The 144179-nt window shown below is 43.0% G+C and overlaps 4 protein-coding genes across 15 annotated transcripts in view; 3 read left to right on the top strand and 1 right to left on the bottom strand.

The window, feature by feature from the left end:
• Positions 1–22110, top strand: part of LOC121571277 (trithorax group protein osa) — an 89957-nt gene extending 67847 nt beyond the window's left edge. The window contains exons 3-6 of the mRNA XM_041882652.2: positions 17499–17618; positions 17806–17878; positions 18526–18752; positions 18879–22110. Coding sequence (XP_041738586.1) covers positions 17499–17618; positions 17806–17878; positions 18526–18752; positions 18879–19925 — 1467 coding nt within the window. The 3' untranslated portion in view covers positions 19926–22110. The remainder of the gene's footprint in view (positions 1–17498; positions 17619–17805; positions 17879–18525; positions 18753–18878) is intronic.
• A 12612-nt stretch (positions 22111–34722) lies between these two features.
• LOC121571279 (myotubularin-like) lies at positions 34723–107232 on the top strand. Of its 3 annotated transcripts, none has more exons than XM_041882654.2 (16): positions 34723–34793; positions 43854–43942; positions 65491–65563; positions 68016–68110; positions 90682–90792; positions 91020–91121; positions 91390–91473; positions 93842–93991; positions 94266–94451; positions 95491–95676; positions 96027–96182; positions 96340–96387; positions 96794–96886; positions 97154–97267; positions 98091–98267; positions 104875–107232. In XM_041882654.2, exons 2-16 carry the CDS (start codon positions 43874–43876, stop codon positions 105052–105054), a joined length of 1824 nt encoding a protein of 607 aa, XP_041738588.1. In that variant the 5' UTR covers positions 34723–34793; positions 43854–43873; the 3' UTR covers positions 105055–107232. The 3 variants fall into 3 exon arrangements, with proteins under 3 accessions (XP_041738588.1, XP_041738587.1, XP_041738589.1); XM_041882653.2 differs by having other exon boundaries at positions 104872–107232; XM_041882655.2 differs by lacking the exon at positions 43854–43942 and having other exon boundaries at positions 34730–34793; positions 104872–107232.
• Positions 107233–112029: 4797 nt separating this feature from the next.
• On the top strand, positions 112030–126654 carry LOC121571280 (myotubularin-related protein 1). Of its 6 annotated transcripts, XM_041882657.2 has the most exons (18): positions 112030–112577; positions 113986–114088; positions 114489–114515; positions 114933–114956; positions 117394–117469; positions 117730–117824; positions 117940–118047; positions 118274–118372; positions 118535–118618; positions 119775–119924; positions 120238–120426; positions 121045–121230; positions 121383–121541; positions 121707–121754; positions 121867–121959; positions 122139–122252; positions 123055–123231; positions 125262–126654. In XM_041882657.2, the coding sequence occupies exons 1-18, from the start codon at positions 112453–112455 to the stop codon at positions 125433–125435; spliced, it is 2031 nt and encodes a 676-aa protein (XP_041738591.1). In that variant the 5' UTR covers positions 112030–112452; the 3' UTR covers positions 125436–126654. The 6 variants fall into 6 exon arrangements, with proteins under 6 accessions (XP_041738591.1, XP_041738590.1, XP_041738592.1 ...); XM_041882656.2 differs by lacking the exons at positions 114489–114515; positions 114933–114956 and adding an exon at positions 116994–117059; XM_041882658.2 differs by lacking the exon at positions 114489–114515.
• A 15019-nt stretch (positions 126655–141673) lies between these two features.
• The window catches only part of LOC121571281 (CD99 antigen-like protein 2), a 35665-nt gene continuing 33159 nt past the window's right edge, over positions 141674–144179 (bottom strand). For all 5 annotated transcript variants that reach the window (XM_041882663.2, XM_041882664.2, XM_041882665.2 and 2 more), the window contains one exon: positions 141674–144179. This exon is cut by the window's right edge and continues 50 nt beyond it. The gene's annotated coding sequence lies outside the window, so the exon portion shown is untranslated.

Raw genomic sequence — 144179 nt, 5'->3', positions numbered from 1 at the left:
ACTATGACAGACAAATTGAGGAAAAAAAATCCAGAAAATCACATTGTAGGATTTTTTATGAATTTATTTGCAAATTATGGTGGAAAATAAGTATTTGGTCACCTACAAACAAGCAAGATTTCTGGCTCTCAAAGACCTGTAACTTCTTCTTTAAGAGGCTCCTCTGTCCTCCACTCGTTACCTGTATTAATGGCACCTGTTTGAACTTGTTATCAGTATAAAAGACACCTGTCCACAACCTCAAACAGTCACACTCCAAACTCCACTATGGCCAAGACCAAAGAGCTGTCAAAGGACACCAGAAACAAAATTGTAGACCTGCACCAGGCTGGGAAGACTGAATCTGCAATAGGTAAGCAGCTTGGTTTGAAGAAATCAACTGTGGGAGCAATTATTAGGAAATGGAAGACATACAAGACTACTGATAATCTCCCTCGATCTGGGGCTCCACGCAAGATCTCACCCCGTGCGGTCAAAATGATCACAAGAACGGTGAGCAAAAATCCCAGAACCACACGGGGGACCTAGTGAATGACCTGCAGAGAGCTGGGACCAAAGTAACAAAGCCTACCATCAGTAACACACTACGCCGCCAGGGACTCAAATCCTGCAGTGCCAGACGTGTCCCCCTGCTTAAGCCAGTACATGTCCAGGCCCGTCTGAAGTTTGCTAGAGTGCATTTGGATGATCCAGAAGAGGATTGGGAGAATGTCATATGGTCAGATGAAACCAAAATATAACTTTTTGGTAAAAACTCAAATCGTCGTGTTTGGAGGACAAAGAATGCTGAGTTGCATCCAAAGAACACCATACCTACTGTGAAGCATGGGGGTGGAAACATCATGCTTTGGGGCTGTTTTTCTGCAAAGGGACCAGGACGACTGATCCGTGTAAAGGAAAGAATGAATGGGGCCATGTATCGTGAGATTTTGAGTGAAAACCTCCTTCCATCAGCAAGGGCATTGAAGATGAAACGTGGCTGGGTCTTTCAGCATGACAATGATCCCAAACACCCCCGGGCAACGAAGGAGTGGCTTCGTAAGAAGCATTTCAAGGTCCTGGAGTGGCCTAGCCAGTCTCCAGATCTCAACCCCATAGAAAATCTTTGGAGGGGAGTTGAAAGTCCGTGTTGCCCAGCGACAGCCCCAAAACATCACTGCTCTAGAGGAGATCTGCATGGAGGAATGGGCCAAAATACCAGCAACAGTGTGTGAAAACCTTGTGAAGAATTACAGAAAACATTTGACCTGTGTCATTGCCAACAAAGGGTATATAACAAAGTATTGAGAAACTTTTGTTATTGACCAAATACTTATTTTCCACCATAATTTGCAAATAAATTCATTAAAAATCCTACAATGGAATTTTCTGGAATTCTTTTTCTCATTTTGTCTGTCATAGTTGACATGTTCCTATGATGAAAATTACAGGCCTCTCTCATCTTTTTAAGTGGGAGAACTTGCACAATTGGTGGCTGACTAAATACAATTTTTTCCCCACTGTACACCAGATAAGTGCAGTGAAATGTATTGTTTTACAGGGTCAGCCATAGTAGTATGGCACCCCTGGAGCAAATTAGGGCTAAGTGCCTTGCTCAACAGATTTTCACCTTGTCGGCTCAGGTATTCAAACCAACAACCTTTCGGTTCTCAGCCCAACGCTCTAACCGCTAGGCTACCTTCTGCCCAATGTGACACTAGTTGAACTAACTAGGTGTAGTTGTTAGTCTTTTTCTGGCTCTATTTCTTTCAGTCAGGTAGAAAAGACCAAACAACTCCACATAATGTATCAATGCCTTCCTTTGCAGAAATGGTGTGTGTGTGTGTGTGTGTGTGTGTGTGTGTGTGTGTGTGTGTGTGTGTGCGCACAGTGTACGTATCCCAGTATAGACATGCATGTGTGCGTTAATGTTTGCTTGTTTATGCATGCCTAGCGGTTAAGAGCGTTGGGCAAGTAACCGAAAGGTCGCTGGTTTGAATCCCCGAGCTGACTAGGTGAACAATCTGTCGACGTGGCCTTGAGCAAGGCGTTCCTGTAAGTCACTCTGGATAAGAGCAGCTGCTAGTTGACTAAAGTGTGTGTGTTTGCGTAAGCATGTGTGCGTGCTTGCAGCTTGTGTGTGTGTGTTAGCTCAGGACTTGCTGTCTTTGTCAGAGCAGACCTTGCCCTGAGGAAGGAGAGAGAGGGATGGGGGTGGGGGAATCACAGATGGTAGGAGATGTCTATCTTTCTGGGGGGCTACTTCAAACACATTAACCGTTGCTCCTGTGTGTGATTTGTATCCAGGGAGAAAGAGAAAGGGGCAGAGAGGGAAAGAAGGAGGGAGAGTCATTGGAAAGAGATGAGAGAGAGAGAGAGAGAGAGAGAGAGAGAGAAAGAGAGGTTGAATAGAGTGTCTCTGTGGTTTAAAGAGTATGTCTTGCATATATATTTCTCTGTGAGTGTGTTTATTAGTCTGTATTTGGTAGCAAACATAGAATGAAAAGAAGAAGGGGGAGGAGGAGAGACTGCCAGTAACAGTGGGGGAATTTGTTTGTGTGTGTGTGTGTGTGTGTGTTTGTGTTTGTGTGTGTTAGAGAGAGGCGGTGTTTCAAACAGTCCCAGGATAGTTTACTGCTTCAAAGCACCGCGAACTGGAAGGAGAGAAAAAAGAGAGAGAGGGCAGGGGGAGAGAGAGAGGGCAGGGGGAGAGAGAGGGCAGGGGGAGAGAGAGGTGAAGAAGGAGAGAAGAGAGGGAGACCTATTCCTCTCCCTCCCTCTTTTTATTCTCTCCCTCCTTTTCAAAGAAGAGGAGAGTGAAAGTTACCCAAATCTGTCTAATTTGAAGTTCCCCCATTCCTGTTCTCCAACCAAGCCTGACTGGCTCTCCCCCCCCCCCCTTCTCTCTCTTTCTCCCTTCTCTCTCTCTCTCTCTGCCAGCCCTTATGCCAGTCCAGTGCCAGGGCGTCTGGCCAGCTCATTGGTGTGTGTGTCTGTGTGTGTGAGTGCGTGTGTGGGCATGTCTGTGTTTACCCGTGTTACCTTATGCTAGTCTGTAACTGCTGGTACAGTATGTCACGGTCGCAACGATCCTGCCAGTTCCTCTGTGTCTCCCCGTCACACACACACTGTGCCAGCATATTCACACACACTGTGCCAGTCTACCCAGTAACAGTTAGCCATTCTGCCAATCTACCCAACCTCACACACAAGCAGGAAGACACACACACACACACACACACACACATACAGGCATATACACACAGAGACATATACAGAGAGAAAGAGAGAGGGAGAATAACTGGAAAGAAAAAGAGAGGGGAAGAGAAAGAAGAAAGCAGAGAGAGAAAGAGAGAGAGGGATCGGCGGGTGGTAGTTCCTGTCATGTCTGCTGTGTGGAAGTAGGTCAGGCGTCACATTCATTAACATCCCCCTCACACGTGCACGCAACCACGCGCACACACACACACACAAAGCAGGCAAGTACACACAGACACACACACACACACTCCGCTCAGATACACACAGACTCTGGGACAGACTGCTAATGCAAAACACTACACACACTATATTCCCCAGTCCCGCATGTTGTCTCACACACACAAAGACACACACCATACCCCCACACCCTTCTCACACCACACACCCAGCCATGTTACAGCCCCCTGCCCCACATCAAGCCCCTTTGCTGGGCAGACATCAGGCAGGCAGCTCCCTGTAGCGCTGGAGCTACAGTTAGCATTAGCTACGAGGAACCATTGATTGATTCACTGTAATTTCATTATCTGATTTAAAGATACACACATTTACAGCCATGTTACATCTTCCTCTACTACTGCATTACAAAGTATACACTGCAAATTATACACTTCCTTAGCCTCCAACACAAGATGAAAACACTATATTCCATACACCTCTATTGTGCACACTACTGTACACTTGAACATCTGGTAGGTGTGAACATCTGGTACGTCACGTGTTGAATGCAGAAACAAAGGAGAGCTCGGTTTGTTGTTTTGAAAGTTTTGAAAGTCTCTGAAAAAGTGTTCTATTTAAAAAGTTTGGTTACTAGCTACCTTTTGAATTTGTATCCCACGACACGGTTAGCCTCAGTTGCTGGGACAGCTATATCTGTTCAGGGATTCTGCCTACAAAAAGTTTGAAAAGCTGCTTGGCGTAGCAGCTAGCCTAGCTGCTAACTGGCTATCAAGCTAGCAAGGTTTTCGTGACAGCTTGAACACAGCCCGTGACATGGTTAAATCAAATCAAATCAAATTGTATTTGCCACATGCGCCGAATACAACAGGTGTAGACCTTACAGTGAAATGCTTACTTACAAGCCCTTAACCAACAATGCAGTTTTAAGAAAAAAAGTGTTAACTAAAAAATTGATAAGTAAAAAATAAAAAGAGCAAATAATTAAAGAGCAGCAGTAAAATAAAATAACAGTAGGGAGGCTATATACAGGGGGTACCGGTACAGAGTCAATGTGCGGGGCACCGGTTAGTTGAGGTAATTGAGGTAATATGTACATGTGGGTAGAGTTCAAGTGACTATGCATAGATAATAAACAGAGTAGCAGCAGCGTAAAATAGGGGGTGGGGTGGGGAGGGGTGGGGGGGACAATGCAAATAATCCGGGTAGCCATGATTAGCTGTTCAGGTTAGCCCTTGTGGCTGGGACCGCGGATCTTCCCGGGCTCGTGGCTGTCTAAATCCATGCTGTTTGTTGTTGTTTAAATCTGCCTTGCAACCTGCCCTGTCTGTAACTGCGTGGAGTACCAGTGTTAGCCTACGTTGCTACCATGGCATCCAAAGCTAAAGGTGGGAGTCATGATGAGAACAATGTTTCTCTATCACAGGTGAAGGATCTTTTAAACTAACAAAAAGGGTTCTACAAGCAATTGTTACAACAACAGGAAAAAAGCTTCAAGAGCTTTGTCCAAATACTGATGGACTCAACTAACAAAAGAATGGACGATCTAACAAGAGAGGTCCAAGACCTTAAGAACAGTTTGCAGTTCTTCCAGGGAGAGGTGGATGTCCTGAAAGAGACTTACAGCAAGATGACAATAAACTGTAAGTCCTCTCAAGATGACATCAGCACACTCTGTGAATCATTATTAACAATGACTGGGAAAACAGACTATCTAGAGGGGCAATCCAGGAGGAATAACATGAGAACTGGGCCGAGAAAGTAAGAACAATTATCACTGAAAAGCTGCAGATGGATCATGCGAAGATTGAGGTGGAGCGCGCCCACAGGTTTGGAAAACATGTAACCAGCCTTGGTGACAACCCAGGCCGATAGTGGTCAAGTTCCTGAGGTTTAAGATGGCTGTTCCGGAGAGAGCCAAGAACTTGAGCAGAACTAACATATTCCTCAACGAGGACTTCTCTGAAGCTGTGTGCCCAAGGCGGAAATAATGTATCCCAGCTATGAAAGCTACCAGAGGGCATGGGAACATTGCTTACATCCGCTACGACAGGCTCATTGTCCACCCTCTCTCCCAAAAGTCTGGGAGGAATGAGAGAGCCATGCCTCAGGGTCAGTAGCTTCAGCCCAACATCAGACTTACACACACACATTTATTTTCTCTCCATATTATGTCTGTCTCCGATAAGCTACCAAGGAAAGGGCTAAGAATAGCCCATATTACAGTATAACATTGGATGGTCAGTTATCATGGGCAAGTCATATTGACAAAGTTGTTGTGAAGATGTGGAGGGGTATGTCTGTTATAAAAAAAAGATGTTCTGTATTTTTGACACAAAAATCAACTGTACTAGTTGTTCAGGCTCTGGTCTTGACCCATCTTTGATTACTGTCGGGTAATATGGTCAAGTGCGGCAAAGAAAGACCAAGAAAAGCTGCAGCTAGCTCAAAACCGAGCAGCACGCCTTGCCCTTAACTGCACATACAGAACTAACATCAACAACATGCATGCCAGTCTTTCCTGGTTGAGGGTTGACGAGATACAGTATTAACTGCTTCTCTTCTAGTTTATATGAGAAATAGTACTCCAGATTGTCTGCATAATAAAATGACATTCAGCTCAGACACCCATACATACCCCACAAGACATGCCACCAAGGGTCTCTTCACAGTCCCCAAGTTCAAAACGAATTTTGTACAGGGCCATGATCGCATGGAACTCCCTTCCACCTCCAATTACTCAAGCAAACAGCGAAATTACCTTTAAAAATGTATGCACTCACTAACTGTAAGTCGCTCTGGATAAAAAATAAAATAAATAAAAAACGGATTAAAAAACAACTCATGGAACGGCGGGGACTGTGAGGAGAGGGCTATGATAATATTGGACTGGTTGAGAGAGAGGGGATAAGGAGAGGGCTAGGATAATATTGGACTGGCTGAGAGAGAGGGGGTGAGGAGAGGGCTATGATAATATTGGACTGGTTGAGAGAGAGGGGATAAGGAGAGGGCTAGGATAATATTGGACTGGCTGAGAGAGGGGGGGTGAGGAGAGGGCTATGATAATATTGGACTGGTTGAGAGAGAGGGGATGAGGAGAGGGCTATGATAATATTGGACTGGTTGAGAGAGAGGGGATAAGGAGAGGGCTAGGATAATATTGGACTGGTTGAGAGAGGGGATAAGGAGAGGGCTAGGATAATATTGGACTGGTTGAGAGAGAGGGGGTGAGGAGAGGGCTATGATAATATTGGACTGGTTGAGAGAGGGGATAAGGAGAGGGCTAGGATAATATTGGACTGGTTGAGAGAGAGGGGGTGAGGAGAGGGCTAGGATAATATTGGACTGGTTGAGAGATAGGGGGTGAGGAGAGGGCTATGATAATATTGGACTGGTTGAGAGAGGGGATAAGGAGAGGGCTAGGATAATATTGGACTGGTTGAGAGAGGGGATAAGGAGAGGGCTAGGATAATATTGGACTGGTTGAGAGAGAGGGGGTGAGGAGAGGGCTATGATAATATTGGACTGGTTGAGAGAGGGGATAAGGAGAGGGCTAGGATAATATTGGACTGGTTGAGAGAGAGGGGATAAGGAGAGGGCTAGGATAATATTGGACTGGTTGAGAGAGAGGGGATAAGGAGAGGGCTAGGATAATATTGGACTGGCTGAGAGAGAGGGGGTGAGGAGAGGGCTATGATAATATTGGACTGGCTGAGAGAGAGGGGGTGAGGAGAGGGCTAGGATAATATTGGACTGGTTGAGAGAGAGGGGATAAGGAGAGGGCTATGATAATATTGGACTGGTTGAGAGAGAGGGGGTGAGGAGAGGGCTAGGATAATATTGGACTGGTTGAGAGAGAGGGGGTGAGGAGAGGGCTAGGATAATATTGGACTGGTTGAGAGAGAGGGGGTGAGGAGAGGGCTAGGATAATATTGGACTGGTTGAGAGAGAGGGGATAAGGAGAGGGCTATGATAATATTGGACTGGTTGAGAGAGAGGGGGTGAGGAGAGGGCTAGGATAATATTGGACTGGTTGAGAGAGAGGGGGTGAGGAGAGGGCTAGGATAATATTGGACTGGTTGAGAGAGGTGGGGTGAGGAGAGGGCTAGGATAATATTGGACTGGTTGAGAGAGAGGGGATAAGGAGAGGGCTAGGATAATATTGGACTGGTTGAGAGAGAGGGGATAAGGAGAGGGCTAGGACACACTATCACACACATTATTTTTGTTGTTGTATTGTTTGCATTATATTTTAGTTGCATTGTTTGTATATCGTTGTATTTTACATTTGTGTGACCGTCCTTGTCTATCAGAGTTTCAGTGTTTTGTTACTTGTCATGGTTTGGGTTTTTTGTGGACCCCAGGAAGAGTAGCTGCTGCCTCTGCAAAAGCTAATGGGGATTGGAATAAACAACTAAACAAACACAAACTCTCCCTGGGTTCTTCCTAGTGTAGTAGTGTGTACTTTCTAGTGCAGTGGTATGTATTGTGTACTTGCATTATTATCGTGTACTTGCATACTTTTTCATCCAGGACTAGGCTTAACCTGTGTCTGGGAAACCAGCCCCTAAAATCTAATTATTTCCAACTGCAGTAGTGTTGTGTAGACTTAACTAAAGTGCAGAAGTGTAGTGTAGACTTAACTAAAGGAATTAGTGCAGACTGTAGAGTGTTTCCATGAAGACTGTTACCGTGGAGATAAAAGTCTTAGCAGCGTTAGCAGCCATCAAACTATTCCTGTCTGCTGCGGTTCCCTTCTGACAGCTGGGTCAATTCCAGCTCCCTAAAACACCATGCAGTGTGTGTGTGTGTGTGTGTGTGTGTGTCAGTGTCTCTACCCAGCATGTGTGTGTGTATAGCTCGTTGAGCATTAGCAGTCTACCCCAGTGTGTGTGTGTGTGTGTGTGTGTGTGTGTGTGTGTGTGTGTGTGTGTGTGTGTTTGTGCCGTCTGTGTCCCAGATCTAGTTGTTCTGTGCTCCTAGCAAGGTCAGGCAGAGTTGCATGACAAAGCTAGTTCCCTGATTCACTGTCTGGCTGCGTCCCAAATGGCACCCTGTTCCTGAGTTAGTGCACTACTTTGGCCAGGGCTCAAATGTACCATTTGAGACACACACTCTCGGTCTAAGCCCCACAGTCACAGTGCAGACAAACACACACACGTACACACACACACTCCCTCCCGTCTCTAGTTGTATTTTTCCCATGGTAATTTCACTTCTGGACTGGTTTTCTATAGAAGACCTTCCTGTTTGCGGACTTGCTGCCCAGGGCTAGACACGTGTGTGTGTGTGTGTGTGTGTGTCAGAGGAGGCTGGTGACTTGAACAATTTGGGAGGATTGGAGACCCACGGTATAAGAGCGGACCGCACAGAGACTACAAAGCGTCTTTCAAAAATCGTCAAAAACAAATTATTTTAACCTAAAACATTTAATAAAGACATTTATAGTCAAATATTATGGGGAATGGGAATGAGAGGGCTACTTACACAGTGTTGGGAAGGGATCACAGGTGTTCAGAGGCTTGACTTCAGTGCAGGACAGGGGTTGAGGTGTTCAGAGGCTTCAGTGCATGACAGGCTCATCATGGATGTATGGTGTTGGAGAAGAGCTCAACTCTTCCACTGAGGGCAGGACAGGATCTTCATGGATGGATGGTGTTGGAGAAGAGCTCAACTCTTCCACTGAGGGCAGGACAGGATCTTCATGGATGGATGGTGTTGGAGAAGAGCTCAACTCTTCCACTGAGGACAGGATTGAACTGGGAAGACAAAAAAGAATAACACAACACAGTTAGACAAAAGAGCTAAGAATTAGTTAGTCCACAAGAATTAGTTAAAATCACATTGATGTGTAATAATGTGATTGTGTTTGTGTATGTGATTGACTCTACATACAGTAATGAGAGAAAATTGACAGGGCTACTCACAGTGTTTAGAGAGAAAACATTCAAAGGGCCAGTGGATGAGAGGGCACATGAGACATGGCTTCAGTTCATATCAGGAGAGAGTTGACACTGGTAGTGGAGTGGAGTAGTCATCCTCTCTTAATCAGGGAACATTCTTCTTCTTCTTCTTCTTCTTCTTGTGTTGCACAGTTTGAAAAAGGCAGACCTTCATCCATTACATCTGATGGGGGCAATAAAAGGGGTTCTTCAACAAAAATTCCACTACATAGTCGTTAGCTTTAGCTAGTTATTGTGGTGGAGAAAACTGCACTCTGGTAGCTGGCTAGCTAGCAAGTAGCTACCTGCTACTAACGTTAGCAGGGCAAATTGAAATAAATGGCACTAACTTGACACAAAAATAAAGTTCTAAAACCAAGAAAACATTATATAATCTTTGTTTTATTTTTTTTACCCCTTTTTCTCCCCAACTGGTAGTTACAGTCTTGTCCCATCATTGCAACTCTCGTACGGACTCAGGAGAGGCGAAGGTCGAGAGCCATGCGTCCTCCGAAACACGACCCCGCCAAGCCGCACTGCTTCTTGACACACTGTTCGCTTAACCTGGAAGCCAGCCGCACCAATGTGTCGGAGGAAACACTGTACAGCTGGCGACTAATGTCAGCGTGCATGCACCCGGCCCGCCACAAGGACTCGGTCAAGCGCGATGGGACAAGGATATTCCGGCCGGCCAAACCCTCCCCTAACTCTGACAATTGTGCGTCGCCTCGTGGGTCTCCCGGTTGCGGCCGGCTGCAACACAGCCTGGGATCGAACCCAGGTCTGTAGTGACGCCTCTAGCACTGCAATGCAGTGCCATAGACCGCTCCGCCACTCGGTGGCCCAACATTATATAATCTACCTCCTCTGTCTTCTGTAGTTTAAAGAAACTAATTTGAAGTGAATAATATCCTAAAAATGCTCAACTATCCTTATTCACTATCTCAATCTCAATCTATCCAACAATGTCACCAACTCACCAAGCTTCTAAATCACACATGGTAGTACTAGGTTCATTATCTGAGCCTTTGATTGGATGGAAAAGATGTCAGTTCATACTGCAAAAGCTTTGATTGGTTGGAGGACGTCCTTTGGAAGTTGTCATAATTACCATGTAGGTCTATGGAAGGGGTGAGGAGCACGAGCCTCCTAGGTTTTGTATTGAAGTCAATGTAGCCAGAGGAGGGCGGAAACTAGCTGTCCTCCAGCTACACCATGGTGCTACCCTAGGGGATGCTGTTAAGACTACGGTAGACCTTCATTGCGAAACAGTGTTTTAATCAGGTATTTGGTGACATGAATATATTTAGTATAGTTTTATGTAAAATGTAGAACTTTTTTAATGTTCGATTTAAAAAAAAATTGTGTGTGTGTGTGACAGAGAGTGAAGAATCGCCTCTCTACCTTCTAGCCCCAACGGTATTCAAAAGCTACTGTTTCTCTTTGTTTTGAGTAGACAGACAGTGCCTTTAAAATGTTGGGAGAGTTGACAGTCCTCATTTTGCTCTTGTCCCCATTTTGAGAAAAACACCAAAAGAGAGTTTGAGTTGAGTTGAGGACAGACCATAGAACTACAGTATGTTGGAAGACAGAGAGGGAGAGTTGAGTTCAACTGAATTGCGTAGAGTTGAGATTAAATGAGTTGATTTGAGTTGAAATGAGTTCAACTGAGTTGAATTGAGTTAAGTTGAATTGAGTTGAAGTGATTTGAGTTGAATTGAGTCGAATTGAGTTGAATTGAATTGAGTTAAAGTGATTTGAGTTGAGGTGAGTTGAATTGAATTGAGTCTAATTGAGTTGAGTTGAATTGAATTGAGTTGAGTTTGAGTTGAATTAAGTTGAGTTGAAATGAATTGAGTTGAATTCAGTTGAGTTGAATTCAGTTGAATTGAGTTTGAGTTTAATTGAATTGAATTGAGTTGAGTATGAATTGAGTTGAGTTGAGGACAGAGCATAGAGCAAATGTATGTTGACAGAAAGAGAGGGAGTGCTTCTCTGCGATGGTGTACAACCACATTACACAGATCTCATACACGATAAATTCAGATTTCAAATGCCTCACATAAACACACACACACTCAGCTACACACACATCTTGTCCTCTTCTAGCCTCTGCCTCACTTAGGGGTATGTGTGCATGCTAGTTGGTGTGTATACATTCTGTCCCATACGTAGACTAGGCCTACTGTACTTTGATTTTGAAATTAGAGACATAGGAATGAGAAAGGGGAAAACGCGCAGAAATATTAGTAGTTCGATTATAGAGTTATAGTGAAAAAATGACATGAGTAGTGGGGACAGACAGTATAAGCTGGATGCTGAATAAACAATGAGAACATAAATATTTAACATAATCTCTCTGTGTGCTCCTGTTTAGAACTCACACACACCATGCTCGTACACACACACACACAGCAGCGTCTATACCCAGACACACAACGTGTGTGTGTGTGAGTGTGTGCATGTGCGTGTGTGTGTGTGTGTGATATGCCCCACACTGTAATAATACAGTACATGTTATCCTAATCTGTTCAACACACATTTGAATGCCAAGTGGATTAAAACACTGCTTGTCACGGTATAGAGTTAGACGCTCATCACACACACACACATTCCCTTGCAGACAGCGGAGTGAGAGAGAGAGGGAAGGGGGAGCGAGAGAAAGGGGTGTGTGGGTTATTTGAGAAGGAGGGAGCTTTCCAGTGTTGCTCCTGCCTGTCGTGAGAAGGTAGCAGGGCATAGAGTCTGTGTTCTCTGTAAAACGAGGGAGAGAGCGAGAGAAAGAGAGAGAGACAGAGACACAGAGAGACAGAGAGACAGATAGAAAAAAAAGAGTTTATATTGGCTCAGTGTCACTCAACACACACACAAACATATACACATGCACACACATACACAGTGTCACTCAACACACTGCAATACTAATAGGCTACAGTACAGTAGCCCAGTCAAAAAAAAATCCAATCACCTTGGTCTTATGTAAGTGGTATATTTTCAAAACTCTTTAAGTACAAAACTCTAAACTGATAACACTTCTACAGTGAGGGAAAAAAGTATTTGATCCCCTGCTGATTTTGTACGTTTGCCCACTGACAAAGAAATGATCAGTCTATAATTTGAATGGTAGGTTTATTTCAACAGTGAGAGACAGAATAACAACAAAAAAATCCAGAAAAACGCTGTCACGCCCTGACTCTGGGGACTCTTATTTGTTGAGTCAGGGTGTGATTTTCTATGTGGTGTAGATCTATGTTTATAATCTAGTATGTCTAGATCTATGTTGGCCGGTGTGGTTCCCAATCAGAGGCAGCTGTCGCTCGTTGTCTCTGATTGGGGACCATACTTAGGCAGCCTATTGGCACTAGTGGGTTGTGGGATCTTGTTCCGTGTGAGGTTTGTTGTGTGTACCATAGGACGTCACGTATCGTTGGTTTATTATTTTGTCGTTGTGTTTATTCGTTAAATAAACATGTATGCATATCACGCTGCGCCTTGGTCTGACCCGACTATGAACGAACGTGACAAACGCATTTCAAAAATGTTATAAATTGATTTGCATTTTAATGAGGGAAATAAGTATTTGACCCCCTCTCAATCAGAAAGATTTCTGACTCCCAAGTGTATTTTATACAGGTAATGAGCTGAGATTAGGAGCACACTCTTAAAGGGAGTGCTCCTAATCTCAGTTTGTTACCTGTATAAAAGACACCTGTCCACAGAATGTCACGCCCTGGCTCTGGGGACTCTTTAATGTTGAGCCAGGGTGTTAGTTTCTATGTTTAGTTTTCTAGGTTTCTGTTCTAGATCGTTGTATATCTATGTTGGCCAGGGTGGTTCCCAATCAGAGACAGCTGTAGCTCGTTGTCTCTGATTGGGGACCATACTTAGGCAGCCTGTTGGCACTATAGTTTTGTGGGATCTTGTTCCGGAGAGGTTTGTGTTGTGTTAACCTTAGGACTTCACGTATCGTTTGTTGTTTTGTTATTTGGTGTAAGTACTCATTAAAAGATGTACGCCTATCACGCTGCGCCTTGGTCCGCTTCATCTCATAACGATCGTGACACAGAAGCAATCAATCAATCAGATTCCAAACTCTCCACCATGGCCAAGACCAAAGAGCTCTCCAAAGATGTCAGGGACAAAATTGTAGACCTACACAAGGCTGGAATGGGCTACAAGACCATCGCCAAGCAGCTTGGTGAGAAGGTGACAACAGTTGGTGCGATTATTCGCAAATGGAAGAAACACAAAATAACTGTCAATCTCCCTCGGCCTGGGGCTCCATGCAAGATCTCACCTCGTGGAGTTGCAATGATCATGAGAACGGTGAGGAATCAGCCCAGAACTACACGGGAGGATCTTGTCAATGATCTCAAGGCAGCTGGGACCATAGTCACCAAGAAAACAATTGGTAACACACTACACCGTGAAGGACTGAAATCCTGCAGCGCCCGCAAGGTCCCCCTGCTCAAGAAAGCACATATACATGCCCGTCTGAAGTTTGCCAATGAACATCTGAAGGATTCAGAGCTGGGTGAAAGTGTTGTGGTCAGATGAGACCAAAATGGAGCTCTTTGGCATCAACTCAACTCACCGTGTTTGGAGGAGGAGGAATGCTGCCTATGACCCCAAGAACACCATCCCCACCGTCAAACATGGAGGTAGAAACATTATGCTTTGGGGGTGTTTTTCTGCTAAGGGGACAGGACAACTTCAATGCATCAAAGTGACGATGGACAGGGCCATGTACCGTCAAATCTTGGGTGAGAACCTCCTTCCCTCAGCCAGGGCATTGAAAATGGGTCGTGGATGGGTATTCCAGCATGACAATGACCCAAAACACACGGCCAAGGCAACAAAGGAGTGGCTCAAGAAGAAGCACATTAAGGTCCTGGAGTGGCCTAGCCAGTCTCCAGACCTTAATCCCATAGAAAATCTGTGGAGGGAGCTGAAGGTTTGAGTTGCCAAACGTCAGCCTCGAAACCTTAATGACTTGGAGAAAATCTGCAAAGAGGAGTGGGACAAAATCCCTCCTGAGATGTGTGCAAACCTGGTGGCCAACTACAAGAAACATCTGACCTCTGTGATTGCCAACAAGGGTTTTGCCACCAAGTACTAAGTCATGTTTTGTTGAGGGGTCAAATACTTATTTTCCTCATTAAAATGCAAATCAATTTATAACATTTTTGACATGCGTTTTTCTGGATTTTTTTGTTGTTATTCTGTCTCTCACTGTTCAAATAAACCTACCATTAAAATTATAGACTGATCATTTCTTTGTCACGTACAAAATCAGCAGGGGTTCAAATACTTTTTTCCCTCACTGTAATTCCCCCTATCTTATGTTCAGAACCTTTGATTGTACATTAATTGGGGTTTCACACATTTCACACAAAGTTTTCCGTGAAATACCATGAGAAAATGTTGTTTAGTCACCAATACATCAGATAAAGATTGGCTCACCATTTAGTCATTTGAACTACCATTTAATCCAATAGCAAAAAATACAAGATACACATTTCAAAACTGTTATTTTTCAAGTTCTGAATAGAAAGAATAGTAAATATCATTTTCCCTTCAATATTTGACTATAACTTGACATGCAAAAATGTTTTATAATTTGTATCCAACCAGAAGTAACCAGAATAATTCTATGACACTGTCGAATTTAGGCCCAGGGCGTTGAAATAAAGCTGTAATGATAATATTACAATAGCCCCTACGCCTATCGGTGTTGAACACAAGCTAGATAGGCTTCTGTCAAATGCTAGGGCGTGACCAGCCACGGTTCTGTTGTCCCTTGTGTACCGCCTGTAGAGAAAGTGTTGCACGTACGCGCACACACACAAACACACACACACAATGGGTTTGAATAGGGAGAGGGCAAACCTTTGTTTGGGTTGGCCAAATGTCTGCGGAAAGGGAGGGAAGGTGACAACACTGGCCTGGAGTGATAGCGAGAGAGAGAGAGAATGGGGCAGCGAGGCAGAGCGAGAGAGTGGGAGAGAGAGAGGAGAGAGAGAGGGTGTGTAAGATTAAGAGAAGGAAAGGACAGAGGAGAGAGAGAGAGAGAGAGAGAGAGAGAGAGAGAGAGAGAGAGAGAGAGACTAAAAGCGACATTGTAATTCTCTAATTTGAACCAGCAGCAGCCTAGCTACCCCAGATAACAGATTCTGTTGCCGCCGGCGACCCATGGTGCATTGCACTCCATTCCTGGATGGATCAGAGGGTTACTAGCTGATGAGGAGAGGAGAGAGAGTACTGCTCCGCCATCTACTGGTTGTTGTTGGAAGTGTCCGAGTCTTCCATAGAGGTTGAACTGGCTGGCTAGTTTTAGGGTTGGTTTCAGGTGATATTGAACAAAACATGATTGATTGATTGATTTCTTTCCAGCATTGGCCCGCTTCGGTATGTTGACATTACAGTATTTCATCATTACAAGCAGATATCCTTTCTCTCTCACTCTCTCTCTCTCTCTCTCTCTCTCTCTCTCTCTCTCTCTCTCTCTCCCCCTCCCTCTCTCTCTCTCTCTCTCTCTCTCTCTCTGTCTCGCTCTCTTTCTCTGTACCCCCCTCCCTGTGTCCATCTTTCTCTTATTCTCCACTCCCCCTCCCTCTCTCCGTCTCTGTCTCCAGCTCTCTACGCCCCTATTCACTCTCTACCCCCTTTCTCTTTCTCGCTCCCCTTCAACCCCCCATTCTCTCTCTCTTCTCTCTATCTATCCCTCTCTCTCTCTTTCTCTGAGAGGTAGAGTAGGTTGGATCAATAGCTATTACCAGCACTGCAGCTGACATTTCATTCATTTCCACTGCAAGAGAGGCCTGATACTCCCTCTAGGTGTAGACACACACACACACACACACACACACACATGGGCGTGCACATACACACTACACCATGGTAGACTGGATTACTGCTGATTACTTTTACTTTTACACACACACACACACACACACACACATGGGCGTGCACACACACACTTTACACCATGGTAGATTGGACTGCTGCTGATACACACACACACACACACACACATACACACACACACACACACACACAAAGAGAGAAATTCTAAATGCATGTGTAATCACTCTTGTAAAAGCAGCATGTATCGCATCTCTGTAGGGTCAGACACACACCAACACACACACACACAGCTCTCACACACACACACAGCTCTTACACACACACACAGCTCTCACACACACACACACAGCGCACATCTCTCAGTGTATGTGTCTATGGTTTATATGTATTCATTACACATACTGTTCTGGAGCTGATTCCCATGTTAGTGAGGAGGTGAACCTGTGGCGGTAGTAATTTATTGACTGTCTGTTCGGGCGAGGAGGAGACAATAAAAGAGACATGTAGGTCTGACATGGCCTTTAACACCTTCTAGCTACACACACACATACACACACCTGAAATGCATACTAACACAATCAATGTCTTCAATGTCCTAAGGCCAAAGCTATTATAAGATGGGTCCGATAGCTCAGTTGGTTAAAGCATGGCGCTAGCCTTTATCGCTTGAGGTAAAAGCTGTAAATAATATGTATATACTTTACATAGATGAGGAGCTGAGCAAAGCTGAGAATACACAGAAAGAGGAGGAAAGAGAAGGAACGATTCAGTGAAGAGAGGAGTGGAGGAAAGGAGAAGTGTGGGTATCTCTCCCTCCTTCTCTCATTTTCCATTTACGCCATCTATCAACCCCAAGTGAGATCCATGGTGACAGGAAGAGCTTAGGGGTGGTCTGTGTGTGTGTGTGTTATGGTGGCGGCAGGGAAAGGCTATGCATCTTTGGAATGTGCTGGCTTTGTGATAACCGAAGGAGAAAGGGATGGGGGGTTGGAGGGAGTGAGAGAAGGAGGGATGGAGGGAGGGACGGGGAAAGAGTTGCTCACGTGGGAACGACTGATTGGGGACTGTACACATGGCCAACACAAACAAATAGCTTTGGCAGGGAAAATACTAGTTTGGCTGTGGGGGTTTTGTTCTTAGACATCCCAAAAACATGTGCCTTTATTTAGATAGGCATTTAATTTATCTCATTACCCAGAATCAAATCTTGTGTGCATGCATTTCTGTCCTGATAGTCTAGCAGTTCGATTATGGAACATTTCTCTCCCTCTCCAGGAGCAGACCCCAGGAATGGTCTCTCGTCTCCAGGACCCATCAGTCCCCCGTCCAGCCCAGACCACCACCAACTACAACCTGCTGCTGAAGAGCCAGCTCATTAGGAAACACCTCCAACAGGTACTGACTGAGGGAGGGATGGGGAGAGAGACTTAGACAGAGACAAACAGAAAGAGAGAGAGATTGGATTTTTGAAGTATGTTCAGTTTGTTTTTGCATAAGACGCAGTGATCCATTGAAAGTTGTGGCCAGTGTCTTTGTGTAAGTAGCCTACATAAGTTAAAGACTGTGACGTTGTGTTCTCCAGGAGCAGAAGAGGCAGATGGAACAGATGAACGGACCACAGATGGCGGAGTGTCAGCAGGGGGCACCATTTACAGGTACAGTCAAACAGTGGTAGAAAAAGTACTCAATTGTCATACTTGAGTAAAAGTAAAGATACCTTAATAGAAAATGACTCAAGTAAAAGTGAAAGTCACCCAGTAAAATACTACTTGAGTAAAGTCTAAAAGTATTTGGTTTTAAATATACTTAAGTATCAAAAGTAAATGTAAAAGTATAAATCATTTACAAACGAAGCTTGTGTGTTTAGTGAGTCCGCCAGATCAGAGGCAGTTAGGATGACCAGGGATGTTCTGTTGATAAGTGTGAGAATTTGACAATTTTCCTGTCCTGCTAAGCATTCAAAATGTAACGAGTACTTTTGGGTGTCAGGGAAAATGTATGGAGTACATTAGGAATGTAGTGAAAGCAAAAGTTGTCAAAAATATAAATAGTTAAGTAAAGTACAGATACCTCATAAAACGACTTAAGTAGTACTTTAAAGTATTTTTACTTAAGTACTTTACACCACTGCAGTCAAACACGTCAAATATTTTATTTCCCTATTCATTCCAGTAAGTATTATCTAAACAATCTTGGCTTTCAATACCACCAGCAAACAGGCAGCGTTCCACTCAACATGACAATCAGAAGTATGGATGTTCTCAGTCTTACACTCTTCTCCTTCCCTGTCTCCCCTCTCTAGGTGGTGGCCGGCCTCTCCCCCCAGATTGTGGCAGAGGCTACCCCATGGGCGGTCCCCAGCTATCCCACGGAGGTCCCCTCCCTACTGGGCCCGGCCGCCTCTCCCTTCCCCCTTGCCATCCAGGCCACCCTGGACCCCCAGGATCTCTCACCCAAGTGGGCCGCCCAGTAGGAGGCTTCATGGGTGGGCCTCCAGGTTCCAAGCAGTCCCTCTACCACCCTCCACAGGTAAGCTAGACTTTGCCCGTTGGCCCTGCATAGCAGCAACTTGTCTCTCTCAAACAAGCCAGTCATTGTTGTGTTTTTTGTGTGTTTCCCTTACACTTCCCTGACTTTCCTTGTTGTTGTCTGCAGGTGGGCGAGTTCGTTGGTGCCGGTGGTATGCCAATGAGACAACCGCAGTTACCGCACGGCATAATGGGAATGGGCGGTCTGGCAGGTCCTCCAAGACCTGGGATGCAGCAGCAGGTGTCTAGGACAGGGATGACAATAGGGGGTTCAGGGCCCGCGTCGGGGCCTGGATCGGGGTTACTCCCTGGTCACCCCCAGCACCCACAGCATCTACGCCAGGCTCTGCATCATGGTGGTGGAGGGGCGCCACTCCCACGAATTATGTTCACCGCCCAGCAAGCTCATCAACAACAACAACAGACTGCAATGTGGCCTCCGCAGCAACAGGGGGGGCTAGTGAATGCCATGCAGCAGTGCATGCCTTGCGGTGACTCCCACATGGACCAGTCGGCCAATCACCAGCAGCCGCACGGACATGTTTTTCCTGGAGGGGGCGGGGCTTCAAACGGAAGTTGTGGTCAGAACCCTAACGCCCAGTTTACCCAGCAGGCATTGCGGTCGGGGATACCCGGAGGCGGCAGTGGTAACAATTTTGGCCCCCACCAAGGACCTCCGTCATTACCCTCCAACCAGGGGGTCGAGGTGCCTTCCTTACCTAGCAGACTGATGCAGAAGCTGGCTGTCTCCGTTGCAGGGCAGCCCCTACCCTCCATGGTCCACCAGGGGCTCCAGGCCGGTATGCGACCCAGGGGACCCCTCTCGGCCCTGGCCGGGATGAAGCCCGTTCCTCCTGGTATGATCCACCCAGGCCACGGCATGGCCCCACCAAGCTACCCTGCCTCTGGGGCCTCCATCGCAAAACACCCCCATTCCCATCCACACCAACATCAACACCCCCATGGGCCTGGATATGGACCAGGACAGGGGAACCCCGGACACAAGCTACCCCCGTATGAATACACTCAGCAGGGGCAGAGCAATGGGGGGATGGGGGGTAGGCCTGGAGGAGGAGGAGGGGAGGTAGACTTTATTGACACTCTGGTGGGGTCCAACGAAGACTGGCTGAACAACCTGACTATGATAGACGAGTACCTGGAGCAGAACTCATAGGAGGGGGGTCAAAGGTTAGAGATTATAGTTCAGGGGTTAGGGGTCAGTTTGTTGACCTCTCAGCTGTATAGAAGTGATGTGGTTCTGGGGTGTGACAGGGACAGGGAAATGGGTTATTACAGGCTTATGAAGGTGTGTGTACCTTTCTAGAAGCTTCTACCTGAGTGGACGTTTTTGAGTGAATGTGATTGGTTGTGTCAGAGTGATGTACTACAAAGCCAACCAATTCCCAGCCGCCCAACCCAAACTTCACCCCCCACTATACCCAAAACGGTTCCACTCCCCACAATTGTGCTGTCCGATATTGTCGGATGCCATTTTGGAAAGAGGGAATGGCCCAAACGGAACACACGGAATATATGGAACCTCATAATGCCGTGGTTACCCGGGAAACAGAAGCTGAAGCGTAACTCCGAAGAGCTAGCAGCAGAGTAGTAACCTACTGTAGCAGGAGTGAAAGAGCGGGATGCCTCACATTCTGGTCCTGACAAGAAGAAATGTACTGTCGGGGGAGGTTATCTTCTGCTGTTCAACCTATCCAGTAAATGTGGAGGAGTTAAGATGGAGTGAAGCCTCGTTAACGTCCAAAAGCGTAAGTCGTGTCACAGGCTCTCTTCCATTCATCCGGTTTTAGCCGGCCCGCTGAGGGTGGCAGAGTAGTGGAGTCCAAACATTTTCATTGGCTGTTTCTGTGTCTGTTGCTAGAACAGTGGACTAATAAAGTTATTTAAAATCTTCTCCCCTGTAGGGATAGGTGTATAAAACACACTGTGATTGGATGAAATCAATGTCCTCCAGCATGCAATAGGTCCAATGTTTTTCAGTGCAATGTTGTGATCTGTACTAAATTTAGTTGAATTTGCAACACCAAATCTGAGGTTTACTTTTGTTTCAAAGTATTTTGGTCTGATTTGGAAGCACAGCTAAAAATAAAGATTCCAGATTAACCAATCCGATTAGCTCCTGCTCTCACATAATGCCGTTGAGTCAATAAAATATGAATATACAGTGAAAAACAGCCATTCCCTGATCAGGTTGGGGTAATATCTATCACTGATTGGCCAAAGGAACTACAGAGATGGTCTGCCATTGTTTCCATGGCAAATTGTCATCACTATTTTGATGGTGATCAGGAGTGTGGGGGCTTGTACATAGTAAACTATTTTGTAAAATATGTTTTTGGTAAACTGTATCATACACAAAAGAGAAGTACACATATTTATACTTCTTTTCTGCAGATTAAGTCTTCAGATTCCCTTTGTACATACATTATTTAAAAAATATAAACAAACACACAACAATGCTGCAAAGAACATTGAAATTATAGCTCACGAAATGAAATCTGTTTTACACTAGAATAACCTTATTGTAATTGGTTTGAAATATGCAAGACAATACAATTAGTGTCGGTTTTTTTTCAGTAATACTGTGTATTACAATGTTATTACATATTTGTTATGTTTTTGACATAACTTGAGTCCTGGTACCCCAATGGCCAAGGCTTCTTTTGAAAGGTGATATAGAACATTCACAATACACACACCATGGAAATATACTGTTACACACACACACACACACACATACACACACCCTCTCTCACTCTGGCACTACCCATACCTGTGAGGTCAAAGTTAATCATCTTGGTCCATCTACTGTACTGTAATATCTTTGTTCACAGGCAATATATCCATAGATTTAGACATTGTCAACAATACATAATCCAAACCAACAATATAATCTGTTTGATCTGTATTACCATATCACAAGGTAAAGAACACAGCCTAACTTAAAGTGGAAGGCACTATCATAGAATCACCACACTCTATAAAGATGCATTAGTCTAGAGTCGCCTCTTCTCCTTGTCTCCTTTCCTTCATTCACACAGATTTGAAAGAAACGGACAGGTGGCAAATAGGCTTCCGCAATATTGCTTTCACATATCCGATTCCTATCCTTTCAGATTAGTGCTGATAAAGGGAAGACTAGGAAAGGAAGCTTCTGTAGATTATTAGGATGCACCCCCATTTGGGTTTCCCCTACCTTTGGACCACACAGGCTGGTGGACAATGACTTAAAAGCCATGAAAAGAGGTTAATCGACTATCTGTGATTATATTTTTTGTTTTTTGTCTTGATATTTTTTTTGATTTAAAATAATAAACTGTATAAATGGGAGAGAAAAAATATGTCGTCTGATGTTTTTATTCCACACGGGTCTTGCCAAGTCTCTTTTTTTAAAAATAATTCCCTTATTTTTCCTGCCCGTTGCCTAGTTAAATGACCATGCCTAAACAATAGCCTTCCACTCCCTCTCCTTTCCCCTTTGTCATGCATCACATTGACACACATTCCACATTCCATGATGCTAGTGAGTAGCCACCTCAAGTGGTCATTCTAATAAGAACTACACAAAGAACCTCCAGGGCATTCTGGATTCCATACAGAACACATACAGTGCCTTTAGAAAGTATTCACACCCCTTGAATTTTTCCCCCCCAAAATTGTGTTACAGCCTGAATTTAAAATGTATTAAATTGAGATGTTGTGTCACTGATCTACATACAATACCCCATAATGTCAAAGTGGAATTATGTTTTTTGAAAAGTTTACAAATTAATTACAAATGAAAAGCTGAAATGTCTTGAGTCTATAAATATTCAACCCTTTTGTTATGGCAAGCCTAAATACGTTCAGGAGTAAAGATGTGCTTAACGAATCACATAATAAGTTGCATGGACTCACTCTGTGTACAATAATAGTGTTTAACATGATTTTTAAATGACTACCCATCTTTGTACCCCACACATACAATTATCTGTAAGGTCCCTCAGTCGAGCAGTGAATTTCAAGCACAAATTCAACCATTAAGACCAGGGAGGTTTTCCAATGGTTCGCAAAGAAGGGCACCTATTGGTAGATAGGTTTAAAAAAAATCAGATGTTAAATATACCTTTGAGCATGGTGCAGTTATTAATTACACTTTGGATGGTGTATCAATACACCCAGTCACTACAAAGATACAGGTGCCCTTCCTATCTCAGTCACCGGAGAGGAAGGAAACCGCTCAGGGAATTCAACATGAGGCCAATAGTGATTTTGAAACAGTTACATAGTTTAATGGCTGTGATAGGAGAAAACTGAGGATGGATCAACAACATTGTAGTTACTCCACAATACTAACATAAATGACAGAGTGAAAAGAAGAAAGCCTGTACAGATTAAACATATTCCAAAACATGCATCCTGTTTGCAATAAGGCACTAAAGTAATACTGCATAAAATGTGGCAAAGAAATTAACTTTTTATCCTGAATACAAAGCATTATGTTTGGGACAAATCCAACACAACACATCACAGAGTACCACTCTTCATATTTTCAAGCATGGTGGTGGCTGCATCATGTTATGGGTATGCTTGTCATTGACAAGGACTAGGGAGTTTTTTAGGATAAAAATAAACGGAATAGAGCTAAGCACAGGCAAAATCCTACAGGAGAACTTGGTTCACTGCTTTCCAACAGACACTGAGAGACAAATTCACCTTTCAGCAGGACAATTACCTAAAATACAAGGCCAAATATAACTTGGAGTTGCTTTCCAAGATGACATTGAATGTTCTTGAGGGGCCTAGTTACAGTTTTGACTTACACTGAATATGCAAAACATTAGGCTCACCTGCTCTTTTCAGGTGAAAGCTATGACCCCTTATTGATGTCAGCTGTTAATTCCACTTCAATCAGTGTAGATGAAGGGGAGGAAACAGGTTAAAGAAGGATTTTTAAGCCTTGAGGACATTCTTTAATTTTTTTTATTTTACCTTTATTTAACTAGGCAAGTCAGTTAAGAACAAATTCTTATTTACAATGACGGCCTACACCGGCCAAACCCGGACGACGCTGGGCCAATTGTGCGCTGCCCTACGGGACTCCCAATCACGGCCGGTTGTGATACAGCCTGGAATCGAACTAGGGGGTCTGTAGTGACGCCTCAAGCACTGAAATACAGTGCCTTAGACCGCTGCGCCACTCGGGAGCCCTGGATTGAGACATGGATTGTGTATATGTGCCATTCAGAGGGTGAATGGGCAAGACAAAATATTTAAGTGCCTTTGAACAGGGTATGGTAGTAGGTGCCAGGCACACCGGTTTCAGTGTGTCAAGAACTGCAACGCTGCTGGGTTTATCACGCTCAACAGTTTCCCGTGTGTATCAAGAATGGTCTAACCACCCAAACGACATCCAGCCAACCTGACACAACTGTGGGAAGCATTGGAGTCAACATGAGCCAGCATCCCTGTGGAACACTTTCGACACCTTGTAGAGTCCATGACCCAACGAATTGAGGCTGTTTTGAGGGCAAAAGGGGGTGCAACTCAAATTAGGTTCCTAATGTTTTGTACAGTCTGTGTAAATCAGCTTGAAAATCTATGGCAAGACTTGAAAATGGCTGTCTAGCAATATTGTAGAATCCAGGTTTGCAAAGCTAACCCAGAAAGACTAACAGCTGTAATCACAGCCAAAGGTGATTCTAACATGTATTGATTTGAGTACTTATCTAATCAAGATATATTAGCGTTTTATTTTCCTTAATATATATGTATTATTTTTACAATTAAATCCATTTTAATCCCACTTTGTAAAACAACAAAATGTGGAAAAAGTCAAGGGGTGTGAATACTGTCTGTTGTCACTGTACGTTATTTTATAGAATTACCATAGATGCTGCAGTTAACCTGGTTCATGACATCACACTATGGAACAGTAGGGAAATGGGGAAAAACCCTGTGGAGCGTTTGCGTGCGCGTGCGCACATGTGTGTGGGCGATTGTATGCATCAATGAACTACCATGCATTTAGCTGCAGGGAACACATGACCTCTCATGATGTTTCTCTGTACGGTAGACTATGCATCTCTCCCAACACCGGATGTCTCTATATAGGCTACTCAAATCAAATCAAATCAAACCAAATTGTATTTGTCAAATGCGCCGAATACAACAGGTGTAGAGACCTTACCATGAAATGCTTACTTACAAGCCCTTAACCAACCATGCATTTTTTTTTTAAGTAAGTAAGAAAATATTAGCATGTTTATATTAATTTTGTATATAAAATTAACTAAAGTAAGAAAAAAAGTAACACAATAAAATAACAATAACTAGGCTATATACAGGGGGTACCAGTACCGAGTCAATGTGCAGGGGTACAGGTTAGTCGAGGTAATTTGTACATGTAGGTAGGGGTGACTATGCATAGATAATAAACAGCGAGTTGCAGCAACGTAAAAAAGGGGGTCTATGCAAATAGTCAGGGTAGCCATTTGATTTACTGTTTAGCCGTCTTATTGCTTGGGGGTAGAAGCTGCTAAGGAGCCCTTTGCACCTAGACTTGGCACTCCGGTACCGCTTGCCGTGCGGTAGCAGAGAGAACAGTCTATGACTAGGATGACAATGACAATTTTTAGGGCCTTCCTCTGACACCGCCTGGTATAAAGGTCCTGAATGGCAGGAAACTTGGCCTCAGTGATGTACTGGATCGTACGCACTACCATCTGTAGCGCCTTGCAGTCGGATGCCGAGCAGTTGCCATACCAAGCAGTGATGCAACCAGTCAGGATGCTCTCAATGGTGCAGCTGTACAAATTTTTGAGGATCTGAGTGTTATGTATGGTACGACGTGCTGTACGTCGTACTGTACGTTGTTATGGTTTACGACAGTGTGCAGCTTTACAGATGAATGGGTTGTCAGGATGAGTGGCACGTCATTAAACGACAGAGTGATGTACAATGTGAAACTGTGCAGATGTGCATTCTTCTACAGCTAGGCTAGATATAACATTGGTGACAAAGATGGCTGAATTCAGTTTACCACCGCCAGCACCATTCCTCGCCGTGCCTGGCGAACCTCCAGTCCCGTGGAATAACTGGCTTGACAGTTTTAACACTTATCTCGAAGCTATGGACTTTTCTACAATCTCTGACAAGCGGAGGACAGCACTGCTCCGTCACTGCCTCGGTACAGAGGGACAGAGGATTTTCAGAGCGCTTGGATCGGCTCCTACATTCCCTGCTGCAGTCAGCCTCCTACGGAACCACTTCACCGGGAAAGAGCGAGTGCTCCTCCGACGCTACCGGCTACGGAAAAGACACCAACGGCCGGGTGAGTCCATTCAAAGCTACGTGGCTAATCTGAGGGATTTGGCTAGCTCTTGTAACTACGGGACACTTCAGGACGAGATCATCAGGGATGAGTTGATAGAGGGGACGTTATGTGAAAAGACAAGGGAGAAACTGCTTTTGGAATCTGATAATTTACAACTAGATGGAGCTATTAAAATAGCACTCCAGGTTGAAGCGGCGTCGGAATGCTCTACTATGCTAACAGACAGCTCTGCAGCATACACTCGGCCCCCAGACATTCTCACACAGCAGCTTCAGCCCGAGCAGGCGCACTACAACGATCATGCGCTGCGCACGCCCTCCCACGTCGATAGCTGAATGGACACTGGCATGCCCGTGCAGCAGGCACACAGACAAACAAACAGAAGTAGCTGTGGCAACTGTGGGGCTAGCTCTCACAATTCAAGGGCTTCAAACTGCCCAGCCCGTGGGAAAATATGCAAGAACTGTTCAAAATACAATCACTTTGCGAAAGTGTGTCGTTCTGCCCCAGCTACTAGCTCCACCCAGAACAGGCCCCTAGTTTCATCTCACTCTCAACATGAACACACGGAAATCCGAACCGTCTCCACCAACCATGTGTCATTCAGGACATGCACTGTGCAGCTGGGCGAGGTGGGTTTGCCTTTGCTGCTGGATACTGGCGCTGCGGTGTCGTTGCTCAACCTTGCCACTTACTACAAGTTTTTCAGTCACCTACCACTCCAACAGCCCTCCACTGCCCTGTGTGGGTACGGTAGATCCAAGATAGACATTGTAGGCACCCTCCAGGTCCCAGTACACTACGGCACCAAGCATCTGCCATCATTCACATTTCATGTTGCAAAGCGGGGTGCCAACCTCCTGTGCCTCGACCTCTTCACAGGCTTGGGATTCACACTGAGAGATGACAATGGGTCAGCTATCCACCAGGTTACCTGCACATGGCAACAGAACTGGCCAACTCTGTTTGATGGACTGGGCTGCCTCACAGCCTTTACTCACAGGCCCCTAGTGAATCAGGAAGTGACCCCAGTCATGCAGCCCCTGCGGCGCATTCCCTTTGCACTGCGTGATGACGTCACAAAAGATCTCCAGTCACAGTTGGATGCAGGCATCATTGAGCCGGTCAACGCTGCCCCCTGGATTTCAAACTTGGTCATTGCAACCAAAAAGTCAGGTGGAATCCGGACCTGTGTGGATCTCCGTGCTGTGAACAAGGCCGTTGTCCCGGATAAGGACCCCTTGCCTACAGCTGAGGAGCTGACCGCACAATTTCATGGCGCCACGATTTTCACGAAGCTTGACCTTCATCAGGGTTATCTTCAGGTACCCCTCCATGCAGCTAGCAGAGACCTCACAGCCTTTGTCACACATGCTGGCATGTTCAGATATACACGCATGCCTTTTGGACTTAGCTCCGCCCCCAGCTGCTTCCAGAAGGTGATGAGCACCATCCTCGCTGGAATACCTGGGGTGGCGGTCTATCTGGATGACATCGTGGTCCACGGCCCTGACCTCCACATCCATGATTATCGACTCCACAGAGTATTCAGTGCTCTACTGAGGAACAACCTGACCCTTAACGGTGGAAAGTGCACCTTTGCAGCACCAGCCGTCGAGTTTGTGGGATTCCGCCTGTCGGCCAAAGGCATTGCCCCACTCATGTCGAACATTGAAGCCGTCCACCGGATCCCGGAACCAACCTCAGCCTCTCAGGTGGTCTCATTCTTGGGCATGACAGCTTACTACCTCCGGTTTCTGCCCCACTACTCTCAGACCACAGCGCCCCTTCGCCAGCTCCTCAAGAAGGATGAGCCATGGGTCTGGACGGCAGCCTGCTCAGACGCGGTCCGCTCACTGAAGAGCCAGCTCACCACAGCCCCAGTCTTGGCTCACTTTGACCCCGTCTGCCCCACCATTGTTACATTTGATGCTTCAGCTGGAGCACTAAGAGCTGTCCTCTCACAGCTGCAGGATGGCATTGAGAGGCCCGTCGCCTTCGCCTCAAGGGCCCTGAGCCCCACAGAACAACGGTACTCTGTGGGCGAACGAGAAGCACTGGCCTGTGTCTGGGCGTGCGAAAGGTGGCACCTCTACCTATATGGCCGTCTGTTCACGCTCCGAACCGACCACCAGTCCCTCACAACGCTACTGTCGGCATCAGGAACTGGCCACAAGCCACTTCGGCTGCACAGATGGGCCGACCGCCTCAGACAGTATGACTATCAGCTGAAGTTCACTCCAGGGAGGGATAACGTGGTGGCAGACCTCCTCTCACGCTCCTATGACGCTCCTACTCCGACCGTCTTGCCAGACGACAACGAAACAGAGCTTGTACAAATGCTCTACGCTCCTCTTCAGTCAGTTGTCTCACTGGAGGAGCTGAAGCAAGCATCGGAACAGGATCCCACACTGTCTACCCTGCGCACCTACATACGCACTGGATGGCCAGCACTTTCTTGCTGGGAAGAAGTCTGTGTCTCTCTAGGGTTTTGCACTGTGGTCCCGAGTGGCCTGCGTGCGCGTGTTCTATCCATGGCGCACGAGGGTCACTTGGGCATAGTGAAGGTCAAACAGCGATGTCGAGACCTTGTGTGGTGGCCAGGCATCGACCACGACATTGAAGCCCTGGTCAGGGATTGTGCTGCATGCCTCCTCAGTGGGAAAACAGGACAGTCCGCCCCACCCCCCCTGCAGCCTCTCGCATGGCCGTCCCGCCCCTGGGAGCACATCCAACTGGACATCTGTGGCGAGATCCATGGACACGCAGTCCCTCACCATCAGCGCTTCCTGGTGGTGGTGTATGACCTCCACTCTAAGTGGCCAGAAGTGGTTCCTGTCGGAACTGTCACAGCACAGGCCATCGTGGACATCCTAGACAGCCTGTTCACAAGATGGGGCCTACCCCTCACCCTTACCACGGACAATGGGCCCCAGCTAACCTCTGCCGAGTTCTCCTCATATCTCAGCAACAAGGGAATCAAACACATCCGCACGGCCTACTACAACCCACAAGCTAACGGAGGGGTGGAACACTTCAACCAAACGTTGAAGAACGGCATCAGAGCGCACCTGGTCCAGGGGTGCACGTTCCAAACTGCTTTGAATCAAACGCTAATGCACTACAGCGCTGTCACGATCGTCGTAGTAATGAGTAGACCAAGGCGCAGCGTGAGAAACAAACATGACTTTAATTAGTTAAAGTTTCTAAACAAAACAAAACACGACTCGTGAAGTCCACGGTGACAATGACCGAACACGGAACAAAAACCCACAAACCCAAAGTGAAACACAGACAGTTAAATATGGCTCCCAATCAGAGACAACCAGCAAACAGCTGACACTCGTTGCCTCTGATTGGGAGTCACTCAGACCAACCTAGAAATAAACACAACAGAACTACCAACATAGAAATAAACACATAGAATGAACACACCCTGGCTCAACATAATGAGTCCCAGAGCCAGGGTGTGACAGTACCCCCCCCTAAAGGCGCGGACTGCGACCGCGCCTCAACTAAACAAAACAGGGGAGGGCTGGGCGGGCATACCTCCTCGGCGGCGGTTCTGGCTCCGGCCTTGACCACCACCCTCCAATACACCCCCCATAGTGCCCCTGGTCCAGTCTGTCGACTCGCACCCCTGGCTTGGTGCGTGGAGGAGGAACGGGCCTTACCAGGCTGACTTCTCGCACCCCTGGCTTAGTGCGAGTGGCAGGAACAGGCCGGACCGGGCTGGCGACGCCGCACCGTAGGTTTGGTGCGAGTGGCAGGAACAGGCCGGGTCGGGCTGGCGACGCGCACCGTAGGTTTGGTGCGAGTGGCAGGAACAGGCCGGGTCGGGCTGGCGACGCGCACCGTAGACTTGGTGCGGGTGGCAGGAACAGGCCGGGTCGGGCTGGCGACGCGCACCGTAGACTTGGTGCGGGTGGCAGGAACAGGCCGGACCGGGCTGGCGACGCGCACCGTAGGTTTAGTGCGTGGAACAGGGACAGGCCGGGCTGGGCTGTCGACGCACACCGTAGGCTTGGTGCGTGGAGCAGGGACAGGCCGGGCTGGGCTGTCGACGCACACCGTAGGCTTGGTGCGGGTGGCAGAAACAGGCCGGGCTGGGCTGTCGACGCACACCGTAGGCTTGGTGCGTGGAGCAGGGACAGGCCGGACCGGGCTGGCGACGCACACCGTAGGCTTGGTGCGTGGAGCAGGGACCGGCCGGGCTGGGCTGTCGACGCACACCGTAGGCTTGGTGCGTGGAGCAGGGACAGGCCGGACCGGGCTGGCGACGCACACCGTAGGCTTGGTGCGTGGAGCAGGGACAGGCCGGACTGGGCTGGCGACGCACACCGTAGGCTTGGTGCGTGGAGCAGGGACAGGCCGAACCGGGCTGTGGAGACGGATAGGAGGCCTGGAGTGAATAGCAGTCACCACCCGTCCTGGCTGAATGCCTACCCTCACACACTCTGTGTGAGGCATCCGCACAGGACGTACAGGGCGGTGTACCCCTGGCCTGGTGGCCTTCTGGATCCGCCCCCTTTTCTCCTCCGTCAGCCCGTCGTCCATGCCGTGTGCCCCCCCTAAAAATTTTCTGGGGTTGCCTCACGACCGTCCGACGACGACCCTGATCACGCCGTAGCTCCTCTCTCACGGCGCGCCTCCACCGTCTCACTCCATGGCCGGCGATCCATCCCGGCCAGGATTTCCTCCCAGGTCCAGGACCCTGCCCGTCCAAGATCTGCTCCCACGTCCAGGCTGCCTGCTCCTGGACACGCTGCTTGGTCTTGGTATGGTGGGTTTTTCTGTCACGATCGTCATAGTAATGAGTAGACCAAGGCGCAGCGTGAGAAACAAACATGACTTTAATTAGTTAAAGTTTCTAAACAAAACAAAACACGACTCGTGAAGTCCACGGTGACAATGACCGAACACGGAACAAAAACCCACAAACCCAAAGTGAAACACAGACAGTTAAATATGGCTCCCAATCAGAGACAACAGCTGACACTCGTTGCCTCTGATTGGGAGTCACTCAGACCAACCTAGAAATAAACACAACAGAACTACCAACATAGAAATAAACACATAGAATGAACACACCCTGGCTCAACATAATGAGTCCCAGAGCCAGGGTGTGACAAGCGCAAGCAAGCACACGACAACACAGGTCTCCCTGGCATCCCTCATGCTAGGTCGTGAGATGGAACTGCCACTGGACAGACTCAGAACACAGAGAGTAGCAGAACCGGCGACTAGGCGCACCCAAGAACAGCAGGTAGTGACCAGGCACCAAAGAGCAATGAAACAGCGTTTTGACAAGGCACACAGGGTGAAGAAGTTGATCATCCAAGTGTCAGACTGGGTCCGAGCCCGACGGCCTCAGTGGTGCAACAAAATGGCCTCATTCTGGTCGGACCCCTTGCAGGTCAGTCGACAATTGGGGCCCGCCACATTCATGATGAGCAATGGATCACGCTGGCATGCCAGCCGCCTCAGAAAAGTCCCTGCCCCTCGAGGAATACGAATGCACACAAAACAGACATGCAGGCCAGAGACGCCACCGGATGGACCTCCTCCACCACTACCACCCGAGCCCCAGCCTCTGTGGGCTCCCCAAGGGCCAGAGCCACAAGCAGTGGCGGTTGAAGAAAGGCCTATGCGGGCACGAACTCGCCCTGCTCATCTGGGGGACTACTTAACCTCTTTTCATTATTAGGCTCCGTTAGGTGTCTTAGTCAACCTCCAGGTTAATGGACTGAACTGGCTAGTTTGGAGAGTCCTTCCGTTTAAGGGTTAATATTTATTTCTTACAGGTATCACTCTAGGTTCTTGCCCTATGGTCATTTTATATATGGTACCAGTCCCTGGTTTTGGAAAGGGGGGGGGAAATGTTATGTATGGTACGACGTGCTGTACGTCGTACTGTACGTTGTTATGGTTTACGACATTGTGCTGCTTTACGGATTAATGGGTTGTCAGGATGAGTGGCACATGTCATTAAACGACAGAGTGATGTACAATGTGCAGATGTGCGTTCTTCTACAGCTAGGCTAGATATAACACTGAGGACCCATGCCAAATCTTTTCAGTCTCCTGAGAGGGAATAGGCATTGTCGTGCCCTCTTCACGACTGTCTTGGTGTGTTTGGACCATGATAGTTTGTTGGTGATGTGGACACCAAGGAACTTGAAGCTCTCAACCCGCTCCACTACAGCCCCGCCGATGTTAATGGGGACGCTCCTCCATCCCGCTCACTTTGAGGGAGAGGTCGTTGTCCCGGCAACACACTACCAGGTCTCCAACATCCTCCCTATAGGCTGTCCAATTGCTGTCGGCGATCAGGCCCACCACCGCTGTGCCGTCAGCAAACCCAATGATGGTGTTGGAGTCGTGTGTGGCCACGCAGTCGTGGGTGAACAGGGAGCACAGGAGGGGACCAAGCACGCACCCCAGAGGGGCCCCCGTGCTTATGAACAGTGCGGCAGATCTGCCACTGCCCACCCCCACCACCTGGGGACGGCCCGTCAGGAAGTCCAGGATCCAGCTGCAGAGGGAGGTGTTCAGTTCCAGAGTTCCCAGCTTAGTGATGTGCCTTGAGGGCACCGCTGTGTTGAATGCTGAGATCTAGCCAACAAACAGCACCCTCACGTAGGTGCTCCTTTTGTCCAAGTGGGAAAGGGCAGTGTGGAGCGCAATAGAGACTGCGCCATCCGTGGATCCGCTGGGGCGGCACGCAAACTGTAGTGGGTCCAGGGCTTCTGGGACCATGGTGTTGATGCGAGCCATGACCAGCCCCACAAAGCACTTCATGGCTACAGACTTGAGTGCTACGGGGCGGTAATCATTTAGGCAGGTTACCTTGGCGTTCTTGGGCACAGGGAATATGGTGGTCTGCTTGAAACATGCAGGCACTACAGACTCAGTCAGGGAGAGGCTGAAAATGTCAGTGAAGACACTTGCCAGTTGGTCAGCGCATGCTCTGAGTACGCGCCCCCAGCAATCCGTCTGGCCCCGCGGCCCCGCGAATGCTGACCTGTTCAAGGGTCCCACTCACATCGGCTACGGCGAGCGTGACCACAAAGTCGTCCGGAGCAGCCGGCACTCTCACACACGGCCCAGAGCCATGATTTCTAGCTACCCCATTCAGATCATAGAGAACAAGCTAACTGACATGCATCTATTTAGTTGATTCATGGTTGCCTCCACCATTCATGGATAAAAACCGCACAGGAAATGTGAAACATGTATTTCTTCATGGTTTGTTCATCTGTGTTACAAAGTGCAGCTGTAACCTTTCATATATGAATAAAACCTCACAGGAAATGCAAATGAATGTAAGTATATAGCAACAGCCTGTCTATAGCAACACCCTGGCAATTATATATCTAAAGTTTTTCTACACTTCTCACTGGTGTGTGTGTGCTTGTGTTCACTTATAGACCATACAGGCACCTGGTTGAGATTCCACCATGTTAGGACCGTTTGTCTAAGTCTGCAGATGTATTTCTTCCACTGTGTCAGTAGCTATGAGAATAAAGGCTAACCCAGCGGACAAAACTGGTTGAAATGGCATCATAATTCATATAAAACTAGTTGTAAAGACGTCATTTCAACCAGTTTTGCACACTGTAAAATTCACTTTCTGCACCTCAGTAACATGGGCTGCCTATGACTAGGGGCTGGAGTTTTCCATTGGTCAGGAAAAACTCCTGGTTGTAACTATGTTCCGGGGTGAATGGCCGTCGTCCTCTTGATCCTTGGCGTCGGCAGCTTTCAGATTATTTTATAAAATGCTCCAGGTCTGTGTCTCAATAGTTTTAACTAGCTTCCTTTCCTTGTATCCTTTCCTGTTTCCATAGTTTCCTTTCCTTGAGTCTTCATGATGGTTCAGGTCCATGATGGTTCAGGACATGACAGGACAAGTGAAAGCAATATGGATGAAACCAGTCCTTTTAATAATCACTGAAAATAAAGGAAGATGAGACAACCAAAGCGAGCAATTTTATAGTATAGGGACACAACCCATGTTTCAAGCAGCACTGCAGCAGCACAAGCAGGAGCAGAAGCAGTGCTGGTTGGCTTCTATCTTAAGAGTATGTGAACATATGCTAATATTCTATCAGACCCATACTGCCTCTATAGCTAACTACCCCTTTTCCCTGATTAATTGCACAGCATGTAAGAGGATTTGCCAAGTTGAAGACCCTGTTGACATCTGTGACTTTGCAATGACAGTGGTCTAATAGGCTAATGCCTAGGCCTATATTGGATGAGGGGTTACCCTAAGACTTCCTGTCTCTAATGTAAATCTCGCTGAGTAATAGGCCTAATGGGTGAGGGGTTAGGGTTAGGATAAGATAAGATAGATAGTGTAAACTCAGATGGGCCACTATAAATCTACTGTAGGCCTGTCATATTTCAATAGAAAACAATATCAATTGATTGTCTATCTTTCATACCAATAAACACATGAATACAAAAAGAATCTACAGGCCAAGTGAAAAAATATTCATAAACCGTTATAGCTGGAAATATAATTACAAAGTACAAACCATTGAATAATAGCCTACAACTCCCTAAACTCTTTGCATGATCGGCCTTGACAACCGTCCAATCCGCGTCATGACAGCTCCGCACGTGACTCTGGGTGAAGTTCTTCCTGAGAGAGCGGTGCAAAACAGACTGACAAATTCAGGAACGGAGAATTGCAGTTTGTGGGTAAGTAATACAAATTACGAGAAAAATACCCCGGCGAATACATTTTGTCGTCTTTTCGGCAGCTGTTGGTTGATGTTACGTTGTGCTGAGACGAGAGAAACGGTCGTATTTGTATTCTAAAGTAGCTGTCGGGTTGTGTCTTGGGCCTTCGCTATTTCCTGGTCGCTGCTCGTGAGCTTATTCTATGATGTCTATGGATGTGATGCACTGGCTCGAGTTTTGGCTTTGCGCTCGTGCTGGAATGGGGCAGGGGCAAAGTTGTAAAAGTTGTGTTATCGTGTGTTTGAAGCCTTTATTTTGGAAACATTCATTTCAATTGGTGGTTATTTTTTGTGTTTACAATGTTATTTGTGCTGTAATGTCTATAGTATTGAAGCAGAATGTTTTTTATCAGCGCAACATTGAAGCTAGTTTTGCATTCCATTTCTCCTACACCTCACTTGATTATGGGGATCGGCTAGTCAGCAAGCAGGAATTACAAGTAAAGTCAGTTAGAATACAAAATGATACTGAAATGATTAGCGTGATATGGTTTCAATTCAAAACATGATTCGTTTCCCATATTGTTGCATTGTAAGTCTCACTTCACTTATGACAGTCCCGTGCTAGTACTACTTTGTTGCTATTTGCCACTCACACTGGATATAAATGGAAAGTAGGAAAGTTTTCATGCTGTTGCAATGATGCATGTAACACCAGTGATACATTGTATCATATTAGCGTCGTCCATGAAAATATAGTCATCGTGATAATAGCTTTTAATCTCAGTTTGAAAATGAACATTATGTAATCATTAACGTTACAGACTTAATGTGGATATTTTTTAGCACATAAATGTATCAAAATTGTTTTTCATATTGCATTCATCGAAAGAGGATATCAGAACATTGAATATAGGACAGAATGCTTGACCCAAATGGCACCCTATTCCCCATATGGTGCACTAATTTTGACCAGGGTCCATAGTACTCTGGTCAAAAGTATTGCACTATATAGGGAATATGGTGCCATTTGAGATGTAAACCAGTGTTTGACCCACTTGCAGCATCAGCCTACAGTATGATAATATCAACAAAAATGCATGGTATTGATTTGGCCCTATTCTACAGGGGAGGTGTGTGTGTCTGTCTGTCTGTGTCTCTCTGTTGTGTATGTGTGATGGATTGAATAGATAAGAGTAGTTTGTAGTGACGTACTGTATGATGAGGCTTGCTAAACTAGGGCAGCCCCCTTGTGCCCTCTCCCACCGCCTCCCACCCTCCATGTCACTTACTTAACCACAGTAGCTGTCAAATATACTGAACAAAATATAAACGCAACAATTTCAAAGATTTTGCTCAGATACAGTTCATATAAGGAAATCACTCAATTTAAATAAATAAATTAGGCCCTAATCTATGGATTTCACATGACTGGGCAGGGGAGCAGCCATGGGTGGGCCTGGGAGGGCATAGGCCCACCCACTTGGGAGCCACGCCCACCCACTGGGGAGCCAGGGCCAGCCAATCAGAATTAGTTTTTCCCCACAAAAGGGCATTATTACAGACATAAATAGTCCTCAGCACCACCCCTCCCCCCTCTGACGATCCTGCAGGTGAAGAAGCCGAATGTGGAGGTCCTGGGCTGGCGTGGTTACATGTGGTCTGCAGTTGTGAAGCCGGTTGGACATACTGACACATTCTCTAAAACGACAGGAGGCAGTTTATGGTCGAGAAATTAACATTACATTCTCTGGAAACGGCTCTGGTGGAAATACCTGCAGTCAGCATGCCAATTGCACGCTCCCTCAAAACTTGAGACATCTGTGGCATTGTGTTGGTGACAAAACTGCACATTTTAGTGGCCTTTTATTGTCCCCAGCACAAGGTGCACCTGTGTAATGATCAGGCTGTTTAATCAGCTTCTTAATATGCCACACCTGTCAGATGGATGGATTATCTTGACAAAGGATCAAATGTTCACTAACAGGGATGTAAACAAATGTGGGCACAACATTTGAGAGAAATCAACGTTCTGTGCATATGGAACATTTCTGGGATCTTTTATTTCAGCTCATGAAACATGGGACCAGCACTACATGTTGCGTTTTATATTTTTGTTCAGTGTATATATTTGTGTGTGTCTGTGTCTTTGCGTGTGTGTGTGTCAAACGTTATAAATAGGGATGCTCTTCGTCTCGACTCAGCGTAGCACTACCTCATTGGTACAGTATGTTGACGTGACCCGATGTTGCTATATCAGATATAGAGACTGGCACTTTCAATGAAATGATTCATGTCCTGACATACCTTTTTAGCATTTATATAGGCCTAGCCATTGAAGAATGTAACCTATAAATGCCTCATAAGCTTAGCTCACCTGACACACCAATCAGAACCCAAAATATAAGCTTGTTTTACTCCATTGCTTCTAAACAATATAATAAGCAAACACTGTATAGTTTCAAAACATGGTTAAAACGATCATTTTGTTCCCATGGATGGTCTGTCCTTGCATCCATATGAAGTTGAGAGTGGTTAGACCTACATTTCCCCATCCCTCAGCTGTTTACCAAACAGGTGGCTGGTTGACTGCTGTGTTCTTTTTTCGAATCCCGGATTGCCCCTTTAAACTGACATGGTTGGTTGGTTTGATATTCCGGTGCTGGAATGAACCAGGCTGAACTAGGCTATATGATGCTAAATATAACTCAAGTGGTCACTACTTCAAACTGTAATAGCTGCTCCTTGAGATGAGCGGTTTGATTTGTGTGGTCTAGTGTGTGTGTGTGTTAGGATAGGGGTTTCAAATAATTTCACTATTCGAATAGTATCATACATTTTTGTTGGATATCAGATATCCAAGGCAACTCGGCTACAGCCAAGGCTAGCTAACTTGTAGCAGCCACAATGTTATTTATCACATCTCCTGAGTGGCGCAGTGGTCTAAGGCACTGCATCGCAGTGCTAACTGTGCCACTAGAGATCCTGGTTCGAATCCAGGCTCTGTCGCAGCCGGCCGCGACCGGGAGACTCATGGGCGGCGCACAATTGGCCCAGCGTCATCCGGGGTAGGGGAGGGAATGGCCGGCAGGGATGTAGCTCAGTTGATAGAGCATGGCGTTTGCAACGCCAGGGTTGTGGGTTCGATTCCCACGGGGGGCCAGTATAAAAAAAATATATATATATATATATGTATTCACTAACTGGTAAGTCGCTCTGGATAAGAGCGTCTGCTAAATGACTAAAATGTAAATAACAATGCCTGTCTTGACTGGAGTAGCCTAGAGAAGCTAGCTAGCTAAGCTAATTGAGGCCACATGCTGCGCTTTCTCCCAACCCCATTCAGATAAAACAACAGCATACCTGTTGGTTGCTCATTGTAGCCTACTTCTAATTTCGCTAACTTTTAATTCCGTAATTGTATTCCATCTCGCATTGCATTAGTGAACGCTCACTCCATTTGCTACACATTGAGCCGCTTTGATTGGCCAACATAAACAACAAGCTACCTCTCTCTCTATATATATCGCTAACTCTCTCCGTTCTGTGTGTGTGTGTTTTATTGTGGTTTGCAACATGCATGTCATAAAAGCTACATTGAAAAGTTTGTTTTATTAAATTAATAATTTGACATTTTTCTCTCAGCCTCCTGGCAAAATATGTAGAATTGCAGGAAATTGCTTTAAAACAGCTACATTTTGTCACTGCGGTCAACAGGAGGGCCTCAATTCTTCGGTCGGCGACCACACCATTGGCCATACTCATGGCCACGCCCACCACCTAAGCTCCATTTTGATCGAGAAAGAAACCTGGGTATATTTTTGTATGTAACAATGTCACATGGATATTTTGATTTAATGTAGAAAGGTTTTTCTGTGTTAAAATCAGATTAAAATAGGCCTATTTTTCTGGCAAAAATTAATACACACACAAGTATTAGAATCCTAACGTCCATTTGGATATTTGAATAACCGTGCACATCCGTAGTGTGTGTGTGTTTTCTATATATTTCCCAGTTTGATTCATAGTTGTGTGTGTTGATATACAATGAGTGTTCAAAACATCAGGAACACCTGCACTGAAACACTTTCCATGACAGACTGACCAGATTTAAGTGCATTTGAACGGGGTATGGTAGTAGGTGCCAGGCGCACCGGTTTGAGTGTGTCAAGAACTGCAACGCTGCTGGGTTTTTCACGCTCAACAGTTTCCTGTGTGTATCAAGAATGGTCCACCACCCAAAGGACATCCAGCCAACTTGACACAACTGTGGGAAGCATTGAAGTCAACATGGGCCAGCATCCATGTGGAATGCTTTCGACACCTTCTAGAGTCCATGCCCCAATGATTTGAGGCTGCTCTCAAACACCTTCCCAATTAATTGTTGACTGCAAAGTAGGCCTATTTGGCAGAATGATATCATGATGATTTGTATCAATCGCGGGGTTTATTTTGTATATATATAGTTGAAGTCGGAAGTTTACGTACACTCGTTTTTCAACCACTCCACAAATTTCTTGTTAACAAACTATAGTTTTGGCAAGTCGGTTAGGACATCTACTTTGTGCATGACACAAGTAATTTTTCCAACAATTATTTACAGACTGATTATTTCACTTATAATTCACTGTATCACAATTCCAGTGAGTCAGATGTTTACATACACTAAGTTGACTGTGCCTTTAAACAGCTTGGAAAATTCCAGAAAAGTATGTCTTTAGAAGCTTCTGATAGGCTAATTGACATAATTTGAGCCAATTGGAGGTGTACCTGTGGATGTATTTCAAGGCCTACCTTCAAACTCAGTGCCTCTTTGCTTGACATCATGGGAAAATCAAAAATAAATCAGCCAAGACCTCAGAAAATGTTTTGTAGACCTCCACAAGTCTGGTTCATCCTTGGGAGCAATTTCCAAATGCCTGAAGGTACCACGTTCATCTGTAGAAACAATAGTACGCAAGTATAAACACCATGGGACCACGCAGCGTCATACCGCTCAGGAAGGAGATGCATTCTGCCTCCTAGAGATGAACATACTTTGGTGCGAAAAATGCAAATCAATCCCAGAACAACAGCAAAAGACCTTGTGAAGATGCTGGAGGAAACAGGTAAAAAAGTATCTATATCCACAGTAAAACGCGTCCTATATCGATATAACCTGAAAGGCTGCTCAGCAAGGAAGAAGCCACTGCTCCAAAACCGCCATAAAAAGCCAGACTACGGTTTGCAACTGCACATGGGGACAAAGATCGTACTTTTTTGAGAAATTTCCTCTGGTCTGATGAAACGAAAATATAACTGTTTTTCCATAATGACCATCGTTATGTTTGGAGGAAAAAGGAGGATGCTTGCAAGCCGAAGAACACCATCCCAACCGTGAAGCATGGGGGTGGCAGCATCATGCTGTGGGGGTCTTTGCTACAGGAGGGACTGGTGCACTTCACAAAATAAATGGCATCATGAGGAAGGAAAAATTATGTGGATATATGGAAGGAACATCTCAAGACATCAGTCAGGAAGTTAAAGCTTGAAAATTTGTGGGCAGAACTGAAAAATCGTGTGCAAACCTGACTCAGTTACACCAGCTCTGTCAGGAGGAATGGGCCAAAATTCACCCAACTTATTGTGGGAAGCTTGTGGAAGGCTACCCGAAACGTTTGACCCAAGTTAAACAATTTAAAGGCAATGCTACCAAATACTAATTGAGTGTATGTAAACTTCTGACCCACTGGGAATGTGATGAAAGAAATAAAAGCTGAAATAAATAATTCTCTCTACTATTATTCTGACATTTCACATTCTTAAAATAAAGTGGTGATCCTAACTGACCTAAGACAGGGAATTTTTACTAGGATTAAATGTCAGGAATTGTGAAAAACTGAGTTTAAATGTATTTTGCTAAGGTGTATGTAAATTTCCGACTTCAACTTTATGTATGTACAGTGGGGAGAACAAGTATTTGATACACTGCCGATTTTGCAGGTTTTATCTACTTACAAAGCATGTAGAGGTCTGTAATTTTTATCATATGTACACTTCAACTGTGAGAGACGGAATCTAAAACAAAAATCCAGAAAATCACATTGTATGATTTTTAAGTAATTAATTTGCATTTTATTGCATGACATAAGTATTTGATACATCAGAAAAGCAGAACTTAATATTTGGTACAGAAACCTTTGTTTGCAATTACAGAGATCATACGTTTCCTGTAGGTCTTGACCAGGTTTGCACACACTGCAGCAGGGATTTTGGCCCACTCCTCCATACAGACCTTCTCCAGATCCTTCATGTTTCGGGGCTGTCGCTGGGCAATACGGACTTTCAGCTCCCTCCAAAGATTTTCCATTGGGTTCAGGTCTGGAGACTGGCTAGGCCACTCCAGGACCTTGAGATGCTTCTTACTGAGCCACTCCTTAGTTGCCCTGGCTGTGTGTTTCGGGTCGTTGTCATGCTGGAAGACCCAGCCACGACCCATCTTCAATGCTCTTACTGAGGGAAGGAGGTTGTTGGCCAAGATCTCGCGATACATGGCCCCATCCATCCTCCCCTCAATACGGTGCAGACGTCCTGTCCCCTTTGCAGAAAAGCATCCCCAAAGAATGATGTTTCCACCTCCATGCTTCACAGTTGGGATGGTGTTCTTGGGGTTGTACTCATCCTTCTTCTTCCTCCAAACACGGCGAGTGGAGTTTAGACCAAAAAGCTCTATTATTGTCTCATCAGACCACATGACCTTCTCCCATTCCTCCTCTGGATCATCCAGATGGTCATTGGCAAACTTCAGACGGGCCTGGACATGCGCTGGCTTGAGCAGGGGGACCTTGCGTGCGCTGCAGGATTTTAATCCATGATGGCGTAGTGTGTTACTAATGGTTTTCTTTGAGACTGTGGTCCCAGCTCTCTTCAGGTCATTGACCAGGTCCTGCCGTGTAGTTCTGGGCTGATCCCTCACCTTCCTCATGATCATTGATGCCCCACGAGGTGAGATCTTGCATGGAGCCCCAGACCGAGGGTGATTGACCATCATCTTGAACTTCTTCCATTTTCTAATAATTGCGCCAACAGTTGTTGCCTTCTCACCAAGCTGCTTGCCTATTGTCCTGTAGCCCATCCCAGCCTTGTACAATTATCCCTGATGTCCTTACACAGCTCTCTGGTCTTGGCCATTGTGGAGAGGTTGGAGTCTGTTTGATTGAGTGTGTGGACAGGTGTCTTTTATACAGGTAACGAGTTCAAACAGGTGCAGTTAATACAGGTAATGAGTGGAGAACAGGAGGGCTTCTTAAAGAAAAACTAACAGGTCTGTGAGAGCCGGAATTCTTACTGGTTGGTAGGTGATCAAATACTTATGTCATGCAATAAAATGCAAATTAATTACTTTAAAACCATACAATGTGATTTTCTGGATTACAGACCTCTACATGCTTTGTAAATAGGAAAACCTGCAAAATCGGCAGTGTATCACATACACACACACACACACACACACACACACACACACACACACACAGTTCATTTGGAAAGTATTCAGACCCCTTGACTTTTTCCACTTTTTGTTATGTTACAGCCTCATTCTAAAATGGATTAAATAATTGTTTTCCTCATCAATCTACACACAATACCCCATAATGACAAAGCAAAAACTGGTTTTTAGAATGTTTGGCACATTTATAAAAATAAAAAAAACTGAAATACACAGTTTCCCGGACCAGTGTTCTCTTCATTCAGGACAGTAGCTTTTAGTTGGCACTGGCCCGGTGTGCCACTGTTAAATTTATTTGAATGTCAAGCCCTGCAGTGGCATGCTAATTTAAAAGATGGCTGTTCTTAGTCATTATTAGCCTGGTTCTGTATGGAATGCACGGCACATTATGGTATACAGGTCAGGTCATTATCGACAATAAAAAATGGTTGCCACCAAATCATGTGCTTGTGCCATCAACTGAAAAAGTTGGTACACAAACACCTGCTCTTGACATATCTCGTCATCGTGATGGAACACACATTGGTACTTTCCCTTTCATTGCATCATATGTGCTGTTGGAAAGAGGACAGCAGGGAAGAGCAGAACGCATTTTGTTGCCGCGTGCGTACGCCGTGTGAGAGAAGCAGCAGAAAAGTCACTTTTTAAGCTACGTTATTAACCTGAGCTGATACAGCACGAGAGGAGGGAGAGAGGTGCCGCTCCAGCAACCAACCAAGCCGACTCGCGCTACAGTAGACTAATAGCTGCCATAGCTAGGTTATTTATCATAAAATATGATTACGTAGTATCATGCTCCTCTGTAGCTCAATTGGTAGAGCATGGCGCTTGTAACGCCAGGGTAGTGGGTTCGATCCCCGGGACCACCCATACGTAAAAATGTATGCACACATGACTGTAAGTCGCTTTGGATAAAAGCGTCTGCTAAATGGATTATTATTATTATTATATTATTATTATCTGTCTTGGACTGCATCAAACTGGGACGAGAAGCTAGTTAAGCTAGCTAACGTTAGCTAGCTAGGCTAACTGAGGCTGCAGTGCATGCACTTTCTCATCCTACAACTTTTAATTCCGTAATTTTAATTACATCTTCCATTAATTTATATATCTCCTAACGTTTGCCACACACTGTGCGAAGCTCTATGACTGTAGCCTATTGTAGCTTTGATGAATTATGATTGGCCAACAACAAGCTACACGCGCCACGCTCCACTCTCGTGAAAAGCAAGAGCAGCAGCATAAATAATAACATTTCTCTCTCTCTCTAGTGCAGCAGTTTCGGATCTGTACGGGCCCTTCCGGACAAGTCAGTTAAAATTACACATACCCGTGACAATCATATCAGATCTGACCCAGAACCGTGACATTATTTAGAATTCTGGATCCGGTCCCTCTCGGGTATTCGGGTACAGGTGGATCCGTGAAGACCTCTAATTTGGTTCTTCTTTTTGGGGCTAACCAAGAGTGGCAACAGTCCCAATGACTTTATTCATCGATATTGATATCTTACGTTTGTTCTCTGACCTCTCTCCCTCCCTCCACTCCTTCCATCCCCCCATCTTCTCCATCTCCTCTTCTCTCCTCCTGTAGAGTCAGTGGAAGAAGTACTCATGGCCTCTGCTTCAATACCAGTCTACAACCCCTCTAATAACCCCCTGGAGAACAGCTCTAGTCAGAATGTAAGGATCTCGATCTCTTGCTCGCTTCTCTTTCCCTTCTCTCTCTGTCTTTCTCTATTTCAATTCAAAGGGCTTTATATACATGTTATCGCTAACTCTCTCTGTTCTGTGTGTGTGTCCAGTGTGTTTTTGTTGTGCTTTGCAGCATATATGATTAACTGTACTGATACCGTACTACCGACCATATCTAATAAGCTGTTTCAGTGGTCAGGCTGAGCAGTAAAGATGATGGTGCCTTCACACGCTAATACACACACACACACTCATCTCTCTCACAAACTCAAATGCATTCACGCATCCCTCTACACCAGGATTCCCCAATAGGCAGCCCGCAGGTGATTTTATTTGGCCCCACAAGTTTTCTTAGCAAAAAGTTCTAACTTTGTCATTATGAGGTATTGTGTGTAGGGTGATGATGGGGGGAAAAATAATTGAATCCATTTGAGAATAAGGCTGTAACGTAACAAAATGTGGAAAAAGGGAAGGTGTCTGAATACTTTCCGAATGCACTGTATTTATAATTATGTTCCGACCGTCCGCTCCAGAAAAATGGGGACGTTGCTGAATATAATTGCGAGCTCCTGCTCTACACACACACACACACACACTCTCCCACCCACCTCCATACACACATTCGTTGCCAAGCGCCTGAATCACAAATCCATATTCGGTATTCTGTTCAGTAGTGATGGGGGGAAAACATCGATACAGTTACATTTCGGGATATTATTCTTAACGATATATTGTTTTGACAATATCGCAATATTTTTCTTGTGCTTGTTTGGCTGTACCTGCACCGAAACTCAAATGTTTTCCTTTAAAGTTTGTTCTCGCTATTTTTAAATAGGGAGCCAATTTGTTTTCAGCACTTTAATTTCCTTGACTGATCAAAACTCATTTTCTCATGCTCTCTCTTGTCCCTCTGCAGCAGACATATGGTGAGCAATATGTTTGGAACATCGAATCGCAATTAAATTACAGTATCGAATCGCAATACATATCATATCTGCACCTAAGTATCATGGTTTTTTCCCCTGATCAATCTACACACAATACCCCATAATGACAAAGCCAAAACAGGTTTTTAGAAAAACTGAAATAACACATTTACATAAGTATTCAGACCCTAGTACTTTATTGAAGCACCTTTGGCAGCGATTACAGCCTCGATTCTTCTTGGGTATGACGCTACAAGTTTGGCACACCTGTATTTGGGGAGTTTCTCCAATTCTTCTCTGCAGATCCTCTCAAGCTCTGTCAGTTTGGATGGGGAGCGTCGCTGCACTGCTATTTTCAGGTCTCTCCAGAGATATTCGATCAGGTTCAAGTCCGGGCTCTGGTTGGGCCACTCAAGGACATTCACAGACTTGTCCCTAAGCCACTCCTGCATTGTTTTGGCTGTGTGCTTGGTTGTTGTCCTGTTGGAAGGTGAACCTTCGCCCCAGTCTGAGGTCCTGAGCACGCTGGAGCAGGTGTTCATCTTGGTTTCATCAGACCAGAGAATCTTGTTTCTCATGGTCTGAGAGTCCTTTAGGTGCCTTTTTGTCAAACTCCAAGCGGGCTGTCATGTGCCTTTTACTGAGGAGTGGCTTCCGTCTGGCCACTCTACCATAAAGGCCTGATTGGTGGAGTGCTGCAGAGATGGTTGTCCTTCTGGAAGGTTCTCCCATCTCCACAGAGGAACTGGAGCTCTGTCAGAGTGACCATCGGGTTCTTGGTCACCTCCCTGACCAAGGTCATTCTCCCTCGATTGCTCAGTTTGGCCAGGTGGCCAGCTCTAGGAAGAGTCTTGGTGGTTCCAAACTTCTTCCATTTAAAAATGGAGGCCACTGTGTACTTGGGGACCTTCAATGCTGCAGACATTTTTTGGTTCCCTTCCCCAGATCTGTACGGCGACACAATCCTGTCAAGGAGCTCTATGGACAATTCCTTCAACTTCATGGCTTGGTTTTTGCTCTGACATGCACTGTCAACTGTGGGACCTTATATAGACAGGTGTGTGCCTTTCCAAATCATGTCCAATCAATTGAATTTACAACAGGTGGACTCCAATCAAGTTGTAGAAACATCTCAAGGATGATCAATGGAAACAAGATGCACCTGAGCTTTAATTTAGAGTCTCATAGCAAAGGGTCTGAATACTTATGTAAATAAGGTCTTTCTGTTTTTTTATATTTTTTATGAATTAGCATACATTTCTAAAAACCTGTTTTCGCTTATGGGGTTTTGTGAGATTGAGGAAAATAATTAATTTAATCAATTTTAGAATAAGGCTGTAACGTAACAATTTGGAAAAAGTGAAGGGGTCTGAATACTTTCCCCAGTGCACTGTATATTATCGTGAGGTCCCTGGCAATTCCCAGCCCTGCTGTTCAATGGATGGCCCTTAAGGCCTGATAACAACACACACACACACACACACACACACACACACACACACACACACAAAAAAGGTCTACACTGACTATAGCCCATTCTCTGTAAACTCTACTCCGTGACCAAACTTTTAAACCAGGATTTTCCTAGGTTGCTACTGTTACTAGCTACTGTTGGTTAGCCTCTTCTGTCATTTAAGTTATGGTGTCTCTACCTGACATCCATAGACAGTAGTGCTGTCTTACCCGCCGCTGTGTTGAAAGCTCTCATGTAGGAACTCTGTCTGTCTGTGCAGCTCTGGCAACCAGCATGAAAGCAATGGGTCGCTGACCCTTTCGTCATTTTGTAGCATGTCGTTTTTGTAGATCATGTGTGTCAGTTGGGTAGAATTTTGGAAACGTTCCTAAGTTCATCCAGGATAGTGTACAAAGGATTGAGTTTTTGTCTACAGAGGCCCTCTTTCACAGATTACTCATTCCTATTGGCTCTCGAATCAGGAAGTCCCTGAGTGGCTGCCAATAAAAACAGTGCTCTTATAGCATTGAATGTTGAGGGTTTTCCATGCAAAACAAATGACTGCTAGGTACAGTACTATGGACACAAGTGTGGCTTTGTCGAGACCTAGGGAGGCCAGACGCCAAAGGAAACAGTGCCCCTTGCTAGACACACACACACAAACAATCTCGCACATGCATACACACACACACACACACAAGGCACACTCTCTCTTGCACATGCGGATGTACACATACTAAACAGTAGCCTCAATCTCACTCTCTTTCTCTCCCTCTCTCTCTCACATACAGTTGAAGTCGGAAGTTTACATACGCTTAGGTTGGAGTCATAAACTTGTTTTTCAACCACTCCCCAAATTTCTTTTTAACAAACTATAGTTTTGGCAAGTTGGTTAGGACATCTACTTTGTGCATGATACAAGTAATTTTTCCAACAATTGTTTACAGACAGATTATTTCACCTATAATTCGCTGTATCACAATTCCAGTGGGTCAGAAGTTTACATACTCTAAGTTGACTGTGCCTTTAAACAGCTTGGAAAATTCCAGAAAATGATGTCTTTAGAAGCTTCTGATAGGCTAATTGACATCATTTGAGTCAATTGGAGGTGTACCTGTGGATGTATTTCAAGGCCTAACTTCAAACTCAGTGCCTCTTTGCTTGACATCATGGGAAAATCAAAAGAAATCAGCCAAGACCTCAGAAAAAAAATTGTAGACTTCCACAAGTCTGGTTCATCCTTGGGAGCAATTTCCAAACGCCAGAAGGTACCAAATTTATCTGTACAAACAATAGTATGCAAGTATAAACACCATGGGACCACGCAGCCGTCATACCACTCAGGAAGGAGACGCGTTCTGTCTCCTAGAGATGAACGTACTTTGGTGCGAAAAGTGCAAATCAATCCCAGAACAACAGCAAAGGACCTTGTGAAGATGCTTGAGGAAACAGGTACAAGAGTGTCTATATCCACAGTAAAATGAGTCCTATATCGACATAACCTGAAAGGCCGCTCAGCAAGGAAGAAGCCACTGCTCCAAAACCACCATAAAAAAGCCAGACTACGGTTTGCAACTGCGCTTGGGGACAAAGATCGTACTTTTTGGAGAAATGTCCTCTGGTCTGATGAAACAAAAATAGAACTGTTTGGCCATAATGACCATTGTTACAGTGAGGGAAAAAAGTATTTGATCCCCTGCTGATTTTGTACGTTTGCCCACGGACAAAGAAATGATCAATCTATAATTTTAATGGTAGGTTTATTTGAACAGTGAGAGACAGAATAACAACAAAAATCCAGAAAAACGCATTTCAAAAATGTTAAATTTATTTGCATTTTAATGAGGGAAATAAGTATTTGACCCCCTCTCAATCAGAAAGATTTCTGGCTCCCAGGTGTCTTTTATACAGGTAACGAGCTGAGATTAGGAGCACACTCTTAAAGGGAGTGCTCCTAATCTCAGTTTGTTACCTGTATAAAAGACACCTGTCCACAGAAGCAATCAATCAATTAGATTCCAAACTCTCCACCATGGCCAAGACCAAAGAGCTCTCCAAGGATGTCAGGGACAAGATTGTAGACCTACACAAGGCTGGAATGGGCTACAAGACCATCGCCAAGCAGCTTGGTGAGAAGGTGACAACAGTTGGTGCAATTATTCGCAAATGGAAGAAACACAAATTAACTGTCAATCTCCCTCGGCCTGGGGCTCTATGCAAGATCTCACCTCGTGGAGTTGCAATGATCATGAGAACGGTGAGGAATCAGCCCAGAACTACACGGGAGGATCTTGTCAATGATCTCAAGGCAGCTGGGACCATAGTCACCAAGAAAACAATTGGTAACACACTACGCCATGAAGGACTGAAATCCTGCAGCGCCCGCAAGGTCCCCCTGCTCAAGAAAGCACATATACAGGGCCGTCTGAAGTTTGCCAATGAACATCTGAATGATTCAGAGGAGAACTGCGTGAAAGTGTTGTGGTCAGATGAGACCAAAATCAGGCTCTTTGGCATCAACTCAACTCGCCGTGTTTGGAGGAGGAGCAATGCTGCCTATGACCCCAAGAACATCATCCCCACCGTCAAACATGGAGGAGGAAAAATTATGCTTTGGGTGTTTTTCTGCTAAGGGGACAGGACAACTTCAACGCATAAAAGGGACGATGGACGGGGCCATGTACCGTAAAATCTTGGGTGAGAACTCCTTCCCTCAGCCAGGGCATTGAAAATGGGTCTTGGATGGGTATTCCAGCATGACAATGACCCAAAACACACGGCAACAAAGGAGTGGCTCAAGAAGAAGCACATTAAGGTCCTGGAGTGGCCTAGCCAGTCTCCAGACCTTAATCCCATAGAAAATCTGTGGAGGGAGCTGAAGGTTTGAGTTGCCAAACGTCAGCCTCGAAACCTTAATGACTTGGAGAAGATCTGCAAAGAGGAGTGGGACAAAATCCCTCCTGAGATGTGTGCAAACCTGGTGGCCAACTACAAGAAACGTCTGACCTCTGTGATTGCCAACAAGAGTTTTGCCACCAAGTACTAAGTCATGTTTTGCAGAGGGGTCAAATACCTATTTCCCTCATTAAAATGCAAATCAATTTATAACATTTTTGGATTTTTTTGTTATTCTGTCTCTCACTGTTCAAATAAACCTACCATTAAAATTATAGACTGATCATGTCTTTGTCATTGGGAAAACGTACAAAATCAGCAGGGGATCAAATACTTTTTTCCCTCACTGTATGTTTGGAGGAAAAAGGGGGTGCTTGCAAGCCGAAGAACACCATCCCAACCGTGAAGCACGGGGGTGGCAGCATCATGCTGTGAGGGTGCTTTGCTGCAGGAGGGACTGGTGCACTTCACAAAATAGATGGCATCATGAGGAAGGAAAATTATGTGGATATATTGAAGCAACATCTCAAGACATCAGTCAGGAAGTTATAGCTTGGTCGCAAATGGGTCTTCCAAATGGACAATGACCCCAAGCATACTTCCAAAGTTGTTGCAAAATGGCTTAAGGACAACAAAGTCAAGGTATTGGAGTGGCCATCACAAAGCCCTGACCTCAAGCCTATAGAACATTTGTGGGCAGAACTGAAAAAGCATGTGCGAGTAAGGAAGCTTACAAACCTGACTAAGTTACACCAGCTCTGTCAGGAGGAATTGGCCAAAATTCACCCAACTTATTGTGGGAAGCTTGTGGAAGGCTACCCGAAACGTTTGACCCAAGTTAAACAATTTAAAGGCAATGCTACCAAATACTAATTGAGTGTATGTAAACTTCTGACCCACAGGGAATGTGATGAAAGAAATAAAAGCTTAAATAAATAATTCTCTCTACTATTATTCTGACATTTCACATTCTTAAAATAAAGTGGTGATCCTAAGACAGGGAATTCTTACTAGGATTAAATGTCAGGAATTGTGAAAAACTGAGTTTAAATGTATTTGGCTAAGGTGTATGTAAACTTCCGACTTCAACTGTACAGTACATCACTGAAGCTCTAGTAGTATTTAGTGTTTTATTAGTATCCCCATTAGCTGGTGCCAAGGCAGCTGCTACTCTTCCTGGGGTCCAAACAGGAACAAAACAATAGTCTACATCATAAATAGAACAATACATCATACAAGACATTGTGCAAATTTACACTGCTCCATTATTACAAATGTACAATATAAAATGTACAATATTACAACAATACAATATTACAATGTGTGTGTGAGTCTCTTTGCATTCCGCGTTGTACTGTGAGGTGTTGTTTTTACTGCTAGCTTGAGTTAGTTGATGTGGAAGAGTTCCATGTAGTCATGGCTCTATGTAGTACTGTGCGTTTCCCAGCCTCTGTTCTGGACATGGGGACGTGAAGAGACCCCTGGTGGCATGTCTTGTGGGGTATGTATGGGTGTCTGAGCTGTTAGTTAGCTGTTTGAACAGACAGTTCGGTGCTTTCAATACGTCAATACCTCTCACAAAGACAAGTAGTGATGCAGTCAATCTCTCCTCTACTTTGAGTCAGGAGAGATTGACATGCATGTTCTTGATATTAGCCCTCCGTGTACATCTAACGTCCACCTGTGCTGCTTTGTTCTGGGACAACTGTAATTTGCCTATGTCCTTCTTTGCAGCACTTGACCATATAACTGGGCGGTAGTCCAGGTGTAATAAAACCAGGGCCTGTAGGACTTGCTTTGTGGAATGTGATGTCAAAAAAGCAGAGCATCTCTTTATTATGGACAGACTTCTCCCCATCTTTACAGTGCCTTGCAAAAGTATTCATCCCCCTTGGCATTTTTCCTATTTTGTTGCATTACAACCTGTCATTTAAATTGATTTTTATTTGGATTTCATGTAATGGACATACACAAAATAGTCCAAATTGGTGAAGTGAAATTAAAAAAATAACTTGTTTCAAAAAAGTATAAAAAATAAATAATGGAAAAGTGGTGCGTGCATATGTATTCACCCCCTTTGCTCTGAAGCCCCTAAATAAGATCTGGTGCAACCAATTACCTTCAGAAGTCACATAATTAGTTAAATAAAGTCCACCTGTGTGCAATCTAAGTGTCACATGATCTCTGTATATATACAGCTGTTCTGAAAGGCCCCAGAGTCTGCAATACCACTAAGCAAGGGGCACCACCAAGCAAGCGGCACCATGAAGAACAAGGAGCTCTCCAAACAGGTCAGGGACAAAGTTGTGGAGAAGTACAGATCAGGGTTGTGTTATAAAAAAATATCCAAAACTTTTAACATCCCATGGAGCACCATTTAAATCCATTATTAAAAGATGGAAAGAATATGGCACCACAACAAACCTGCCAAGAGAGGGCTGCCCACCAAAACTTACGGACCAGGCAAGGAGTGTATTAATCAGAGAGGCAACAAAGAGACCAAAGATAACCCTGAAGGAACTGCAAAGCTCCTCATCGGAGATTGGAGTATCTGTCCATAGGACCACTTTAAGCCGTACACTCCACAGAGCTGGTTTTTACGGAAGAGTGGCCAGAAAAAAGTAATTGCTTAAAGAAAAAAATAAGCAAGCACGTTTGGTGTTCACCAAAAGGTATGTGGGAGACTCCCCAAACATATGGAGGAAGGTACTCTGGTCAGATGAGACTAGAATTGAGCTTTTTGGCCATCAAGGAAAACGCTATGTCTGCCACCCAACACCTCTCATCACCCCGAGAACACCATCCCCACAGTGAAGCATGGTGGTGGCAGCATCATGCTGTGGGGATGTTTTTCATCGACAGGGACTGGGAAACTGGTCAGAATTGAAGGAATGATAGATGGTGCTAAATACAGGGAAATTCTTGAGGGAAACCTGTTTCAGTCTTCCAGAGATTTGAGACTGGGAAGGAGGTTCACCTTCCAGCAGGACAATGACCCTAAGCATACTGCTAAAGCAACAGTCGAGTGGTTTAAGGGGAAACATTTAAATGTCTTGGAATGGCCTAGTCAAAGCCCAGACCTAAATCCAATTGAGAATCTGTGTTATGACTTAAAGATTGCTGTACACCAGCGGAACCCATCCAACTTGAAGGCGCTGGATCAGTTTTGCCTTGAAGAATGGGCAAAGATCCCAGTGGCTAGATGTGCCAAGTTTATAGAGACATACCCCACTCTACAAAGTATTGACTTTGGGGGGGGGTGAATAGTTATGCTCGCTCAAGTCTTCAGTTTTTTGGTCTTATTTCTTGTTTGTTTCACAAGAAAAAAGATTTTGCATCTTCAAAGTGGTAGGCATGTTGTGTAAATCAAATGATACAAACCCCCATCCATTTTAATTCCAGGTTGTAAGGCAACAAAATAGGAAAAATGCCAAGGGGGTGAATACTTTCGCCAGCAACTGTACATCCTTTGAATCTATATGTTTTGACCATGACAGTTTACAATCTAAGGTAACACCAAGTAATTTAGTCTCCTCAATATGTTCAACAGCCACACCATTTATTACCAGATTCAACTGAGGTCTAGAACTTAGGGAATGATTTGTACTAAATACAATGCTCTTAGTTTTAGAGATGTTCAGGACTAAGGCTCTTGCGGTGACCGTATTACCGCCACACCGGCAGACATGAGTCATGACAGTATGAAAATGTATGCACTCTGGATAAGAGCGTCTGCTAAATGACTATAAATGTAAAAATGACCACAGTAAAATTCAACGTGACTGTTAAGTCACGGTAATCTCCTCTTATGCACTCTGGACATGCTTTGTTAGTACCCAATTTGTTAACATACGCATATTAGAGCTTATGCATACGCATAGGCTTAGGACCCCAAGCACCCCCAAAAACTGAATTAAAATGATCATTATGCCGTTATACAATACATAGCCTACCGCATATTACGCATGGCAGAAAAACATAAAACTGATTAAAGATTTCTTTGGTATATAATTGGTCTAGCCTATACTCCAAAATTAAACACATTTGAGTAATTGCCTTTGAGTGTGCACTGTATTAATATGCATACTGAATGGAATGGTTACCTACCTTACGCTCCAAATTTCTATCCACAAGTCTGGGAGAGAACGTATAGCCCGAGGCGATGCTGTTGGTTCATTGATTGTGCAGGGCGGCTTACAGGTAGCCTACAATTATAGTGAAATTGAATTTGATTTTGAATATCCTAGTAATAGGATTTTTTAAAATAGATTTTCATAATTCATTGGGTGACACTTTACCTTGAGCTATACAGAATATATCACCACCATGCGTTTCCATCTTCTCCTCTCTCCTTTATTCCTTTCTCGAGCGTGCAGAGGGGTTGTCAACAGTTTAGTAAAATATGTGTTGCGAAAACATGTTAATATCAATGATAGTGTACATTAAATAGATTTATTAGACTTTATTAGACTTTTAAAAAATCTAGATGTTTGGAGACGCTAATCTTGTTTGTTAATTAAAGGTAAATTACCGTTAGACCGGCATACCTTTTTATTACAATAACTGGCTGACAAAATTTCATGACCGCCACATCCCTATTCAGGACCAGTTTATTACTGGCCACCCATTCCAAAACTGACTGCAACTCTTTGCTAAGAGTTTCAGTGACTTCATTAGCTGTGGTTGCTGATGCGTATACGGTTGAGGCATCAGCATACATGGACACACATGCTTTGTTTAATGCCAGTGGCACGTCATTGGTAAAAATAGAAAAGAGATCTGCCCTGCAGTACACCACACCCTACATGTTTGACATAAAAGAAGCTTCCATTAAAGAAAACCATCTGAGTTCTATTAGATACAGTGGGGAAAAAAAGTATTTAGTCAGCCACCAATTGTGCAAGTTCTCCCACTTAAAAAGATGAGAGAGGCCTGTAATTTTCATCATAGGTACACGTCAACTATCACAGACAAATTGAGAAAAAGAATTCCAGAAAATCACATTGTAGGATTTGTAATGAATTTATTTGCAAATTATGGTGGAAAATAAGTATTTGGTCACCTACAAACAAGCAAGATTTCTGGCTCTCACAGACCTGTAACTTCTTCTTTAAGAGGCTCCTCTGTCCTCTACTCGTTACCTGTATTAATGGCACCTGTTTGAACTTGTTATCAGTATAAAAGACACCTGTCCACAACCTCAAACAGTCACACTCCAAACTCCACTATGGCCAAGACCAAAGAGCTGTCAAAGGACACCAGAAACAAAATTGTAGACCTGCACCAGGCTGGGAAGACTGAATCTGCAATAGGTAAGCAGCTTGGTTTGAAGAAATCAACTGTGGGAGCAATTATTAGGAAATGGAAGACATACAAGACCACTGATAATCTCCCTCGATCTGGGGCTCCACGCAAGATCTCACCCCGTGGGGTCAAAATGATCACAAGAACGGTGAGCAAAAAAAAACTGAACCACACGGGGGGACCTAGTGAATGACCTGCAGAGAGCTGGGACCAAAGTAACAAAGCCTACCATCAGTAACACACTACGCCGCCAGGGACTCAAATCCTGCAGTGCCAGACGTGTCCCCCTGCTTAAGCCAGTACATGTCCAGGCCCGTCTGAAGTTTGCTAGAGTGCATTTGGATGATCCAGAAGAGAATTGGGAGAATGTCATATGGTCAGATGAAACCAAAATAGAACTTTTTGGTAAAAACTCAACTCGTCGTGTTTGGAGGACAAAGTTGCATCCAAAGAACACCATACCTACTGTGAAGCATGGGGGTGGAAACATCATGCTTTGGGGCTGTTTTTCTGCAAAGGGACCAGGACGACTGATCCGTGTAAAGGAAAGAATGAATGGGGCCATGTATCGTGAGATTTTGAGTGAAAACCTCCTTCCATCAGCAAGGGCATTGAAGATGAAACGTGGCTGGGTCTTTCAGCATGACAATGATCCCAAACACACCGCCCGGGCAACGAAGGAGTGGCTTCGTAAGAAGCATTTCAAGGTCCTGGAGTGGCCTAGCCAGTCTCCAGATCTCAACCCCATAGAAAATCTTTGGAGGGAGTTGAAAGTCCGTGTTGCCCAGCGACAGCCCCAAAACATCACTGCTCTAGAGGATATCTGCATGGAGGAATGGGCCAAAATACCAGCAACAGTTTGTGAAAACCTTGTGAAGACTTACAGAAAACGTTTGACCTGTGTCATTGCCAACAAAGGGTATATAACAAAGTATTGAGAAACTTTTGTTATTGACCAAATACTTATTTTCCACCATAATTTGCAAATAAATTCATAAAAAATCCTACAATGTGATTTTATGGAAATGTTTTTCTCATTTTGTCTGTCATAGTTGACGTGTACCTATGATGAAAATTACAGGCCTCTCTCATCTTTTTAAGTGGGAGAACTTGCACAATTGGTGGCTGACTAAATACTTTTTCCCCCCACTGTATATAGCGCTGAATCCACAATATGGCAGAGGTTTTAAAGCCATAATACTTTTTTTCTTCTACATGTTATGGTCAATAATATCAAAGGCTACACTGAAATCTAACAGTACAGCTCGCACAATCTTCTTATCAATTTCTTTCAACCAATCATCAGTAATTTGTGTGAGTGCAGTACATGTTGAGTGCCCTTACTGAAAGTCTTAATTTGTTTACAGAGAAAAACATTTTTACTCCTGAACTTATTTAGGCTTGCCATAACAAAGGTGCTGAATACTTATTAATTCAGGACATTTCAGCTTTTCATTTTTTATTTCATTTGTAAACATTTCTAAAAAACATAATTCAACCAATCTTAAAATTCTCCAAGCAATAAATATCATTGGCAGAAGTGATCCCAGAGAGAGCGAGAGAGGAGATAAAGAGTGTAATGTTTACTGTTAATTTTGTATTGTTTATTTCCCTTGTGTTTCTTGTCTATTTCAATTGCTTTGGCAATGTAAACATATGTTTCCCATGCCAATAAAACCCATTGAATTGAAAGAGAGACAACTTAAGATAGCGACATTTATAACTACTCTGGAACAATGCAAGTTGACACGGCTGGGGAGAGTAGGTTCTATATTTAGCCTCTCCTGTGACAACCCCAACAGGAATCTCCTCTCTACCACCTCTCCTGTTTATATTTACTGTAAACACTGACACACCACAATTTGGTGTGGGCGGAATACCGTATAAACAGTGCATTCGGAAAGTGTTCAGAACCCTTGACTTTTCCCACATTTTGTTACGTTACAGCCTTATTCTAAAATTGATTAAATAGTTTCCCCCCCCCCTCAATCTACACACAATACCCATAATGACAAAGCAAAAATATATTAAAAATAAATAACGGAAATATCAAATTTACAAAAGTATTCAACTTGACACACATGTATTTGGGGAGTTTCTCCCATTCTTCTCTGCAGATCCTCTCAAGCTCTGTCAGGTTGGATGGGGAGCGTCGCTGCACAGCTATTTTCAGGTCTCTCCAGAGATGTTCAGTCCGGTTCAAGTCTGGGCTCTGGCTGGGCCACTCAAGGACATTCAGAGACTTGTCCCTGCGTTGTCTTGGCTGTGTGCTTAGGGTCGTTGTCCAGTTGGAAGGTGAACCGTCTCCCACAGTCTGAGGTCCTGAGCGCTCTGGAGCAGGTTTTCATCAAGGATCTCTCTGTACTTTGCTCCGTTCATCTTTGCCTCGATCCTGACTAGTCTCCCTGCCGCTGAAAAACATCCCCACAGCATGATGCTGCCACCACCATGCTTCACCGTAGGGATGGTGCCAGGTTTCCTTCAGACGTGACGCTTGGCATTCAGGCCAAGGAGTTTCATCAGACCAGAGAATCTTGTTTCTCATGGTCTGAGAGTCCTTTGGGTGCCTTTTGGCGAACTCCAAGCGGGCTGTCATATGCCTTTTACTGAGTCCTGATTGGTGGAGTGCTGCAGAGATGGTTGTCCTTCTGGAAGGTTCTCCCATCTCCACAGAGGAAATCTGGAGCTCTGTCAGAGTGACCATCGGGTTCTTGGTCACCTCCCTGACCAAGGCCCTTCTCCCCCGATTGCTCAGTTTGGCCGGGCGGCCAGCTCTAGAAAGAGTCTCTTGGTGGTTCCAAACTTCTTCCATTTAAGAATGATGGAGGCCACTGTGTACTTGGGGACCTTCATTGCTGAAGACATTTTTTGGTACCCTTCCCCGGCTCTGTGCCTCGACACAATCCTGTCTTGGAGCTCTATGGACAATTCCTTCAACCTCATGGCTTGGTTTTTGCTCTGACATGCACTGTCAACTGTGGGACCTTTATATAGACAGGTGTGTGCCTTTCCAAATCATGTCCAATCAATTGAATTTACCACAGGTGGACTCCAATCAAGTTGTGGAAACATCTCAAGGATAATCAATGGAAACAGGATGCAACTGAGCTCAATTTCGAGTCTCATAGCAAAGGATCTGAATACTTTTATTCAGGTATTTCTGTTTTATTTTTAATAAATTAGCAAACATTTCTAAAAACCTGTTTTTTTACTTAATCCATTTTAGAATAAGGCTGTAACGTAACAATGTGGAAATTGTCAAGGGGTCTGAATACTTTCCGAAGGCAGTGTATATGGATGATTGATAAAGCCAGGCACATTTAACAGTTAGTCTATTGATTATAGACCTAATTAAGTTGAGGTTTCCTCTCTCCTCACTTTTCTTAGACAATTAACGCAAGGGACGTTTTCTAGTCTCCTAACTCCACTGATGCCTGCGCTGCATTGTTCTCAACACCAATATGCTGGTTAACTTTGATATTATGCACGTAGAGTCATGGTCTAGTAAAAGCCAATTCAACAGCCCACTGATGTGTTTCAGGACAGCGACCGCAATCCAACGCACTAGAAAGCGCGTTTGTTATAATATTCGTTTTATTAGTGTTGCACCATTGTTCTTACGTAATATAACCATATACAATTTCAGCAGCACATCTTAGAGTGATGTACTGTGCCATCCCCACGGCCTCCCCAATTGATTAGTCCACTCAGACAGGTGCGAATCAGACAAGTGTCTTGTACATCATTCATTTTTGTATACAGTTGAAGTCGGAAGTTTACATACACTTAGGTTGGAGTCATTTAAAAGCCAGTTTTCAACCACTCCACAAATATCTTTTTAACAAACTATAGTTTTGGCAAGTCCGTTAGGACATCTACTTTGTGCATGACACAAGTCATTTTCCCAACAATTGTTTACAGACAGATTATTTCACTTATAATTCACTATCACAATTCCAGTGGGTCAGAAGTTTACATACAGTGAGGGAAAAAAGTATTTGATCCCCTGTTGATTTTGTACGTTTGCCCACTGACAAAGAAATTATCAGTCTATAATTTTAGTGGTATGTTTATTTGAACAGTGAGAGACAGAATAACAACAACAAAAATCCAGAAAAACGCATGTCAAAAATGTTTGAAATTGATTTACATTTTAATGAGGGAAATAAGTATTTGACCCCCTCTCAATCAGAAAGATTTCTGGCTCCCAGGTGTCTTTTTATACAAGTAACGAGCTGAGATTAGGAGCACACTCTTAAAGGAAGTGCTCCTAATCTCAGCTTGTTACCTGTATAAAAGACACCTGTCCACAGAAGCAATCAATCAATCAGATTCCAAACTCTCCACCATGGCCAAGACCAAAGAGCTCTCCAAGGATGTCAGGGACAAGATTGTAAACCTACACAAGGCTGGAATGGGCTACAAGACCATCGCCAAGCAGCTTGGTGAGAAGGTGACAACAGTTGGTGCGATTATTCACAAATGGAAGAAACACAAAAGAACTGTCAATCTCCCTCAGCCTGGGGCTCCATGCAAGATCTCACCTCGTGGAGTTGCAATGATCATGAGAACGGTTAGGAATCCGCCCAGAACTACACGGGAGGATCTTGTCAATGATCTCAAGGCAGCTGGGACCATAGTCATCAAGAAAACAATTGGTAACACACTACGCCATGAAGGACTGAAATCCTGCAGCGCCCGCAAGGTCCCCCTGCTCAAGAAAGCACATATACATGCCCGTCTGAAGTTTGCCAATGAACATCTGAATGATTCAGAGGAGAACTGGGTGAAAGTGTTGTGGTCAGATGAGACCAAAATCGAGCTCTTTGGCATCAACTCAACTCGCCGTGTTTGGAGGAGGAGGAATGCTGCCTATGACCCCAAGAACATCATCCCCACTGTCAAACATGGAGGTGGAAACATTATGCTTTGGGGGTGTTTTTCTGCTAAGGGGACAGGACAACTTCACCGCATAAAAGGGACGATGGACGGGGCCATGTACCGTCAAATCTTGGGTGAGAACCTCCTTCCCTCAGCCAGGGCATTGAAAATGGGTCGTGGATGGGTATTCCAGCATGACAATGACCCAAAACACACGGCCAAGGCAACAAAGGAGTGGCTCAAGAAGAAGCACATTAAGGCCCTGGAGTGGCCTAGCCAGTCTCCAGACCTTAATCCCATAGAAAATCTGTGGAGGGAGCTGAAGGTTTGAGTTGCCAAACGTCAGGCTCGAAACCTTAATGACTTGGAGAAGATCTGCAAAGAGGAGTGGAACAAAATCCCTCCTGAGATGTGTGCAAACCTGGTGGCCAACTACAAGAAACGTCTGACCTCTGTGATTGCCAACAAGGGTTTTGGCCACCAAGTACGAAGTCATGTTTTGCAGAGGGTCAAATACTTATTTCCTTCATTAAAATGCAAATCAAAAACATTTTTGACTTGTGTTTTTCTAGATTTTTTTGTTGTTATTCTGTATCTCACTATTCAAATAATCCTACCATTAAAATTATAGACTGATCATGTCTTTGTCAGTGGACAAATGTACAAAATCAGCAGGGGATCAAATACTTTTTTCCCTCACTGTACACTAAGTTTACTGTGCCTTTAAACAGCTTGGAAAATTCCAGAAAATGATGTCATGGCTTTAGAAGCTTCTGATAGGCTAATTGACATAATTTGAGTCAATTGGAGGTGTATCTGTGGATGTATTTCAAGGCCTACCTTCAAACTCAGTGCCTCTTTGCTTGACATCATGGGAAAATGAAAAGAAATCAGCCAAGACCTCAGAAAAAAAATGGTAGACCTCCACAAGTCTGGTTCATCCTTGGGAGCAATTTCCAAACGCCTGAAGGTACCACGTTTATCTGTACAAACAATAGTACGCAAGTATAAACACCATGGGACCACGCAGCCGTCATACCGCTCAGGAAGGAGACGCGTTCTGTCTCCTAGAGATGAACGTACTTTGGTGCGAAAAGTGCAAATCAATCCCAGAACAACAGCAAAGGACCTTGTGAAGATGCTGGAGGAAACAGGTACAAGAGTGTCTATATCCACAGTAAAATGAGTCCTATATCGACATAACCTGAAAGGCCGCTCAGCAAGGAAGAAGCCACTGCTCCGAAACCGCCATAAATTAGCCAGACTACGGTTTGCATCTGTACATGGGGACAAATATCGTACTTTTTGGAGAAATGTCCTCTGGTCTGATGAAACAAAAATAGAACTGTTTGGCCATAATGACCATTGTTATATTTGGAGGAAAAAGGGCGTGGCTTGCAAGCCGAAGAACACCATCCCAACCGTGAAGCACGGGGGTGGCAGCATCATGCTGTGGGGATGCTTTGCTGCAGGAGGGACTGGTGCACTTCACAAAATAGATGGCATCATGAGGAAGGAAAATTATGTGGATATATTGAAGCAACATCTCAAGACATCAGTCAGGAAGTTAAAGCTTGGTTGCAAATGGTTCTTCCAAATGGACAATGACCCCAAGCATACTTCCAAAGTTGTGGAAAAATGTCTTAAGGACAACAAAGTCAAGGTATTGGAGTGGCCATCACAAAGCCCTGACCTCAATCCTATAGAAAATTTGTGGGCAGAACTGAAAAAGCGTGTGCGAGCAAGGAGGTCTACAAACCTGACTCAGTTCCACCAGCTCTGTCAGGAGGAATGGGCCAAAATTCACCCAACTTATTGTGGGAAGCTTGTGGAAGGCTACCCAAAACGTTTGACCCAAGTTAAACAATTTAAAGGCAATGCTACCAAATACTAATTGAGTGTATGTAAACTTCTGACCCACAGGGAATGTGATGAAAGAAATAAAAGCTGAAATAGATAATTCTCTCTACTATTATTCTGACATTTCACATTCTTAAAATAAAGTGGTGATCCTAACTGACCTAAGACAGGGAATTTTTACTAGGATTAAATGTCAGGAATTGTGAAAAACTGAGTTTAAATGTATTTGGCTAAGGTGTATGTAAATTTCCGACTTCAACTGTAAGTGCATAGATGACATGTACACCGCTCAAAAAAATAAAGGGAACACTAAAATAACACATCCTAGATCTGAATGAATGAAATAATCTTATTAAATACTTTTTTCTTTACATAGTTGAATGTGCTGACAACAAAATCACACAAAAATTATCAATGGAAATCAAATTTATCAACCCATGGAGGTCTGGATTTGGAGTCACCCTCAAAATTTAAGTGGAAAACCACACTACAGGCTGATCCAACTTTGATGTAATGTCCTTAAAACAAGTCAAAATGAGGCTCAGTAGTGTGTGTGGCCTCCACGTGCCTGTATGACCTCCCTACAGCGCCTGGGCATGCTCCTGATGAGGTGGCGGATGGTCTCCTGAGGGATCTCCACTCAGACCTGGACTAAAGCATCCGCCACCTCCTGGACAGTCTGTGGTGCAATGTGGCGTTGGTGGATGGAGCGAGACATGATGTCCCAGATGTGCTCAATTGGATTCAGGTCTGGGGAACGGGCGGGCCAGTCCATAGCATCAATGCCTTCCTCTTGCAGGAACTGCTGACACACTCCAGCCACATGAGGTCTAGCATTGTCTTGCATTAGGAGGAACCCAGGGCCAACCGCACCAGCATATGGTCTCACAAGGGGTCTGAGGATCTCATCTCGGTACCTAATGGCAGTCAGGCTACCTCTGGCGAGCACATGGAGGGCTGTGCGGCCCCCCAAAGAAATGTCACCCCACACCATGACTGACACACCGCCAAACCGGTCATGCTGGAGGATGTTGCAGGCAGCAGAACGTTCTCCACGGCGTCTCCAGACTCTGTCACGTCTGTCACATGTGCTCAGTGTGAACCTGCTTTCATCTGTGAAGAGCACAGGGCGCCAGTGGCGAATTTGCCAATCTTGGTGTTCTCTGGCAAATGCCAAACGTCCTGCACGGTGTTGGGCTGTAAGCACAACCCCCACCTGTGGACGTCGGGCTGTCATACCTCCCTCATGGAGTCTGTTTCTGACCGTTTGAGCAGACACATGCACATTTGTGGCCTGCTGGAGGTCATTTTGCAGGGCTCTGGCAGTGCTCCTCCTTGCACAAAGGCGGAGGTAGCAGTCCGGTTGCTGGGTTGTTGCCCTCCTACGGCCTCCTCCACGTCTCCTGATGTACTGGCCTGTCTCCTGGTAGCGCCTCCATGCTCTGGACACTACGCTGACAGACACAGCAAACCTTCTTGCCACAGCTCGCATTGATGTGCCATCCTGGATGAGCTGCACTACCTGAGCCACTTGTGTGGGTTGTAGACTCCGTCTCATGCTACCACTAGAGTGAAAGCACCACCAGCATTCAAAAGTGACCAAAACATCAGCCAGGAAGCATAGGAACTGAGAAGTGGTCTGTGGTCACCACCTGCAAAACCAGTCCTTTATTGGGGGTGTATTGCTAATTGCCTATAATTTCCACCTGTTGTCTATTCCATTTGCACAACAGCATGTGAAATGTATTGTCAATCAGTGTTGCTTCCTAAGTGGACAGTTTGATTTCACAGAAGTGTGATTGACTTGGAGTTACATTGTGTTGTTTAAGTGTTCCCTTAATTTTTTTGAGCAGTGTATTTTTTTCCCGCTGTCCCTGTTTCGATACAGGTGCATGATAATGGTCCATTCTAAATCAAAACAAATGTTACACATATATTATTTAGTATATCTAAAGACAAGATTAAATCAAGAATAGGCTAATGGGTGACAATAGTAGCCTATCACTTGTGAACTATATATTATCATTTGTGACTTGTTCGAATCATAGTCGCACACCTCATGTAAAATTAAGCACATTTAATCTGCTTTACAAGGGGTATAGCGCCTAACTGGCATATACAAACAGCGCGTGAGTTTCACGTTTGGGAAAGATCCTCTGTAGCTCAGCTGGTAGAGCACGGCGCTTGTAACGCCAAGGTAGTGGGTTCGATCCCCGGGACCACCCATACACAAAAAAAAAAAATGTATGCACGCATAACTGTAAGTTGCTTTGGATAAAAGCGTCTGCTAAATGGCATATTATTTTATTATTATAAAGATCATTTTCACTATAAAATGCACCATTTTATAATAGAAACATTACATGTATAATTGCATTTGCGGTCACTTTTGATAATGGTGTTTTCCGGAACGTTCGTGCTTATAGCCTACTACCATGTGCACATTGCTGCGCTTATAATGTGAAGAAATAGGCTAATAGTTTATCAACATTTTAAGCTAAACGTTCTGATCTGTTGCGTCAGCTATATTGCATAAAAAAGTTTTTTTGATGCTAGTGGTTGTATTAATTTGGGATCTATCATATCCCACAACTGTCCCAGACAGTTATTTCTCACACAGAATAGAATATGTCGACTTATGTACTATGGTGGATAGTAGATTGACATAGGCTAGTGCTTTTGCTGTTCGTTAGGCCTACTCATCTTGTTGCCTGACGAAAAGTAAATGTGGACAGTTCTTCCAATTTCTTCAATATGCACCTCGGAATTGGATAAGGACGCACACAGTTGCGTCCCCGATGTGTCTGTCTTAACTTGTAGCCTGTGAGAAAGAACCGATCACGTGAAGGAGAGCCGTGTGTGTGAGTGAGACACTTCAGATTGTGCAGCACACTCAGGGAGAAGGGCAAAACGCAGCACTCCGGCCCGCAAAAGGCATGGATTCTTTTAGGGTGCATTACGGTCACAAAGGGGATGCCGCTGTGAAATTCGAGGCATTATCAAGTGTTTGTCAAATTGTGAATGAGGGACAGCCTGCGCAAAAAAACCAAAGCAGAGCTCATGCCTTTCAAGCAACTTTTTTCAAATCATCATTAGTCTCATCATGCAGCCTTACAACGTATTAAAAATCAAAACATATAGCCCAACGTTTGTAGAACAACTAAAGTTACATTAATAACTCTAAATTAAAGCATATAGGAGTACCTATTTCTTTGTTAACCGCTCAACAAGAATAGCCGTATGTGCGCACTCCCTCAAATCGTTTGGAGAAAATATGTATATTTTATTCAGCTTTGTTCAATTGTGTTCTTCAGACTATAAAATACTATAAAATAATTATACGGAATGATAAGCAAATCTTTTCTGCTAAATGAACTAGTGTAGCCCACAGCCAGTTGGAATAGCCACATCAGGACCTAAGATAAGGCCAATCATTTTCTTCATATCATGCTTCTTTAGACCTGTCTAAAATAAATAATGGATTTATTGTGAAGGTGTAGGCTATATTACATGGATTTAATAAGCTATGTGTGGAAGCCAGGAGAGGCTAAATGTGTTTTATGTTAATTAACGGTCAATTACTGTGAGACCGACAGTTATTTACTTGACAATCACCGGCTGATGAAATTTTGTGACCGCCACAGCCCTAGTCAGCCTTAATTGATGAACCACGTCAAATTGGCTAGCTAGCTAATAACAGATCACATCAGTATGGCTAGTTAACATACTAACTTTCAGGGGATAAACTACATGGCTATATCCAAATATTGTTTGATTTGCTTGCCATCTATAGTGGTGAAGACATTAGTCGACTGAAAACTTTACCAGGGCGAGGACTTGCAGATGTCAAGCTCTTTCCAAAAGCCTAATCTCTGATGAAGCAAGCTAAATGACACATTCTTTGCGTAGCTAGCTAGCTAGTTAACTAGATGCCAAATGGATAGGCTACCTTCAAGTATCTGAAAATGCATGATCAATTGATGTTTACTGAACATAAAAAGCATGCAGTTACTTGCTGTATAACTCTGATAGAGCTCTGCATCGTATTCTGATGGTTTATTGATAACAACCTATAGTTGCGCAAAGAGTTATGGCATATTATAATATTTTTGTCTTAACCTGTGTGTTTTGAACCTAGGAGCAAAGCAGGAAGTAAAAGCACTATGCGTCTTTCTGTGTGTGTGTGTACCCTATTCATGTTCCTGTTTTGATGGCAGGCATCCAGAGAGAGTCTGAAGATGGAACCACTGGCAGATGTCATCTTACTGCCCGGAGAGGAGAGAGTCATAGGTGAGTTTTCTAAGCTGTTTCTGGGTGAATCTCAATCGTATTTCCTTGATTGCGTGCATCCTCGCTCCTCGTCTCCTTCTCAAAACGTATTGGAGGAGAAGATATGAGTAGAGGAACCTCAGATCTTCTGCTCCAATGTGCTTTGAGAGGGAGATGAGGAGGGAGGAAATAAAGAATCAAGGAAATATTATTGAGATTCGCTCTCTCTGTCTTCAAGGAACCTCTCATAACAGGAACTCTCACTAGTGGTTAGTTTCAAATTCCAGAGATGGTTACATCATATAGGATTCCTTTAATGTGATCTGTATTTAGCCTTGTAACCTTTCTCATAACAGGAAGAACTAATGTTTTTTCTCTAGCCTTGAAAGTTGGTGACATTATTCAGCAGCAGTAGTTGGTGTCTTAGAATACTTACAGTGCATTCGGAAAGTAGGTTTTTAGAAATGTTAGCAAAAAAATTAAATAAATAAACAGATACCTTATTTACATAAGTATTCAGACCCTTTGCTATGAGACTAGAAAGGTGCATCCTGTTTCCATTGATCATCCTTGAGATGTTTCTACAACTTGATTGGAGTCCACCTGTGATAAATTCAATTGATTGGACATGATTTGGAAAGGCACACACCTGTCTATATAAGGTTGCACAGTTGACAGTGCATGTCAGAGCAAAAACCAAGCCATGAGGTCGAAGGAATTATCCATAGAGCTCCAAGACAGGATTGTGTCGAGCTGGGGAAGGGTACAAAAAATGCTGCAACATTGAAGGTCCCCAAGTACACAGTGGCCTCCATCATTCTTAAATGGAAGAAGTTTGGAACAACCAAGACTCTTCCTAGAGCTCCAGATTTCCTCTTTGGAGATGGGAGAACCTTCTAGAAGGACAACCATCTCTGCAGCACTCCACCAATCAGGACTTTATGGTAGTGGCCAGACAGAAGCCACTCCTCAGTAAAAGGCACATGACAGCACCTAAGGACTCTCAGACCATGAGAAACAAGATTCTCTGGTCTGATGAAACCAAGATTGAACTCTTTGGCCTGAATGCCAAGCATCACGTCTGGAGGAAATCTGGCACCATCCCTACAGTGAAGCATGGTTGTGGCAGCATCATGCTGTAGGGATGTATTTCAGCGGCCGGGAGACTAGTCAGGATCGAGGCAAAGATGAACGGAGCAAAGTAGGTGAAGGTTCACCTTCCAACTGGACAACGACCCTAAGCACACAGCAAAGACAACGCAGGAGTGGCTTCGGGACAAGTCTCAATGTCCTTGAGTGGCCCAGCCAGAGCCCGGACTTGAACCTGATCAAACATCTCTGGAGAGACCTGAAAATAGCTGTGCAGCGACGCTCCCCATCCAACCTGACAGAGCTTGAGAGGATCTGCAGAGAAGAATGGGAGAAACTCCCCAAATACATGCGTGCCAAGCTTGTAGCGTCATACCCAAGAAGACTCGATGCTGTAATCGCTGCCAAAGCTGCTTCAACAAAGTACTGAGGAAAGGGTCTGAATCTTTTTTTTAAATACATTTTCAAAATGTTCTAAAAACCTACTTTTGCTTTGTCATTATGGGTATTGTGTGTAGATTGAGGGGGGGAAACGATTTAATCAATTTTAGAATAAGGCTGTAACGTAACAAAATGTGGGAAAAGTCAAGGGTTCTGAACACTTTCCGAATGCACTGTATATACGGTATTCCGCCCACACCAAATTGTGGTGTGTCAGTGTTTACAGTAAATATAAACAGGAGAGGTGGTAGAGAGGAGATTCCTGTTGGGGTTGTCACAGGAGAGGCTAAATATAGAACCTACTCTCCCCAGCCGTGTCAACTTGCGTTGTTCCAGAGTAGTTATAAATGTCGCTATCTTAATTTGTCTCTCTTTCAATTCAATTCAAAGGGTTTTATTGGCATGGGAAACATATGTTTACATTGCCAAAGCAATTGAAATAGACAAGAAACACAAGGGAAATAAACAATACAAAATTAACAGTAAACATTACACTCTTTATCTCCTCTCTCGCTCTCTCTGGGATCACTTCTGCCAATGATATTTATTGCTTGGAGAATTTTAAGACAGGTTGAATACAGCGTTTGAAAAGCTTTTTTCTTGCTGTAATGTTTACATCATGGTTTGTTCAGCGTATGTACGTGTGCGTTGTATATACTTGCTCATTCTTATATTACTTGTTTTCTCTCCTCCCTCTTCCTCTTCTCTCTCTCTCCCTCTTCTCTCTCTCTCCCTCCTCCCCTCTCTCCCCCCTCCCTCACTCTCCCTCCCTCTCCCCCCTCCCTCACTCTCGTCCTCCCTCGCTCTCTCTCTCTCGTCCTCTGTCTCTCCCCACTCTCTCTCTCCGTCTCTCCCCTCTCTCTCCCTCCCGATCCCTCCCTCTCTCCCTACCTCTCTATATCTCTCTTTTGACCTATCCCTCTCCCTCCCTCCCTCCTCCCAGACAAAGACATAATCTACATCTGTCCATTCAACGGAGCTGTCAAAGGCAAAGTCTTCATTACTAACTACAGACTGTACTTCAAGAGTGCAGACGCAGTGAGTAGGACACACACACACGACTGTGAGTGACGCGCATGCACACACTCACAGGGAGTACCGCTGGGACAAAGCACACATGTCTGTCATGGTGGTTGCGTCTTGTGTGGCAGACAGATGGAAGGCATCAGAACACCCAGTTATTCTAACTCTAATTAACATGACTGCTATATACTTACTACTCCTTGTCAAAGGACTGTTTGACCAAGAAATCAAACAGAATATGAGAAATTCACAATCACCGGTTCCAGTGTCATGTATTGAAACGCGTGGCCTTATCTTGGCTTTCTTTTGCAGAATTACTGAGAATTAACAGACAGTTTTTTAACGTGAAAAGTAGTAGATGGCATAGCAGTGCGGTAGTGTTTTCTGTAGTGTCCTTTATGTAAATAGCCAGTTTTAGTTTTTTTGTCTTTTTCGTATATATTTCTCAATCTCACTTTCCATCCTTTAACTAAATATACTTTCCTGCAACCCGCCTCACCCAATGTGGAATGGATTCTGTTGTTTCTTCACACATTTTTATCCAGAACCTCTGGCTGAAACTAGCCAGCTAGCCAGCTAACTAGCTACTTGCTATTAGCCACCGTTAGCGGTCTTCACCATTGTCCGTGGCCGTGGCCTGCACTTCCTACCAGCCAGCTCTAGCCTGGACAATTGTTGGCCAGTCTGCACATCGCGCTATCGAGACAGAGCATATCGGATTTTCTGCCGGAACCACTGGACCTTAACACCGGATTCATCGCTACTAGCTAGCTGCAACCAAATGGACGTTTTGTGGTTGGTTAATCAGCCCTGAGTTAGCCTTGAGCCAGGCCCATCTCCCGGCTATCTACCTCTCTGTCAACCGGACGGGACCTCCTAGTGTTGGCACGGAGCCCCGACGATCCAACATGACTGGTCTGCCGACTAAATCGTCTGATGTGGTTACAACAGGCTTCCCATTATGACGTCGACCACGAAGATCCATCTGCTAGCCCCGGCCCGCTAGCACACGCTAGCCGTGGCCTCTTGCTCGCTAGTGCTATAGCAGCCCCCGAACTACCTCCGAACTATCCTATTGCTGTTCACCGGACCTTATGATAACTCAGCTATACAGCTGATGCCTGCTGGACTGTTCCTTTTTACGGTACCGCATCCTGTTTATGTTTAGCCTCAGCCCAAACTTTGTCGCCATTACCAGCTGTTGTCTTAGCTCTCTCGAATTACACCTGTGATTGCCTTATGCCTCTCTCCCATGTCAATATGCCTTGCTTATTGCTGTTTCGGTTATTTCTTATTGTACTATTTCACTGTAGATCCCCCAGCCCAGCTAAACCTGCCTTAGATAGCTCCTTTGTCCCACCCCCCATACACACGGAGACCGTCTCAATCGGTGCCTCCAGTGATGCTATCTCCTTCATCGTTACCCAACGCTTAGGTTTACCTCCACTGTACTCATATCCTTCCATATCCTTTTCTGTACATAATGCCCTGAATCTATTCTACAACGCCCGGAAACCGGCCCCTTTTTTTCTCTGTACCCAACGCACTAGAAGACCAGTACTTAAAGCCTTTAGCCATATCCTTATTCTACTCCTCCTCTGTTCCTCTGGTGATGTAGAGGTTAACCCAGGCCCTGTAGCCCCCAGTATCACTCCTACTCCCCAGGCGTTATCATTTGTTGACTTCTGTAATCGTAAAAGCCTTGGTTTCTTGCACGTTAATATCCAAAGCCTCCTCCCTAAGTTTGAGTTATTCACTGCGTTAGCACACTCCGCCAACCCTGATTTTCTAGCAGTGTCTGAATCCTGGCTTAGGAAGGCCACCAAAAATTCAGAAATGTCCATCCCCAACTACAACATTTTCCCTCTCGATAGAACTGCCAAAGGGGGTGGGGTTGCAATCTACAGTAGAGAGAGCCTGCAGAGCTCTATTGTACTATCCAGGTCTGTGCCCAAACAGTTTGAGCTTCTACTTCTAAAAATCCACCTTTCCAGAAATAAGTCTCTCACTGTTGCCGCTTGCTACAGACCCCCCTCAGCCCCGAGCTGTGCCCTGGACACCATATGTGAACTGATTGTCCCCCATCTATCCTCAGAGTTCGTACTGCTTGGTGACCTAAACTGGGATATGCTTAACACACCGGCCAACCTACAATCTAAACTAGATGCCCTCAATCTCACACAAATTATCAACGAACCTACCAGGTACAACCCTAAATCTGTAAACATGGGCACCCTCATAGATATCATCCTGACAAATGTACCTTCTAAATACACCTCCGCTGTCTTCAACCAGGATCTCAGCAATCACTGCCTTATTGCTTGCGTCCGTAATGGGTCCGCGATCAAACGACCACCCCTCATCACTGTCAAACGCTCCCTAAAACACTTTAGCGAGCAGGCCTTTCTAATTGACCTGGCCCGGGTATCCTGGATGGATATTGACCTCATTCCATCAGTAGAAGATGCCTGGTTGTTCTTTAAAAGTGCTTTCCTCTCAATCTTAAATAAGCATGCCCCATTCAAAAAATTCAGAACTAAGAACAGATATAGCCCCTGGTTCTCCTCAGACTTGACTGCCCTTGACCAGCACAAAAACATCCTGTGGCGTACAGCATTAGCATCGAACAGCCCCCGCGATATGCAACTTTTTAGGGAAGTCAGGAACCAATATACACAATCTGTTAGGAAAGCAAAGGCTAGCTTTTTCAAACAGAAATGTGCATCCTGTAGCACTAATTCCAAAAAGTTTTGCGACACTGTAAAGTCCATGGAAAATAAGAGCACCTCCTCCGAACTGCCCACTGCACTGAGGCTAGGAAACTGTCACCACCGATAAATGTACGATAATCGAGAATTTCAACAAGTATTTTGCTACGGCTGGCCATGCTTTCCACCTGGCTACCACTACCCCGGCCACCAGCTCTGCACCCTCCGCTGCAACTTGCCCATGCCCCCCCCACCCCTGCTTCTCCTTCACACAAATTCAGACAGCTGATGTTCTGAAAGAGCTGAAAAATCTGGACCCCTACAAATCAGCGGGGCTAGACAATCTGGACCCTTTCTTTCTAAAATTAGCCGCCGAAATTGTCGCAACCCCTATTACTAGCCTGTTCAACCTCTCTTTCGTAACGTCTGAGATCCCCAGAGATTGGAAAGCTGCCGCGGTCATCCCCCTCTTCAAAGTGGGTGACACTCTAGATCCAAACTGTTATAGACCTATATCCATCCTGCCCTGCCTTTCGAAAGTATTTGAAAGCCAAGTTAACAAACAGATCATCGACCATTTCGAATCCCATCGTACCTTCTCCGCTATGCAATCCGGTTTCCGAGCTGGTCATGGGTGCACCTCAGCCACGCTCAAGGTCCTAAACGATATTATAAACGCGATCGATAAAAGACAGTACTGCACAGCCGTCTTCATCGACCTGGCCAAGGCTTTCGACTCTGTCAACCACTGCATTCTTATTGGCAGACTAAATAGCCTTGGTTTCTCTAATGACTGCCTCGCCTGGTTCACCAACTACTTCTCAGATAGAGTTCAATGTGTCAAATCGGAGGGCCTGTTGTCTGGACCTCTGGCCGTCTCTATGGGGGTGCCACAGGGTTCAATTCTCGGGTGACGCTCGGATCCACCTCTATGCGGCCGACACCATTTTGTATACATCTGGCCCTTCATTGGACACTGTGTTAACAAACCTCCAAACGAGCTTCAACGCCATACAACATATTCGTCGCCAAACCCACTGGCTCCAGGTCATCTATAAATCACTGCTAGGCAAATCCCTGTCTAATCTTAGCTCACTAGTCACCATAGCAACACCCACCCGTAGTCTGCGCCCCAGCAGGTATATCTCACTGGTCATCCCCAAAGCCAACACCTCCTTTGGCCGCCATTCCTTCCAGTTCTCTGCTGCCAATGACTGGAACGAACTGCAAAAATCTCTGAAGCTGGAGACTCTTATCTCCCTCACTAACTTTAAGCGTCAGTTGTCATAGCAGCTTACCGATCACTGCACCTGTACACAGCCTTTCTGAAAGTAGCCCACCCAACTAACTCATCCCCATATTGTTATTTATTTTGCTAATTTGCACCCCAGTATCTCTATTTGCACATCATCTTTTGCACATCTATCATTCCAGTGTTATACGAAATTGTAACTATTTTGCACTATGGCCTATTTATTTCCTTACCTCCATAACTTACTACATTCGCACACACTGTATATATATTTTCTGTTGTATTTTTGACTTTATGTTTTGTTTACCCCATATGTATCTCTGTGTTTTTTTTTTTTATCGCACTGCTTTGCTTTATCTTGGCCAGGTCGCAGTTGTAAATGAGAACTTGTTCTCAACTGGCTTACCTGGTTAAATAAAGGTTAAAATATTTTTTTTTTTAAAAACATATTAAGGTTCACAAGTAAAAACTGGCAGGTCTATTTCGCTCCAGCAGGTGGCATAATCTGTCCGTCCACAATTCACCTGTGGGAACATGGCGGCTCTCAACACCAGACAACAGAAGGAGCTGGCCGCTACTATCCGAGAAATTGTTTGTGAGGAGATTACCTCTGCCCTCGACTTCACTCGCAGTGCTCACTTCTAAAGTAGATACTTATTCAACTAAAGTGGAAAGTCTGAAGAAAGCAGCCAATGCGACAGAGGTGCGACTCCATGACCTGGAAACACGAGCTAAGATTAGTGTGAGCTAAGCTAGAAGAGGCAATCAATCTCCTAAAAGAGAAAACGGAATCACTTGAAAATCATTCCCGTAAATTCAATGTGCGGATCATAGGAATTGAAACTGGTGTGGAAGAGGGCAACCCAACTTCCTTCATGAGCAGTATTTTCTATGACCTGTTCGGGTAGGAGAAGCTGGGTCCCATGCCGGTGATTAACTTTGTGCACCAACCGGGTCCTCTCGGCAACTACTCTCGCTGTATGATTGAACGAATCCACAGTTTTGAAGTCAAACGCCGAATTGTTCGCCTTGCAGCGGAATCAGGGGCTCTGATGTATTAGGAGAAGAGGATTAGCATCTACTCAGACCTGAGTGCCGAACTGCTAAAACGGAGGGCAACCTACAATTAGGTGAGATCCCAGCTACACAAGCTAAATCTGAGATGCGGCTTCATCCACCCGGCAAAACTCATCTTGACATTCCAGAACACAACATACACGTTCTCCACTGCCAAGGAAGCTCATGACTTATTTGAGAATCACATTAAACCCAACACACAAGGGGATGAGTCGACAGATGGAACCCCATCATGACTGGCTTAATATTCAGGTACACTATCTATGCACAATCACGCAGCCTAGCCTATGGCTATGATGCTGCCCTCAGCATAAGACAATGATGAGGATAGCCCCTCAAGTGGGTAATACTAGGAACATTATTACTGTTATTGGTGAGCATTGGAATTTGTTATTATTGTATTGCCTATGGTCCAGGACATTAACACAGTGATGACACCACACCAATTAACGAACAATGGACAATATATTGAGGTGAATCCCTACATTGGCTAAATATGGCAATATAAGTTGATAGCTATTCCCCTACTATCTTTTTTCTTCCTGTTGATTGCTGTAGCCATTTAGGCTATTGAATTTATCTCCCAGGTAGGACATGGCCTACAGGCAGGGCTCTAAATTAACTTTTGTAATTGGTAGCACTGGTGTGCCTAACTTCAAAAAGTAAGGAACACCAGACACAATTTAGGAGCACCAGAAAAAAATTACTTAAAATGACTGGCCTATCATTATTAACTGTTATCAGTTGTTACCTTGATGATGTAGAACACATCACTAGAGAGTGTACAAGACATTAGAATAAAAACCTTTAATAATTGTATTCAAAAGTGCAACAGCAAACATATTTATATAGGTGATTAAAACATAATATTTATGTATTTTAAAGTGCAACTGTAAACTCTTATCCATTGCTGCATTCAGAAAATATTACAAATAGTGTCCGCGATGGTGCCAAATGCTAATAATGTTTGTGCAGGACAACTCATTTCCATATGTTGGGTTGATTTGTAGTCCATTCTTTTTCTGGGTGAGTAACATGCGTCTGAATTTGGTAAAAACCATCTCTTTGGCAATGCAGTAACTGGTGTTAAACTTCATCTACTCTAGCTCGGTTAGCTCTGCCTGTTGACCGGCTTGGGCTGCCACCTGTTGTTGCCTGTCAAATACGGCTGCCTGGTAGTAGACGTAGTGATGTTGCTCCAACCCCTGCCCCAATGTACTTGATGTGCTTTTGGCTAAAGTTATGTTTTAGCAACCACTTGTGTTTTACGCCACACTTTCGACAGTACTCACAGAACATTGTTGCTAGTTTTGTCCCTCCTTAGCCACTTGAATTCGGGAAGCAACCCCCCTCGAAACATGTAGATATTTTTCTGAAGAGGTGGATCACGTGGCAGCATTTCTGGCATTGTCCTCTTCTTCTGGTTGTGGTTGATAATTTCATTATTTGTTTTTTTTTGTTCAAGAAAGTTGAAAATCCACCATGTTTCATTGTTGTTCTTGCTAGCTAGCTTGCTAGCTAATGCCATATAGCTGACAGAAAGGGGCGGCACAGTTTTGAGAGAAAATTTGCAGGAAAAGGGATTGATTGTACCTGCTCTAATTAGCTACATTCGAACATTTGTAGCATTATGATTTGTAAACAACATATCAGCCTGTCTTGTATGAGCAGTGAAGAGAAGGGTTGCTGCGAAATATTGTTATGCATCAAGTTTTTTTTATTGGATAATTTTTTTGTCGCACGGTGCTCCCAAAATAAAAGTACTGGACACGCAGCATTATTTTTATTTTTATGTGTGACCAAATTGGTCGTACTTTAGAGCCCTGCCTATAGGTCATGATGAATGATTGTGTAGTTCTTGATTATAGACTGCATTTCTTGCACATACCCTCTTCTTTCTTTGTACATTAGTATGGAGCACTTAAATGCGTAATAGAAATGGAGGGCAAATGTATATTTGAGGTCAAACCATATTGCTAATAATGTATTATGACAATGGATTAAGCTAAAAACTGTTGTTCCTACAGCTAACCTATTTGACTGTTTAGGCTTGCATATCTTTTGTTATTTACTTTTTTACTTTTTCTTTTTTATTCATGACCTACCCTAACTCATCAAGTCTGCTAACTAAACTGTAAAGGTCTGAAAAAGGTTACTTATTTTATATTCTGCTTCATTTAGTTTTTAATACCTTAAAGGGATGATGCATTTTGCATCACCATGTTGATGTGGCCGGTAACACTTTGCTTCTTGAAAGGCCAATATCTTGACAACTTGACTGCTGACATGCAAAACATTTTAGGACTGTATCAACAGTGAACTAATATATTACAAGGGGGATTTTCTGGGGGTGGAACGACCAATTGGTGGGTTTCCCTGTGGGTCCTGCTTTTTGTTACACATCCATGGGCTTATCAACACTAAATATAACAATTATGGGCGGCAGGTAGCTTAGTGGGTAAGAGCGTTGTGCCAGTAACCGAAAGGTCGCTGGTTCTAATCCCCGAGCCGACTAGGTGAAAAATCTGTCGATGTGCCCTTAAGCAAGGCACTTAACCCTAATTGCTGATGTAAGTCGCTCTGGATAAGAGCGTCTGCTAAATGACTAAAATGTAAATGTAAAATTATATAATTGATATAACATTCCTTTTTGAAAAACAATGGCAACGCTAGCTATTCTCTCTTGGAATTTGAAAAGACTAAATTGTCCTATCAAACATTCCAGCTGTCTTGATATCCTATCAATAAACCATATTGATATAGCAATGCTCCAAGAAACACACCTGCTTCCAAAAGGACGCACATACAGGTAACTGTATATTTATTGATAAGACAGAGAGCAGAATTTGCCATCCATCGAGTTAGGTTCAACCATTACTTGCATGATAGCCTCGTCAAGAACCAGGCTAAACGAGAAGCCTGGGTACAAAACGAGAAGCCATGGCACAAAATCAGCTAAAATGGGGTGGGAACCAGGTGTAAATCAGTGACGCCTTGCTACTTGTCAAACCAATCAAATGCCTTGCTTGGGCGGAGCATCAAAGGTGCTCATTAGATTAGTGTTATAGGTGCAACAGTACATGAGAATGGCTATGAAATCGCAGATATTAAAACCCCTTCAAAATATGTTGATGTATGCAGTGTTTGTGGTGAAGGTAAATCGTCTTTATTCCGACCAGACTTCACACTGGCTTTAGAAGAGATAATGGACTTGTCACACTGTATGATGGGTTTTAAAAACAGTATGTGGCTCCTGTCACAATCTGCTACTCAAATATAATAGAAGTGCCAATGACGTGGAAAGAATCGGCTGTTTTGTGAGGGAAAGATACAATTCTTGATTTAGGACCCCCAGAAGTACCAAAATAATGTCTGTTCAGGAAAGCGCTGAGAGTCCGGCGAGTCTAAGCCTATACAAGGACCCAGCGACAGATGACCAGCTGCCAGATATAGCTAGGAATTCAACCGTTTTTTGGTGCATCATCGGCTGTAAGTGACAACAACGAAAGTGATCACTGTGTAGTTAAAGTAAGTACTCTACCTCCGAACAACATAGCTATCTACAGCTAACTTTTGTCAATGCAATAGGCCATGCAGCTACAGGTTAACCTTTGTTTGATTGTTTGTTTATTATCCCAGTATGAATGATTGTACTCTTCATAGACTTATAGGTTGAAAGCAGTGTTGCACAAGTCCTGCAGTCACATTTGTAGGCTACATTTAATGATATTTTCAGTTGATCATGGTGGCAATTGTAGCCTAGATAATTTATATATAGTTGTTTTCTTTCCTTGACAATGAAGTAACTGATAAAGCCCATTTTGTGTGGCACATACAAAGTTTATCATTGAAAATGTTTTGCATGATGACAGTCTCAGATATTAAAACCTTATTTTCCTTTTTAAGGTCACTGTTACAATTACTTCTGGTACAAAGTCATGGATACTTAGAGGTCCTTTGGAAATAATTGGTGTATGTCTTCAAGGTAGTCGGCCCAGGGCAATACCAAAGTATTTAATGCAAGTTCCAGGTTTGTCACAAGTTGTTATAAAGAAAGCACTGAATATTGTGACTGAGGAGTGTAGAGGATTGGCCAGTAAAAAGGTGGACTCAATACTGCGACACACCAGTCCCTAAGCACTGAAAGAGTTTTTATGGGATAATGTTTTGGATGAGTGGAAAAAGTCAGCCCCTAGATTATTGGAATCTTTGCAATGTGTGAACTCTTTCTGCATGACTGTGGCTACAGGAACAAGGAAGAGGCCTTCAGACTACCTACAGAAGTGCACAATGGCCATGGCAGGTGCCACCCATTTTAAGGTCACGTTCAAAATGTATGTGTGCACCATCTTTCGTAATGCACTTGTCATGCTTTATGGTGGGGCCAAAAATAGATTATTTGACCAACTATCCAGGCTTGGTGTCTGTGTGTCCAGGAAGAGTACAATGACAAAATTGAAAAAGATTGGCGAGTCATGGGATGAGAAATGCCTCCAGTGGAAGAGACATATGGAGTGTGTCCAGGTCCAGACTGCAGGGAGTGTAGCTTGTCCTGACAACGCAACACAACGATGATCGAATGGTATGTATACAGTCGTGGTCAAAAGTTTTGAGAAGACACAAATATTAATTTTCACAAAGTCTGCTGCCTCTGTTTTTATGATGGCAATTTGCATACACTCCAGAATGATATGAAGAGTGATCAGATTAATTGCAATTAATTGCAAAGTCCCTATTTGCCATGAAAATGAACTTAATCCCACTGCATTTGAGCCCTGCCACAAAAGGACCAGCTGACATCATGTCAGTGATTCTCTCGTTAACACAGGTGAGAGTGTTGACGGGGACACTCTGTCATGCTGATTGATGATTATTATTATTATTGAGTTAGAATAACAGACTGGAAGCTTTAAAAGGAGGGTGGTGCTTGAAATCATTGTTCTTCCTCTGTTAACCATGGTTATCTGCAAGAAAACACGTGCCGTCGTCATTGCTTTGCACAAAAAGGGCTTCACAGGCAAGGATATTGCTGCTAGTAAAATTGCACCTAAATCAACCATTTATCGGATCATCAAGAACTTCAAGGAGAGAGGTTAAATTGTTGTGAAGAAGGCTTCAGGGCGCCCAAGAATGTCCAGCAAGCGCCAGGACCGTCTCCTAAAGTTGATTCAGCTGCGGGATCGGGGCACCACCAGTGCAGAGCTTGCTCAGGAATGGCAGCAGGCAGGTGTGAGTGCATCTGCACGCACAGTGAGGCAAAGACTTTTGGAGGATGGCCTGGTGTCAAGAAGGGCAGCGAGGAAGCCACTTCTCTCCAGGAAAAACATCAGGGACAGACTGATATTCTGCAAAATGTACAGGGATTGGACTGCTGAGGACTGGGGTAAAGTAATTTTCTCTGATGAATCCCCTTTCCGAATTGTTTGGGGCATCCGAAAAAAGCTTGTCCGGAGAAGACAAGGTGAGCGCTACCATCAGTCCTGTGTCATGCCAACAGTAAATCATCCTGAGACCATTCATGTGTGGGGTTGCTTCTCAGCCAAGGGAGTGGGCTCACTCACAATTTTGCCTAAGAACACATCCATGAATAAAGAATGGTACCAACACATCCTCCGATAGCAACTTCTCCCAACCATCCAAGAACAGTTTGGTGATGAACAATGCCTTTTCCAACATGATGGAGCACCTTGCCATAAGGCAAAAGTGATAACTAAGTGGCTCGGGGAACAAAACATTGATATCTTTGCTCCATGTCCAGGAAACTACCCAGACCTTAATCCCATTGAGAACTTGTGGTCAATCCTCAAGAGGCGGGTGGACAAACAAAAACCCACAAGTTCTGACAAACTCCAAGCATTGATTATGCAAGAATGGGCTGCCATCAGTCAGGATGTGGTCCAGAAGTTAATTGACAGCATGCCAGGGTGGATTTTAGAGGTCTTGAAAAAGAAGGGTCAACACTGCAAATATTGACTCTTTGCATAAACTTAATGTAATTGTCAATAAAAGCCTTTGACACTTATGGAATGCTTGTAATTGTACTTCAGTATACCATAGTAACATCTGACAAAAATATCTTAAAACACTGAAGCAGCAAACTTTGTCGGCCCGGAGTGCAGCGTTGTGCCCTTCTCCCTGAGTGTGCTGCGCAATCCGAAGCGCCTCTCACTCACATGGCTCTCCGTCACGTGATCCGGTCTTTCTCACAGGCTACAAGTGAAGACCGACACATCGGGGACGCAACTGCGCGCGTCCTTAGCCAATTCCAAGGTGCATATTGAAGATATTGGAAGAACTGTCCACATTTACTTTTCGTCAGCCAACAAGATGAGTAGGCCTAACGAACAGCAAAAACACTAGCCTATGTCAATCTACTATCCACCATAGTACAAAAGTCGATCTATTCTGTGCGAGAAGTAAATATTCCAAACATAGTCTGGGACAGTTGTGGGATACGATAGATCCCAAATTAATGCAACCATTACCATCAAAAAAATGTTTATGCGATGTGGCTGACGCAACAGATCAGAACGTTTAGCTTAAAATGTTGATAAAATTATTAGGCTATTTCTTCACATTTTAAGCGCAGCAATGCACACATGGTAGTAGGCTGTAAGCGCGAATGTTTCGGAAAACACAATTTTCAAAAGTGACCGCAAATGCAATTATGCATGTAGTGCTTTATTATAAAGATGCATTTTTATGGTGAAAATTATCTTCTCCAAACTTGAAACTCATGCTCTGCTTATATATGCCAGTTAGGCTCTACACCCCTTGTAAAGCGGATTAATGTGCTTAATTTGAATAAGTTATTTGGCCACTTTAGTGATACAAACCTTATTAAAACATATAGGCCTATGGGCTAGGCTACATGAGGTGTATGCTTTGAACAAGTCGCAAAAAAAAGGCATAGTTTCTTATGTGGTCCTCTGTAGCTCAGCTGGTAGAGCACGGCGCTTGTAACGCTAAGGTAGTGGGTTCGATCCCCGGGACCACCCATACACAAAAAAAAAATGTATGCACGCATGACTGTAAGTCGCTTTGGATAAAAGCGTCTGCTAAATGGCATATTATTATTATTATTATTATTATTATTATCATTCACAAGTGATAATATATAATTCACAAGGGATAAGCTACTATTGTCACCCATCAGACTATTCTTGATTTAATCTTTACTAAATAATATGTGTGACATTTGTTTTGATTTAGAATGGACCATTATCATGCACCTGTATTGAAACAGGGGCAGTGGGGAAAAAATGCATGTCATCTATGCACTTCCCCGTGGTTTATTTTCATGCCAGCCAGGTAGGCTATATTCGTTTTGTAAATATAAGCAATGTGCTTAATATTAGGAAAGTTGAGAAATAAATATAGTAGGCCTAGCCTATAGAAAGCTGATGGGATCCTCCTCTTTTTATTAGCTGCCATCACTCTGTTTTCTCCCGCAATTGCATAGCCTATAGAAATGTTGCGCAACATGAGCTCATGGGCTCTCATGAAGTGTTTGATTCGATTTTCGATACATTTGCATTGATGTCAGAGTGATTTAGAGGGACAATAGAGTGCTGAGTACTAGGCAGTTAGCAAGTTTGGTAGGCTACTAATGACCAGCAGCAGCATCAGAGCCTAATTACCGTGACTAAACGGTCATGTGGAATTTGACTGCCTTCATGACTTGTGACCACCGGTGTGGCGGTAATACGGTCACCGCAACAGCCCTATTTATGTCACTATCTATAATCCAATGCCTGAGAGTGAACAGGTCCAGCTACCAGGGATGATAGCCCATCCCCTGGATCCGAAGAAAGACCTCATCTCAGCAGTGCTGGAATGGTATGCACACAGTGCGGTGTTGTACATAGCAACTCACAGTAGCGGCCCTTAATAGCATGCATTACGTGGCTACAGTATGTATGTTTGCTGCATTCATTTAATCACTGAGAACTGTTTTGAACCTCTGCCACTGTTTGCGATCATCGGGGCCAGCTTGACAGTGGCCAGGTCTTAATGTCAGGGATCGACGCTCTTCCTGACAGCCCATCCCCTGGATCCGAGGAGAGACCCTTTCAACTGAACAATGATCAAATGTTTTGAATGAAATAACATCTAAAATCGTGAACTATCTTTTTGCTTGTAATATGCAGCTAGATTCGGCTGATATTGGGCATTCAAGGGAATAAGCATTATTTTTTATTAACTTGTTTCTGTGCTCCTTTTCTAGGCCTATGTCAATATCAACGTACAATAGACAACTTCGACAGGAGCGTAACACCTCGCGTCATTTTAATAGAACATAAAAAAAAGGTCTACCACTGGATGGATCATAATGTTCGCGTCTCAGAAACGTGTTGGTGTAGATCACCTCCCACAACAGGTCTCCAGATCAGTCCTTCAACTTCCTATATCCGAAATTGCGCCAAACACGGAAGACAAAACAATACCTCAAACGAATTCAAAAAGCGTGTGGGACGTGTCGTTGTCAGACAGTTACCACAATTTGAGCACTACAAGTCTAATGTTAAATGGCACTTACCTCACAAATACTCAGATGTAATGAAAAGGAAATCAGATATAATGCCTTTAGGGCTACTGGATGAAAATGAAAGACGTTCAAAAGACATGAGGACGATCAGTCTACTTAGTGAAAGTTATGTCCTATATTCTTCCATAGAAGTAGATGGCAAGAACACTCAAACCCCGCTTGTGAAGTTGACATTAACAGGTGATCAGTTTACAAAACAAAATGCAGATGCAGCAATTGGACATTTGAAAAATGCCCTTGAACCCATGGTCAAAGTGGAAAGCTTACTGCCTGCCTTTCCGGACTTCCACTGCACAATGAACTTTACTGACCTTATATACAGGGAGTTCTACAAGACAACGTCCAATGAAGAAATGGGAACTTTCTACCAATTAAGGAACATGGTGAACAGAAGAAATGTGACTCAAAGTGCAGTTGGAGACAATTACAGGCCATGTTTGGAATTGTTTAAAGATGGAACAGATGCCTCCGTCATCACAGCTACACTCCATTTTCTGGCATGGCTTCAGCGCAAGACACAATACACAGACATAATCCACCAGAAGATTTCAAACATCTGCCACTGAAAAACAGAAGTGGTTTGATGCTCAGATGTTTGCCATAGTAGACACCGATGTCATGAATGATGACACAGATGTCCACCGCCAGCTTAGTGGAGAAAAGCCAAATGCAGGATAAACAACCACAGACGCTGACCTGTCACTATCCTGGCTTTAGCCATCCAGCCTTCCGAAGTCAGAAACCACTGAGTCACCATGAACACTATATCAGTTGTCAATAATCAAGCTAAAATTGAAGCCAGATCTAAAAGAAACACAGACAACACAGTTGATGCACTTTTCAGTTATCACAGTGGCCTGTGTGTATAGATTCTATACATGAGAGTGATGAAGAGAGAACCTGCAGGCTGTGGAAATTCAAAATGCTGCATTTTAGGCAAGCCGGGAGAAGGAAATACAGCCTAGAGGGTCTGAAACTGCAGTTTGATCTAGCCTCATAAAGCCCCAGTGTGTCTCAGACTCCGGTGGAACCGCACAGTGAATACAGGTGGTGGATCAGAAAACAACATAGCGTTGGACTTGAACTGCGAACACCATGTGTGCCTCACAAAAGACCTCATCCAACAGCAAGGGGCCCATGTCAAGTTTGACATTGCACAGAAAGTTAGCAGGACCATTGGAGAACAGACAGACCTCATGCAGCGATTTGATAAAGACCGTGAGCTGAAGCCAGAGTGTGGAAAGCACTCAATCTCAAGTAGATCTGAGGACATCGACCATATAGTAAGTGTGCTTCTTTATCAGAAGATGTTTGCTTTGACACCTGGCAGCTTTTACCCAAGCTTCCGGAACTTCCAAATAAAGCTGTTGCACAAATTGGACTATGAGGAACTAGAGTTGTGGATCAACAACCACAAACTGAACTTACACTGTGAGATTAACAAACTGTCTGCTCATTTGGCACGCAGGCAGAGGCACAAACATTGACAGCTGATTTCAGCTGTAGTGCTGAGACCCTAGAATGGAAATTATCTTAAATGCCACAATTAGAGAAGTAATGTAGGAAAGAGGAAAGAAGACGTAGGACTGAAACCAATGTCAATGTAGACTCAAAACACGTGTTTTTCTTTGGTGCATTTATTTGTGTAATTATTTAAACAGAAAATATTATACAGAGCCTTCAGAAAGTATTCCTACCTCTTGACTTATTCCAGCCTGAATTGTTACAGCCTGAATTCAAAATGGATTCAAAATGGATTTTTTTCTCACCCATCTACACACAATACCCCATTATGGCAAAGTGAAACCATGTATTTAGAAATGTTTGCTCATTTATTTTATTTGAAAATAAAATACAGACATATCTCATTTACATAAGTATTCACACCGCTGAGTCAACCTTTGGCAGCGATTACAGCTGTGAGTCTTTCTGGGTAAGTCTCTAAGAGCATTGCAAACCTGGATTGTACAATATTTGGCCATTTACTTAAAAAAATTATTCAAGCTCTGCCAAGTTGTTTGTTGATTATTGCTAGACAGCCATGTTAAAGTCTTGCCATAGATTTTCAAGCAGATGTAAGTCAAAACTGTAACTAAGCTACTCAGGAACATTCAATGTCTTCAACTCCAGTGTATATTTGGCCTTGTGTTTTAGGTGATTGTCCTGCTGAAAGGTGAATTCGTCTCCCAGTGTCTGCTGGAAAGCAGACTGAACCAGGTTGTCCTCTAGGATTTTGCCTGTGCTTATAGCTGTATTCCGTTTCTTTGTATCCTAAAAAACTCCCTAGTCCTTGCCGATGACAAGCATACCCATAACATCATGCAGCCTCCACCGTGCTTGAAAATATGAAGAGTGGTACTCAGTGATGGGTTGTGTTGGATTTGCCCAAAACACAACTCTTTGTATTCAGGACAGAAAATATAATTTATTTGCAAAAAAATTTATTCTGTACAGATTTCCTTCTTTTCACTGTCATTTAGGTTAGTATTGTGGAGTAACTACGATGTTGTTGATCCATCCTCAGTTTTCTCATATCATAACCATTAAACTCTCTAACTGTTTTAAAATCACAGTTGGCCTCCTAGTGAAATCCCTGAGCAGTTTCCTTCCTCTCCGGCAAGTGAGTTAGGAAGGACGCCTGTATCTTTGTAGTGACTGGGTGTATTCATACACCATCCAAAGTGTAATTAACTTCATCATGCTCAAAGGGATATTTGGCATCTGCTTTTTTATTTTTATATATCTACCAATCGGTGCAGTTCTTTGCAAGGTATTGAAAAACCTCCCTCGTCTATGTGGTTGAATCTGTGCTTGAAATTCACTACTCGATTGAAGAACCTTACAGATAATGAGGTAGTCATTCAAAAATCATGTTAACCACTATTATTGAACACGGAATGAGTCCATGCAACTTATTATGCAATTTGTTAAGCACATTTTTACTCCTGAACTTATTTAGGCTTGCCATAACAAAGGGCTCGAATACATTTCAGCTTTTAATTTTGTATTCATTTCTCAAATGTTCTACAAACAAAATTCCACTTTGACATTATGGGGTATTGTGTGTAGATCAGTGACACAAAATCTCAATTTAAAGCTGCAATATAACTTTCTGGGCGACCTGACCAAATTCACATAGAAATATGATTTATACATATGTCATTCTCATTGAAAGCAAGTCGAAGAAGCGGTAGATCTGTTCTATGTGCAGTTTTTCTGTGCTTCTTGTTCTTAAGTTTCGTTTTTGCGTCTTTTACTTTCAGTTTTGTACACCAGCTTCAAATATATTTAAAAGCGGTTTAGATGGTACAATGATTCAATGACTGCCGGTTTTGTCACATACACTGAAATTAGGCGAATTATTCAAATTTTTGAAACCAGGAAATGGCCGAGCGATTTCTGCATAATGCACCTTTTTAAATTAATTTTAAAATCAGGCTGTAACAAAACAAAATGTGGAAAAAGTAAAGGGGTGTGAATACTTTCTGAAGGTACTGTTTGTACCTTTTTTACCATTTATTTGTATAATTACTTTTACTTACAATGTTATGTACTGTTAACATTCTTCCTGTTGTTGCTGTCTTAAACTTTAAATAGGAAGACGTTTTATGGGCTGTGATGTGTACACTGCAAGAGCAGTATCACAAATGCTATAGCCTTTTCCCAATTCTCTGGGCCAACACTGGGGGGAAAGAAAACACTTTTTGTACTTTGAAAGTTGTGTAAAGTTTATAGTAGTACACTTTGTTACTTATTTCATCCAATAAAGGCAACTAAAAGTTAATTTACATTAAAGTCATACAATCCACTGAGCATTAATGTTTTCAAATATGGATGATGTATTGAAGTCAAGTGAAGGAGAAAAGGGAGAGATTCAAAAATGCACTTTATGAACAAGTAACTATGGGTGATGGGTCACATCTTTGCCCACTATATACTTTAGATAACTCAAAATGGGTATAAGAACAAATCTTTAAGCTAAATTATGTATTTACAGTGTGTGTATGGCATACATTCTACTATTCCACACAGCTCAATGGTAAAAGGGCTTGTTTCCACAACAATAATATCCTAGACTACATACCGTAAGTCTTTTGAAGTGTTAAGCATATGAGACAATACCTACAATATTAATCAACACAGCATGTGAATGTCCCCATGTTTGCAAAAGCCCCAAGTTGTCCCATCACTGAATCATCATCACTTAAGTGTTCATCATCTCCAAAAACCTCAATGATGATAGACAGTAAGGCTATTGCATGTCACATGTCAGTAATGGCCAGAGCAGAAACATTTCCTCAACTGAGAAACGTAAGGGAATTGCGGTCAGAATATTATCAATGATTTTGTCAAGGTTACCCTCATTGGCTGATGTGCAATAAACAGACACTCCCATGAACACCTGTGTGCACCACCTCAAGTGCAAGGTCATGTAATTTCTCTCTCAGGGATGACCTATGCTCTTTAATGACCAGCCTATGTCTTGGTTGTAATTATTGTCCTGCATGCCTCTCCAAAGGACTTGCATTGCCCTCACATACGTCCTTGCAGTTGCATGAGGTAGCACAATTGTAACAGCAGTCATGTTTGGGTGATAATGGTTGCGTGACCTCATCATCAAAGAGCTGTAACAGTTTCACCCGACTGCAGCTGGTACTGTTTGACACATAGTCTCATCTTATCTGAAACTGCAACAAGCTGTCTTCCATGGTACCGGATAAGTGAATGTGAGCATGTGCCGTCCCTCCCCGCTCTTCCATATGCCTGCAAGTAAGACTCAAGGTCTTGAGGTGGTCCATAGTTGACTACATGTTGGACACCCTTAAAGTCTACCCCCATTCCCAGTGCTGAAGTAGCCTAGCCATCATAACTCTGAGATTAGATGACTCTTCTTTCAAGACTGCTATGATGTGCAGTTTTATGTGCTCGGGTGTCTAAGTGGTCCCAAAACCAGTTTTCCAGTATGTCCTCTGCTCTTGCTGGATGCACAGATTTCCAGGGAAATGCTGAAAAACCTTGTTGTACAGCAAAGAATAGTCTTCAATTCTCTTACAGTATAGGACAGTCCTTGGGTTCTCAGGCCCCTTTGAATCCAACTCTGTGAGCAACCATGAAAACGTCTCTACAGGGTCAGACGACACCTTCTTCACGGCCAGTCTGTTGTCGTCCCTGTCAGGACTTTTCACCACCTCAACACATTGCTACATGCCCAGCTGCTTCATTATGCTCTTCCTTCTAGCCTTGGAAGCTGTAGCTGTGACGGCCAATACAGGAACTGGAACTGGCAGGAGTGACCACAGCTCGCCAACCATTCCACACCACTTCCGAAAAGCAGCCTCCTTCCCCTGTGCCTTACCCCTTTTTATAGGAAATGGGATCAAAACAAGAAAATATGCAATAGTTGTAATAATAAAGGACTAAATAATACTGGTTCAAGGACAACATTGTCATGTTGAAGGTAGAGCGTAGCCTTTGTGTTAATTTAAAGGAGTGTCATTTTAACAGAAGGTCCAACATTATTTTAAGTGATATATATTGAAACACAACTGATCAAAGAATTAGCAGGTTTCACGCATCAGACACTCATTCTACAAGTCAAATAATACCAGGGCATATCAAATCATATGAGCAATTAACATGTACACACATGGCAATAAAAACACATGGCGCGCCCCCCACCCCCCCTTCTCCCTCGCTCCCCACATAGCCGTACTTCCATCTAAAAATAGAATATGGTTCTAAACACTGCTACATGAATGTGGATGCTGCCATGATTACGGATAATCCTGAATGAATCATGAATAAAAATGATGGATGGAGACATGTTGGCTGGGTGGAGTTGGGGGAATGGGATGGGAGGTTGGGGTTGGAGGCCAACTTCTTTTTTATTTTATTTTCCTGTATATACTGAATTTATTATTACTTAAACTTTGAAATATGATCAAATCAATCAATACTTTATAGTTACAGCATCTACCTTTTTTAATGTTTTTGTTTTATTTTTCTGAGTGGCAGAAGATGGGGAATGTTGTAAGTGGGGAACCCCCCACCACTTAGTCTCTATTGCTCTATCTACCGATATAAGCTACAGTATGCTTGTTATAGGACCCAACTATATGTGTTCTGAATGGAGTTGATTGGCAGTTGGTGGCATAGAGATGAAAAGAAAGGAAGAGAGATATGGAGGAGAGGAAGAAAGGATGCAGTGTCTCCATGTCACCTAGGTTTGTGAGGGCCACCTGTGAAGGGAATGAGAGGGAAATACGATCTGACCCTCTACCCCACCTGAAATCTCTTAGCGCTTATTCAGATTTATGAAAGTTGGAAGAGAGGCATCGGGACGAAGTAGAAATATACATAATATGTACAGAAACTTTTGAATTTACATTAGCAGTGGAATGTCCCGTGCCGAGAGAGGGTTAGGGTGACGTTCTTGCGTCGCAGCTCAAATGTACCGTAAATATCACAGTAGCCACTAGCCCAGGGTTTCCCAAACTCGGTCCTCAGAACCCCAAGGGGTGCACGATTTGGTTTCTGCCCTAGCACTACACAGCTGATTCAAATCATCAACTAATCATCAACCTTTGATGTGTAGTGTTAGGGCAAAAACCAAAACGTGCACCCCTTGGGGTCCTGAGGACCGAGTTTGGGTAACGCTGCACGAGCCAGTAACCATGCAAAATATTCAACTAGCCTATGCAAACAACTTTCCATGCATCTAGCATATTACAGTCTTGATTAATGCAGCAAAACCATATTACACTCTTGAATAATGCAACCATTCACAAGCATGTGCAGACACTTCAATTATTGATTTAATACATACACTCATTATTTTAGCTGCAAGACAATAACACAGACAAAGTGGCACAGATACTAGCTAGATAGCTAACATTTGCTTCAAGTAACTTCAGTATAGCACAAATAAAAATGTACCCCTCATACGAATATAAAAGTACAGTAACGTTATCATAATGTGTCACTCATATTATACAGAGCTAGGTAGCTAGCAAGCTAAACAAAATGTCTGCATCCTTACGTACTAGGGTACATCTTGAGGCTGGAGTAAGATCTTTCAGATACAAAGGCCCAACTGACTGGAATCATTTACCTATAGAAATCAGGGCATTACAATCACACAGTGAATTTAAGAGAGCTATTTTTTAAATGTTAAGAACAAACTGTGTTTTTTAACTAATACAAGCATCACCATGTGAAGATATTTGTAAATATGTATGAATATATAATAGGTACTTAGTTGTATTAGTAGTTGTAGTGGTTTTTATAAATGTATTCCATTGTTATTATTATTAGACAGTAGTTGCTATATTATTCTTGTTATTAAGTATTGCTTTTTTTGTTATTATTTATTTGGACACTTGGAATCGAGATCTCAAGAGATTACATCCTGCAAAATGTCAAATAAATAAATACTAACTTACTAGCTAAGTTGGCTAACGTTAGCTGAACAATACCTAGCTAGATTGATTTTCAGCCTGGCTTTGAACAAACCATGCTTCATTTCATCAATATCATGCAAATAATTAGGCCTACAAAGCTAATTGTGACTGAAACAGTTGTTCATTCACTGGGGAGTTGCTGCTTGCTTTTGCAATGAAATAATTGTCTTCTGTGATTCCCTTCACGCCACGGCGTCAATTTCAGAGTAACCGGCTTTTACTGCAATTTCAGGTAAAAACTAAATAAAACATTTCTCTAATATAAGGAAAATGCCTATACATTTCAGCTGTTTCAAAAACATTGCTCTGCTATTATGATTTTTACTGTAGGCAATCTCTCATAGTGAGAAGAGGCCCTTAATCAAGTGTTACAATACTGTGCGTGTCTGCTATTGCTGTCTGTGTGTAGTTGTGTGTGACTTGGCCCTGTCCAGGTTATTTGGATATGGATATAACCACACGGTCTTAAATAAAGCAACCTTGTGCCTCTAGGTGTAATCTAGTCTCTCTGGTATATTCACTTTCACTCTTCGTGTTTTAGAAAAGATCTTAATCTCCAACACAACAAAAAGAGGGGAATCCCTTTCTCTCTCTCTCCCTCTCTCTCGCTCTTTAATCCCTCCCTCTCGCTCTCTTTCTCCTGGCACCACCAATGTGTGGCACAGTTCCGTGGGCACTTGCACTATTGTTTTCAGTTTGTAATGTTGCCGGGGCCGGTTGCCAGGGTCTGTTGTTGCCGTTGGAGAGGTATGGGGGCATTGTTGACAAGTTGATGGAGGGAGAAGAACAAGAGAGAAGAATGATAGATGAAGAATGATAGATGGAGCAGACATGGAGGTCCCAAGGTTGGCTCTATCAGAGATCATCAGTCAGGGAGCGAGGTGTGGTGTGCTCGTGCATCCGTGTGTCTGTGTGTGTGCGTGCGTGTGTGTGTGTGTGTGTGTGTGTGTGTTATTTAGTGTGTGTCAGTGATGGAGTAGGTTATTACAGTCTACAGGGACACTACTGCAGCAGCAAAGCTCCTTACTCTAGGCTACATCCCAAATGGCTCCCTATTTAGTGCACTACTTTTGACCCATAGGGCCCATATAGCTCTGGTCAAAAGTAGTGCACTAGATATGGAATAGGGAGCCATTTGGAACGCATACTCCACTGTCTGTAATACAACATCTGACAACACTTTAACAATATGCTGACCTCATACTACTTCTCCTACACACATACACACACAAACTCTGGTGACTCTGAACTGATGCACGTGATTAGAATAAGTGCCTGCTACTTGGGCCTATGCTTTACTAAGGGTTTACTTAATAAATCTGCCGCTATCATGCAGATTAAATATTGGCTACATAAAGCGTATTCAAGAGTTTAGTGCATTACACAATAAATGGTTTGTGCCCTCTCAATACCAATATCAAGTATTATTTCAATTCAACTACGGCAGGACCAATCATCAATTTATGGCGTGTTCTGTTGTGATAAAACAGGAATCCCAGCAGGACCAATCACGTGTCTTTTTATTTCTTGTGACATCACAGGACCCTTCGGTGACTCTGAACGTTCCGCTGGGTGCCATTGGCCGGGTGGAGAAGATGGGCGGAGCCTCCAGTCGGGGGGAGAACTCATACGGGCTGGACATCACCTGCAAGGTAAGATACTTCATCATGGCCCTGACACCCCTATTTTATACACAATGGTTCAGTCCTAGTCTGTCAGATATAATCGGAATGAACCAATATTTTAATTTTTTTACATTGTGCTCAGAGACGTTAATTCCAGTCTTGGATCAGGAAGTTACAACATCAAAGACTACAACTATTTATTTTGTACTGACAGCATTTTGTGTGTGTGTTTGTGTGTGTGTGTCTCCCAACAGGACATGAGGAACCTGAGGTTTGCGCTGAAGCAAGAGGGCCACAGCAGAAGAGACATCTTCGATATACTCTTTAGATACGCCTTTCCACTATCCCACGGCCTGGTACTTACACACCTTTTTTATTTAGTCTCACCTGATGTCATTACCACTTTTAATAACTGTTTAACAACTATATAATTGTACAAGACAAGTGCTTTATTAGAGTTTGTCAGTTTGAGGTGGCCTGTTATTTGTCTTTGCACATCATTAGAGTAGAGTCATCAAACAATCACTCACAAAGAGCAGTTTACTTAGCGAAGCTCTCCCATGTTGTTTGCGTGACATACAACGTCTGTAATGACAAGTCAATCACATTCTCTCTCTCCCTCAGCTTCTGTTTGCGTACCTGAGTCAGGAGAAATATGAAGAGAACGGCTGGAGTGTCTACAAGCCCATAGAAGAGTTCAGGCGGCAGGTAAGCCTTATCATTGTCTTATTAAATGTGTCATTACATTGCTATGACAAGTCTTATAGGTTTTATGTGTCTATTGGGCCAGGTCCAATGCCTCCGCTTTTAACTCAGTCACTTACAGGTAACTGCCAAAATATTGGAAACACTTGAGTAAATGAGGGATACGAAGTATATTGAAAGCAGATGCTTCCACACAGGTGTGGGTCCTGACTTAATTAAGCAATTAACATCACATCATGTTTAGGATCATGTATAAAAATGCTAGGCAGGCCATTATTTTGGCTTCCATGTCTATGCCCTCATAGGATGACAATGCCCCCATCCACAGGGTACGAGTGGTCACTAAATGGTTTGATGAGCATGAAAACGATGTAAACCATATGCTATGGCCTCTCAGTCACCAGATCTCAACCCAATTGAACACTTATGGGAGATTCTGGAGCGGCGCCTGAGACAGCATTTTCCACCACCATCAATAAAATACCAAATGATGGAATTTCTTGTGGAAGAATGGTGTCGCATCCCTCCAATAGAGTTCCAGACATCTATGCCAAGGTGCATTGAAGCTGTTCTGGCTTGTGGTGGCTAGGCTTGGGGGCGGTATCAAGATTTCTATACCTTCATACCGTGCCTGTGTCATCCAGGGATATACAGTATTACCGGTAGTGCACACAAGGGGCTATATATTTTTTTTAAACGTAAAAAAAGCCCCAAAAAACGTCACTTACCAGAATGCTAACAAAATGCTTACAAGTACTAAGGAATTATCGTAGCAGATGCTAGGTAAATGCTAATGAGCGCATGCAAACATTTACTACTAGGACAGACAACCCAGCGCATAAAGTTATGCAAGTATCTCAAAACGCAGTTTTCAGCACGCACAAAACAAATATTATGCAGCAGGGATCTTAATCCAGGAGGGGATTGTCTCTGCTGCTGTTACCAAGAAGCTTGATCTTGCAAGCTACTGTTAGTCACTTAGCTAACATTAGCAAGTTAGCAAAACCCAGCTGGAGAGAATTTATTTGGCACATCTTAGATAGTTAACTTAATAGTTATAAGATATATAGCTGGCAAACATTAGTACAAGTGTAACTTGATCACCTCACTTAAGTTGTGCTGCAGGAGTGACTCAACTCACAAAGCTCCCATTTTGCTCGTTGTTCTTTGTAAACAAACACACATGACTGTCTCAAACCGCTGTTTTCGGAAACTAGTACCGGTAAGCTTCATAATGAAAAAGTTTCATAATGTAAAATGATCTAACGGAGAAATGATAAACGCGATCTGCTTTATCTATTATCTAGTGCACAAGTTGACTGCAGGTATTTATTTAAAAAGTACTAATCCTCATAGAGAATGCTAACTAAATGCTAATGAGCGCACATTTTGTACAGTTTCTGACCTAAACTATACGAGTAACTCAAAGATGCTACTCACAGTTTGCTTAACGCACAAAATGAATATTAGCCAGCAAGGCTCTTGATCCAGGAAGGGATTCTCTGCTGTTACCAAGTGAATGCATGATTTTGGAAGAAGCTAACATTTTACATTTTAGTCATTTAGCAGACGCTCTTATCCAGAGCGACTTACAGTTAGTGAGTGCATACATTTTTCATACTGGCCCCCTGTGGGAATCGAACCCACAATCCTGGTGTTGCAAGCGCCATGCTCTACCAACTGAGCTACAGGAGGCCTTAGTTAGATAGCTAACTAGCTACTAAATTAGCTAACCAAATGCACAACTGCAGAGCGTTTAGCACATTTTAGACAGTTAACTTAATAGTTATAAGATATCTAGCTGGCAAACATTTAGTTGTGAATTCCATACTGTAATTAGATCACCTGTTGCATGCTACATGACCGTGAGTGACTCACAAGGCTCTGGTCTCTTGTCGTTGTGTGCTTGTAAACAAACACCACGTGACTTGGGACTACCATAAGCTACATAATAATGTGACAGGTGAAATGAAGAACGCAATGTTCTTTATCTCCTAACATATTGCACAAGTTGACTGCAGGTATTTACTTAAAAAGTAGCTGCAAATATTCAAATGTATTTAAAAACTTCAAATAAATAGTTTCAACGGTGTTGACGGTATTGAAAAACCATCCTGTGGCTTTTTCCAAATACCCCTGTATACGGTATATACGGTATACTGCCCAAGCCTATTGGTGGCCCAACATCCTATTAAGACACTTTATGTTGGTGTTTCTTTTATTTTGGCAGTTACCTGTACTTAGTCTGTTTAAATACTGTCCTCTTCCTGTCATCAGTGATGTAGTACTGGACCTCACCAATAATGCCTCCGATTGAGTAACAACCTGTCATCTCTTCTCTGATTGGCTGTTTGTCTACCCCGGTCCCCAGGGCTTACCCACTGACAAGTGGCGTATCACGTTCATCAATGAGAACTATGAGCTGTGTGACACCTACCCCACCATACTGGTGGTTCCCTTCAAAACTACAGAGGAAGACCTGAGGAAAGTGTCTACCTTCAGGTCGCGAGGACGCATACCGGTAACTCCCCCTTTTCTCATCCTATCCTCACACTCTTCCTGCCCTCTCTCTATTCACCTTATCCCGCTTTCCTTCTTCCTTCTCCTTTCTTCTTTCTTTTCCTCCATCTCTTTATCCCTCTATCATATCCCTCTGTTCTATGTCTCTCTTACTTTCTTCCACCCAACCCCCCTCCCTCTCCCGCACCCCTCCGTCTCCCACCTCCAAATTTACCTAACACTCTCTCTCACTCGCTCTAACACTCCGTCTTTCTCTCTTTCTCCTCTCTCTCTAGGTCCTATCCTGGATCCACCGTGAGAACCAGGCCGTTATCTGCCGCTGCTCCCAGCCTCTGGTTGGGATGTCTGGGAAGAGGAACAAGGACGACGAGCGCTACCTGGACGTGATCCGGGAGGCCAACGGCACTGCCAAGCTCACCATCTACGACGCACGGCCTAGCGTCAATGCCGTTGCCAACAAGGTCAGGGGACAAAGGTCACTGAAAGATCACAATGGGGTCAATGGATCAAATAGGGACACTTCCACCCTTTTTATTTACATATATAGGGACGCTAGTGAGGAATCTATGGTATGGAGTTTTTCAGGTGATGTCCTACGTCACAGCAAAGCTTTGCTACATAGAGACAAAGGGTGATACGGTGCAATGTTTTGGAAGGAGGTGTGTTGGTTATGGTGTCTTTTTGACATCCACAGAGAATGGACTGTTGTGTTCTCTTGTTGTCTACTGTAGGGCCTTGCTATTAGTCTCCTACATTGTTTACTGGTGTCAGAAGTCAGAACCGAGGAGGTAGAGTTTAGAAGCTAAGAGGACACAACTACACTGTGTGTGAGTGTGTATTGGAGTGTGATGTAACACACACCGCACAACGCTGCTGGGAGTGAAATGGTCTATGATGTCTATGATGATAATCCCAAAATGTCTGACACCCAAGTGAGAGGCTTTTAACAGCTAGCTACCCTCTGCACATTGTGCCCACAGTGACTGATCAAAACCCCAAAGCATTTACAAATGACCCTGTTTGAATACCCTCAAGGGAGGAATGGGTAGCACCTTGGAATAAGGCATTTATAATGGATTAGTAAATAGTTTATTCATAATTTATTAATCATCACTCCTACATTTGTAGATGTTAGTAAGCTAGTTATTCACACATTTATAAACATCTTTTAAAGTATGTTATGATTCATAAGATCATTCATAAGATGTTGAATATAGGTCCTTATAAACCATTTACTAATCATTAGTGAAATCTTTTTGCAAGGCCTCATCTAAAGTGAGGGCTATTTATACTTTATAAATACTTTATAAATGTTTAGAGTGACACGCCATTGGTAGACATTCCAGTAGTACCTGATGCTCCTTAAGGTCTCAAAATGGCCCCTATAATTATTTTGTCAGTATTCAAACAGGGCCAGTGATTATTTTTTTTTGTCTATGAATGATGACATCACTCTCTAACCTTAACCCCTGACCTCTAACCTCTATCCCATCCTTATAGGCCACGGGTGGGGGTTACGAGGGTGACGACACGTATCAGAACGCTGAGCTGGTGTTTCTGGACATACACAACATCCACGTCATGAGAGAGTCACTGAAGAAGCTAAAGGACATTGTCTATCCCAATGTAGAGGAGTCACACTGGCTGTCTAGTCTGGAGTCTACACACTGGCTAGAACACATCAAGGTAGGGATTTGCACACATGTACGCATGCACCAGGGTTGGGCTCAATTCGAATTGAAGTCAGTCAATTCAGGAAGTGATTTGAATAAAAAATAAATAGCTTCTCCCTTTCAGTTTATCAAGACGTTTTTGTCAATCATTGAATTGGAATTTCAGTTTGCTTCCTGAATTGACTGCCTTCAATTAGAATTGAGCCCAACCCTGCCTCTCCTTTTCTCTAGCTGGTGTAATTGGGACCCATCCAGGTAGCAGATAAAAGATCAGTGGGGATAACAGAGTGGTGGTCCACTGCAGTGACTTTAACTCTCTTCTTCTCTCTCTCGCTCTCTCTTACTGTCTTTCTCTCTCTCCAGCTCGTCCTCTCCGGAGCCATCCAGGTAGCAGATAAGATATCGGGGGGTAACTCTGTGGTGGTCCACTGTAGTGATGGGTGGGACCGGACGGCCCAGCTCACCTCTCTGGCCATGCTGATGCTGGACAGCCACTACCGCACCCTCAGGGGCTTCCAGGTGAGTAGGAGGGATGGCGGGAGGAAGGAAGGGGGGGAGGGAAGGGAGAGAATGAGAAGGGGTAAGGGAAGAACAAGGGTTCCACGTATGTATGAATTGTTGTACTCAAATTGATGAGACAACTAGCTGTATAAATATGAATCATTCATTCATTCAGGTACTGCTGGAGAAGGAGTGGATCAGTTTTGGACACAAGTTTGCCTCCGTAAGTCAGACAAAGGCTTTTTGTTCTCCTCGTAGACATTTAATCACATTTATGATCAGGAAAACCAGGCTCTGTGCTGTCCATGTTCAGAGTTTTTTTTATTTCTATATAACTAATTATTTCTAGAAACGTATGTGTGCCCTCACTCTTGCATGAAACTGTGTCCCAGGGCTGCAATTGTCACTCCAGTTTTTTTATGTGAAGTGATGTACCAGCTGTTATACAACTTCCCTGTTGAGAGCAACTATACTGTCTGCAATGTTATGACAGTCTTATTGCATAGATATCACCTCTGTCTAACAGTATGTAAATGACCAGAAAGTACAAACTACAGTGACAGGAAGCTGATAACACGCCATATTGTTTCTCTGTCTGTGTATGTATGTATGTATGTATGTATGTGTAGAGGATAGGACACGGGGATAAGAACCATGCAGACCAGGATAGGTCTCCTATCTTTGTACAGTTCATAGACTGTGTCTGGCAGATGACCAAACAGGTAGGTACACATACACACACTCACCTGTGTATGGCTACGGCTCTATCTCAATCTTTCTCCACCTTCTCAACTGTATTGGAGGAGAAGGTCCAAGGGTTCTCCCCTTGTACCTTCTTCTCCAATGGGTTTTGAGAAGGAAGTAAGGAGAGAGGATGCAAGGAATCAAGGAAAGATGAACTGAGACAGAGCCTACGAGTTGTTTTCGAACCAGGCTTTACATTTCCCTCTTTCTCCTTCTCCTCTCTTCTCTCCTTTTTTCCCCATCAGTTCCCGACAGCGTTTGAGTTCAACGAGCGGCTCCTAGTGACCATCCTGGACCACCTGTTCAGCTGTCGCTTTGGAACCTTCCTCTACAACTGTGAAAGCGCTAGGGACACCAACGTAAGTCAGACTGTTACGATCTCTTTATCACTCTATTTCTGTCACTTTCCTTATTCTCTCCTCAAAATCTATTTTTTCCTCTCTCTGTTTATCGCTCTCTCTGTTCCTCTACAACTGCAAGTATCTGAGACCACAACATAATAAGTCAGAGCCCCACTTCTCTATCTTTTGGTCATTTCCTCCTTTCTAATACCCTCTCTTCTCTACAATATTTCTCTTTCTCTTCATCTCCAACCCTTTCCCTATCTATAATATTTCTGTCTCCCTCTCTTTGTCCCCCCACTCTCCCTCCCCCTCCCTCTCTCCATCCTGATCATGTGAAGTAGAGCAGAAGAAAGATGGGACGCATCGCTGGTTCTGAGTTTCAAACAGACAGGAATCATGCACTATGGGGGGATGCAACACACAGTAGTACACACTGCACTGTCACTCTATGACACAAACAAAGAGACTGTCTGTGCAACAGCACATCTAGAAAACACAGATACCCTCTTATCTACACACACCTCTCCCTTTACACCCCAGTGTAAAAATCTGTGGACTGCATAAGGGTCAAATTATTTGTATTCTTCCCCTCCAGGAGGTTCGGTGTAAGACGGTGTCTCTGTGGTCATTGGTGAACAGTGATGCTTCCCACTTCTCTCTCTCTCGCTCTCTCTCTCTCTCTAAATAAAGTAGTATACTCCTCTCCAGGAGGTGCGGTCTAAGACGGTGTCCCTGTGGTCGTTGATGAACCTGAACCCCTTCTCTCTCTTCCTCCGTCCCGCTCTCTCACTCTCTCTAAACAAATTATTTGTCTTCTTCTCTCCTCCTCTCTCTCCAGGAGCTGCGGTCTAAGACTGTGTCCCTGTGGTCATTGGTGAACAGTGACTATACTTCCTACCTGAACCCCTTCTACACTCCTGAGTCCGGTAGGGTCCTCTACCCCGTAGCCAGCATGAGACACCTAGAGCTCTGGGTGACTTATTACATCCGCTGGAACCCACGCATACGACAACAGGTAGAGATGGATGAGGGGAGGGGATGGGAGGATGGATGGATGAATAAATGAAAGTATGGTTACACTTTGCTCTCTGTAATAAGGCTCCATAACACTGTCATAACGGCATAAGCGGACATTGCCGCTTATGACAACTGACATTACACAGTCATATCACACATTTAGTCCAGTTAATATACTGTATCGTTATCTAGACCCTCGTTCATAAGGCCTACATAATACTGCTATAACAATCACATAACCAATGTCCTAAATAGTTAATGTGAACTTTTGACAACTGATGTTACACAGTTATAACATAAATGTAATCCAGGTAAGCTAGTTGGCTAGCTGACTTTTTGTTAGGATTTAGCCAAAACACAGAATATACCATACTGTCAGTCAAATACACCGGCCAATCAGTTGGGGTTATCTTGTGGTCAGTCTGAGTGTGAAATATCGCCTCAGGGGATTGGTTGGTTTGGCAGCAGTGATGCCGTGGCATCCTATAGGGCTCACAGTGTGTGTGTAAATTAAATAATAATTGTGTATGTGTGTAGAGCACCCGCTGCCTGCCCCCTCCAGTTCTTACACACACACACACACACCACTAAACACCCTTCTTTCCCTCTAACTCTTTTAACCCCCCTCCCGTCCTCAACACACACATACACACAGACATTCACCCACACCCCCAACACCCACTCTTGCCCAAACATCCCTCGCCCCCCTCGGCATGGCCTGAGTCACTGGAGCTGAAAATCCACTTTACACAAAACACCTACAGTGGGGAAAAAAAGTATTTAGTCAGCCACCAATTGTGCAAGTTCTCCCACTTAAAAAGATGAGAGAGGCCTGTAATTTTCATCATAGGTACACGTCAACTATGACAGACAAATTGAGAAAAAAAAATCCAGAAAATCCCATTGTAGGATTTTTTATGAATTTATTTGCAAATTATGGTGGAAAATAAGTATTTGGTCACCTACAAACAAGCAAGATTTCTGGCTCTCACAGACCTGTAACTTCTTCTTTAAGAGGCTCCTCTGTCCTCCACTCGTTACCTGTATTAATGGCACCTGTTTGAACTTGTTATCAGTATAAAAGACACCTGTCCACAACCTCAAACAGTCACACTCCAAACTCCACAATGGCCAAGACCAAAGAGCTGTCAAAGGACACCAAAAACAAAATTGTAGACCTGCACCAGGCTGGGAAGACTGAATCTGCAATAGGTAAGCAGCTATGTTTGAAGAAATCAACTGTGGGAGCAATTATTAGGAAATGGAAGACATACAAGACCACTGATAATCTCCCTCGATCTGGGGCTCCACGCAAGATCTCACCCTGTGGGGTCAAAATGATCACAAGAACGGTGAGCAAAAATCCCTGAACCACACGGGGGGACCTAGTGAATGACCTGCAGAGAGCTGGGACCAAAGTAACAAAGCCTACCATCAGTAACACACTACGCCGCCAGGGACTCAAATCCTGCAGTGCGAGACGTGTCCCCCTGCTTAAGCCAGTACATGTCCAGGCCCGTCTGAAGTGCATTTGGATGATCCAGAAGAGGATTGGGAGAATGTCATATGGTCAGATGAAACCAAAATATAACTTTTTGGTAAAAACTCAACTCGTCATGTTTGGAGGACAAAGAATGCTGAGTTGCATCCAAAGAACACCATACCTACTGTGAAGCATGGGGTTGGAAACATCATGCTTTGGGGCTGTTTTTCTGCAAAGGGACCAGGACGACTGATCCGTGTAAAGGAAAGAATGAATGGGGCCATGTATCGTGAGATTTTGAGTGAAACCCTCCTTCCATCAGCAAGGGCATTGAAGATGAAACGTGGCTGGGTCTTTCAGCATGACAATGATCCCAAACACACCGCCCGGGCAACGAAGGAGTGGCTTCGTAAGAAGCATTTCAAGGTCCTGGAGTGGCCTAGCCAGTCTCCAGATCTCAACCCCATAGAAAATCTTTGGAGGGAGTTGAAAGTCTGTGTTGCCCAGCGACAGCCCCAAAACATCACTGCTCTAGAGGAGATCTGCATGGAGGAATGGGCCAAAATACCAGCAACAGTGTGTGAAAACCTTGTGAAGACTTACAGAAAACGTTTGACCTGTGTCATTGCCAACAAAGGGTATATAACAAAGTATTGAGAAACTTTTGTTATTGACCAAATACTTATTTTCCACCATCATATGCCAATAAATTCATTAAAAATCCTACAATGTGATTTTCTAGAATTTTTTTTCTCATTTTGTCTGTCATAGTTGACGTGTACCTATGATGAAAATTACAGGCCTCTCTCATCTTTTTAAGTGGGAGAACTTGCACAATTGGTGGCTGACTAAATACTTTTTTTCCCCACTGTACACACACAGTCAACCATGATTCACCAAATTATATTCTACTCCATTTCCACTAACTGAAGTTAACTGTAAGGATTGTTTTCCTAATAGTGTAAAATTAACAGCTGTACAGAAAGACTCATGTGAGGGCCAAATTGCAGAGGAGGAACTTCTTGATGCAATTAAAGCCTTTAAGCCAGGGAAAACTCCAGGGCTGGATGGCATACCAGTTGAGGTATATCAAACCTTTTTTGATGTACTCAAAGATCCACTATTAGCATGTTTTAACCACTCCTATAAAAATGGTAAACTATCAAGTACTCAGCAAGAAGGTCCGATTTCACTATTACTGAAACAGGACCCAGGTGGTAAGTATAAAGATCCAGTCCACCTAAAAAACTGGAGGCCCCTTACACTTCAGTGTTGTGATGCAAAAATCCTAGCAAAATGCATAGCGCATAAAATTAAAAAGGTATTGTCCGATATTATTCATCCTAATCAGACAGGTTTTTTACATGGATGATACATTGGAGATGATATAAGACAAGTACTGGAAACTAGAAAATCTGGAAACCCAGGTATTCATAGCAGATTTTGAAAAGGCTTTTGATAAAGTATGACTAGAATTTATAAATAACGGCCTGGACTATTTTAATTTAGGAGAATCTCTTATACAATGGGTTCAAGTTATTAGTTTATTAGTTAGTAAAATAACAAATAATGGCTACTTCTCAGAAAGAATTAAACTGTCGGAGTAAAACAAGGTTGTCCGCTGTCGGCGTATCTATTTATTAAGGCCATAAAATGTTAGCTATTAACATCAAATCCAACAATAATATAGAGGGGCTAGAAATCCAAGGCTTAAAAACAAATGTGTCATTGTATGCTGACAACTCAGGTTTCTTCTTAAATTCGCAATCTGGATCCATGCACAGTCTCATAAAAGGATCTAGATAATTTTTCAAACCTCTCTGGATTACAACTGAACTATTGTACGATAAGTGTACCATATTACGTATTGGATCGCTACAAAATACAACTTTTACATTACCGTGTAGTTTACCAATAAAATGGTCTGACGGTGAAGTGGACATACTCAGTATTCATATCCCTAAAGAAATAAATGACTTCACTACAACAAATTTCTATAGAAAGTTAGCAAAAATAGATAAGATCTTGCTACCATAGAACAGAGTGCTGACTGAAGAGTTGGATTAAAGAGGAACCTCACATTAATATCAATGCAGAATTGACAGAAAAATAGTCTCTTATTGAATCTCAAGTCAGGATTGAGTCCTTTGACCATATGTTGTAGGGTCTATTTGTGGAAAAATCTCCCTGATTAATTATTTAGTCATATCCCAGTTTACCTATTTACTTATGGCCCTGCCTATGCTGAACAATTCGTTTTGTTTCATTATATGAGCAAAATATATTTCACATTATTTGGAACGAAAAGCCGGCAGGTAGCTTAGTGGGTAAGAGCGTTGTGCCAGTAGCCGAAAGGTCGCTGGTTCTAATCCCCGAGCCGACTAGGTGAAAAATCTGTCTGTGCCCTTAAGCAAGGCACTTAACCCTAATTGCTCATGTAAGTCGCTCTGGATAAGAGCGTCTGCTAAATGACTTTTATATATTATATTATATACAAAATTAAACGTGCTTAATTGTGTGATGAATATGAGTTTGGGGGGCTAAAATTATTAAATATTAAATCATTAAACCTCTCACTAAAAGCATCAGTCATACAAAACATATATTTAAACCTGAACTGGTTCTACAGTAGATTAGTTAGAATGGCTCACGCCTTGTTAAAAAATGGCCTTTTCCCCTTTATCCAGATTACAACCTCTCACTTTGTTAATTGAAAATGGAACCATTTTCTAAATATTGCCCTTTCTAAAACAAGCCATACATAGCTGGTTGCAATTCCAGTTTCATCCCCCAGAAAAGACAGAACAAATACTACAACAAATATTATGGTTAAACTCAAATATACTAATTGATAAAAAAAAAAAGAACATTCTTTATGGAATAAAAATAAATAAATAAGGAACTTTGCTAATGATATTATGAATAGGAAAGGTGGAGTAATGTCACATGTGCAGTTAGAGCAAACATTTCCATGTATTTTTATAAAATAAAAATATACCTGTTTCATTTGAGGACCAAAATGTTGACAACGGCGTGATACAGGTTGCAAAATAGTTGGGAAGAGATTTTCAATGTGCCAATTCCATGGCTGTTTTTTTCTATTGAAATTATTATACAAAATTCTTGCCAACAACAGAATGTTATGGGCTTACAACCATCTTAACTCCGCAGATTTTTCTGCGAAGTGACAGAATCATTAGATCATTTATTCTGGTATTGCCCCTATGTAGCTTGTTTCTGGTCACAGGTTCAGGAATGGCTGAAAAATCACAACATTTACCTAAAATGAACCCTACAAATAGCACTGTTAGGGAGATTTGGAAAGCCATAGTCAATCAATCATCAATATATCGAAATTGAGCTCAGGTGCATCCTGTTTCCGTTGAGCATCCTTGAGATGTTTCTACAACTTGATTGGAGTCCACCTGTGATAAATTCAATTGATTGGACATGATTTGGAAAGATCCTTGATGAAAACCTGCTCCAGAGCGCTCAGGACCTCAGACTGGGGCGAAGGTTCACCTTCCAACAGGACAACAACCCTAAGCACACAGCCAAGACAACCCAGGAGTGGCTTCGGGACAAGTCTCTGAATGTCCTTGAATTGCCCAGCCAGAGCCCGGACTTGAACCCGATCGAACATCTCTGGAGAGACCTGAAAATAGCTGTGCAGTGACTCTCTTCATCCAACCTGACAGAGCTTGAGAGGATCTGCAGAGAAGAATGGGGGAAACTCCCCAAATACAGGTGTGCTAAGCTTGTAGCGTCATACCCAAGAAGACTCGAGGCTGTAATCGCTGCCAAAGGTGCTTCAGCAAAGTACTGAGTAAAGGGTCTGAATACTTATGTAAATGTAATATTTCAGTTTAAAAAAATTTATAGATTTGCTAAAATTTATAAAAACCTGTTTTTGCTTTGTCATCATGGGGTATTGTGTGTAGATTGATGGGGAAAACACTATTTAATCCATTTTAGAATAAGGCTGTAACGTAGCAAAATGTGGAAAAAGTCAAGGGGTCTGAATAGTTTCAGGATGCACTGTAATAGTTATGACTGAAAACACAATATATAATGTGTACAGTATGTCATATGTCGAACTCATTCCACGAAGGGCAGAGTGTCTGCGGGTTTCTTGTACTTGGTTGATGAATTAAGGTCACTAATTAGTAAGGAACTCCACTCACCTGGTTGTCTCGGGCTTAATTAAAAGGAAAATCCAAAACCCAGCAGACACTAGGCCCTCCATGGAATGAGTTTGACACCCCTGTGTTTAAGTACTATCTATCCAGATGTAATGTATATCAAATAACTATATTATTGCTATGTACTGTTACTACTGTGGGAACAAATGCCATGTATGTAAAATGTGTGTAGAATGTACATGTAAAAAAAAAAACTAAAAAAACATCTGTCTGTACACCTCTTTCTTTGTTTATATGCTGATCTTTTTCCATTGTTTGCATATCATTAAAGTATTTTTCTCTCTCTCCCCCACACCTCCTCTCTCACCCTCTCTCACTCTCCCCTCCTCATCCCGCTCCCTCCCCCCCCCCTCTCTCTCTCTCTCCCTCTTCGCTCCCCATCCATCCATCTCCCTCTTCTCATTTCTCTCTCTCTCTCTCTCTCTCTCTCTCTCTCTCTCTCTGTCTCTCTCTGTCTCTCTCTCTCTCTCTTTCTCTCTCTCTCTCTTTCTGTCTCTCTCTTTCTTTCTCTGTCTCTCTCTTTCTTTCTGTCTCTGTCTCTGTCTCTGTCTCTGTCTCTGTCTCTGTCTCTGTCTCTGTCTCTCCTCTCCTCTCCTCTCCTCTCCTCTCCTCTCCTCTCCTCTCCCCTCTCCTCTCCTCTCCTCTCCTCTCCTCTCCTCTCCTCTCCTCTCCTCTCTCGCTCTCTCTCTCTCTCTCTCTCTGCCTCCACCTGGTGGTGTTTATTATGTTATCCCTTCTCCTCCCCCTTTGCCTCTATCCCCTCTCCTCTCCTTCCCCTCATCTTTCCCCATCCCTCCTCTCACCTTTCCCCATCCCTCCTCTCTCTCATCCCCCTCTCTCTGCTTCCACCTGGTGGTGGTTGTAATCTATTCTATCCTATCATACTCTACTCTACCCGTCTCTATTCTATTCTGCAGCAGCAGAGTCCAGTGGAACAGCGTTACATGGAGCTCCTGGCACTGAGAGATGAATACCTGAAAAAGCTAGAGGAACTGCAGCTCACTGACTCCTCCCCTAACTCCTCCCACCTATCAAATAGCTCTGCCCCCAACGCCGCCTCGCCCACGCAGCACATCACGCACCTGCACACCCCTTTCTGAGTGGGAGACTCAAACACACACACACTTGAGTGTGTTTGTTCGTCAGGTTTGAGGTTAATTCAATATAAATTCAGTCAATGAATCAAAGGAGATAGAAATTGAAATTCCTAATTTAAGAGTTGAAAAGTGAAATTTATTCCAAATAAGAATTTTTCAGATTCTTGAATTAGAATTTCAATTCACTTCCTGGAATTCATTTCTTGAATCGATATGTAATTTGACACTGACACAGACACAGGAAGTTGTTTTTTGTACATAGCGTTAGTAAAGTAATAATGGAGACGATAAATAACATGGAAATATAAGTAATTATAACAAATGACCATAACAAAAACTTAACTATGGTGATTATGCAATATGTCACAGTACAGCCTTTTCACAACTTTTGTATAACGTTGTTTTTTTCTGCAAAAACAGAGAAGCCTTAATACGAAATAAAATAAATACTCAGTGTGTTGTAGATAAACTATACTAAAGGACATGTGTGAAGGGTAAAACTCAATGGCTGCATTACGATTCTCTACACTTTACCTAGAAGTGTGCACTCATTCACTCCCCATCATGCTTATGTATTGGATTGGTAAAAGCAAGGCTGGAGGGAGTTTCCATCGTATTCTTCACACCAGTCCATTCCTTTTAAATCCATGAGGGGGAGTGAACGAGTGCACTCTTCCAGAAGGGTAAAGAATGGGAACGTAGCCCTTGCTCCTCTTGGACTCTGTACACTGTCAACTCCAAGACCTGAAAAAGGGCACTGTTAAACTGTTATGACAAACATACTGAAAAGAGGGAGACAGGAATGAAAATTTGACTATTAGTGTATTTGGCTGACTTAAATCATTCTTCACCTGTACAAATGTCCCCAATATGAGCAATACCAGTCCAGTCAACCAGTTAAGTTTGGAAAAGAAACTAGAGTAACTTCAGTCGACTCCTGATAAGTGCACAGTTGGGTAAGAACAAACCCTGCAGTTCCCCAGTCCCAACTCACATAAATCCTCTGAATATCTGCATCCTCTAGTTTACTGCATACATTCATAACAGACCTAAGTCCTTGCATTTATCAGGGGTTGACTGTAGTCCACTCTATGAGAAGTCCAGTAGGCCTAGTATCTCCCTGTATTGTACTGTAGAAGGTCTATGGAGAGACAGGACACTGAGTTGTATTGGTTTTGATTAGAGGAGCTGTGAGTTTTATCTCCAACAATGTCCACTCTATCCTGGTCCCAGATCTGTTTGTGCATGCATGTCATGCATGACAATGGCCATAGGAGATGGCAAGACCGCACAAACAGATCTGGCACCAGGCTAGGTCCACTCAGTCAGTCCAATAAAGTTCTGCGTCAACGGGACTCTCATTTTGCCAACCTCAAACTTGAGAACCTTAGAACCTGTCACCTTAAAACCAGTCAAACTCCTCTTGACATAAACTTAAAGCTGGATTCCCTAATGGTGAAACTGCCACGTCCATTTGCGATATTACAACAACAAAGAAGTTACTGCAAACAACTAATACAGGTTATTTCCCTCGGACATCATTGTACGCGCGATAGAACAGAAGCAAATGTAATGCAATTTTTTTTACCACGATGCGCGACACTCCCCAGCTCTGCTTCGTCAACAAAACAAAAACAATAACAACGGCCGTGGGGGCGGACAGTGCCGCTGTTTTGCCTACTGCGGATACCATCTTTAAACATTTATCTCAATCCAGGGAGCAAAATGGTTTAGATCAAGTTTGCTAAAGGTTCTAGGACTCCCACAGAGTATTCTCCAAAAAAATATAGGCAGGAAAAAGTTATTTTGACAAGAGCAACAACCAGAGGTGGGATAAGATCGGTGGAAAAGTCCAGAATCGTTTAAAACCTTTCAAGGGACAACAATAAGGTGTTCCAAGTATTCTCAGACAAGATACAGTTCTTTGGACAATAACTACCATAGAGTTTGAGATAAGATTTGGGATAAGATTGGTAAAACACTCTAGAAATGTTTAGTAACTCTTTACAGGGCAGATCCAGTGTTCTCGGGACCGCTGGTCGGATCCAGTTCTGTGCCTTTGACCGTCTGAGGTTCAACCTCAGGTAGACGTTTTGTACCCAAAACAGAGATCTGTATATAATGATGAGATGCTCATGTCTCTGCCCTAACAATGGGAGTCGTTGACCCAAAGGCAGGAAGCCAGGCGACAAGCTTAGGTAAAAAATAAGCCCATAGAAACGCATTGGGCAAATTGTTGATATATTTTGGCGAGAGTGAAACCTCTCGCTTCACCTCTTCCTCTCTGCCCAAACTATAAACTTTGTCTTTGTCATCGTTCCTCTGTGGCGGGGAGAAAGGGAAAGAAAGCACCCGATTGGTTGTGGCAGGAAAAAGGAAGCACCAGATTTGTTGTGGTGTGGGAAAGTAAAATCCTGATTGGTCGTCAGGGGGGAGAATGAACCGGATTGGTTGTGATGGGGAAAGGAAACTCTTGATTGGTTGATGTGGGTTCCTTCTAGTGAAGACCCTTCGGGTGGGGTACTCTTGTTTTAAAACGGTCGCCATACTGGATATGGCAACACCATGCAAGAGAATGAATAGATATGACTTCGAAGGCTTGTAGCCGGTCACCCCATGTTGAAAGATGGTGGGGAAAGAATGAGGGCACTAGCGGCTCCCTTTTCACTCCCTAATGCCACACCAGAATGCATCACTTTGGAAGACTTTGGCCTCAATAAGGGAGAAAAAGCTAAAAACGAGACTGCACGGAAAAAGAATAACCACAACGCAGAAGACTTTGTTGGTTGTATTTAGCGAAAAATGTAAAAGACAAAAATCTATTTTTATTTTTTACTTTGTACAAGTACAGTAACTATGATGTACACTGAACAAATATATAAACGCAACATGCAACAATTTCAAAGATTTTACTGAGTTACAGTTCATATAAGGAAATCAGTCAATTGAAATAAATTCATTAGGGCCTAATCTATTGATTTCACATGACTGGGAATACAGATATGCATCTGTTGGTCACAGATACCTTTAAAAAAAGGTAGGGGCATGGATCAGAAAACCAGTCAGTATCTGGTGTGACCACCATTTGCCTCATGCAGCGAGACACATCTCCTTCGCATCGAGTTGATCAGGCTGTTGATTGTGGCCTATGGAATGTTGTCCCACTCCTCTTCAATGGCTGTGCGACATTATTGGCGGGAACTGGTACACGCTGTCGTACACGTCGATCCAGAGCATCCCAAACATGGTCAATGGGTGACATGGCTGGTGAGTATGCAGGTCATGGAAGAACTTGGACATTTTCAGCTTCCAGGAATTGTGTACAGATCCTTGCGACATGGGGCCATGCATTATCATGCTGAAACATGAGGTAATGGCGGCAGATGAATGGCACGACAATGGGCCTCAGGATCTTGTAATGATATCTCTGTGCATTCAAATTACCATCGATAAAAAGAAATTGTGTTTGTTGTCTGTAGCTTATGCCTGTCCATACCATAACCCCACCGCCACCATGGGGCACTCTGTTCACAACGTTGACATCAGCAAACCGCTCGCCCACATGACACCATACACGCTGTCTGCCATCTGCCCGGTACAGTTGAAACCGGGATTCATACGTGAAGAGCACACTTCTCCAGTGTGCCAATGGCCATCGAAGGTGATCATTACCCCACTGAAGTTGGTTATGACACCGAACTGCAGTAAGGTCAAGACCCTGGTGAGGACGACGAGCATGCAGATGAGCTTCCCTGAGACGGTTTCTGACAGTTTGTGCAGAAGTTCTTTGGTTGTGCAAACCCACAATTTCATCACCTATCCGGGTGGCTGGTCTGAGACATTCCTGCAGGTGAAGAAGCCCGATGTGGAGGTCCTGGGCTGGCGTGGTTACACATGGTCTGCGGTTGTGAGGCCGGTTGGACGTACTGCCAAATTCTCTTAAACAACGTTTATGGTAGAGAAATTAACATTCAGTTCTCTGGCAACAGCTCTGGTGGACATTCCTGCAGTCAGCATGCCAATTGCACACTCCCTCAAAACTTGAGACATCTGCGGCATTGTGTTGTGTGACAAAACTGCACATTTTAGAGTGGCCTTTTATTGTCTCCAGCACAAGGTGCACCTGTGTAATGATCATGCTGTTTAATCAGCTTCTTGATATGCCACACCTGTCAGGTGGATGGATTATCTTGGCTAAGGAGAAATGCTCACTAACAGGGATGTAAACAAATTTGTGCACAAAATTTGAGAGAAATATGCTTTTTGTGCGTAGGGAAAATTTCTGGGATCTTTTACTTCAGCTCATGAAACATGGGACCAACACTTTACATGTTGCTTTTATATTTGTGTTCAGTATAATTACCTCAAACAAACCTATTTTACTGTAGAAAAGTTATATTGTTGTAAAATATAATTATTTTATTTAGTGTAAAATTTGACACGTTTTATAAAAAGGAAAGTAATGAGACATGTCTTTTTTGTTTCTTTGAATGGTTGGTTAATAGTTTGTGGATTTCTTGTTCCATAAATTGTGTTTTCTTTAGTTTGTTTGTTTTTTACCTTACGGGCATTTTTGCTTTCTAACATAGAAGAGAGGACAGTGAATCATGTTTGAATCATGATTCATGGGAGATTTGATTCAGTTGGGAATTGATTCAGTTCCTTTTGGTTCTTCACCTGTGATTTGTGAAACTTGGTGCGTGATTCAATCAAACTCGAATTTCGGTGTTTAAGGAGTAGCTATTTTTCCCCCATGGTCAAATGAAATGCTAGAATGGTTATGGGCACTGTAAAAACCTACTACTACTACCAAGTAGTGTGGTCCTCAATTGGTAGAGCATGGCGCTTGCAACGCCAGGGTAGTGGGTTCGATCCCCGGGACCACCTATACGTGAAAATGTATGCACGCATGACTGTAAGTCACTTTGGATAAAAGCGTCTGCTAAAAGGCATATTATTTTTAAGTAGACTCCTCTGACAAGTAGATGCTTTCGTTTTCCACAATAAGAAGTCTATGCATGGGACAGTAGTTTGTAAACAAAGGCACTGCCGTAAAAATTCCCATACTTGAGTTTGATTGAATGCCAGACCTAGAGGAATTGAGCACTCTGATAAAGGTCATGTCCCAAATGGCACCCTAGTAGTGCACTACAAAAGTAGTGCCCTTGCCATTTGGGACATAGACAAACTGTCGCTCTAGTGATTTGTTTATTTTCTTCATTTATTATACCTTAACGTAGGTAATATTTAGTCTAAAGGGGGTTTTCTTTGTCATATTAATGCCTACTTACGACTCCCTAGCCTGGTTCCAGATCAGTTTGTTCTGTCTTGCAAACTCCTTGTGAGTCATGACTCATGACCATAGGAGTTAGCTTGAGTGCCAGTCTGTTTCAGGGGTCGTTCTGTCCAGGGTGTGTACTTTTACAACCACCTGCCTCACCCTACTGAAAAGGAGATTGGCTCGTGCCCTATGGGACGTTCTGGCTCAGACAAGGCTTACTTACCAGTCTGTTCATGCCATGACAAGCAGAAACATACTTACACCCAGACTACATAGGAGTTTTGGCAAGACAACACAAACCGATGTGGGATCTGGGCTGTACTACTCCCTCTCATGTATGAGTGCTCCACTGTTGGTTGTTTTGACCGGCTCTTGTGTAAATAATGCTGATTAAATTAATTTAAAGATTTCTCACTTTATTTATTTTTTGATTGATTCTTTCATTCAAATTCTTGTGGTAATGTATCCTTTATTTATTCAGGAGATCATATGGAAATGAGCAAAATCTCTTATGTGATGTCTGCTGATGTGAAAATTGTGGATCGGAGAAGATTGTGGATATTCAGACCTTGTCCCAACACAGCATATCTCAGCCCTAAATATAAGAGAAGCACCAGTTCACGTCTCCGTAGGGACATTATAGCTGCATTTAAATGGGACCTACTCTAGCTCCCTGGAATCGATTCCTACTAAGAATGACATTCAGACTACTGAATGTTCACTAGTCCTATTCCATTAGTGGGGTTGTTCCACGAAATGAGGTCTTTTGCATCCCTTTGATATTTTAAGTAGAAATATGTATAAAAGCCAGTTATATTAAATGATGTGCTCTTTAGTATCGACCACTTGTAAAATTAAATAAATCTGATTTTTTATATGAATAAAGACTTGGTAAAGTGCCTAAATCCAGCATTTTGGCATGTCCCTCTGTGCACCCTCTGTGACTTCTAGGAAGATTTGAACTCACTTTTCACCATCATTGTAAAGCCCTAGTTATTTTGTTGTTTTGACAAAGTAATTTCTGGAGATTATGTATTTCATGTGATTCATTTTAAGGTAAAAAAATAAATAAAACAATGTCCCTCATTTTAAGGTCAACCCTGTAATGTGAACTGAACTCTCATTTTAATATGGTGAAACTATTAATTTGTACAATTTTTTTTACAAAAGAAACATTGAACATATAATAGTAAAATCATAGTGTAAAAGCAGGTGAGCTGGTTCTACTCTTTTTGGCAAATTCCATGTGTTTTGTGGTAGAAAACTTCAATTTCTCCTGTCACAAGTCTTTTTTTGGCTGATTTAAGATGAAATCGTCAACCCTTTTAGTTTATTTGGCACTTAATAGACATTTAATATAGTAATTTTTTATTTAACCTCTTGAGATGGGAAAATTTGGTTTTTATTAAGTTGAGCATCTGCTCTATATGACCGAATGTTAAATTATGTGAAATAAACTTTTTTTTCACTAAGTTACACTACCCAAAGGGGACCGATTTCGTGGAATGACCCAGTGACCTTTCGTGTGATCAATACATTCAATATCCGTGCCAGTCAATAGTGCTAGGCTATTTATTTTCCAGGCTTAGTATAAAATCCCTACACCCTTTAAAAAAAAATTGTTCTAGGCTTCTGTTGCTGATGAGGCTGGTTGATGCCATTTGCCCTAAGTCAGTAGGCCTCTTGTGACGTACATTTGCAGGAACACTAACAATGTAATAACCGTAATTTATTGGAAGCAGGCCTACATTTTATCCTCAGTCTATTTGTTGCTGAGGCTGGTTTGTAAGGATGTGAGCATTTTGTGTACTCTTAGTGGTTCGCCTGGGCAAGGTGTGTGCTGTCCTACTCAGGGTTGAGCTCACTGACTGCTTCCTCAAGTCTGTTAAATAAACACACAGGCGCTCTTTCAGTTACAGAATGAGACTCGGAAGCTAGCGAACATCCGTATTGTCTCTCGTGCTGTGAGCTAGCGAGCGGAAGAGTCCGTCTCTTATCGGTATAAAAACATCGTCGATTCTTAAACACGTTGCGGCGACACAGATCTGTCGACATTCAGAAACGACGCATATTTGATTCATCATCTAACGGGAAGGAAACGGGGTTGAGTGGAGACTAAAATGGAAAAGCAGTCTGTTGGCGGTGGAGATAGCCCTGTGCAGCCGGGAGTACCGAATCGAAACAACAAGCCTCGAACGCTGGCCAACTCTGGATCGAGACAGACTAGCGTGGAGACATTGGACAGGTGAATATATAGCGTTTCCTGCTCTCGCTACAAACTGTTACAATGTGACTAGCTACACTGTTATGATGACGATTTTGCACTGGACAGTAGGAATGGAAGCGCGAATTTCGCTTCCGTAGGCTGCAGTTGTTAGACACTTGCTTGTCATGTTTTTACAAAACGTTTAGAATGTTACTACAGCGTTAGTTATGATGTTTGTGTATTGGCTCTTGGGCGGTGTCGTGTATAGGCCTATCGTTGTAGAAAAGTGACTTGCTCGTTCCTAGGCAATAGCCTGCCTGCATGCATTTAGGGACTTGTTTGACATATGTTGTTGTTAGAATTATTTTCAACGAGTTTAACGTTTGAACTTCAAAGTGTTGCATTGTGCTGTAACATGTAGGCTATACAAGCAGTCAATTCATAGTAAGCTACTGTGTCTCTTGTGTATTTCGGTATTCGGCAATGAGAGCGCCAGATGGGCGTAGGGATCTGTGCAAGTGATGGGTCGTTCGCGAACCGCTCTTTTTGAACGGATCATTTTGGTGAACGTTGGGAACCGAATCTCATCGGTGAAAGAGTCGTTCATTTAGCTCCCTGATTTGCATACTCCTACTATTGGTTTTTGAGCTCAAAACGTTTTTCTGCACATAAGTTACGAAATATTGAGGGTGAATCCTCACTGCATAAACAATAAATAGTGGTGAGAGCGCGTCAATCTGGTCCACGCTCATTTTTGCAGTGCATTTTAAAAACGTAATATTCCATATTTGGCCAGGTAAAAATGTATTTGAATGCGCATTTCACGACCTGACATAATGTTAGACTTTTGGGCTTTACTTTGGAGATTAGTAAACATTTTTCATGGTTCTAGGTCGTTTTTTTAAGCTTTTTAAATAAAGAGCCGTTTGGGAGCCAAATGACCGGCTCTTTTACCTGAACGGAGCCAAATGTGCCGGCTCACCGAAAAGACTCGGAATGCCCATCACTAATCTGTGCCAAGTGAACACGCCCCTGTTATAAAGCAGTGGCTTTTCACAGCAGGAATCAGCCTAACCGCAACCTATTTTAGCCCAGATGTTGCAGACATAGGCTTTTTTATTGTGATGTAGCCTACTACTGTGCGTGACTGACTGTCTTGCTCTATGGTATCTCGTAAACATTGCTCTCTTTCTCCCTCCCTTGAACCCACTATTGAACCCTCTGTCCCCCTCTGTCTGTCTCTCTGTTTTTATCTGTGTCCCCTGGTCCCTCTCTCCTTTGAACTCTCTCTTTCTGTATATCCCCATATACCTTCATCTGTTTGTCTCTCTCTCCCTCTCTCTTTCTGTATATCCCCCATATACCTTCGTCTGTCTCTCTCTCTCCCCTTTCTCTCACCCTCCCCACAACCACCCCCCTCTCCCTCCTCCCTCCATCCCTCGTCCAGTCCTACAGGTTCTCATGTAGAGTGGTGTAAGCAGCTGATAGCAGCCACCATCTCCAGCCAGATATCATCCATAACCCCAGACACTGCATCCAGAGACTGCAAGGTGGGGGAAACACACGTGGTTGGTCACACACACACACACATGGTCGCACGCACAAGCACTGACACGGTCGCACGCAGAAGCACTGATGCACACACACACACACACACACATTTGCTGTTTGTAATAGCAGGCTTATGACAACACATAAGGGCGGCAGGTAGCTTAGTGGTTAAGAGCGTTGTGCCAGTAACCGAAAGGTCGCTGGTTCTAATCCCCGAGCCGACTAGGTGAAAAATCTGTCGATGTGCCCTTGAGCAAGGCACTTAACCCTAATTGCTCCTGTAAGTCGCTCTGGATAAGAGCGTCTGCTAAATGACTAAAAAAACAAACAAAAAAATACATGCACACACAATAAGAGGTTTAGACACACACATCATAACCTGTGTTTTCTGACTGACAGGTTGGGAGAAGGACAGATCTCCCAAGGGTAAGGTTAACCATAGCAGCAGCAGTGTTGCCTGTGGGTGTGCTTACATGCTCCATGTACCCTGTGTAGAGAGTGATTTAGGTAGTCTTCCTATGCTGAGTCTTTTCTACAGCAACTGACTCAGTCATGCATTGTCATTCTTCTTGCAAAGGCTACAGTCAATCTTTTGTCTGTCTCTCTCTCTGCACCCTTCAGAAAGCATACTTTTAGTATTTTTCTGAATTGATGTTCTAGCTTTTGTATTCAGCTTGTCAATGCTTCACTAACCGTCTGTTGCAGCTTTACCTTCTGGTGATACACCACTGTTCAGGGGGCTTCTAGGCATTTCCTTTAGCTCTGTGTGTGTTTGAGTGTTAACCCGGAGAGTGTGTGTGTGTAGTAACCCAGTGTGTGTGTGTGGTTATCTGTAACCCACAGGTGTCCAAGAGGCCTGTTCTCAGGGTAAGATTTAAAGACTGGTGGATTCCACCCAACAGCCTTTTTAACATTCATAGGCTATCTTAGTACTTGACAACCTGTCAAAGAGTGTGTAGAGTACAGTGCAATTTGTTTCTTTGTGATTACCTACATATCGTTTATTTGTGATGTTCTATTTTTATGGTTGTCAGCTCATTCTTTGTGGGCTGTGTGGTAGTTTGTAGGAGCTGCCATGCTATTTCTACTGTTTGTACGTGTATCTATTACTTTCAAGGCTAAAGATGCTGCTGTCTACAGCCTTCAAGGCCAGCGTTTCCCAAACCAGGGGTCGCGACCCCATGTGGGCTCACCTGATTTGAAAATGGGGTCGCGAGAGAAACTCCGAAATATTGTATTTATTTTTATAATTGTGCTTGGTTCATAGAACCCAGGTTACGTCAGTAGCCTCTGGTAGCCGCTAGATGCGGTTCCTACAAATGTGGCTCTATCTTTTGAAGCTACAAACTATTATGACCCCATTACTGGAAGATAAGACTCTCAGGAACACGTATTTGTCTGTTTCCAACTACAATGCCCACAAGCCGTGCAGGACTCATTAGAACAGGGTGGACAAGACCAGGCACTGAATCAGACTGGGGGAAAAATAACAGAATCACTAACCAGGTTTCCATCCAACCTTTTTATTAGAGTAAAGTACATGTCGGATAAAACATGTCACGACAGGCCTGAAGGAAACAGCAAATTTGTCTTAACTTTCCAAATGTCAACAAAATCTTTTTGTGTCGGTAAAATGCATTATGTGTGGAATCGCCTTTATGCGCAAATATTGATGTAATAACCATCATATCGAAGTGAACTTGGAGTCACACGATAATGTGTTGTGTGGTCCTCCCACTACGACTCGTGAAAGCATGCAGTTTATTAGGCTGCAGATTAAATAAATTATGATGAACTTCACAGGGTGGTGAAAGTGCACAGTGATGAGCTTGATGCTCCTTTCCAATAAATATAGAGGGTTTTATTCTGGTGACATGATGATCGATGCTTGACTGCCGTTTAACAAATCAAAATAATCTCGCTCTTTTGTCCATAATAATCTCATCATGTAGTAGGCTTTACCTGCACTGTATCTGCGAGCAATTGGCTAGATTGCACGTGACAAGACCAGAGTGGACACACTCGCTATATAACGCAGCAATTTGTGTAACAAAACCATCAGTAGAATTGAGAATGTGATGGAAACCCATTAAATATATATATATATATATATTCGGTACATTGGAATTTAACTGCCTAAGGTATTTTTATGTGCACTACGTCATCACGCACAGGCTTTTTATCACTACATTTAGATGTTTCATCAGTTTGATGGAAACACCTCTCTGGTGGGAAAATTGTTTTATTGTTTTATGCTGATTTTAGAATATTCGCATTAAAATCTGTCGCCAATTGGGTGGAAACCAGGCTAATGATGATGTTATTTTATACACAGAAGTTCAGAAGATCATCAGTCTAACTTTTTATGAATTTCCCAATACCTTTCTGATGCATTTCAGTCATTTCAAACTTCCTTCATATTGAAATACTGTCAAAAGTACTGTCAGACTGATTTGTAATAGACTGTCATAGCCCCAATTTAAAAAAAAAAATAAACACTGGCCGTTGATTACATCACTTTTTTTCCATAGTGGGGTCGCGGACCAAAAACGTTTGAACCCCTGCTGTAGCTTCTCTGTAACGTTATGCAGCTTTGCACCCTTCTTCACTTCCTGTTAGAGCTCTACTGATTCTAACTTTTCTAATTTCACCACAGAGCTTCACCCACTTAATGCTCACATCCGGTCTCTGTGACCTTTTAGACCTCAAAGACCCTTTTATCAACTCTTCTGCCTCTTCTGCATTCTTTCTTTCTTTCTTTCTCTCACGTTCTCTCTCTCATTTTCTCTTTCCTCATTCTCTCTCTTGTTCTCTCACGATAACTTGCAACTGTAAGATAATTACCTTTCCTTCACTCTCTTTCTCTCTGCTTCCACGCTTGCCTTGCCTCCCCCCTTGGTCCAGGACTTTATGGAAAGGGAACATTGTTACCAAGACGATAGTGACTCTGAGCTTCCCCCCCACGCTTTGGCAAGTTTCGCTCTCTGTCCCTCCCTCCCTCCATCCCTCTCTCCTGCCCCTTCTGCCTTCTCTGTTCCTCCTCTACTGCTGCCTCTTTCCCCTTCTCTATTCCACTGTCGCTTTCGCTCTCTCTTCTATCCCCCCCCTCTCTCCATTCCTTCTCTTCCACCTGCTCCCTTAGTTTCATTCTCCTTCTGCCTCCCGCTCTCTTTGGCTTTCCCCCTGTGTAGCTATAGCTCAGGCAGTGACAAATGGTTCCGCTTAGAACCAGAGGTTCTGTTTGAAAGAGTTCTAGATCTCTGAGATGGTTCTGACGGTTCCGTGTTGTGGTTCTATGTTCTAGGCTCTCAGAAACGGAACCAAGCAGGTCCAGATGGATGAGGTTCCACTGGTTCCGGGAGAGACCATCAAGGCTGTGGGTGGGCATCAATACTGTGTCTCTGTCTTCTCTGTCTCTCTCTCACGCTCTCTCACATTCTCTCTCTCTCTCGAATCCAGCTACTTTTCACTATGCCTCTCCCTCTCTCCCTCTAGATCTTTTTTTCTGCATTTGGACTTCTTTTCCCATTTTTCTCTACCTTTCTGTTTTCCTCTCTCTTGTCTTCAGCCTAGTATGAGAGGAGCTCTAGTTGTTGATATGTTTCTGTTTGTTTTTTGTTGTTGTTGTTTGTCCCATCAGCCAAGGATGTGATGTACATATGTCCCTTCACTGGCTTAGTGACAGGAACCCTCACCAGCACCGACTATAAACTATACTTTATCAGCCTAGAGAGGGTAAGAGTACCCACATGCACACTCAAGCTTGACCCTTGTTTGTTCACCCAACTCTTTATTGAAAACTTTTATATGTAAACTTCCCCATCCTGTCCCCGTCCCATTCTTTTCCCAGGATACTCCGTTCATCCTGGATGTGAACCTGGGCGCGATCAGTCGCCTAGAGACCATCAGTGTCCAGAGTCATGAAGATAACACACAGGGCATGGAGATAGTCTGTAAGGTAAGAGAGAATACAACCCAGGAGTTACACAAATGTAGTGTTCTCTGTTAAAATGCATGTGCTTACCCACAGCTTTACGAATTGTGTACGAGTTGAAGGAAGGATTGTTGGAAGATCTGATTTCATTTGTATTCATAGCTTTTACTTATAAAAACTCTCTCTCTTCCTCTCTCGCTCCCTTTCTCTCTCTCTCCCCTTCCTCTCTCTCCCTCCCTCCCTCCATCAGGACATGCGTAGTCCAAGGTTTGCCTATAAGAAGGACGCCAGCCAACCAGAAATAGTGGAGGTTCTAACCAAACACACCTTCCCCCTATCAAATGACCTGGTAAGACCTGTCAATCAACCAATACAGGGCGGGAGTTAAGGATCCTAACATTCTGATAGGTGCTGGCATGTAACTCAATATGGATTGAGATCTTAGTTAAAATCCTTGCTTGTTGATTTGTTGAGACCTGTCACTTACTCTCCCTGGCCTATCCCTTTGCAGCCCCTGTTTGCCTTCCTGTATAAGGAGGAGTTTCCTGTGGATGGATGGAAGGTGTATGATCCTATATCTGAGTACAAGAGACAGGTAACCATGGCTGATATTAGCTAAGAGAAGAGATGACATAAGAAATAATATTCCTGATTTTCCAACATTAGAAAACCAGGAATTTCAGTGTAATTGGAGAAATCCAGTCTTAGTAATTAGGAGAAATCTCTTGATTGATTTGCTTTGAGTCTTGAAGTCCCTTGAAATGTTTAATGTAAGACTAACTTATATGTAAGGGATAAACGCAGACGTTCTGTACATTACCTTGGAAGTAATGGACGACTAAAGCACACATTTACCGGAAGAAATAACATGTTTTCAATTATATTTTCATTTTGATATGTGAATTCATATTTTCTCATTTTCCCACTAAATCTGGTTGTTAGTTCTATCTCCAGGGACGCGACCCATTCATTATTTTTATTCAGTTGCCATGCTGTCTGGCAACGTTCTTATCCCTTGCTTGCTAGCTACGGCTAATACAGTCACGTCAACCTCTGCAGCCAGAATAACAGCAAAGTAGCTGTATTTGTGTTTGTTTAAGCTGTTTTCTAGTGGCATTGAGTTGGATACATGATGATGCACAATTTTTCCTGGCATAGAAAAGTTTGCCTTCTCGTTAGGATACTGTTCATTACGAGGATATCATTTGCATATCAAACACTAGGCTAGAAGCTAGCTAAATAGCTTGTTGCTAGGAAATATGCCAATATGACAACCGAATTCAACAATATAATTTGCTGAAAACCGCTAGTCAAACTACAAATATGTGGGAGGATTTGACAGCATAGCGGCTCTTGCGTCATGACTGCAACATTGAAGGACCGGAGAAATTCATGTTCATCCCATCACTCGCCACGTTAGGTCATCAGATGTCTCTGCAAAAACAAATGAATGCTAGCTAGCTAACTACGTTTTTCCTCATTGGACCTGCATTTACAATGTATCCAATATCAGTTTGTATGGTTGTTGGTTTAGCTTTCTGTAACTTTGTAGCAAGTATGGTCTGCGTGTGCAGTGTATCTGTCTTAGAGACATCCAACTGTCCTGTATATCTGTTTTTAATGCCTATTTTCAAATGCCCTTCTTGCCAATCAGAAAATAGTATTAAACAATGCTGTGTTATAAGAACTGATAAAGGAACTGTTCTTCACTACATTTAGCAGTTCTTGTATTCCTGCTCTCCCCACACCAGCGTCTTCCCAACGAGAGTTGGACCATCAGTAAGATTAACAGTAGTTATGAGGTGTGTGACACCTACCCTGCCCTGCTGGTCATCCCCACTAGCATCAAGGACGACGACCTCAAACGAGTTGTGGCCTTCAGGGCCAGGCACCGCATACCGGTATGTCTGGGGATGAGTGTGTGTGGGGGTGGTATATAAAAAAAAAAGAGATGTGTGTGTTTTACCTGTTGGTGCTAGTTTTGTGTATACTGTGTACATGTTAAAATGTGCTGTTAATTTGAGAGTTACCTGGAAAGTTTCCTCAAAAGTTATCTTCAAAATTATGACGAATGTGACCTTGTACCCCACTATGTGTTACCATAAATCCACTGAGAGAGCCAGGCCACTATAGTCCTTAGCAGCCAGCTAACTCTCTCCTTCCTTTCTCTCTCTTCCTCTTGCGCGTTCTCTCTCTCGCCTTCCTCTTCTCTAGGTATTGTCATGGATCCACCCGGAGAGCCAGGCCACTATAGTCCGTAGCAGTCAGCCTTTAGTGGGCCCGTCTGACCGGCGCTGTAAGGAGGACGAGCGGTACCTCCAGACCATCATGGATGCCAACGCTCAGTCTCACAAACTCACCATCTTCGACGCCCGACAGAGCAGCGTGGCAGACAACAACAAGGTGATGTATTACAATTTCTTACCATTTAAGACAGTTGTAGTCAACTGGAGACCGTGATGGAAGCATTGGTGTTCAAGCTAAGTTTGACTAGAATCTCAGCTATGTTCTCTACATCTATATCACTATGTGTTTTATGGTGACAGTAAATTGATGGTATGGTAAACATCTGGTATATACAGTATTTGAGCATTTTTGTGAATGTCCTGTAACTGTGTCTGCCTGTTTGAGGTTACTCCATGTCACACCACCAGCTCTCCAAGGGTTATTTATCACCGAATGCCTGTTTCCATCTCTTCCTCTCTTTCTGCTGCATTCCTCTCTTCTGTCTCCTATCCTCTCCCTTTTTTATTTTTATTTTTTCTCTTTTCTCTTCTCGCTTTTCTTTACTCCCTTATTTTTTTCCCTTCTGTTCCTCTTTTGCCACTCTACTCATTTCCTTTCCATCTCTCTCTCTCTCTCTCTCTCTCTCTCTCTCTCTCTCTCTCTCTCTCTCTCTCTCTCTCTCTCTCTCTCTCTCTCTCTCTCTCTCTCTCTCTCTCTCTCTCTCTCTCTCTCTCTCTCTCTCTCTCTCTCTCTCTCTCTCTCTCTTCTCTCTTCTCTCTTCTCTCTCTCTCTCAGGCTAAGGATGGTGGTTATGAGAGTGAGAGTTTCTATCCCAACGTAGAACTCAACTTCCTGGAGATCCCCAACATCCACGTGATGAGAGAGTCACTGAGGAAACTAAAAGAAGTGGTCTACCCTACTATAGATGAGGCTCACTGGCACTCTGCAGTTGACCAGACACACTGGCTAGAGTACATACGGGTGAGGACTCTTTCTCTCTCTCTCTTTTGCTCACGCGCATATACACACGCATACACACACACACACACACACTGGCTCAAGTAAGTGAGGGAGAGAGACGGATACACACACAACACATTTTCACAAGTCCTTACATATCCTCTCCCCTCTAGGTCCTCCTAGCGGGTGCGGTGCGTATAGCTGACAAGCTGGAGTCTGGTAAAACCTCTGTGGTGGTCCATTGTAGTGATGGGTGGGACCGGACGGCCCAGCTCACCTCTCTGGCCATGCTGATGCTGGACAGCCACTACCGCACCCTCAGGGGCTTCCAGGTGAGTAGGAGGGATGGCGGGGGGAAGGAAGGGTGGAAGGGGAGAGGAAGAGAGTGGGATAGCAGAGGAAGAGAGGGGGATAGCAGACTGTGGTGTGTGAGGAAGGGAAACCTTTGTCTCTGTCGTCAATTGTATAAATAAAGTATAAGAGGTGTGTCTTCTCAGGTACTGCTGGAGAAGGAGTGGATCAGCTTCGGACACAAGTTCGCCGCGGTGAGAGGAGTGTGCGTGTGTGTCTGCATGGTTTCTTGTGTGTTTTCTTAAAGGTGTGTGAGGGGATCTTTGTGCGTGCGTGTGTTTAATAACCTGTGGGTATGTTTCTCAGCGTGTGGGTCATGGGGATGAGAACCATGCCAACTCGGAGAGATCACCTCTCTTCATCCAATTTATAGACTGTGTCTGGCAGATGACCCGACAGGTGAGTGTTACACACACACACATAGAGACGCACGCACAGACAGACACACGCACACACGCAGTACATGCATGTAGACACACATCTGGTGAGATTTCCCTGCTACACACACATACAGGTAATCGTGTAATAATTGTGTAGTTATACTCAATCTGTCTTTCTGTCTCTTTATTTCTTCTAAGTTCCCTGCAGCGTTTGAGTTCAATGAGTTGTTCCTAATCACCATTCTGGACCACCTCTACAGCTGTCTCTTTGGTACGTTCCTCTACGACAGCGAACAGGAGAGAGTCGCCAATGTAAGTATAATTTCTTCACCGGCGGGGGTGGGAGACTGAGAGTTACAGTTCTCAACTGGTCTCTTATGGTAAAGCTATCTATAGAATGTTGATTGACTCATGCCCTTCTTCTTCTTCTTCTTCTTCTTCTTCTTCTTCTTCTTCTTCTTCTTCTTCTTCTTCTTCTTCTTCTTCTTCTTCTTCTTCTTCTTCTTCTTCTTCTTCTTCTTCTTCTTCTTCTTCTTCTTCTTCTTCTTCTTCTTCTTCTTCTTCTTCTTCTTCTTCTTCTTCTTCTTCTTCTTCTTCTTCTTCTTCTTCTTCTTCTTCTTCTTCTTCTTCTTCTTCTTCTTCTTCTTCTTCTTCTTCTTCTTCTTCTTCTTCTTCTTCTTCTTCTTCTTCTTCTTCTTCTTCTTCTTCTTCTTCTTCTTCTTCTTCTTCTTCTTCTTCTTCTTCTTCTTCTTCTTCTTCTTCTTCTTCTTCTTCTTCTTCTTCTTCTTCTTCTTCTTCTTCTTCTTCTTCTTCTTCTTCTTCTTCTTCTTCTTCTTCTTCTTCTTCTTCTTCTTCTTCTTCTTCTTCTTCTTCTTCTTCTTCTTCTTCTTCTTCTTCTTCTTCTTCTTCTTCTTCTTCTTCTTCTTCTTCTTCTTCTTCTTCTTCTTCTTCTTCTTCTTCTTCTTCTTCTTCTTCTTCTTCTTCTTCTTCTTCTTCTTCTTCTTCTTCTTCTTCTTCTTCTTCTTCTTCTTCTTCTTCTTCTTCTTCTTCTTCTTCTTCTTCTTCTTCTTCTTCTTCTTCTTCTTCTTCTTCTTCTTCTTCTTCTTCTTCACAGGAAGTCCAGACTAAGACAGTCTCTTTATGGTCCTATATCAACAGTCAGCCAGAGGACTTCACCAACCCATTCTATGTGGACTATAAGCACCACGTCCTGTATCCTCTGGCTAGTGTTAGACACCTGGAGCTGTGGACCGGGTATTACGTACGATGGAACCCCCGTATGAGGCCACAGGTGGGGGTGGTAGTGTGCTTGTTGAAGAGAGAAGGAAGGAAGGAAATAAATAAAAAGTGTGTGGGGGGGTGGGGAGTCCGAAATCTGGCTTGCTTACTATGTACTAATCGTACTACATACTATTTAGAACTTACTGTTTAGAAAAAACGAATCTCCCTTGGTCAGATTCTGCGTGTAGACCGAAGTATCTGCCGGGAATGAATGGGATCCGTGAGATATGAGCTGCAGTACCTCCGGTCTTTGGGTTTTTGTCACTGGTTATATGGACGTATAAGGATTGGGCGAAGGCGGTGCTTAAACCTTCGCTTCGAGTGCTTTGTACGTGTGCCAAGAGTGATCGGAAGGGGGAGGCTTTGGCTGAGAGTTTTCTTTTGCAAGGGTGGGGACTTTGCAAACTGCTGAAACTCTCAATATCTAGCACATATAGACCCAGAAGTTAACCACGCAGATGACCAAAATATGCAAGATTTTACTTCTGAGTTAACTGACATTAAGTCAAAATGAATGCAGTAAGCAACAAATATCAGCATACTAGGCTCATCCTACTGCGTCATCTAATGCTCAATTAGTGTTGATTCCATCCATTCGTTCATTTTGGTATAGAGCGTCCCCACAGCTGATTATCAGCTGTTGTCAAACACACGTCTTGAAAGACAATTATCTTCCTCAATAGTGTGCAGCTAGATGAAAAGCCGAAATGAGTATGACTTCCTGGCATTTAAAGCATACTTAATTTTTAGAACTTTCACATACAGTACTATTTAGAACGCAAGTAGTGGTATTTCGGAAATGGCCTGTGTGTGTGTGTGTGTGTGTTAGTTTACGGCTTGATCTGCGCACACTCGTGTGTGCATACAGTGCATTCGGAAGGTATTCAGACCCCTTCACTTTTTCCACATTTTGTTACGTTACAGCCTTATTCTAAAATGTATTAAATTGTTTTTTCTCCTCAATCTACACACAATACCCCATAATGACAAAGCGAAAACCGGTTTTTAGAAATGTTTGCAAATTTATTAAAAATAAAAAACAGATACCTTATTTACATAAGTATTCAGACCCTTTGCTATGAGACTCGAAATTGAGCTCAGGTGCATCCTGTTTCCATTGATCATCCTTGATGTTTCTATAACTTGATTGGAGTCCACCTGTGGTAAATTCAATTGATTGGACATGATTTGGAAAGGCACACGCCTGTCTATAGAAGGTCCCACAGTTGACAGTGCATGTCAGAGCAAAAACCAAGCCATGAGGTCGAAGGAATTGTCCGAAGAGCTCCAAAACAGGATTGTGTCGAGGCACAGATCTGGGAAAGGGTACCAAAAAATTTCTGCAACATTGAAGATCCCCAAGAACATGGTGACCAAGAAGCTGATGGTCACTCTGACAGAGGTCCAGAGTTCCTCTTTGGATATGGGAGAAGGACAACCATCTCTGCAGCACTCCACCAATCAGGCCTTTTATGGTAGTGGCCAGACGGAAGCCTCCCAGTCCCTGCCGCTGAAAAACATCTCCACAGCATGATGCTGCCACCACCATGCGTCACCGTAGGGATGGTATTGGCCAGGTGATGAGCGGTGCCTGGTTTCCTCCAGACGTGACGCTTGGCATTCAGGCCAAAGAGTTCAATCTTGTTTCTCATGGTCTAAGAGTCCTTTAGGTGCCTTTTGGCAAACTCCAAGCGGGCTGTTGTGCCTTTTACTGAGGAGTGGCTTCCGTCTGGCCACTCTACCATAAAAGGCACGACAGCCCGCTTGTACAGTACTGAGTAAAGGGTCTGAATATTTATGTAAATGTAATATTTCAGTTTTTGATGTTTTAATAAATTAGCAAAAATGTCTAAAAACCTGTTTTTGCTTTGTCATTATGGGGTCTTGTGTGTAGATTGATGAGGGGGGGAAAACAATTTAACCATTTTAGAATAAGGGTGTAACGTAACAAAATGTGGAAAAAGTGAAGTGGTCTGAATACTTTCCAAATGCATTGTATGTGTGTGTACATCTTTCTAACTATGTATCTCTCCCCATCAGATGCCAGTGCACCAGAACCTGAAGGAGTTATTGTTCCTGAAAGCTGAGTTACAGAGGAAGGTTGAGGAGCTACAGAGAGAAGCATCTTCATCACACGGCTCTCTTTCCTCTTCATCAGAACACACATCATCACCCTCACACAGCGGGGGCACGCCCCTACACACCACCGTCTGAATACACACACACCACCGTCTGATACACGTTTGTCTTTGTATTCCCTACTCTGAATCAGTTTTTCACATCAAGTGTTTTTATCATAGAGAAGTAGTTAGTTTTAATAGAGAAAATAAGTACACATTTGTAACAAAGTTTCATTCTTTGTTGTATTCAAATAAGAGAAAAGATATGGGGTAATGAAATTGTTGAAAGAAATATTACAGGATTGTGAAAAATGCACCATAGTATTTTGTTAAACAAAGTGTAAATATAAATAGATGTAACTAATATATTTCTACCTACCAAAAGTAGTATACTCTTTATGATTGACAACAGTTTCCAATGAATTGAATTCATAGTGTAGAAATATGAAATATCAACAGCACTTTTGAACTACCACATTCCAGTAAGCATGTATTAGTAAGCATGTTATATCAACTCAATGGCAACCTGTTCCCTATAGGCCCTGGTCAAAGGTAGTGCACTATGTAGGGATTAGGGTGCCATTTGGAGTGCTGTCTAAATAAGATCTCTGTCTCTGTACTAACTTAACCTGATCCAGCTGTGCCATAACTATTACTCTGTAATATAATGTGTCCCCTCTTCCTGTCCGTCCCTTTAATGTGCCCTGACTGGAGGTTTACCTTTGTGTATGTTGTGTTCCTACCAACATGTTCCATTGAAAGTCTCGGTGCACTTGTTTTTTTACTTCAACTTTTTATGTCTTTTTTTTTGTATTTAATTTCTATGCAATGGTGATATCCATATGATCTGTATTATATATTGTGCTCTTATCTGTGGTATTCCTTTGTGACTTTTCTTTCATTGTGCTGATGCCAAATCCTTATTTTAGGGTACCATTTATACCAAGATGCTCTCCTTGCCCTCTGCCGACGTTAATCAATGGTAATGTTGTCTAAGCGCATAGGCCCTTTGTGGCTTTGAAGACACACAGCAGCAACACTGATATCCCAACTAACTACCCATATCCTTTTCCTTGAGGATTAGATCAATATGATTTAAGCCTAACTAACCTTAATGTTTTTGACATTATGTATGGATCCTACTGTATTATGGTGGTTATAACTGTTTCCTGTGTCATGTGGTGGTTATAACCACTGTTTTCTGTGTCAAGCTTATATGTTCTCACCACTGTGCTGCAACTTCATTGAACGCTTCCGTGGTAAATGTGATATGTATTTGTTTATTGTCCAATTATTATAACTTATTGTTATTCTCTTAGTTGTTTTTTTGGTTGACATGGTCAAATAACTCAAGAATAGATTGGTAACATATTTTCTAATTTGACACACAGAAACTAGAGGCCATGAGTAACTTGGTAAGAAAAATAATGGCACCAAATGGCCTATAGGTGGCGCTGTTATAAGCAGTCTCACTTACTCCCTCATATCCGTCGCCCCGTTTGACCTAGAGACTTGAAACTTTGTATGTAGGTGTCTTTCCTCATGCTGAACAAATTTGCTTCAAGGTCTGTCAGGATATATTTTCCTCCATCTTGAAAATGTACAAATAACACAACATTTGGTATGTAGGCCCATCTCTTAACTTAGCTTGAGAAAAGCTAAAGGACGTGTCAAACTCATTCCACGGAGGGCCGAGTGTCGGCAGGTTTTCGCTCCACCCTTGTACTTGATTGATGAATTAAGGTCACTAATTATTAAGTAACTCCCCTTACCTGGTTGTCTAGGTCTTAATTGAAAGGAAAAACCAAAAACAGGCAGACATTCGGCCCTCTGTGGAATGATTTTGATAACACTGAGTTAAAGGATTGGTTAAGAGATGGCTGCGTTATTGCTAAATCAGGAAATCAGATTTTACGTGTCGATTTATATCCTTTGTAAATCCACTCCACAATGCCCTATCAACTTGAAGCTGTTTAGGGTAATCAAATACATTACCATGATGAACCATGTTAAGTTTGGCATTGATATCTTTTTAAAAAAATAAGAAAACTATTAACAATTAACTTTTTTGAATATATAACGCTAATAATGGATAAAATAATCATAAACACATATTCTCATGGACTAAAAGTCAGATTCACTCAATTTGGTATTTGGACTCATCACAATAGTCCCTAAGGAGTTTGAGAAATAGTATTAGCACATATGCTAATATGCAAAAATGTGCTAAAAATACTTAAAATCTTCTCCTGGCCGATGGTACATGTCTTAATGTCCTAACTTTGTTTGAGAAAAGCTAAGGAATTGGTGAAAAGATGGCTGAGTTATTGACAAATCTAAAATCAGATTTTATGTGTACATTTAAACCACTGTAAATCCACTCGACAGTGGCCTATCAACTTGAAACTTGTTATGACTGGAAAGCATGCGACATGCTTTATGGTTCAAGAGAAAACGATTTTTCAAGTATTTCTTCAATTAGCATATGTGCTAACGTGCATCAATATGTACAGTGCGGCCATATCTGAATGCAGCGACAATTTTTCTTTCTCAAAACCATTAGACTGATGTAATGAGTCTAAATACAACATATTGAGTGAGTCTGCTGTATGGTTCATGAGGAGAAGATGATTGCAGATGATTCTGAGCATTAGTGTTACATATGCAAAGAATTAGTTGTTAATAATAGTTGTTAATATTTTTTTTTCTTTTTTTATATTAATATCAAATTGAGATATGAATGCCAAAATAGCGACAACAAGTTTCAAGTTGAAAAACAAATTGTCGCTGCATTCAGATATGGCCGCACTGTACATATTGATGCACGTTAGCACATACAGTGGGGGAAAAAAGTATTTAGTCAGCCACCAATTGTGCAAGTTCTCCCACTTAAAAAGATGAGAGAGGCCTGTAATTTTCATCATAGGTACACGTCAACTATGACAGACAAATTGAGGGAAAAAAATCCAGACAATCACATTGTAGGATTTTTATTGAATTTATTTGCAAATTATGGTGGAAAATAAGTATTTGGTCACCTACAAACAAGCAAGATTTCTGGCTCTCACAGACCTGTAACTTCTTCTTTAAGAGGCTCCTCTGTCCTCCACTCGTTACCTGTATTAATGGCACCTGTTTGAACTTGTTATCAGTATAAAAGACACCTGTCCACAACCTCAAACAGTCACACTCCAAATTCCACTATGGCCAAGACCAAAGAGCTGTCAAAGGACACCAGAAACAAAATTGTAGACCTGCACCAGGCTGGGAAGACTGAATCTGCAATAGGTAAGCAGCTTGGTTTGAAGAAATCAACTGTGGGAGCAATTATTAGGAAATGGAAGACATACAAGACCACTGATAATCTCCCTCGATCTCACCCCGTGGGGTCAAAATGATCACAAGAACGGTGAGCAAATATCCCAGAACCACACGGGGGGACCTAGTGAATGACCTGCAGAGAGCTGGGACCAAAGTAACAAAGCCTACCATCAGTAACACACTACGCTGCCAGGGACTCAAATCCTGCAGTGCCAGACGTGTCCCCCTGCTTAAGCCAGTACATGTCCAGGCCCGTCTGAAGTTTGCTAGAGTGCATTTGGATGATCCAGAAGAGGATTGGGAGTATGTCATATGGTCAGATGAAACCAAAATAGAACTTTTTGGTAAAAACTCAACTCGTCGTGTTTGGAGGACAAAGAATGCTGAGTTGCATCCAAAGAACACCATACCTACTGTGAAGCATGGGGGTGGAAACATCATGCTTTGGGGCTGTTTTTCTGCAAGGGACCAGGACGACTGATCCGTGTAAAGGAAAGAATGAATGGGGCCATGTATCGTGAGATTTGGAGTGAAAACCTCCTTCCATCAGCAAGGGCATTGAAGATGAAACGTGGCTGGGTCTTTCAGCATGACAATGATCCCAAACACACCGCCCGGGCAACGAAGGAGTGGCTTCGTAAGAAGCATTTCAAGGTCCTGGAGTGGCCTAGCCAGTCTCCAGATCTCAACCCCATAGAAAATCTTTGGAGGGAGTTGAAAGTCCGTGTTGCCCAGCGACAGCCCCAAAACATCACTGCTCTAGAGGAGATCTGCATGGAGGAATGGGCCAAAATACCAGCAACAGTGTGTGAAAACCTTGTGAAGACTTACATAAAACGTTTGACCTGTGTCCTTGCCAACAAAGGGTATATAACAAAGTATTGAGAAACTTTTGTTATTGACCAAATACTTATTTTCCACCATAATTTGTAAATAAATTCATAAAAAATCCTACAATGTGATTTTCTGGATTTTTTTCCCTCATTTTGTCTGTCATAGTTGACGTGTACCTATGATGAATATTACAGGCCTCTCTCAACTTGCACAATTGGTGGCTGACTAAATACTTTTTTGCCCCACTGTATGCTAATGCAAAAAATACTTGAAAAATCGTTTTCTCTTCAACCATAAAGCCTGTCGCATGCTTTCCAGTCGTAACAGCTTGTGCAAATATTATGACAACATTTTGACGTTTTGGTGTTCGGCAGGTTTTTTTCCACTGTTTTGTGCACACAAAAAGGTTTCTTGAGGCAAGTCGAAGTTTGGTAGCCGCGTCGACACCCAGTGATGGTCAACAGTACTACTCATAGTAGGAGTGGGAACTATGGACAGGATTCTTCAATGAAGTGTTTTTCATTCAACGAGAGACAACTATTTTTTTTTTTTTTGTTAATCACTTGAGAAATACTAGAATTTTTCGATTACAGGCTCATAATGGCCAGAAACAAATAACTTCCTTCTGAAACTCGTCAGTCTATTCTTGTTCTGAGAAATGAAGGCTATTCCATGCGAGAAATTGCCAAGAAACTGAAGATCTCGTACAACGCTGTGTACTACTCCCTTCACAGAACAGTGCAAACTGGCTCTAACCAGAATAGAAAGAGGAGTGGGAGGCCCCGGTGCACCACTGAGCAAGAGGACAAATACATTAGAGTGTCTAGTTTGAGAAACAGACACCTCACAGGTCCTCAACTGGCAGCTTCATTAAATAGTACCAGCAAAACACCAGTCTCAACGTGAACAGTGAAGAGGCGACTCCGGGATGCTGACCTTCTAGGCAGAGTTGCAAAGAAAAAGCCATATCTCAGATTGGCCAATAAAAAGAAAAGATTAAGATGGGCAGTTTGAGATATGGCTTTTTCTTTGTAACTCTGCCTAGAAGGTCAGCATCCCGGAGTCGCCTCTTCACTGTGCTCTTCACTCTTCACTCTGCTGCATCAGATGGAGTGCTGCATCAGAGGACCTGGCCTCCACAATCACCCGACCTCAACCCGATTTAAATGGTTTGGGATGAGTCGGACTGCAGAGTGAAGGAAAAGCAGCCAACAAGTGCTCAGCATATTTGGGAAATCCTTCAAGATTGTTGGAAAAGCATTCCAGGTGAAGCTGGTTGAGAGAATGCCAAGAGTGTGCAAAGCTGTCATCAAGGCAAAGGGTGGCTATTTGAAGAATCTCAAATATAATATATATTTTTATTTGTTTAACACTTTTTTGGTTACTACATGATTCCATATGTGTTATTTCATAGTTTTGATGTCTTCACTACTATTCTACAATGTAGAAATAGTAAAAATAAAGAAAAACCCTTGAATGAGTAGGTGTGTCCAAACTTTTGACTGGTACTGTGTATTATTATTATTATATATATATATATTTATACAGTGGGGTTCGAAATTATTGACACCCTTGATACAGATGAGCAATAATGAATGTATAAAATAAATAATTGAAATACTGAACTACACTGAGTGTACAGAACATTAGGGACACCTCCATTTGTCGGAGCATGGACACTACAAGGTGTCGAAAGTGTTGCACAGGGATGCTGGCCCATGTTGACTCCAATGCTTCCCACAGTTGTGTGAAGTTGGCTGGATGTCCTTTGGGTGGTGGACCATTCTTGATACACACGGGAAACTATTGAGTCGGAAAAACCTAGCAGCGTTGCAGTTCTTTACACACTCAAAGGGTGCGCCTGGCATCTACTACCATACCCCGTTCAAAGGCACTTAAATATTTTGTCTTGCCCATTCACCCTCTGAATGGCACACATACACAATCCATGTCTCAATTGTCTCAAGGCTTAAAAATCCTTCTTTAACCTGTCTCCAACCCCTTTATCTACACGAATTGAAGTGGATTTAACAGGTAACATCAATAAGGGATCATAGCATTCATAGTCTTTGTCATGAAAAGAGCAGTTCCTAATGTTTTGTATGCTCAAATTTTTTTTGAAATTATATTATTTTATACTAATACAATTGCTCAGATAAAGAGATTTTGTTTAATTAACAAGTAATACTTTTTTTCTCGAAAAGGTAGGTGTAAGAATTGACACTCCTAAAGATTCTTATAAATATAGTAGTCGAAAGTTTAGTATTTGGTCCCATATTCCTAGCACACAATGTCTACATCAAGCTCGTGACTACAAACTTGTTGGATGCATTTGCAGTTAATTTTGGTTGTGAATATTGATGTGTGAGAAAGTCACCGAGGGTCGAAGATCATACCCCCAAGACATGCTAACCTCTCACCATTACCAATAACAGGGGAGGTTAGCATGTCTTGGGGGTATGATCTTTAACCCTCTTTCTCACTCATCATTATTCACGATTCATTCAGGATTATCCGTAATCATGGTAGAATCCACATGAATATGGATTAGAAATATTTTATATTCTTATTATAATAAAAGTGACTCCAAAATTACACGAAATTGTTTACCATACATTTTTATGGGGCACAAAATAATATGAAACACAACCAAAATGAACTCACAAGCTTGATGTAGTCATTGCGTCCTAGGAATATGGGATCAAATACTAAACTTTTGACTACTTTATTTATAAGATTCTTTAGGGGTGTCAATAACTTTGAGCCCTACCTGTTTGAGAAAAAAATATATTACTTGTTAAACAATCTCTTTCTCTGCGCAATTGTATTAGTATAAAATAATATAATTTCCCAATTTTTTTTAGTATACAATATAGCTTAGTATTTGAATTGTTTATTTTATACAGTCATTATTCACATTCATTATTGCTCATCTTTATCAAGGGTGTCAATCATTTCAGACCCCACTGTATATAAACGAAATACATTAAGTAAAACTTTAAGAATGTTTACCTGTTGCATTCAAAGATCGCCAACCTACAGCACTAGACTAAACTTCCCTTGCGTCATCCTTGTGGTATTGAGAGATAAACATTGTAATGCTTTCACTGATTGAACATAAAGGAAAATAGTTTCTACATCAGGGATCATCAACTAGATTCAGCTGCAGGCTGATTTCTTTTCTTGAGCAGATGGTCAGGGGGCCGGAACATAATTACAAATACTTTGTAAATTGACCGCAAGAAGCCCAAACAAATATAATACTTGACTAAAACATAATAATTTCAAACCTTGCTTACATTTGTATACAATCACATATATCGCTGTTATGCGTGGGAATACTTTGGAACAGATTTCCATAATTAAAATCACTTGGAGCTGATTTGGTGGTGTTTTTATGTCCAACAATAAAAATAAAAATAAATGTTGCTCAGAAAACTTGGGGGACCAAATAAAGTCACCTGCGGGTCAAATTCAGCCTGCGGGCCGCCAGTTGGGGAACCCTGTCCTACATAATATAGTGATTGCTTTGTTATCCGACTGATCTTGTGTCCTTCCTGCATTCTGTATTTTACCATACAGTGGGGAGAACAAGTATTTGATACACTGCCGATTTTGCAGGTTTTCCTACTTACAAAAAAAAATCACATTGTATGATTTTTAAGTAATTAATTTGCATTTTATTGCATGACATAAGTATTTGATACATCAGAAAAGCAGAATTTAATATTTGGTACAGAAACCTTTGTTTGCAATTACAGAGATCATACGTTTCCTGTAGGTCTTGACCAGGTTTGCACACACTGCAGCAGGGATTTTGGACCACTCCTCCATACAGACCTTCTCCAGATCCTTCATGTTTCGGGGCTGTCGCTGGGCAATACGGACTTTCAGCTCCCTCCAAAGATGTTCTATTGGGTTCAGGTCTGGAGACTGGCTAGGCCACTCCAGGACCTTGAGATGCTTCTTACTGAGCCACTCCTTAGTTGCCCTGGCTGTGTGTTTCGGGTCGTTGTCATGCTGGAAGACCCAGCCACGACCCATCTTCAATGCTCTTACTGAGGGAAGGAGGATGTTGGCCAAGATCTCGCGATACATGGCCCATCCATCCTCCCCTCAAAACGGTGCAGTCATCCTGTCCCCTTTGCAGAAAAGCATCCCCAAAGAATGATGTTTCCACCTCCATGCTTCACGGTTGGGATGGTGTTCTTGGGGTTGTACTCATCCTTCTTCTTCCTCCAAACACGGCGAGTGGAGTTGAGACCAAAAAGCTCTATTTTTGTCTCATCAGACCACATGACCTTCTCCCATTCCTCCTCTGGATCATCCAGATGGTCATTGGCAAACTTCAGACGGGCCTGGACATGCGCTGGCTTGAGCAGGGGGACCTTGCGTGCGCTGCAGGATTTTAATCCATGACGGTGTAGTGTGTTACTAATGGTTTTCTTTGAGACTGTGGTCCCAGCTCTCTTCAGGTCATTGACCAGGTCCTGCCGTGTAGTTCTGGGCTGATCCCTCACCTTCCTCATGATCATTGATGCCCCACGAGGTGAGATCTTGCATGGAGCCCCAGACCGAGGGTGATTGACCGTCATCTTGAACTTCTTCTATTTTCTAATAATTGAGCCAACAGTTGTTGCCTTCTCACCAAGCTGCTTGCCTATTGTCCTGTAGCCCATCCCAGCCTTGTGCAGGTCTACAATTTTATCCCTGATGTCCTTACACAGCTCTCTGGTCTTGGCCATTGTGGAGAGGTTGGAGTCTGTTTGATTGAGTGTGTGGACAGGTGTCTTTTATACAGGTAACGAGTTCAAACAGGTGCAGTTAATACAGGTAATGAGTGGAGAACAGGAGGGCTTCTTAAAGAAAAACTAACAGGTCTGTGAGAGCCGGAATTCTTACTGGTTGGTAGGTGATCAAATACTTATGTCATGCAATAAAATGCAAATTAATTACTTAAAAATCATACAATGTGATTTTCTGCATTTTTGTTTTAGATTCCGTCTCTCACAGTTGAAGTGTACCTATGATAAAAAATTATAGACCTCTACATGCTTTGTAGGTAGGAAAACCTGCAAAATCGGCAGTGTATCAAATACTTGTTCTCCCCACTGTATGTGATTTGTCCAGTCATCTAACATGTCAAGCATTAGGTATGATGCTTTGGTGCTTCCGTGAATACTCAAAATGAATCCCAACCCCCTCGGAAACATGTAATATCCGTGTATGAGCTAGCCTGAGTGCCAGTCGGTTTGTGTTATCATGCCAACTCCCTGTCACATCAAACTGTTTGTCTTGACAATGACAGCAATAGAGTTGGCAAGAACAGAAACAGACTGGCACCCAGTCCAGTGTTTGAGCCATTGTCAAGAAAAACCTTAAGACATTCCACAGATAAAAATAAATAGAAAATGAAAGCAGAGTCCAGAGTCTTGGGGTTTCTTTTCTTTTCAAATTATTTTATTGGGTTTCATTGATTGATGAATGTTGTTCCATAATGTATTGCCAGTGAGAGTGAGAGACAGCAGTGAGATATAGATGTATAGAACTGCAGCAGTATAGAAAGCCTCAGTAGGAATAATCTAAATCATCACATTTCTGTTGTTAGTATAAGATTTATCCAAGATTGTCCAATATTCAGATGCTCATAGTTAGCAAACCAGTGGCCTTCATTGACTGTGTGTGTGCATACATGTAAAATGGTGTGTTTTGTGTGTGAGATTGCGCATACATATGTACGTACGTGCGTGCGTGCATAAATTGTGTGTGTGTGTGTAGTTGACAGGCACTAGTGAATCAGGCGTGGATTCTGTGCATGCAGAAGGCCATATTGCTGGTACTATCTGAAGTGAATGCTACAGTCAGAATACATTGTTTACATTGTGATGTCATAAGAGCCCTGCGTTCTTACTTCTAACTGGTCAGTGGGGTTGGAGTGACAGCTAGTGCAAGACTGGACGACTTCACTCTAGAACGAGATAAAGCAGAATGAGACAGTCATGTGTAATAAATCATTCTTAATTAAGTATATCTGCACTGGAACCAAATTGAAGTGTGTCTCAAAGAACACCCTATTTCCTAGATATTAGTGTGCTACTTTTGAACAGAGCCACCAGTGAATGGAACCGGATAGGAAAACTTGGCACTCTTGTGTACTTCCAGGTTTCTAATATGACATCATACCGGTCCAATCCTTCTTTTTCCCATCCTAGACTTCACTGGCAGTTCATACATACCCTCACATTCAACCACCAACCACTACTCCTGATCCAAATACATTATAATCAGGCCAAGCCTACCAATGCTAGCCTGGCCCCAAATCTGTTTGTGCTCTCGCCAGCTCCATTGCTGTCATGCGTCAAGTCATAAGGAGTTGGCAAGAGAGCAGAAACATACTGGCACCCAGGCTTTCTCAATGCAAACCCAATGAGGAAAACTTCCAAAGACTACAGCTAAATATCCCAAAACATGCATTGTATTTCTGTACAGTTCCATTATGGCCCATACCGTCGTATGTGTAGTAGAGGAGCCCCTAGATTTAAGGCGATCCAACTGCTGCTATGTCTGTTACCTTTAGTTCCCAGTTACCGTAAACCATAGAAACCAAGGGCAACATCGAAGCCTTAGGACTGCAAACTACTGGGCAGCATCTCCTAGTTAATTGACTCGTATACTACTGTATATACGTTTCCTTACGTCTTCGAAAAATGTACATTATCTAATTTCCAAATCAGACAAATTATCCATACTGCATCCAAGAGGCACAATAATACCATTCAAAACCATAGTACACCATAGTATACCACAGTACTATGAGAGTATACCATAGTACCTCAAGAGTACACTATAGTATACCATAGTACCACAAGAGAGTACATCATAGTACCACAAGATAATCATCTCACAGGCAATTCTGACTCACACAACTCTGTGCTCTTCAAATCAAATTATCTCATATCTACCAAGCCTATAACAAGTCTATGAAAGGGGATGGTGGGATTCTTCGCCCTAACAGTCTCAATCTATGTTTAAAAAAGTGAATATTTGTAAGGAATTTCTATGTAATTTTATTTTATTTGGGGGATTTGTATGTAGCTATGTGATGTTGTTATCACATAGCTACGTTCAATTGGTCCAGAATCGAAGGTCTTCACTTGTGTGTTTTCATAATTTTTGGTCGTGCCCAAAACTACCTCACATGCAATAGTAAAAAGAAAGGGTGTGTCGTCCTCTACTCTATAGTGGCAGTTATAAAGTGAAACATTCAACCCAAAGCACAACACCAAGATCCAATATCTTCAAATCCATCAATGCTACATCTTTGGTGGGTTTTTGAACATTTTTGCTATGAGCGAAAAGCACCGCGGGAGACGCTATCGCAACTGAGTTAGAGAAAGATTACATTCGTTATTTTTTGTGTGTGTGTAAACACAGCTCTCAGTCACGGGATGTTTTAGCCATAAAAATAGAATTTATAGAATGGACACGCCCTTAGACCACTGGAATTCCATTGGTAGTTCCCATAGAAACATAGTTCGTAATTTCAATCTGGAGTGCTAGAGTGCGCTCAGAGTGCCCTCTGGGCGTTCGTAAATTCAGAGTGTTGTCAGATTGTCCGTTCGTAAATTCAGAGCGTTTCGCTGGACGCTCAAACCGAATAGGGTTGATCCGAGCTTTCTGGTCTCACAACGGCAGTCAAGCACCCAAGATAACTTGCTAGCTACTTCCAGACACAAATGAGAGAACCCCTCACTCTGACCATTTTACTCACCCTAACAGAGCTGGTTAGGCTGTTTTTATGTAATCCAGAGCGTTGGTGACTGTAACTGCTACTGGCAACAGTTTAATAACGTTTTCTTGCCTAAATTTACTCACACCGGCCATATTCAACAGGTGTTGAGCGTTCGTAAATTCGTCAGTTATTCTGCGCTCTGGCACACTCAGACGAGAGTGCTCTGAAATCTGAGTAGATAGCCAGAGTGAATTTACGAACGCACCCATAATCTCTAGTTCCCACACCATTGTTGCATGTGTAGAACACTGAGAAGATTCTATCCATTCTATCCATTGAATGTTCCATTCCAGACTGGTCTCATAGACTAGATGTAACATAGTAAATGCAAATCCGGGACACTGAAATTAATATGATATGTTACATTTGGTATAACGCGAACATCTAGCAACCCAAAGGTTGTGTGTTTGAATCTCATCACGGACAACTTTAGCATTTTAGCTAATTAGCAACTCCTTTAGCATGTTAGCTAACCCTTCCCGTAACCCTAACCTTAACCCTTTAACCTAATTCCTATCCCTAACCCCTAGCCAGCTAACTTTAGCCAGCTAGCTAACATTAGCCACAACAAATTGGAATTCGTAACATATTAATATTAATATGCCATTTAGCAGACGCTTTTATCCAAAGCGACTTACAGTCATGCGTGCATAAATGTTTTGTGTATGGGTGGTCCCGGGGATCGAACCCACTACCTTGGCGTTACAAGCGCCGTGCTCTACCAGCTGAGCTACAGAGGACCACATGATATGTTTAGCAAATTTGTAACATATTGTTACGGTATGCAAATGTTTAACCTATTGTACGAATTGCAATTTGTAACATTGTACGAATTGCAATTCGTAACATATCATATGAAATGGATGAAGGACATCCACAGATTAATACATACCATATGAAACATAACATATCATATTAAATGGAGTGTCTTGGGTTTACGTACAGAATAATATGAAAGGCTCTGAGACAACATTGTCCATTCTATCGATTCTAGATCTATGTGGTTAGTACTGCGGGACCCAGCATGAGCTAGCAGGTTATAAGGCATAGAGAAGCATCATAACTACTACAGCAGTGTCATAGGAGAGAGGTTAGCAATGCACACCTGAATCTGGGTGACAGAAGAGGAAAGGGTTAACTACGGTTCTCCAGTTACTCACTGCCCCTTAGTTAAAGTACCAGTGGAGTCAAAAACGTGATTTTCTTGGGTTTTATATATATTTCCACTGTAAGGTTGGAATAATACTGTGAAAATTATGATAATGCCCTTTTAGTGTAAGAGCTGTTTGAAAAGGCCACCTGCAATTTCAGCCTGTTTTGGTGGGATGGAGTTTTGGCCTGCCTGGTGACATCAGTTTTCCCCTCCCCACTCCCAGACAGTCCTACCAAAATTCTTGCTTGAGAAATTACTAATTTTGTTTCCTTTTGACTATTTTAATTGAAACCAATCACAATAACCAGGTTTCCATCCAAACTTTTTATGTAAAGTATGTCAAATAAAAAATGTAATGACAGGTCTGATGGAAACAGAAAATGTGTCGGTATACTTTCCAAATGTCGACAAAACAAAATTCGCTAGACAAGGTGGGATCTTTTTGTGTTTGTAAAATTAATTATGTGAGTAATGTCGGTGGAAATGTTATGCGCAAATATTGATATAATAACCATCATAACGAAGTAAATTTGGAGTCACTCGATGACATGTATGATCCTCCCACTACGACTCGTCGGGAAAGCATGCAGTTCATTAGGCTACAGATGAAATAGCTTATGATGAACTTCACAGGGTGGTGAAAGTGCAAGGTGATGAGCTTGATGCTGCTTTCCAATACATATCTAGGGTCTTATTCTGGTGACATGATCATCGATGCTTGGTTGCCGTTTTTCCATAATAATCTCATGTAGGCTATACCCGCAAACTGTTGGCTAGAGCGCACATGCCAATACCAGAGTGGGCACACGCTATATAACGCAACATTTTTTGTGAGAAAACCATCAGTAGAGTTGAAAATGCGATGGAAACCCATTTACTGTAACTTGCATTTTTTATTCGGTACATGGGAATTTAACCGCAAAAGGTATTTTTATGTGCACTACGTCATCACACACAGCCTTTTATCTGCAACAAGTCAATTTGATTGAAACACATCTCTGGTGGGATATTAGCATATTGTTTTTATGTGTATTTTAGCATATTCTAATGAAAATCTGACACCAATTGGATGGAAACCTAGCTACAGTACCAGTCAAAAGTTTGGACACAACTACTTGTTCAAGGGTTTTTCTTTATTTTTACTATTCTCTACATTGTAAACTATTAGTGAAGACATCAAAACTATGAAATAACACATATGGAATCATGTAGTAACCAAAAAAGTGTTAAACAAATCAATTTTATTTTTGAGATTCTTCAAAGTAGCCACCCTTTGCCTTGATGACAGCTTTGCACATGCTTGGCATTCTCTCAATCAGCTTCATGAGGTAGTCACCTGGAATGCATTTCAATTAACAGGTGTGCCTTGTTAAAAGTTAATTTGTGGAATTTCTTTCCTTCTTAATGCGTTTGAGCCAATCAGCTGTGTTGTGACAAGGTAGGGTTGGTATACAGAAGATAGCCCTATTTGGTAAAAGACCAAGTCCATATTATGGCAAGAACAGCTCAAATAACCAAAGAGAAATGACCGTCCATCATTACTTTTAGACATGAAGGTCAGCCAATCTGGAAAATCTCAAGAACTTTGAAAATTTCTTCAAGTGCAGTCGCAAAACCATCAAGCGCTATGATGAAACTGGCTCTCATGAGGACCGCCACAGGAAAGGAAGACCCAGAGTTACCTCTGCTGCAGAGGATAAGTTCATTAGAGTTACCAGCCGCAGACACATCTCAACATCAACTGTTCAGAGGAGACTGTGTGAATCAGGCCTTCATGGTCGAATTGCTGCAAAGAAACCACTACTAAATGACACCAATAATAAGAAGAGACTTGCTTGGGCCAAGAAACACGAGCAATGGACATTAGACTGATGGAAATCTGTTCTTTGGTCTGATGAGTCTAAATTTGAGATTTTTGGTTCCAACTGCCGTGGCTTTGTGAGACGCAGAATAGGTGAACGGATGATCTCCACATGTGTGGTTCCCACCGTAAAGGATGGAGGAGGTGTGATGGTGTGGGGGTGCTTTGCTGGTGAAACTGTCTGTGATTTATTTAGAATTCAAGGCACACTTATCCAGCATGGCTACCACAGCATTCTGCAGTGATACGCCATCCCATCTGTTTTGCGCATAGTGGGACTATCATTTGTTTTTCAACAGGACAATGACCCAACACACCTCCAGGCTGTGTAAGGGCTATTTGACCAAGAACTATAGTGATGGAGTGCTGCATCAGATGAGCTGGCCTCCACAATCACCAGACCTCAACCCAATTGAGATGGTTTGGCATGAGTTGGATCGCAGAGTGAAGGAAAAGCAGCCAACAAGTGCTCACCATATGTGGGAACTCCTTCAAGACTGTTGGGAAAGCATTCCCGGTGAAGCTGGTTGAGAGAATGCCAAGAGTGTGCAAAGCTGTCATCAAGGCAAAGGGTGGCTACATTGAAGAATCTCAAATATAAAATATATATTTTTGGTTACTACATGATTCCATATGTGTTCTTTCATAGTTTTGATGTCTTCACTATTATTCTACAATGTAGAAAGTAGTAAAAAATTAAAAATACAAATTGAATGATTAGGTGTGTCCAAACCTTTGACTGGTACTGTAGTAAGGTACTTAATTGTTACCCAGAAATTATTTGATTTTGTATTAAAAAAACTGCTGCGTTGGACCTTTTGTGAAATTGCATTTTTGGACAGTTCTATTGTTCTCTGTGTTCTATTCTGGAATACTACGGTCCTTTATTATGTCATTATTACTAGAATTATTACTAGAATTATTTAGAACGATCGAAAATGAATGGAATATTCTGTCCGTATTTATCAAAGGGTTAACAACAGTTCCTCCGACCTAAACCCTTACCTTACCCATTATAAGTAAGATAATACAACTGATCCTGGTGCAGTTGTTAGGGACAGTGAGTTACTACAGGTAGGGAGAGTGCTGGAAAATCAAAGAAGGAGTGGTTCTAGAGCTGTGTTTCCAAGGCAACAAGGGAGCGAACAGAACAGGGTGCAGCATACAGTAGGACTACATCCCAAATTACATCCTATTCCCTATATAGTAGTGCACTACAAAGGGAATAGGGGGCCATTTTAGATCCGTCCTAAAAAGGTTTTCATATCTGGAATAAAAGTCACTTGGAAACAAACGTCCTTCTATATCTAAAAGAAACGTTAAATAAGTTGAGCTAAGAAGTTAAGACAAAAACACTCTAGTAAACGTTAGTGTAGAAAGAGTGGGGGTGCAGAGACGCCTTTTTTCTCTTGCAAAAACACACTTAGGAACGAGTGTATAGATCATCAGGACACACCGTAATATCAAGGAATATGCTCATACAACAAGTAATAGTAAAAACACAGAAATATGCTCACACCGCAATTTACAAGCTTCATTTTCACTCTACTAGTCTCCTAACCAGGATTGGGGCCAATTCCATTTCAATTAAGTCAATTCAAGGGAGTGATTTCAAATCCCAATTCATGAACTGAAATGTGCCATTGTTTTTCAATTAAGGATTTTTATAAATTCATAAAGATTTTCTGAATTCTTATGCATTTTCTCAATTCTTGAAAAGGAATTTGATATCCCTTCCTGAATTGGCTGACTTGAGATGAAATTGACCCCAACCATCCAAACAAGCAACTGACTGCAGCAAAGCAACACCTAGTCTGAAGACTACCCAAAGAACCTAAGACTAACTAACTATGCTTTTATATAGGAAAGAGCTCAATCTGAAGGACTTCAGAAGTCTATGCATAGCCATAAATGACTTTGTTACAAAAACAAACTTCCAGTCTCTATATAGCCACTGGGCGCGTTCCAGACTGACTACATTGCAGACGTCTTCCAGATCCCACAACGCTTGGATAGGACTTTAACACATCAGCTATCCGCATTATGATATAACAACCTGATGCCTGACTGCCAAGTCGATGATGTGGCTCGCAACTATTGGTTGATGCCCTGGAATGTCTGTAACGTCTGCAATGTAGTCGGCCTGGAACGTGACCATTACGTTACTTCAATATCAAGAGGTTTTAAAGTTCAACTAGGCTTCGATTTCACATTTACTTAACTTTCTCTAGCACTGGCATTATCTCAATAAGACAAAACAGATATACAACGTACAAAGAGTAGTATTAGTATCTTCATCACAATCACATTTCCACACAAGTAGACTTAAAGGCTACGCTACAATATCCATACTAGCATACTACTTAGAATGCTAGGACCTAATACACTGGCTCGTTCCCTAAGGCTACATTTACACAGGCAGCCCTATTCTGATCTTTTGCCAGTAATTGGTATTTTGACTAATCCGATCAGATATTTTGTCAATAATTGGGCAAAATATCAGAATTGGACTGCCTGTATAAACGCAGCCTAAGTAGTGTGCTAGTGTGGATATTGGATCAGAGCCTTTATGTACCCTCCAATGTCCATACTGGAATACTACTTAGAATGCTAGGACCCAATACACTGGTTAGTTCCCTACTGGTTCATTCCCCAAGTAGTATGCTATTAAGGATATTGGAAAATATACTATTCTCTCTTCAGTGTCTTTAAAAAACGCGAATTATATCATGGACAATAAGCAGCAGCTCTGGGGTTAGTAAGTAACAAATAAGTTGTTCAAATTAACATTGCTTAATTTTTTTTCATCCTACAATCAACAATATAACAATGCTAGTATTACAATGAGTGACAAGGATGTGGCAAAAAAGCACAAACAGACTGGTACCAAGTCTATAAAAATGCAGCTTTTAGACACTAACCTGCGTAAGTAACCACTGCAAAATGTTTTGTGTCTTTGTTGAGTATATACAATGAAGGTAGAAATGGTAAAAAAATCACACAAGTGGGATATACATGGGGGGGGGGTAACAGGTTCAATTTTTGAATTAAATCTCAAACTCCAGCAACAACACAAAATTCTGAAGTGCACTTTCTAGACCAACTCAATTGGTTCAACCAATACATCTAATATTGAAGGCAATCCAATTGATAGAAATTGCAGGTCGGATATCAATCAACATTTGATTTCTAGCATCAACAGTTTAACAGTTCAAATCACTTATTTTTTATATGTTTAAGCAAACAAATCCACACCAATCATAGGGCCTGTGTCGATTGGATACGCTTTTTGATTGGATAAACAGAGTTAGGGGACAAGTATGTGGGCTATACTATGTCCTATACTATATTTTCAGGAAATATCAAAATGGAAGCCTGGTACGAGATCTGTATGTTTTAGTTTAGCAAGTCCTCTGACTATCATTGTCAAACTCAAACTGATCCAGGAACAGGCTACCATCTCCTACATAATCATATTGTAAACAGGCATATTAGTGGTATTTAAAACAGTTAAAATAAATTAAAATGATATGTACACATAGTTGGGCAGGGGGAGGTCTACAGAGGTCGACAAACTGCCCTCCATGTTGGCACCAAGTTATGTCACAATGACATTCTGACCATAGAATGTCATGCAAGTTGGCGGTGTCAACATGGCCGCCAATGGAACCCTACATTACAAACTGAGTTTGCTGATCTCTGTATAGCCAGGTATAAGGAGGGGGGACCTATCGTTCAAAAGTGGTGTGTGTGTTTGTGTGTGTGTGTCAGGTGGAGGGAGATATTCCGCAAGGTGGGAGCGTGTTAGTGTGTGCCCTTTTTGTGTGTGTGTGTGCAGGTGTGTGTGTAGGTTGAGGGACGAGGCAGGACAGGAGGA

This window comes from Coregonus clupeaformis, chromosome 8 (genome assembly GCF_020615455.1).
Source record: "Coregonus clupeaformis isolate EN_2021a chromosome 8, ASM2061545v1, whole genome shotgun sequence".
Classification (NCBI taxonomy): domain Eukaryota; kingdom Metazoa; phylum Chordata; class Actinopteri; order Salmoniformes; family Salmonidae; genus Coregonus; species Coregonus clupeaformis.
The sequence above is the reverse complement of the archived record's forward strand: the minus strand, read 5'-3'. Positions and strand labels throughout refer to the sequence as shown.

What these genes read in the sequence shown, in the direction of transcription:
- LOC121571279 (XM_041882653.2), top strand. Translation starts at nt 43,874, where the DNA reads ATGGCCTCTGCTTCAATACCAGTCTACAACCCCTCTAATAACCCCCTG. An exon ending in ACTTCAAGAGTGCAGACGCA is followed by an intron (nt 68,111 to 90,681) that starts GTGAGTAGGACA and finishes GTGACATCACAG; the next exon opens with GACCCTTCGGTGACTCTGAA. An exon ending in GGTCGCGAGGACGCATACCG is followed by an intron (nt 93,992 to 94,265) that starts GTAACTCCCCCT and finishes CTCTCTCTCTAG; the next exon opens with GTCCTATCCTGGATCCACCG.
- LOC121571280 (XM_041882656.2), top strand. Translation starts at nt 112,453, where the DNA reads ATGGAAAAGCAGTCTGTTGGCGGTGGAGATAGCCCTGTGCAGCCGGGA. An exon ending in TCCCCCTATCAAATGACCTG is followed by an intron (nt 118,373 to 118,534) that starts GTAAGACCTGTC and finishes ATCCCTTTGCAG; the next exon opens with CCCCTGTTTGCCTTCCTGTA. An exon ending in TATCTGAGTACAAGAGACAG is followed by an intron (nt 118,619 to 119,774) that starts GTAACCATGGCT and finishes TCCCCACACCAG; the next exon opens with CGTCTTCCCAACGAGAGTTG.